At 46.1% G+C, this 132,442-nt stretch overlaps 3 protein-coding genes across 3 annotated transcripts in view; all 3 read right to left on the bottom strand.

Moving 5' to 3' along the window:
* SETD5 (SET domain containing 5) overlaps positions 1–3,040 on the bottom strand; it is a 205,005-nt gene extending 201,965 nt beyond the window's left edge. Inside the window, exon 1 of the mRNA XM_068264802.1 lies at positions 2,737–3,040. The gene's annotated coding sequence lies outside the window, so the exon portion shown is untranslated. The remainder of the gene's footprint in view (positions 1–2,736) is intronic.
* A 66,221-nt stretch (positions 3,041–69,261) lies between these two features.
* On the bottom strand, positions 69,262–101,065 carry LOC137543682 (probable peptidyl-tRNA hydrolase 2). Its single transcript, XM_068264804.1, has 7 exons — positions 100,955–101,065; positions 97,832–97,949; positions 95,280–95,357; positions 93,887–93,961; positions 91,374–91,471; positions 83,040–83,154; positions 69,262–71,342 (listed from the first exon to the last, which is right to left on the bottom strand). Exons 2-7 carry the CDS (start codon positions 97,943–97,945, stop codon positions 71,253–71,255), a joined length of 570 nt encoding a protein of 189 aa, XP_068120905.1. The 5' UTR covers positions 97,946–97,949; positions 100,955–101,065; the 3' UTR covers positions 69,262–71,252.
* Positions 101,066–111,126: 10,061 nt separating this feature from the next.
* On the bottom strand, positions 111,127–128,815 carry LOC137543681 (SRSF protein kinase 3-like; the record flags this gene model as incomplete). The annotated part of the gene is made up of 7 exons (XM_068264803.1): positions 111,127–111,392; positions 115,171–115,263; positions 117,297–117,366; positions 121,434–121,541; positions 124,424–124,518; positions 125,318–125,468; positions 128,698–128,815. Coding segments are annotated over 7 exons (820 nt in total), but the record flags the coding sequence as incomplete, so codon positions are not given.
* Between the last annotated feature and the right edge of the window lie 3,627 nt (positions 128,816–132,442).

Raw genomic sequence — 132,442 nt, 5'->3', positions numbered from 1 at the left:
ACACATCTAAGGATCTAAAAAACTGTCAGAAATGTGGCTGAAATAAGCAGTAATTCTACAATCCTGTCTAGGGTACTTCAAATAGTATTTCACAGGCTGCTAAACTGGCACTGGGACCTCCTATACCAGCAAAGAAAGCAGCCTGTGCTCAAAGGCGTAAAAGGTGTACTACAGCAGAAGCAAAATCTACTAACCAAAATATGAAATGCAGATGAGACAGCACTAAAGGGAGCCCCAAAGGTCACTGGTCCCCTAATTCCAACTGCTAGCAGTCATATTCAGTCCTGAAAAAAAATACCACTAATCAGGGTGCTTTAATTACTTCTATACCCTTTCTATCATCAAATAAACACTTCTCCCCAGCAGGACTCCCCCCACATATTAAGCCTTTCTAAATATCTTTTTAGGAAAGGTGACTTTTTTTTTTGGGGGGGGGGGATCTTGTTATTTTTATTTCTATAAACATCTCCCTGCAGCCAGGAATACACCCACCAGGTAGAACTGCCTGGCACCACTGCCTGTAATGCTACAAAAATCAACTTTACTGTAACTGGGCTGAAATGCATAAGAGAAAGCACAGACTAGTACTACGCATATAAAAGATGGGTGCAATAGGATAAGTACCTATAGGCTGACCATACCAGTCATCTTACTAGGATCACAGGTACTTGGAAAAACAAAGATTTTATTTTTTTTAGCTGTGAAGAGCCTTTACTGCAGTATTCACAAGCAATCTTCTACAAGTATAGATCTATTTTCCCCCAAATATTATACAAAGGAAACAACATACTGAGCAATAGATTTCCACTACAACCAGTGTAGTATATGGAATATTTTGAAAATGCTATGTCCATATAGCCCTCATCCACTCAGATGGAAAAAGATAAATTTCTGAAGCAATAAAAAGGGATTTTATGGCCATAAACCGTGAGGTCATTCTACAAATATCAGAGAACACACACTACAATTGAAAGAACCAAAAAAGTTCATAAACAAAAGCTCCAACAACAATTGCAGCATTTGCATCCATTCCTGACCTGAGCAGCATGTTGAATAGGGAGTGGTTGGCAGTATGGTGTTAGAAGCTCCATTAGGGGTTTAGCAAAGGATGTGTTTTAGGGATCCTGTGATTTTGTTTGAATCATCGGGGGATGGGATCTCTGGAGGAAGATATAGGTTACATCTATGCACCAATAGGACAACAACAAGAACATAAAACTTGCCACACAGGCCATTAAAGCAGAACTCTATGATGTGTGTTAGGCTCTCGCAGTTAATAGTTGTCAAACATATATTTCGAATATATCTTAAAACAAAAGCCTATATGTCCCTGTATAATCTGTGCATCATGCCAAGGATTAAACTCTCAAACTGCAAAGATCTACCCTGCAAAGCCTGAAAAAGACAAATGAGATTGTAAGCTCGCAAGGGAAGGGACCTCCCCCTAGTGTTTCCTGTTTCACTTCACCAAATGAACATGTACCCACATTGGTGACGTACAACCCTACGGAAGATGTTGGCGCTATGTAAATAAAAATAATAAACAAAAACCTATTGAAAGCTTGCCCTGCATTAACCAATAGATGGTGTTGTCCTAATGCCAAACTTTCTAAAAAAAAAAAAAAAAAAAAAAAAAAAAACACAAGTAAAATTCTTACAGGCAGAAGCAAGACAATGTATAGCCTTTAAAATTACACCTCTTCACACTGTTGATTACAAATCAGACTCTCCTGTCTCTCCCTGACAATCCATAAGAGTGAGTCAGTGAGCTGACTACAGAAAGCGTGAGAAATATTTCATGTTTAGCAGCTAATAACTTGCAAAAGAGAGAAAAGTTTTGTTAGATGCAGGTTACAACTGTAATTTATGCACCATGAATAATCCAATAACAATGAATCCTACAGACAACTTCAATTGTAAGTGTAAAGATTACTAGCCATAAGAAAACAGAGGGGAACTGATTATTCGCCTTCATTATGGGCTCATTTTCATGTCCTAGTGAAGGTAGATTAAGGTTATAAACTTAGATATTGCTAGTGAGCAGTTGCACAAAAAAAGGTTATTGCAGTGTCTTTACAATAGTGGCTGGCACTCTTGCTGGTTTGAATCCCAGCCAGGGCACTATCTGCAAGGAGTTTATATCTTCTCCCCATAGTCTTGTATTAACTGTTGTATTGTTTATTTTGTATCTTATACCCTGTATGCTGTTGTACAGCGCCACAGAATATGCTAGCGCAATACAAATCAATAATCTGTATGGGTTTAATCCAACATCCCAACAACATACGGATAAAAGCTAATTGGCTTCCTATATTGGCCCTAGACAATGATGGAGAGGACTATAGTAGGGATTAGATTGTGAGCTCCTCTGAGGACAGTCAGTAACATGACTGTGTACTCTGTACAGTGCTGCAGAAGGTGATAGCACTATAAAAATAATTTCTGATTGGATGTGATAAGATGGTAGAGATGTTCGGACTTACTATTACTTCTGCACTTTTAATTTGTACTTAAAGTTCTGTTTGTTATTGCAAAAGACCTACATGGTGGATCACTGATGTACTAATAACTGTTTATGAGCATTGATTTAGAAATAATAAAAGCATTGCATGGAGTTCCCCTTTAAGCCCTGTCTGGCTGTGACAGGTCAGTGGTTGTGAAGGTTGGCTGCAGGATTTGGAGGTAAAAGCTGAAAATCCACAGAAAATGCCCTCCCAGGCAGTGTGCCCCGCTTACCCGTGCTGCCAGGAGGCCTCTGCTCCGTCTCAGGCAGGAAATAACGCTCCAACAAGTCCCAAAGTGCCCCAAAGTAGTAGGCCTCAGCTGAAGCCGCGGCGTTTCCTGAGCAGCTCAGGCCGGCGGCCTCTCCAGTGAGTGCAGGCCCAGAGCTCCGCAGCCTCCAGGCTGTCTGTTCGGCCAGGCAGAGCCCCTCCAGCGGCGCCCGCTATCTGCTGCTGCCACCCCCACCTCCTCTTCTCTCCGCATCCACAGTCTCTCCACACCGCCTCCCCTCCCCCCGCCGACTCGCTACCTCCACGGGCGGAAACGCGACTGACCACACGGGGATCCCCGGCTCCGGCGGCAGGGGCGGCGGGAACAGGGGAGGAGACCTCCGTCACGCCCACCTCCACACGGGGGATTGGTTGGCAGCAAGCTGCGCGACTGCCCACTGGGCGGCGCCGCCTGTCAATCACCTCCGGGCTGTCACGCGATGCAGTGACTCCGCGCGCTCTGAGCTGTTTTCCCACAGAGCGAGGAGAGGCGGCGCGGAGTGCGGAGCTCCGTCCTGCAGAGCTGCTGCTGTGTATGAGGCGACATGTAATAATAATTCCTTTCTTTGTATAACGCTTTTCTCCTGTCGGACTGAAAGCGCTTATGAGGCAGCCACTAGAGCGCACTCAGTAGGCAGTAACAGTGTTAGGGAGTCTCGCCCAAAGAACGCCTTACTGAATCGGTGCTGGCTCACTGAACAGGCAGAGCCGAGATTCGAACCCAGGTCTCCTGCGTCAGAAGCAGAGCCCAAAGGATCTCTGTATAATAAGGATCACTGTGTATGAGGCGCCATGTAATATGGATTGCTGTGTATGATGAGGCGCCATGTAATAAGGATCGCTGTGTATGAGGCGCCATGTAATAAGGATCGCTGTGTATGAGGCGCCATGTAATAAGGATCTCTGTGTATGAGGCGCCATGTAATAAGGATCTCTGTGTATGAGGCGCCATGTAATAAGGATCGCTGTGTATGAGGCGCCATGTAATAAGGATCGCTGTGTATGAGGCGCCATGTAATAAGGATCTCTGTGTATGAGGCGCCATGTAATAAGGATCTCTGTGTATGAGGCGCCATGTAATAAGGATCGCTGTGTATGAGGCGCCATGTAATAAGGATCGCTGTGTATGAGGCGCCATGTAATAAGGATCGCTGTGTATGAGGCGCCATGTAATAAGGATCGCTGTGTATGAGGCGCCATGTAATAAGGAAGGATCTCTGTATGAGGTGCCATGTAATAAGGATCTCTGTGTATGAGGCGCCATGTAATAAGGATCTTTTGTGTATGAGGCACCATGTAATAAGGATTGCTGTGTATGAGGCGCCATATAATAAGGATCTTTTGTGTATGAGGCGCCATGTAATAAGGATCTCTGTGTATAAGGCGCCATTTAATAAGGATCTCTGTGTATGAGGCGCCATGTAATAAGGATCGCTGTGTATGATGAGGCGCCATGTAATAAGGATCGCTGTGTATGATGAGGCGCCATGTAATAAGGATCGCTGTGTATGATGAGGCGCCATGTAATAAGGATTGCTGTGTATGATGAGGCGCCATGTAATAAGGATCTCTGTGTATGAGGCGCCATGTAATAAGGATCTCTGTGTATGAGGCGCCTAGTAATAAGGATCTTTTGTGTATGAGGCGCCATATAATAAGGATTGCTGCGTATGAGGCGCCATATAATAAGGATCTTTTGTGTATGAGGCGCCATGTAATAAGGATCTCTGTGTATAAGGCGCCATTTAATAAGGATCTCTGTGTATGAGGCGCCATATAATAAGGATCGCTGTGTATGAGGCGCCATGTAATAAGGATCGCTGTGTACGAGGCGCCATGTAATAAGGATCGCTGTGTATGAGGGGCCATGTAACAAGGATCACTGTGTATGATGAGGTGCCATGTAATAAGGATTTCTGTGTATGATGAGGCGCCATGTAATAAGGATTGCTGTATATGATGAGGCGCCATGTAATAAGGATCACATTGAATGAGGCGTCATGTAATAAGGATCGCTGTGTATGAGGCGCCATGTAATAAGGATCTCTGTGTATGAGGCGCCATGTAATAAGGATGTGTATGATGAGGCGCCATGTAATAAGGATCTCTGTGTATGATGAGGCGCCATGTAATAATGATTACTGTTTATGATGAGGCGCCATGTAATAAGGATCGCATTGAATGAGGCGCCATGTAATAAAGATCGCTGTGTATGATGAGGCGCCATGTAATAAGGATCTCTGTGTATGATGAGGCGCCATGTAATAAGGATCTCTGTGTATGATGAGGCGCCATGTAATAAGCATTTCTGTGTATGATGAGGCGTCATGTAATAAGGATCGCATTGAATGAGGCGCCATGTAATAAGGATCTCTGTGTATGATGAGGATCCATGTAATAAGGACCGCTGTGTATGATGAGGCGCCATGTAATAAGGATCGCTGTGTATGATGAGGCGCCATGTAATAAGGATCGCTGTGTATGATGAGGCGCCATGTAATAAGGATCTCTGTGTATGATGAGGCGCCATGTAATAAGGATCTCTGTGTATGATGAGGCGCCATGTAATAAGGATCTCTGTGTATGATGAGGCGCCATGTAATAAGGATCTCTGTGTATGATGAGGCGCCATGTAATAAGGATCTCTGTGTATGATGAGGCGCCATGTAATAAGGATCACTGTGTATGAGGCGCCATGTAATAAGGATCGCTGTGTATGATGAGGCGCCATGTAATAAGGATCGCTGTGTATGATGAGGCGCCATGTTATAAGGATCGCATTGAATGAGGCGCCATGTAATAAGGATTGCTGTGTATGATGAGGCGCCATGTAATAAGGATCGCTGTGTATGATGAGTCCCCATGTAGCAAGGATTGCAGTGTAATGTATGAAGCGCTATGTATCGCTACCCGTAGACCGTAGTACTAGTGCCTTGTGTCAGGGTACATGCATCCAATTTTGATTGGCCAATTTTAATTTTACCACTTCCATGTAGTATGAGGGCCAACAGTTTTGAATTCTGTGAACAGATTGGTAGAAGGTGGTAAAATTTGGCAATCAAAATTGGATGTGTGTATACTTATAGAGTATGGCTTGTATATACCGGTACAGTGTTCTCCCCAGAATTATTTTCCAGCCGGGTGGCATGAAAAAGTAGCCGGGTGGCAGGAAAAAGTAGCCGGGTGGGGCGAGATGAAAATGCAGGGCAACTCTACTTACAGCATAGGAGGCGGTGAGGAGGTGAGCCGATGACAGCCGGGTGGTCACCAAATCTAGCCGGGTGGAGCACCCGGCTAAAAGAGCCTGGGGAGAACACTGCGGTACCAGTGTTCTCCTCAGGCTCTTTTGGTGCTCCACCCGGCTTGTTTTGGTGAGCACCCGGCTTTCATAGGTTCACCTCTTCCTCCTCCTGTGCTGTAAGGAGAGTAAAGGCCCATACACACCGTTTTTTTGCGAACGACGGGTTGTTTGAACGACCAGTCGTTCGCCCGGTAAATCGGGCGTGTGTACAGACTGTCGTTCGCGTGATTTAAGAGTGAGTTTGAGCGATCCGCCCGGCACTGCACTCTCTTATCTCACGCCACCCGCCTACTTTTTCATGCCACCCAGCTGGAAACAATTTCTGGGGAGAACCCTGTGTACCAACATACAGTAGAGCTCTCCCTTACAGAATACAGCATGTATCTAGTACAGCTTTCCTGCAGTGTCAGTTGAAGAGGCACATGCACTCTTGTCAAACTCCCAATCAAAACTATATGTAAATGCTTCATATTTAATTATAAAAAAAAAAAAAAACACCATCCAAATTAGTAGAGGGTATAAGAACCATATTTCTTCATAAGAACGCAACCCACCTCCTTTAGGCATTAGTATCAGCTAGAGGCCTATAGATCACTGTTCAATATTTTTAGTCTGATAAGTCAATTAAATGCCTAAACATAGTTAAAATAACAATACATTTATTGATTTTCATCATTTGCAGAGAGTGAAGGTTCATACCCACCAGGGCTGTGGAGTCGGTACAAAAATCTTCCGACTCCTCAGTTTATGAAACCACGACTCCGACTCCGGGTGCCCAAAATTGCTCCAACTCCGACTCCACAGCCCTGGTACCCACATCACAATTTTGCGTGTGATTCTTCCGACAACTGGGGTTTTTTTTTTTTAGCAACGATCGATAGTTTCCGGGGTCTCACAACATGGGTACGTGTGCGTGATTAGGCGGACAACGCTTTGTGACATGCGGCGATAAGAACCATCACGATCATTTGAACTCTCGTTCGCGCCCGTCGCGTGTTCCCTCGAGCAGGAAGGTGGATCGTGGAACGCACGTCGTGGGGGACGCTGCAGGAATATCGATCTTCCTGCGCCTTCAGGTGAGTATTCAGCCTCACAGAAGGAGTGTTTACCTTCTCTGGCTCCATGCTAAGTCATTAATCAGGAGGTGACAGGATTAGTTAACTAGTAGAATTACGGCATGCTAGATTCCCTTCCCCCCTCCTCCACGTTTTACTTTCAGGAAGCCTGAAGCTGCACTGGCCTGCAGTCATTCACATGGGCATGCGTATTATTAATAGAGAGAAGACTGGGGGTCATGATAGCTGTATTATCAATAACGGGCCCATACAGCAAATAATTGACGCACCCCGTACATAAACGTATGCTTCACTATAGCTGTGAGCGTGCACATTGCTTGATAAACGCACAGCTTGCCACCTGTTATTGCAGTGGCAAGCTTTCAGAGGGGCACGAAGCAGAGGATCGGTAGGAAGCCGATGGGCCCGTAAGGCTAAGGGGGCTGGAAGAACTTTTCCCTCCCGTCTCAGGTACACTTAAAGTGAACCAGAGACGAAGCACCCTCATGTATTTTACCATACATATCAGTGGGAACATTAGAGAAAACACCTACCCTCTATTTCATTCTCCACTGCTCAGCCTGCTTGTTATTTGCTCTGATAAAATCCCAGACTGAGCAGTCAGTCTGGCTTTGCTCAGGAATCATTATAGCAGAGCCAGAAGGGGGCAGGCTTGGGCTTGAAAATACATCAGAGAAGACAGACTCAGCTATAATGATTCCTGAGCAAAGCCAGACTGAATGCTCAGTCGGGGATTTTATCAGGGCTGATATCAAGCAGGCTGAGCAGTAAAGGATGAAACAGAGAGAAGGGTAGGTGTTTTCTCTAATGTTCCCACTGATATATATGGTAAATACATGAGGGTGCTTCATCTCTGGTTCACTTTAAGAGGTACCAAACTAAAAAACAGCTTTGAATATATTGCACCCACAGTATAATGAATAGAAAATACAATTCGACCCAGCTGAACCTCACCCTCTGTGATTCTGGGAGCACGGTGGAGTAGTGGTCAGCACTGTGCTGGGTCCCTGGTTCGAATCCCAGTCAGGGCACTATCTGCACAGAGTTTGTATGTTCTCCCCGTGTCTGCGTAGGTTTCCTCCAGGTACTCCAGTTTCCTCCCACATCCCAAAAATGTACAGATAAGTTAATTGGCTTCCCCCTAAATTGGCCCTAGACTATGATACATACACTACACCATACCATACATACACACACAGACATCTGACTATGGTAGGGACTAGATTGTGAGCCTCTCTGAGGGACAGTCAGTGACAAGATAATATACTCTGTACAGCGCTGCGGAAGATGTCGGTGCTATATAAATACTTAATAATCATAAGTCTGGGGGAGTTCTGAAGAGGTGCTCCCAGAAGCACTTGCCATACTGGAACCCGGACCTCAAAAGCAGTTGGAGAGATGGGGGAGAAGCTACATTACCTAATAAGGTAATAAGAGGGATTAAAAAAACAACAACAAAGTTTAGCGGGGAGAATGGGCTGTATATTATATGCAAGGAGGCCATTAGTAAGGACCCTACATTTTACCTCGTCTAACATTAGAAACACGTTCATGTACATTAAATAAGGAGAAAACATATGACATGAGAAAATGCAAAGGAAAGACACAAGGGGGAGAGAAGAATCGCCTCCCAAAAAGACCTTATTTTTGTAAATTAGGTGGATTTTGCATGCTAGGGTACATATGGAATATCTATAGATCTTCTGCTCTGCTGCAAAATAATGCAGTGCTGAGATTTTTCCCCCCCAGTGAAGCACATGAGTGCTGCAGAAATACAATCAATGCAGCAAGAAGAGGGGGTGGACACTGAACTGACCACAGCTTCTACTCTGAAATATAATATTCTCTGTATGACTATATCATTGTTCCTGCCCTGAAATGCTCAGTGCTGCAGAATACAACAGCTCTGAGATAGATAGATAGATAGATAGATAGATAGATAGATAGATAGATAGATAGATAGATAGATAGATAGATAGATAGATAGATAATTTTCCAAATGATGTGCAACTGACAGCAATCCATGCAGTGATATGAGTGCATTAACTGATGTGGGACTTCTGATTGCTGCATGTTTTATGTTATAGTTTATATTGCATAATATATGTTATAGTTGACCTTGCATGCATTATGTTATAGTTGACCTTGCATACTTTGTTCTAGATGACATGCTTTGTTATAGTTATTGCATACTTTACGTTATAGTTTATATTGCATGCTACAGTATATGTTATAGTTGACAGTCCATGCTTTGTTATATTTTATAGTCTATAAAATATAACAATAGTGCATGCTTTGTTTTAGTTTTACATTGTACTGTCAGTAGGGTCTCTTTTTCTTGCCACATAAGGGCTACAGCATCGCTTCTGGCCTGGATATTAGTATGTTTAGGTAGCATTTCACATTCTCTGCACACTGCAATGCTGCTGACACACAAGCACAGGGCACCTATGTATGCAGCCTGTAGTGTCCTGTGCACTGGGAGTGCAGTCTGGGGTGACTGGTGGTTCCCCCTATGCTATCTTATCACTGCAGTGTCGCAAAGCAAGGCTGGATCAGGGAACAGCCATGGCAGAAAATGCTGCAATCTGAGCCCTGGAACAGCACAGGGCTGACAGTCATGGATCTTATCATCATGAGCCCCCTGGACAGGACAGGAATTGTAAACTGCAGGATCTCAGCAGCACCCCTCCCCTGATTCTCTGCCAGGGATAGGGGGAGGGGAGGCTGGAAAGGAGGGGGCACCATGGAGGAAGGGGGGTGGGGGTGTCCTGAGTGGCACCTCCCCCTCCTCTGTTTTTCTCACACTAGCTCCCCCTCCCCTGGCTGGACGTTGGAGTGGGGGGCTCTGAGAGGGAACAGCAGCCGCAAGACCAGGAGGCACAGACAAAAATTGAGGGGGTCTGCATGGGTCACTGGCCACCTCCCCTCCACTGAGGCTGGCAGGGCGACCGTCACCCCTTCTATGGATGAGGCTTGCAGAAGCCTGGCTGGCACGTATAGGCAGCAAAGCATCGCTACGGGGCTTCCCAGGCAGTGCAGCAGGGGCAGGGAGGGGATCCAGGAAGGAAGCTACGCGCGAACCTCTGCGTGCAAAGCTGCTGCTGTGCAGAGAGCCTGGTGCAATAGCCAGAGAGCTGGCACTGCCCAGTGGGCATACAAGGACGACAGACATGCAGCCCTCTCCTGCAGCTGCACTGGACTATATGCCCTCCTCCCTGTGTCTCTGGATGCTGCTGTGCTTGCACTCTCCTAGCCATACAATCATGCATGCTTTTTTTTCACTTCATTTCTTTTATGACACCCTTATAAAACCGGCCTGGGAATCCGGTATGGTGGTGACACGAGAAGGTCTACGTGGCAGGAAGAGGCTTGGCTTTGCACCGGGTGAGGCACCGTTAACCCCCTCCCCACCACCTCCCCAGTCTGACCTGCTGAGACCAGATCACTTCTCCCCATCCATAGCTCTGGATCAGGCATCATCCCCTCCCTCTTATATCCCTGTCCCTAGAGCTAATGCAGCATCCTTGTTGTGATATTAAATGCCACCTTGCCAAGAAAATAACCTTGACCTCCCAATAAAACAATAGAAGCTTTGTTCTCTATAGTCATTGTATTGTCTGTGTATTATTTAGTAAGTGACCCCCTAGTGTTTACATCTAGACAAACCAGTAAGGATCCTACTCTCTGGGCCATTCATTTCCTTTTTTTTTTTCTAGTTTTATTATTCTTTATAAAGCAGCAAGGCTTACTGGGGCCAAGTGATAAATTAGTAAAACATTTAGGTTACAATTGCACAATTAAAAACAATAACGACGAGTATAAGCAACCTCTACCATATATATATATATATATATATATATATATATATATATATATATATATATATATATATATATTTTACTGTATATATAGCAGAGGGGAATCTGTGTATGTGTTAAAGAACTGGATTGCCTGTGTACTTCAGGTGGCCACACACCATACAATAAAATTATCCAATTTTACGGCAATTCGATTAAAAACAATATGCTGTCCTGAAAAATTGAAAGCTTTTTTTTTTTCATTCCTTCGAGAAACCTGATCGAATTTCCAGTTTTTGTAGATCAGGAATGTTGGGTTTTTCTGATCAGTTTTTCTGCAAATTGTATGGTGTGTGATAGATTGTCATTTAGTTGATGTACAGACCCAAGCAGTTTTTTCTGAGTTTTCAATCATTTTGGGGGGAAACATTGAACATAGGTTGGTCAGATTTTTTTTTTTTGGAATGTTACAATCAGTCAGAAAAAATGATTGCAATTCTTGAAGCAAAAAGACATTTAGAAATTGTATGGCCACCTTAACACTTTTAATTTCCAATACTTTTAGCTCTTGTCGGGTTAGTGTGTAGTGTTATTGTGCTGATACGGTAGTAATATATTTCTGATTGTTGTCCCACTTATGATCGTACCAATAAACTTGCAGGATGAATAGATGATCATGCCATATACTATAAATAAATGTCCTTACTTTTACATTCATGTGTATAAAGTGTTTTCCTTTTTTTTTATTATATTTGAATGCATTTCCAATGAACAAACTATTTGTTTTTTTTTCTCAAGCTGCATCAGTGTAGAAATGTGAGGCTTGTCCTCCAAATAATACTGTAATCATATAACGTGAGCTGTGCCTTGCTTGGTGATCCGATCAACTCTGCATAGTCCAGAGTGGGTGTCGCAGCCTTTTCTATTGGTGAGGGGTTTCCTGGTCAGCCTTGCAGGGACTCTGCATGAGAGCATTCATCTGCCCTCCCCTTTGGCCAACATGCTATTTTGGTCCGCTCTGTGAAGGGTGTAATATATAATTTTTATTGTTGGTGAAAAGTGCATTGAATATTAGATCCATGGAAGAGCGTAGTACGTGACTGCCCTCTACAACTGGCTTACTAAGGCAACTACAGCCAAGACACCATGATTATTATTATGCATTTCTGTCACTGACTGTGATCAGAGTCTACAATTTATTATTATAATTTAGTACTTATATAGTGCCAACATCTTCCGCAGCGCTGTACAGAGTAGATATTGTCTTGTCACTTAGCTGTCCGTGAGAGGGGCTCACAATCTAATCCCTACCATAGTCATGTGTCTATGTATGTATCATGAAGTGCATGTATTGTAGTCTAAGGCCAGTTTTAGGGGGAAGCCAATTAACTTATCTGTATGTTTTTGCAGGGCTGTGGAGTCGGTCCAAAAATCCACCGACTCCGACTCCTCAGTTTAGGATTCCACCGACTCCACGACTCCGACTCCTCTAATTTGCATATTACAATTTTGTTGATTAAAAGTATGTAACATGAAATTCGTCTCTTAACTGCCAACGCTTAGGAATTTTACAAGACAACTGAAGTGAGAAGGATATGTAGACTGCTATATTTATTCCCTTTAGACTAAAACTAGTCCTTGGTAAGAGTACATGTAAAAGGTACAAACCGGAACAAAGAACATCTATCAGGCCCTAGGCAATGTAAGTGTGGGTACATGTAAGAATGATGTGCAGGTACTCTGCAGGGGAATGAGGAGATTGTAAACAGACAACACCTCTGTGTTCAATGTGCACAGCATTCTCAGTGGATTCCCTGCAGCTCTGTGGGGAGTGCATATGTAGAGTATAGTACTACTGTGTAACAAAGTAAACCTGAGACAGATGAAATTAAAGTTTTATACATACCTGGGGCTTCCTCCAGCCGCCTTCAGGATAATCAGTCCCTCGTTGTCCTCCTCCACCACCTGGATCTTCTGCTATGAGTCCAGGTACTTGAGCCAGTCAGGCGTAGTGCGCATGCACACACTCCGCCGCCAGGAGCATACTACACCTGTGCAGCACTTTTGCGCAGGTGCAGAATGTTCCTGGCTGTGGGAGCGGCATGCGGCCGGACAGCGCTGACTGGCTGTATTACCAGGACTCATAGCAGAAGATCCGGGTGGTGGAAGACAGTGAGGGACTGATTAGCCTGAAGGGGGCTGGAGGAAGCCCCAGGTATGTATAAAACTTTACTTTTCATCCGTCTCAGTTTCCCTTTAATTTGTAGTCACCAAACCAAATTTTAATAACATATCAAATTATTTGATTTCATCAGCAAAGGGAGTGCATACATTTGCATAAATCAGCATCAGTGCAGAATTATTTCCATCTCGTTGACCATCTCTATTAGTGACATGGCTACACATCAGGCTTTATACTTACAGCATAGATGTTATTTAGTGTATATAAGAGATTCCTGTGTACACATCATATATACAGTCACAATCAGATATGTATATCTGACTTTAAAAATACGGGGACTGCTTTATTGAAGCAGCACAAGTAACTAATTTTGATTGGTTTATTTCATTTTTGTAGACTAAGCACAGCTATTACTGTATATATACTGTATATATACATTATTTTTAATGACTTTTATCTGAGAAATAGAACATTTTATCATATTTTCTATTTTAATTACAGTTACAAATTCATTAGGAGTCGGAGTCGGTGCATTTTTTCCCGACTCCGACTCCAGGCACCCAAAATTGCCCGACTCCACGACTCCGACTCCACAGCCCTGTGTTTTTGGGATGTGGGAAGATCCGGAGTGCCCGGAGGAAACCCATGCAAGACAAGAGCGCTAACCACTACGCCACCGTGCTGCCTACAATCTAATCCATACCATAGACCTAGTGTAAAGGTGCCCATGCAATGTTTGGGCAGATCGACTATCAGACAGATCTCTCTCTGATCAGATTAGATCCGAGAGAGATCTGTTGGCTGCCCATTCACCAACAGACTGAGGAGGTGGGACTAGAGACACCACCTGCCTGGCTGCCCCAAGTGTATCATTTCTTGTGAGTGTCCCTCTGAATCACTGGTGTCAACTATTTCGATTTTAGATGTGAACAAAGCCTAATTGCGTTATTCTGACTCGCTGCACTGCATGCAGGCTTTGTATTAAAGCCTGTCCAGTCGCCATTGCAGCTCACACTCTTTATAACGCTTGTGCTATGCAACTGACCTGTAAGGAGAGGAAAGGCTCTGGGTTCTATGGAGCCTTCATGCTCCTCTCTTGGTCCCCTCGTTGCAGCAACAGCTCCCCGGCTTGAATTCCCCACCGCAGGGGATTTGGGGAGCCCAAGTCCTCCCGAAGACAGGCGGCTCTGTACTGCACGTGGGAGAGAAGGCGCTCGCACGTGCTCAGTACGGAGCGGCCCGTTTTTGGGAGGACTCGGGCTCACGCAGACTTTCAAAGTCCCCCATGGCGGGAGATTAGAGCAGTATTTTACCTAATTGGCCTGCAGGTGAACGAGGAGAGCTCCATAGGACCTAAAGCCTTCCCCCCCTTGTTAGGCAAGTATCTGGCTTTTTTTTGGGGGGGGGGGGGGGGGGTTTGAGTTAAAAACATGATATTCTGACTACTCTGGTCTAGTAATTGCTCTGCAAGGCACAATACACTCTGTACAGGAGGAAGTACACAGTGACGCTGTTAATAAAACGGCAACAGTGTCATTTTTTCCGACATTATTATTATTTGTATACTGCTGATGTCTTCCATGCATACTTTTTTTTTTCTCTTCACAGAACACCCTGTTTCTATTACATATTTATACTACTGTCACACGCTGAGCTTTAGCAGACAATCTGAATCCTATTTATCTGCCTCTGCTTCTAAAGAGCTGTAAACACACACCAAGCATTGCTGGGAAAAAGCAGGCAAGTTCAAGAAGTAGATTACACTTACCTTTGTGACAGCAATCTATAACACTCCTAGCTCACCCTTATACAGCTGCTTATACAGCTGAAAAGGGCACTGTGGCATCACTCACTCAATTTTTATATTTGATGCAGCTGTTCCATAGACATTACCCTTGGAATTTATTATTTAGTATTTATATAACCCTGACATCTTCTGCAGCACTGGTACAGAGTATATTGTCTTGTCACTTAACTGTCCCTCAGACGGGGCTCACAATCTAATTCCTCCCATAGCCATATGTCTATGTATGTATCCTGTAGCGTATTATTATTTAGTATTTATATCAGGGCTGTGGAGTCGGTCCAAAAATCCACCGACTCCGACTCCTCAGTTTAGGATTCCTCCGACTCCTCGACTCCGACTCCTCTAATTTGCATATTACAATTTTGTTGATTAAAAGTATGTAACATGAAATTCGTCTCTTAACTGCCAACGCTTAGGAATTTTACAAGACAACTGAAGTGAGAAGGATATGTAGACTACTATATTTATTCCCTTTAGACTAAAACTAGTCCTTGCTAAGAGTACTTGTAAAAGGTACAAACCTGGAACAAAGAACATCTATCAGGCCCTAGGCAATGTAAGTGTGGGTACATGTAAGAATGATGTGCAGGTACTCTGCAGGGGAATGAGGAGATTGTAAACAGACAACACCTCTGTGTTCAATGTGCACAGCATTCTCAGTGGATTCCCTGCAGCTCTGTGGGGAGTGCATATGTAGAGTATAGTACTACTGTGTAACAAAGTAAACCTGAGACAGATGAAATTAAAGTTTTATACATACCTGGGGCTTCCTCCAGCCGCCTTCAGGATAATCAGTCCCTCGTTGTCCTCCTCCACCACCTGGATCTTCTGCTATGAGTCCAGGTACTTGAGCCAGTCGGGCGTAGTGCGCATGCACACACTCCGCCGCCAGGAGCATACTACACCTGTGCAGCACTATCGCGCAGGTGCAGAATGTTCCTGGCTGTGGGAGTGGCATGCGGCCGGACAGCGCTGACTGGCTGAATTACCAGGACTCATAGCAGAAGATCCGGGTGGTGGAGGACAGCGAGGGACTGATTAGCCTGAAGGGGGCTGGAGGAAGCCCCAGGTATGTATAAAACTTTACTTTTCATCCGTCTCAGTTACCCTTTAATTTGTAGTCACCAAACCAAATTTTAACAACATATCAAATTATTTGATTTCATCAGCAAAGGGAGTGCATACATTTGCATAAATCAGCATCAATGCAGAATTATTTCCATCTCGTTGACCATCTCTATTAGTGACACAGCTACACATCAGGCCTTATACTTACAGCATAGATGTTATTTAGTATATATAAGAGATTCCTGTGTACACATCATATATACAGTCACAATCAGATATGTATATCTGACCTTAAAAATACGGGGACTGCTTTATTGAAGCAGCACAAGTAACTAATTTTGATTGGTTTATTTCATTTTTGTGGACTAAGCACAGCTATTACTGTATATATACTGTATATATACATTATTTTTAATGACTATTATCTGAGAAATAGAACATTTTATCATATTTTCTATTTTAATTACAGTTACAAATTCATTAGGAGTCGGTGCATTTTTTCCCGACTCCGACTCCAGGCACCCAAAATTGCCCGACTCCACGACTCCGACTCCACAGCCCTGATTTATATAGCGCCGTCATCTTCCGCAGCGCTGTACAGAGTATATAGTCTAGTCACTAACTGTCCCTCAGAGGAGCTCACAATGTGATCCCTACCACAGTCCTATGTCTATGTATGTATCGTGTAGTCTAGGGCCAGTTTAGGGGGAAGCCAAATAACTTATCTGTATGTTTTTGGGATGTGGGAGGAAACCAGTGTGCCAGGAGGAAACCCACACAGACACAGGGAGATCATACAAACTCCGCCCTCTATCTGTGCAGTGTAAAATCTCACCTATCCCGTTGCTGCGACCCCCGGCCTCATCCGCTGTTAGCCCCGTGTGGCACCAGGCGCGCGCGTGTGTGTGTGTGATGTCACATACCCCATGTGGTACGTGCATCATGTGGGGGTGGTGGAGGCTGGACGTCGCACCAGCAGGATGGGTGAAATTTTACACTGTATGAGCACCAGGGGGCATATTTACATGGGGGGGGGGGTTGTTAGGCCAATTCCTGATTTCATGGTAAACGTTTCATGCTGAAATCTATCAGGAATCAGCCTGCAGTGTATGGACAGGCAACAGATCTCTGCTCGATCAGAGAGAGATTGGTCGATGTGCCCAAAGATGTACATAGAATAAAAAATCTCACTTACCTGGGGCTTCCTCCAGCTAACCGTAGGCCGCAAAGTTCTGGCTCCTCTCCGTGTCCCTCCGGCGGCTCCCGTTACCGGCGACACCCGGGCTGGGTGTCGGGCCGGCTCTTCCTGGTACTTGGTGTCATCACACCGGCTGTCGTGACAGTCATGCACATTCACCGTTTAGAGTTAGAAAACCGTGCCTGCGCAGGACTGTCATACATCTCTCAACTATATGTCATAATAGGTTAAAAATCGCTTACCCAATCGACGATGCAACCAATTTTGTGCTGAAATTGGTTACATGTATCAATTGGACATGCTGCAAAATGTCGGACCATCGTGGTCGGCTGGGTGCACAGCGTTCGGTGAGCAATATCGGGACAAGCAAAAAACAGGATGAAACCCCCAGCGATGTCTCCCTAATGTCACGAAGGAGAAAAGAGATGATTGGCACTAGATGCTTGGACGGGCAGACCAAGTGGGTAGCAGGTGCATAGGATTGTGCCTCTGGGCTAACCTGATACCGATATATGTAGAGAGGAAAAAGAGTCCGGGCACCAATCAGTAGATAATGCTTAATCACACCTTTAATTCATCCCCAAAACCCCCGACAAGTGGTATAGTGGAGGCCTAACAGCCGTTTCACAGGAAAACCTGCTTCAGGGGAAACAATTTGTTTCCTCTGAAGAATCAGGTTTTCCTGTGAAACGGCTGCTAGGCCTCCACTATACCACTTGTTGGGGGTTTTGGGGATGAATTAAAGGTGTGATTAAGCATTATCTACTGATTGGTGCCCGGACTCTTTCCTCTCTATTGTCAAATGTGCACTGTACTTTACCACCGCTGGTGCACTCAGTTTACTTTTCCAGCGCTGTGCACTCTGTTTCCACCGCTGGCTCTGTCCCCTGTCTATACACACACCTCCCACGTGGGTGCCGGTGTTCCGACGTGATAACCTACACGTCGAATTTGCCTACATCCACTGTCAAACGTATACCAGGAGGACTAGGGTTGGGGGAGGGGAAGGGATAGTAAAAGTCTATGGGATGTAGGTTAGTTCGACGTGTAGGATAAAGTGTTGGAGCACCGGCGTGTGTGTTACATTTCACACGCGCCATTACTCCGGTAACCACGTGGGGTGTGTGTATGGAGGGAGCCACTGGTGGAAACAGACAGATATCATGCATGGGGAGGGGAGGCCACATTTGACATTAGAAGGGACAGCATCGGGCTAGCGAGGTTGGCAGATGCAGTGTCACAAGGCTGACCAGGAATTGGCCTGCAGTGTATGGGCAGCCAACAGATCTCTCTTCGATCTTTCTATTGGTCGATCTGCCCATACATGGCTAGAATAATGTGAGTTGTCTCTCTATCCTGCCTCTCTCTCTCTGCAGCAGATGGTTTAGAATAACAAAGGTAATTATCTATTTATTGCACAGCCGAAGCCGGCATGCAGTGCTATTCTCTCCTCTTGCAGACTCTGATCATAGTCTTTTCTAGTTGCTAGGCCATACTTTCGTACACATTTTTAGTCTCTTTCTCACCACCCAGCCATTGGTGATACTGTGTAATTAACAGTCTGGAAGGAGACTTAACACCTCTTGTGCTAAGGAAAAACATGGCGCTGTCAATTTATTCAGAGGGAAATTCAGGGGAGGGGAGCAGTCAGCCTCATCTGTCATTGGGTAAAATTAATTTACTGCTGAAGTTACAACAAACCGGTAGGAGTGGCTGATCTGCGCTCACAGGGAATATTCCAAAGTGTTGCTTTGTCTGATGAAACTGATGTCAGATACAATGAAGTTTACAGGTTCTGTTTTAGTTTCTATGAGCATTCGGAGAGTTCAGTTTGGCTGACTTCTTTAGTTTCAAAGACCTTTATTTGCCAAAGAAAATGCCACATACAAAATGCATAGAATGGGGGCTGTTCGGCCACAGTATCTGATACAAAGTAATGGAGCTTACACTACAGAGTGATAATTGTAGAAAAACAGCTAAAAAAAAAAACAGCAACAGAGGACTGGGTCTTGCCCGGAATTGGGTTTGGCACAATACATAGCTCAAGTAGAAGATAAAGATGGATAGTCAGGTTCACAAGCATGCAGTTTACAAAAGCAAGGAAAGGGCAATATACATCATAAAGACATAACAGTTATAAATTGTAAAAGTCTGATCAGTTCAGTCCTGTGAGCAGGCTATCCGAAAACACTGCCTGGGCCACAGCTTGGTTGGGGGGGGGGGGGGGGGGAGGTATACTGACGTGGAGGGAGTTCAGGAGGCGGACAGCCGAGGGGAATAAAGTTCCTGTGTCAGGTGGAGATGGCCAAAAGCCTCCAGGCCTGGTGTACACCGAGCGGTTTTTGTAGCGTTTTCCAAACCGCTTCCGCCTGTGAAAACGCATGGCTAATGTATTTCAATGGGATGGTGCACACCAGCGGTTTGAGGTTTTTAGCAAAACGCAAACGTGGGTCCTGCAGCACTTTTGCGGTTTGCAGAAGCGTTTCTGCTTTAATGTAAAGTATAGCAAAAGCTCAAACCGCTCTGGAAAACGCTAGATCAGAATGGTTCTCCAGGCGTTTTTGTTACAGATGCTGTTCAGTAACAGCTTTTACTGTAACAATATTTGTAATCTGCTAAAAAAAAACGCTCAAACGCTAGGCATGTTTAGAAAACGTCTCTAAACATGCCTAGAATCGCTCTGAAATCTGCTCCAAAAACCTCTAGCGTTTTGAGGATCTGCTAGCGGTTTTGGTGTGCACTGGGCCTGAGAGGGGTCAGTGGCAATCCTCAGTGCTCTGGAACGCAGTCTGATATTCTAGGAGGGCAAGTGAGGGGAGGGGTCTCCCAGTGATCTTTTCCGCCCACCTGATGATCCTCTGTAGTTTGTGCCTGTCACTGGCGGTGGCTCCAGCATACCGGACCAAGATGGAAGAGCAGAGGTCCGATTCAATAATGGTGGAGTAAAAACTTGTTAAAATCTCGTGCCATGCTGAACTTCCTCAACGGAGAAAGAAGAGTCTCAGCTGGGCTTTCCACTGGATGGCAGTGATGTTGAGGTCGCTGGAAGTGGTATTGTCCACGAAATGGGCGCAGGGTACTCTAGCCACCTCAGTGCCTTCAATGTAGATTGGAGGTGGGAGCAGACCAGAAGTTGACAATCAGCTCGACGGTTTGGTATTGGCCTTGTTGAGCACCAGCCTGTTCTCCTTACACCAGTGGCAGATTCTCTCCACCTGCTAACAGAACTCCTGGACGTTATCCTTGGTGACAAGGCCGACAATAGTGGTGTCATCAGCAAACCTTGACGGAGTCTGCCACAGATCTGCAGCTGGTCGTATAAAGGGAGAACAGTAGCTATGACCATAGCAGTCCATTTTGCTGCTATGAGACCTGGTTCACACTCAGATCGCATTTCACAGTGTGAGATTTCAGCGCTTCTGCTTGGCGATTTGAGTTCAAAAGAATGGAAATTACATCTCAATTGCCACCAAAATGTTGCATACAGCGCATTTGTGATTTAATCAGATCGCAAGCATTACATTGGGAGTGATCTGATAGGGATACATTTGTCACAGCGCTTTGCTGATTGCTGGTGATCAACAAAGCGCTAAAACGCTCCCCAAAAGGGCCCTAGTGTGAACTAGCCCTTTAAAGGGATCCTGAGCAGTGACTTAATTTAAAAGATTACACTTACCTGGGGCTTCCTCCAGCCCACCGTAGCCGGCGAGGTCCCCCGGCGTCCTGGCTCCTCTCCGTGTGCCTCCACCGTCCCCAGTTACCGGCGACACCCGGGACGGGTGTTGGGCCGGCTCTCCCTGTTTCCTGATGCATGGTGTCATCACGGTGGCCGCCACGACAGGTCTGTGGATGCGCGGTTTTCTAACGCTAAACCGAGCATGCCCTGGTGTCGCCGGTAACGGGCCGGTGGAGGCACACGGAGAGGAGCCAGGAAGACCCCTGGGGACCTCGCTGCCTATGGTAGGCTAAAGGAAGCCCTAGGTAAGTGTAATCTTTTAAATTAAGTCACTGCTCAGGGTCCCTTTAAGAGGAACTGTAGTGATAACGTAATGGATAAGGTTTTTTGTTTTTTACTATATTAAAATTAATTTAAAAAATATTTATTCAGTGTTTGCCCATTGTAAAATCTTTCCTTTCCCTGATTCACATTCTGAAATACTGTATGTCATTAGTGGCGACATCTTTAGTCCTGTCTGGTGCAACTCCACAAAATATTTGTTTACTGAGAATTCCAAAGCCAGAGAAAATATACCTGATCTCCCAGGATTCTCTGGGAGTAGAATACTGCATAGCTAGAAACATAACCGCTTGGGCTAAGCATCACTGGGAGGGCTACATGCTAATATACAATAATATATAGATATATATGAAGAAGAGTTTCTAATGCTGAAACCAGGATAATTAACCTAAAAGAGTATCCTGAATTGTTGAATGCATTCTATTTTGTCACAACAGTGACTCTTTACAAAAAATCATTGACTGATTATATTTATTACTGTATATACTCTTGTATAAGCCTTATTTTCAGCATAAAAAAGGTGCTAAAAATTTACCCCCTTGGCTTATATGTGAGTCAGTGGAGCAGAACGGATGGCGGAGCAGGCTTTGTTACTGGCAGAGGAGCGTAAAGATCGTGCACTTGTGATCCTGCTCTTACCAGTTGCCTCCCTGCTGTGTCCATGCCCCCCATAGCCTGCAACATGGTGTGCAGAGTGTGCTGCTCAAGTCTACCTGTGTCCCCCGGCTTGTGGAGAACAGCATGCAGGCAACGTGTCATCAGTGCAATGATCAGGGATCCTTCCTGTGTGGCAATCGCTGTGTCTCATATCTATGACGCCATCTAGTGGCTTCTTGAGACACAGCTGTATCATCCAGGGGCACATCTAGTTATGGGGAAGGGGCTGACTTGTACTGGGGGAACATCTGGCTACTGTGGAGGGGGGCTATATGGGGGGGGGCTTATACGCGAGTCAATCACTTTTTCCTGGTTTCTGGGGGAAAAGTTGGTACCTCGGCTTATACACGGGTCGGCTTATATGCAGTAATTATTCCCCCAAATAAGTAGGATGCACAGTTCACCCATCTGAGCCACAGCAAAGCAACTGCAATTGGATTTAATACCTTTAATATTATTATAAATTCAAGCTGTGTACATGCTGGCACTGGCTGTTGCCTGTAATAATGATAGCAATCACATTGGGTGACAGAATAGATCGCTGCACAGACATGCTGCTCGGGTATTTACCAAGAGAAATAATCACACAGTCGAGGCTGCTTCAGAATGTATGGGTGGAGGGAAGTTAAACCTCTAGACATAGATTTACCAGACACAGAAGACATTCCTGTAACTTATCACACAACAGGACAAACCAGTTTTTGGCAGTGAAAGTTTTATATCACGGTGAATCAGCCTGTATTACTAAAGTGACCGTGTGACTATTCCAGATCAACGAATAAACAATAACCTTATGGAGCTGCTTTGCATACGATCTATCCTGATAAGCGGAAGGTTATAGTAATGGTGTGAACCCAGCCCTAGGGCCTATTCACACTACAAAAAGTGCAGAGTGGTCCACTGTTTGGCGCTGCTTTGCCCCTCCTCCTCTCCCCCTACTTCTTAGGGCTATGATATATGACAGGCAGTGATGCCAGTCCTTGTTCTCTGCGTGTGCCAGCCCAGACTTCAGTTCTGAGGATAAAACAGGTCACACATGCAAATTCATCCACTGCATTTGCTTAACCTCCCTGGCGGTTAATATTTTTTTTTCAAATGGTAAAAAAAAAATTTATTTATTTTTTTGTTTCATGTAAAGCTACCAGAGTGGTAGCTACATGAAACACCACTAGAGGGCGCATGTGGCCCTCTAGTCCGATCGCCGCCAGCAACAATAGCAAACAGAGGAGCGCGTATATAATGCGTTTCCCTGTTTGGCTTCTCCTGTCGCCATGGCGACGATCGGCATGACGTCAGCTGACGTCAGGCGCACTCGATCCAGCCCATAGCGCTGCCTGGAACTCATTGGTCCGGGCAGCGCAGGGCTCTGGCGGGGGCCCTCTTCTGCCGCTGCGTGCGGGCGATCGCCACACAGCGGCGGCGATCAAGCTGTGCGCGCAGCTAGCAAAGTGCTAGCTGCGCGCACAGCACTTTACATGGTGAAAATCGCCCCACCAGGGGCTGAGATATCTCCCTGCGCGGCATAGCCCGAGCTCAGCTCGGGCTTACCGCCAGGGAGGTTAAGGAGGAACTGTCGCGAAAAATCTTAAAATTTAAAATGCACACAAATAAGAAGTACATTTCTTCCAGAATAAAATGAGCCATAAATTACTTTTCTCCTATGTTGCTGTCACTTACAGTAAGTAATAGAAACCTGACATTACCAACAGGTTTTGGGCTAGTCCATCTCTCCATGGGGGATTCTCAACATGACGTTTATCCTTTGTAAAGACACTCCCTGAAAAAGATTTATACAAAGATGCTGGCCAGCCTCCCTGCTCACAGTAAATTTTTTGGGCAGTTGGACGAAGCAACTGCCATTCACTAAGTGCATTTTGAAAATAACGAAAACCCTGAGAATCCCCTATGAGGAGATGGGCTAGTCCAAAACCTGTTGGTTCAGTCAGATTTCTACTACCTACTGTGAGTGACAGCAACACAGGAGAAAAGTCATTTATGGCTCATTTTACTCTGAAAGAAAAGTACTTAATTGTATATGTTTACATGTATTTTAAATTGTAAGCTTTTCATGACAGAGGTTCTTTAACCCTCCTGGCGGTATAAAAAATTCCGCCAGGAGGGAGCGCAGCAGTTTTTTTTTTTACTTTTTTTTTTTATATCATGTAGCGAGCCCAGGGCTCGCTACATGATAGCCGCTGCTCAGCGGCATCCCCCTGCCCGCTTCGATCGAGAAATCCCGTTCAAAGAGGGCTTCCCCCGTCGCCATGGCGACGGGGCGGGATGACGTCACCGACGTCGGGACGTGATTGGCCAGGCAGCGCACGGGGTCTGGGGGGGGGGGGCGCGCGGCGCGACGGATAGCGGCGATCGTGCGCGGGCGGCGGCGATCGGTGTGCTGACGCAGCCAGCAAAAAAAAAATTACTACGTTCGGGGTTACCGCCAAGGAGTTTAAGGAAACTCAACTAGTTTTACTTTTAAAATTTCCAGAATTTGCTATGTGTTTTTAATGTGTCACCTAGATGATGAAAAACAAATAGGGGGGTGGGGGGAGATTAGAGGCGCCCAAGGATATATATAACTGTGTTAAAAACAACTAAAATGAGAAAAGAGGAGGTGGCTTACCACAAAAATGACAACTTCATACAACAAATGACAATCTATTAGGCACTGGCAACATGTTTCGTGAATCTAAGCTTGCTTCTTCAGGCCAAATAAAGTGCCATCCAATAGATTCAGCCACACAAAAGGCGCCTTTGAGGATTTCATTTTTGGGGTAAGCTCTTTTCTCATTTTAGTTGTTTTTAAAATGGATCCGAGATGAAAAACTAACTATAACAAGTAACTTGTCTATATATCTTATCTAAAGTTTAGATCGTTTACACAGCTTATCTAGCTGCAAACAGCTTCAAAAGTTTGATTATTTATTCCTGTGATACAATGAGAGTGGCCATGTTCTGTTTGTCACATTGTCACAGGCTGAGGGCTGGAGATGCTATCAGCTTGCCTGTGTGTAAATTCAGTTCCCTCTCCTCCTCCCCTCTGCCTCTGAAATCAATGGCTAGTAACCTTCTCCCCTCCTCCTGCCCAGACTGAGCTCCCATAAGCCCTTGCTACAGTGCCAAGGCACTGTGAAAAGCTGTGGGCGAGGCTTGTTTAGTTTATAGGGAATTAGAGTTAAAACAAAACAAAAAAAGTATTTGGCTTGAGGAATGCCCTATAAACTATATGAAAGGAACACAATTATGCAATGAGTAAAAGTTTATCTCAGATCCACTTTAACAAGTTTTATATATCCTTGGACGCCTCTTCCCCCCATTTGTGCTTCTCATCCTCCTCTGGAGGGGAGATATTGGTCTTAGGTGGCCTGGCCTCATCTAGTACCAGATAGAGAGCCACTGCGTCTGGTTCTCTCTGGACTCCCGAGTGAGAGTGGAGTGGAGTCAGGTTTTTACATCTCCACCTGCCTCAAGTGGTTGGTTGCCCCTCCTGCAACCTTCCTTTGTGAGTATAAATTCTCCTTTCCTATATATCTTCCCATCGGAAGACACATTGTGCTATTTGGGCTCCCGTTGTCTCTGTGTTCTATTTTCAAGGTGTGCAGACACCCTACCCGCACTATGATAATGAAAGCATTCATAAATTGCCAAGAAAACGTCTAAGGATAGGCATGCTCTTTACAAATGTATTAACAGACTAGATGATAAAGGGTTACCGAATTTAAAAATTAATCAGTTTAAAGTGGACCTGAACTCAGACCTCCTCTCTGCTCTAAAAGATACACAGCAGCATCATAACCTTTAAACAAAAAAACATTTCTTTGTTACACCTGATACAAATCCTGCAATAAATCTGCACAGTTTCTACTTCCTGATTCATGGAAGCAGACATATTGTTTACAGCCTGTGCTTTCAAATGAGATTATCTGCCATAGGCAGTCATGTGACACATGGGAGGGATCAAATACAACTAGTGACAGCCTGAACTCTGAATACATACAGGGTGCATTTCTCTATGTTTTACTCCTGTCCTGTGCAAGATTTCAGGTCCACTTTAACTTATCTAGGTCTTCTTGCCGTCAGCCTGTGCCTGCGCCGTCTTCGGGGGACCCTCCAGCTGGCAGTGACAAGGCCCTCAAAGCTGGCCAGTCCCGTTCCCAGGAGCCTTCGCACAGTAGCAATTTTCCCGTACTGCACATGCGCAGAACGCTGCCACGCACAGGGACGCGATGAGGAGGCCTGTGGCTGGCCAGCTTTGAGGGGGGTCGCTGCTGCTGGCTGGAGGGTCATGGAAGACGGTGCAGGAAGCCTCTGGATCCTGTAGAGCATACATGTCAAACTTCGGCCCGTGGGCGAAATCTGGCCCTCAGAGCCATTAAATTTGGCCCCCAAGTGGTTTCCCCACTTTGCATTATGTTTGGCCCACTCTAGAACACCAGGGAAGCTGTATTGGAGGTGAAGCCTTTTGAACACCAGGGAAGTCATATGTGGAGGTATGGGGAGATCACTGAACACTAGGGAGCTGTATAGGGGAGGGTGGGGGCCAAAAGACACTAGGGAACTGTAAAAAAGGTAGGACCACTAGACACCGGGGAACTGTATAGGGGTTGGAGGGGAGCCATTAAACACCAGGGAACTTTATAAGGGAGGACGGTGGCCAGTAGATATTGAGGTTGGCCTGCGACTTGTTCCCAGTGTTCAGTTTCGGCCCACTTTGTATTTGAGTTTGACACCCCTGCTGTAGAGGCTTCCTTTGTCCTGTCTGTCCTGCTGCCGCCGCTCACCAGGACATCTCCGGGAGATTTGGGCCCCTCTTCACGCATGAGTGGCCCCGTCTTACTGCGCAGGCACAGCCATACTTGTGGACTCGGATCACACTCGTGCATGAAGAGCGCAGCCCGGATCTTCAATCCATCAAGCTCTTCTCGGATTTCTATCGGGGGTCTGCAAGCGGCAATGGGGGTCTGGAGGAAGACTCTACAAGATCCAGAGGTTCGCCAAGGGTCCATAAATTAACCTGTGATGAGACATGCAAACACAACAACAAGAAATCTAATTTTAGTATGTGGCAGCCATATTGGTTTGGGATCTGTCTTGTTGTGGTGCGCCCCCTGCAGGTGCCTGTGCTCCTTGACACTGCATGCACAGATTACATGTGACAGATGGCATCACTCTCCCACAATGCTCCAGAGAAGTACAGATGTCTGCCTAGACAGAGCCCCCTAATGGAAGCTCCAGAGATGCTTTTATTTTTTTCACCAATAAAAGATCCTATTTCTTGTAAAAAAAAAAAAGTGTATTGTTTGTGTATCTCGTGATATGAAGGCAATCTATAAAATCTAGGTGTCCGCTCGCTTTATACTCCCCATTTGGAGCTCATTATTTTGTGGATTTTGCTTCTTGTGTCTTCAAAAAACAGTTTGCTGTTGCGAAAGCAATGTCGAAACAATAGCTTAACTAAAACCAGCACTCATCCTAATAAATCTCCTAAACAATCTGGCTGACACTGCATTGTTCTCATAATCTCCTACTGGATTTCACATTCAGAACACAAAAGTGCAAATGTGTGTATATATAAGGAACGTGTTTATATCTCTGTGTTAAAGGAAACCTGAAGTGAGAGGGATATGGAGGCTGCCATAGTTATTTCATTTTAAACAATACCAGTTGCCTGGCTGTCCTGCTGATCCTCTGTCTATAATACTTTTAGCCACAGATCCTGAACAAGCATGCAGCAGATCAGGTGTTTCTTACATTATTGTCAGATCTGTCAAGATTAGCTGCCTGCTTGTTTCTGGTGTTATTCAGACACTACTGCAGCTAAATAGACCAAATAACAGCCAGGCAACTGGTATTGTTGAAAAGGAAATAAATATGGCAGCCTCCATATTCTTCTCACTTCAGTTGCCTTTAAAGAGAATCTGTATTGTTAAAATCGCACCAAATTAAACATACCAGTGCGTTAGGGGACATCTCCTATTACCCTCTGTCACAATTTCGCCGCTCCTCGCCACAATAAAAGTGGTTAAAAACAGTTTTAAAAAGTTTGTTTATAAACAAACAAAATGGCCACCAAAACAGGAAGTAGGTTGATGTACAGTATGTCCACACATAGAACATACATTCATACACAAGCAGGCTGTATACAGCCTTCCTTTTGAATCTCAAGAGATCATTTGTGTGTTTCTTTCCCTCTGCAGCTATCATCCACTGAAGTGTCAGGCTGTTTCTTCCTGCAGAGTGCAGACAGCTCTGCCTGTATGCAATTCCTCAGTATGTGAAAGCCCAGCCAGCTCAGAGGAGGATTTATCCAGCTTGTAAAAGATAAGAGAGAAGCTGTCCTAATCTAAATAATACACAGGCAGTGTGCAGAGAGGGGCCTGGAGGGGGGAGATGAATCACAGAACCACAACACTGAAGAACTTGGCAGCCTTCCAGACACAGGCTGACAAGTCTGACAAGAGAGAGATAAGTTGATTTATTACAGAGATGGTGATAGTAGAATGTGCTGCAGTAAGCCAGAACACATTAGAATAGCTTTTGGAACTTGTAGGATGATAAAAAACAGGATGCAATTTTTGTTACGGAGTCTCTTTAAAGGAATATTATCATTAAAAAAAAGTAGGCAGTTAAAATCTGACAGAACTGACACGTTTTGGGCCAGTCCATCTCCTCATGGGGGTTTCTCAGGCTTTCTTTGTTTTTAACAGCATTTTGTGAACAGCAGTTTAACTGCCAAAATAGTAAGATACCATTTTGTCATTTAGACTTTGCAACCGTTGTTCAGAAAATGCTGTTGAAAATAAAGAAAACCCTGAGAATCCCCTATGAGGAGATGAACTGGCCCAAAACCTGTTGGTTCTGTCAGATTTTAACTGCATACTTTTTTTGCGATAGGGGTCTTTTAAGTCAGAAACTTCTGCATGCTTCTTCAGGGTCTATGGCAGTTATAGAGGCAGAGGATCAGCAGGACAGCCCGGCAATATGTATTGTTTAATAGGTAATTAATATGTCAGCTTCCATATTCCTCTGACTTCAGGCCGGTTTCACACTGCTGACCTGCGGTTGTAGTGCGGTGCGATCAGCTGATCGGCTCTGCACCGCCAAAAAAGCTTTTGGAGATTTCTGTGCACAATAATCTCCATTCTGGCTGCAGGCCGAGCAGGAAGTGAGTCTCTCTAGCGTTCACTTCCTGTGGCTGGAATTCTAATGGCAAATAAGTGTATTGAAAAAATACGCTTCCACACATGCATGCCGCAATGCAGTTTTTTAAAAAGCTGCATTGCCCTAGACTTACATGGCTTCCGTACAAGCTGGCCACCAACGCCCGGATGTTCCAGCGTTACCCGCGCAGCAGATTGAGGACTTCTGGCTCATCGCACCACGCAAGTATGAAATGCCTCATAGACTTTCATTGGTGTAGCATTACCCTGCAGCAAAACAGGGTAACGCAACGTGCCAGGCCTCAGGTGTCTTAAGCGGTGCTGATGGCTGTACGTGTCGGTGAGGGCCCTGTTCACATAAATCGCAAGCGCTGAGAGTTTTGTAAGCGCTTTTCCCTACACTTTGCGCTTAGGAAAGAACTTTGCGCTTAGAAAAGCACAAAGCACTTTCAAGCGCTTAGCGATTTCTCTATACCTTCCATTGAACCAAAGCGCTCAGAAAATGGTACAGATGGCGCTTTTGGAGGCGAACCGCTCATATGTGAACACTCTCATAGGGAATCATTGCACAAGCGCTTTTAGCGCTTAAAAAAATCCAAAAAATGCTCAGTGTGAACAACCCTAAGCGTCTCTTTAGCGGTTTGTCAGAATTCCTGGCGTCCATGGCCTATTATGTGAAGGTCTCTTTACATGTTCAGCCTCCGTATCTCACACACCTATCTGCTGCGGCTTTGTGTGAAATAGAATAAGCACAGCATTTTAAAGGAGTGATTTATATTGTTGTTAAGGCTACAGAACGCCCATAAGGTGCACCGCTCTGCTGCCTGCAGGAACACAGATAAGGAGAGTACATTTTTTTTTTTTTTTAGCATATTTAAAGTGGGACTAAACATTCCCAGGCAAATCACTTCCCAGATAGACGATCCTCCTGAAAAGACGGAAAACATGTTTTTAAAGGTTTTTCACCATACAAAAAAAAAACCTTCTTAGAGGCCAGATGGCAGAATCAATGGCCGAGCAGCGTGGCCTGTATTGGGGGGGGAGGTTTGGGATGAATGAGCAGCACCCCACTGCAGCAATTTCAGAGAAGTCCTGTACAGGGGGGATAGGCTTTGGGAGGACAGCAATCTGTCCTGCATTGGGGGACATACTGTATGCACCAGTGATGCCAACTCATCTCTTTAATTACTGACACATGAATTACACAGGTCTTGTGGCTAGGTAGGTGCAGTTTAGGTACTGATTACGTGTAAGTACCCCTAGAACAGTGGTGGCTAACCTTGGCACTCCAGCTGTGACAAAACTACAAATCCCATCATGCCTCTGCCTCCCCGAGTTATGCTTAGAGCTGTCAGAGAATTGCAATGCCTAATGGGACTTGTAGTTCCACCACAGCTGGAGTGCCAAGGTTAGCCATCACGGCCCTAGAACCTGCATAACTTAGATGTGTCAGTATTCACAGATTGAGCTAACGTGTACACACTTTCGATTTTCCAAGGAGACAGTCATATGCAGTGTGTACTGTTGGGGCCAAATTTGCCCCTGGGTTGAAACCGCTGCTCTAGCGTATGTATGAGGCTTTTGGGGCTGGCATCAGTTTTCCGCAGGCCGCATCCGAATCCCTATACCCTTGTATGGCACAGCTATAGCAGTTTAGCTGCAGCTTCCCAATAACCCGAGTGCCGCATCCAATTCAGAAACAGGTGCGGCACCAAGTGGAAATAGGCCCTTACACCTTCCTGAAAATTGCCATATTTATTCAAGCAAATTATCTACAAGGACTTAAATCCTTTGATCTCAAGTGAAAAATCTCACTTGTGCAGCCCAGGCCTTAAAGGACAACTGTAGTGAGAAGAATATGGAGGCTGCCATATTTATTCTCTCTTAACCTCCTGAGCGTTACGCCGCTCAGGAGGGTTTGCAGCCGAGGGTCCCCCAGTATAATTTTACGATATTGCATAGCTATAATAGCTTCAGCTAGCACTAGGCTAGCTAGTAGTGGTGGCCGGCATCCCCCCGATCGTCTGCTAAATACATTACTCAGCCTGGATCCAGCGATCAGCGCAGCCTCCCCGGACAGCCCCGCTCTTCTCTATGGGGAGGATCGAACATGACGTCATGCGCAGACCCGATCTTCCCCATAGAGAGAACTGGATATGTACAGGGAGACTGCGCGATAGCTGGATCCGGGGGGGGGGTAATGTATTTAGCAGACGATCGGGGGGATGCCGGCAACCACTACTAGCTAGCCTAGTGCTAGCTGAAGCTATTATAGTGTCGGGCGTACCGCTAAGGAGGTTAAAGAGGAACTGTCGTGAAACTCTTAAAATGTAAAACACATAAAAATAAGAAGTACATTTCTTCCAGAGTAAAATGAGCCATAAATGACTTTTCTCCTATGTTGATGTCACTTACAGTAGGTAGTAGAAATCTGACATTACCGACAGGTTTTGGGTTAGTCCATCTCTTCATGGGGGATTCTCCGCATGGCCTTTATTCTTTATATATATATATTTATATTCTTTATTCTGCTGGCCAGCCTCCCTGCTCGCTGCACACTTTTTTTGGCAGTTGGACGGAGCAACTGCCATTCACTAAGTGCTTTTAAAAATAAAGAAAACCCAGAGAACCCCCCATGAGAAGATGGGCTAGTCAAAAATCTGTCGGTAATGTTAGATTTCTACTTCTTACTGTAAGTGACAGCAACATAGGAGAAAAGTAATTTATGGTTCATTTTACTCTGGAAGAAACATACTTCTTATTTGTATATGTTTACGTGTATTTTCAATTTTAGGATTTACGCGGCAGAGGTCCTTTAAACATTTCCAGTTGCCTGGCATCCCTGCTGGCCTATTTGGCTGCAGTACTGTCTGAATGACACCAGAAACAAGCATGCAGCTAATCTTGTAAAATGTGACAATGTCAGAAACACCTGATCTGCATGCTTGTTCAGGGTCTAGGGCTAAAAGTATTACAGGCAGAGGATCAGCAGGGCTGCCAGGCAACTGGTATTGCTTAAAAGGAAATAAATACGGCAGCCCCCATATCCCTTTTAATTCAGTGCTGAGCCCATCATAGAGAGGCAAATTAAGGCCTAGGAGGCGGGAGGAATGGCCAACAACAGCTTTTTTAAAGAGTATCTAAATAATGATAGTATTCAGTTTTTGTGACTTTACTTCTAGTAACGAGGAACTGCTGTGAAAATAACTTATTGAATAAAATTACTTTTTTTTTACAATATTAATTTATAGATTGTTAATCTACAGTCAGTGTTTGCCCATTGTAAAATCTTTCCTCTCCCTGATTTACATTCTGAAATGTATTACTGGTGGTGACATCTTTAGTCCTGCCAGGTGATCTGTACGGAATGTTTGTTACTCAAGCGTTCTATGCAAAGAAGGAGATGCTGTCTACTTGGCAGTTGGAAAACGCTGTTCATTCCCACAATGCAACAAAGTTCACAGACAGCAAACTGTTAGGAACATGGTCATGACATCACACTGTGGGAGGGGTTTCACCACAATATCAGCCACACAGACAACCCTGATGATCTATTAGAGAAAAGGTAAAGATTTCTCTTGGGAAAGGGGGTATCAGCTACTGATTGAGATGAAGTGCAGTCCTGGGTTACATTTCCTCTGTACGGTAATCCAAGGCTGCCATCCAGGAGCAGAGGGCGCTTGGGTGAGCCTCCCTTTGATATGGTATGAGTTTCTTGGCAGGCATAGCATTGTGCGTGATGCTGCACAGGCCCTGGAGCTAAATCTACTTACAGGGTTGGGCAGTAGCAGCAGCTTTAGCTGTGAAAAGCAGCAGCTGTTCCGACAGGTCCCTTTTCATGCAGATAACACCTCTGAATTACAGGATTTGTAATCTAGGTTCAGCAGTTTTTAATCTAGTGCTTCTCCATTCCATGCCTAGGCAGAGGCTGTCAGGGGCGTGTATGGTGAAGGACTCGCTGATGTCACTGCAGAGAGCTAGAATACAGCATAGATAGAGCTTATAGCACCTAGGTTCTCAACGTGTGGTACGCATAGCCCAGGGTGTACTTCTGATGGGACCAAGACAGGGGTGTCAAACTCAAATACACAGCAGGCCGAAATTGAAAGCTGGGAGCAAGTTGGGGGCCAACCTTCTTCCCCTATACAGCTTACTGTTGTCTATTGGCCCTCTTTCTACCCTATACAGTTCCCTGGTGTCTATTGGCTCCCTTCATCCCCTTTACAGTTCCCTGGTGTCTAATGCCTCCCCCCCATACAGCTCCCTGGTGCCTACTCGCCCCCTTCCCTCCCCTATACAGTTCCCTGGTGTCTAATGCCCCCCCCCCCCATACAGCTCCCTGGTGTTTAGTGGCCTCCCTCCTCTATACAGTTCCCTGGTGAGTACTCGCCCCCTTCCCTCCCCTATACAGTTCCCTGGTATTTAGTGGCCTCCCTCCTCTATACAGTTCCCTGGAGTCTAGGGCCCTCTCCCTCCCCTATACAGTTCCCTGGCATCTAGGGCCCTCTCCCTCCCCTATACAGTTCCCTGGTGTCTAGTTGCCCCCCTCACTCCCCTATAAAGTTCCCTGGTGTCTAATGCCCCCCTTCCCCTATACAGTTCCTTGGTGTTGTGACACTCCTCCCTTCCTCCTCCCTCCATTATATAGTTCCTTAGTGCCTAGTGGCCCCTCCCTCTCCTATACAGTTCCCTAGTGTCTAGTGCCCCCCCCCCTTCCTCTATACAGTTCCCTAGTGTTTTGTGACACTCCTCCCTCCCCTATATAGTTCCCTGGTGCCCAGTGCTCCCCTTCCTCTTCTATACAGTTCCCTAATGTTTAGTGGCCCTCTCCATCCCCTATATAAGTTCCTGGTGTCTAGTGGCTCCTCCCACCTCTCTATAATATTTCCCCAGGGGTACGTGTACCATGTGTTGAGAACCGAGGCCCTACAGCTCACTGGTTGCTCTCTGCTCATCTTGTTCTCCTCATGATGCACGTAATCACGCAACAAGGAGGAGAACCATGGAGTAGAGCAAGCAATGAGCTGTAGAGGATGGATACAATGGATGCACAGGACAAGGAAGGGGGGAGGGGGAGCAGCTGCAATACAAATTCAAAATTACACATGTTGGCCAAATATAATTACTGTTTGGGACAAATTAGGCCCCCGGACAAGATTTTGAGACCCCTGGTCCAAGGTGTACTCTGACTTAATAACGTTTTACAGAGTATAACACATTTAGAGTTTTAGAAGATAATGAATCCTAAGTAAACAATGCCAAATTAGTATTTTAGTTAATGAAAAGCAACAGAAATGCTTGGAAACGGTTTAAAAACAATTACCATGTGCAGAGCAGCAGCACAATGATGACTCATCACCACGGCATCGCCTTCTGCAAAGGGTGTCACAGAGTGTTGAACCTCCTTCTTTTGGACTGAGATACCGCAGGAGACGAAATAGATTCTGAGCAGGCCCGGAGTTACATCACAGGAGCCTATAGGCACAGATGACCTGGCACCCTAGACTTCACGCTCCAGGAACCCACAATCCCGCTCTGAACTGCACCGCAAGTGTGCTGGCTTGTTATGCTAAATCCGGTCCTGATTCTGAGACTTAGGCCCGGTTCACACTTGCGTTTTGATTAAATACTTACCGGTGGCATGGGTCCGGTCCGGTCCGTTCTGAGAACATCCATTCGCCATCAGGATCCGATCAGGTCTCGTTCAGTTTTCATCCGGATCTTCTTCCGTTCTTCATGCGTCCTGGATCCCTTTCCGTTTTCAAAGAGGGGCCTGGAAGGTCTGGAAAAGCGCTGGAGTCCTTCTTGGGGAGAGCCTGCTGTGCGGACATCATCCTCCTCGTCCCGCGGGGCCCTACGTCTGGATGGTCGGGTCCTTCCGTCCTCCGCTGTGTTCTGGGGTGGCTGTGGAGAGGCTGGGGGCTGTCCGGCGCTGAGTACATCCTAGAGAACCCTACAGGAAGTGGGGTAGGACGTGCGGCTTACATCCGGAAGTGTGTTGTGCACTTCCGTTTCCCCTCAGTTCCTGTAGTGCTGGATTTCTTGTCCGGATCCGGTCCGGCGGCGGTGGACGGAGGACCGGTCCGGAAAATTGGAGCAGGTTAGAAAATTCTGGACCGCAGGCCGGACCGCAGACCGCATCCGGACGACTGCGCATGGACCCTTAATCGTCCGTTCCGTTTGCGGACCTTGCGGTCCGGCTGCGGTCCACAAAACAACGCAAGTGTGAACCGGGCCTTATACCAGAAAACTAGCACATGAAAATGTTGTGATGTTATATTCATGTTAATAGAATGAAAAGTATTTTTATTTTCTTCGCTTATCAGTAGCTCAACTCATGCTTTGAACCAAATAAATGCATCAAACAACAAACAAAGCCATTAGCTGGCAGCGTTGCCTGGAGTCGGGGTGCCAGGGCTCCGTGTCCTTTGCATGTCACTGTCACTTAAGTGGCTTGATTTATTTATGTGGGTGACATCATAGCAGCCGTTAGATGAGAACTGAGGACAGCGATAACATCGGAGGAACAGCTGCTGACTGTGTCCTGGCTGCTCAGAAGACTCCTATCCTGATCATTTCTCATCTTCCCTTCTAATAACCTAACGGTCTGACCTCCGAGGAGGAAAAGTCCAGCAACATGTTTTATTCTGGTATTGGCTGCTCTGGAGAATGTTTTATTTTTTTGTTTCTATCCGCGTCCCAGTTGGTAAACATTCTCCTACTTTCCTGTTCCTGAGACCTCCTTGGTAAAGTGGACCTGAACTCTTGCACAGGAGGACAGAAGGAAAACATATAGAAATGTACCCTGTATGTATTTAGAGAGTTTAGTATGTCAAGATTAGCTGCATGCTTGTTCCTGGTATGATTCAGACACTACTGCAGCCAAATAGACCAGCAGGGCTGCCAGGCAACTGGTTTAAAAGGAAATAAATATGGCAGCCTCCATATTCTTCTCACTTCAGTTCCCCTTTAAACAATTATTGCACACTTTCTGTAAATCCAATAAACTTCATTTCACTTCTCAAATATCACAGTGTGTGTCTCCTATATGATATATTTAACTGACATTTTTTATAGTAACAACCAACCAGTGGTGTAGCTAGGGAGCTGTGGGCCCCGATGGAAGTTTTACAATGGGCCCCCCCAAGCACTCTATACATAACAATTGATGCGGTGCACCAAAACCTGCCAATGGCAATTACAGTGTCAGAGGTGCAAGAAGGGGATGGGGAACAGTTTGTTAATGATTACCACTATTCAAAGTATCTATAGAAGTGATTATTATGAGTACAGGACCAATAGAGAGCTAATACTGTAGTTGAGGGAGGGTCCTTAGGGGCCCCTCTAGCCCAAGGGCCCCGATGCGGTCGCAACCTCTGCAATCCCTATTGCTACACCACTGCAACCAACGATTTATACAGGAAAATCATGACGATTAACAAGGTTGCCCAAACTTTCGCATCCTACTGTATTTTAGGATTTGTATCAGCTGTAACAAAGAAATGTTATTATGTTGTTGCGTATTTTTTAGAGCAGAGAGGAAGTTCTGAGTTCAGGTCCGCTTTAATATAAGCCCTGGTCATCCTGGAGACGAGAGGCAGCAATGAAAAAAAAACACAGAGGCACTTTTCCTGGTAGAGGCCCTGGCTGCATGAGGGCTCTTTCACGCCAAAAATCGCAAAACGCGATCGCAAAACTCATACGTGCTTCGCAATTTATGTTTTGCTACTTTCACTCAATCGAACCGCAGGAACAATGCAGCAGAACTACGATTGCTTTTTTAGAAAATTGTTAATGCATTCAGTATTAGGCTATTTCAAACCAAAAATCGCGAAACGGAAATGTATTCACAAACTTGTTTTGCATTACGTTTTGCGATTTTCACTATGTTGGCCTCAATCCAAACCCAGGAAAAATGCAGCAGAAGGGCCCTTTCACACCAGCTGCGTTCCATTTTGTTTTTGAAAAGGCTTGCGATTTTCCAAACGCAAGTACAGTAAAGTTACAATTGAAATCGTTGGAATGCAGTCATACTGAATGCGTTTCCGATTTTCTAAAAAAAGGCATACGTAGTTCTGCTGCATTTTTTGCTGCGTTTCGATTGAGTCCAACATAGTGAAAATCGCAAAACGCAAAATTCAATTCAAGATTGCATTTTGTGATTCTTAGTGTAAAAGGGCCGAACGTCAATCAGGTGTGCAGCAGTATCGGGATGAGCAACCCTGGTGTAAAATGTGCTCCAACCCCCCCTCGGTGCCCATGCATAAATACTTTACCTGTCAGTGTCTGCCGCTCACTCAGTCTGCACAGTCTTCCCCCCCCCCCATACACTAAGGCGCCAGGTGTTACCCGGACCAAATGCTGTTGTGTACTCCGATTATCTATTGCCTGATAAAGCGGGTATCAGCCTGCGAAACGCGTTGCGAAAACCCCCCTGGAGTGTACCAATACATTTTTTCTTGAATACACAGTTTCTTGTGTCTGCTTGCAGGAGGTAAGTCCACCACTGCCTCCTGAGCATTTTTAAACTTTTTAGTATCTGATTTTATCCTTTTGGTGCTGCAAAAGAACCTCCAACAACAAAGTTAAACCCAGGCCGCGCTATGTCACATATCAAAACTTTATTTAGAAAAATTCACAGCAATCACAACCTGTATTAAAGGACTTAAATCACTAAAAAACCCGGTACTTATCCGTTAGCCGGGCGCATCCGGCAGGTGGCGACAAAACTCCACCAGAGTTACATCTTTCCCTACTATCCACGTCGGCCTGGAGGGGGAATAGTAATTAGCGCCACCTGCCGGATGCGCCCGGCTAACGGATAAGTACCAAAAACACTTAGAATTTAAGGATTGACCTAGCAGCCCCTGCGTCCCACGCACGCTTCACATACATCCATCCATGTCATACATCCAATGAGAAAGCAATTGCATATATTTGTGATCGACCACAGAGCTCTGGGTAGGCAATTCAAAAAGTTCCCTCCAGCAAGGCAGTCCAAAGCCTATTCTAATCTGTGTTAGCTCAACCAGGTGAGCAGCTGACCAGCTCAGAGTTATAATTAGCTGTGCAAGCTTCAAAAAGAACCTGTCCGTTGCATATATAGGTCCAACAAATCCACAGACCAGTCATTTGGAGCCGCGGTAGTATTTAAAGTTCAGGTACACACAGCACAACAATGCCTTATGAATCCGATAGCAGCTCTCACCAATACAGGTTGAAATGAGCAATTTAGCAGATTAGCAAGCTGTTATAGCAATAGCATTAGCATTAGTTGCAGTAGCAAAATTGACCCAGCACATCAAATGCTCTGTCTTGCTCAGAGGGGGGAATAACCCCTGTATCTTACGTGTCCCAGCAGATCTATAGTGGCCATCTCATCAGTTTGCATGCACGTTGGACCGTCTCACTGATATCGAGGATGATATGCCATTCACGCTGGATCAGCGCATCCACACAGCAGCAGTAGTGGCGGCAGAAAACGCTCTCAGAGCGGCATGGGCTCGTAGCAGACCTCCTGTAGCTCCTACCACCTACATGTTTCGTCCAATGGGCTTCATCACCCTGATAAAGGTTGTGATTGCTGTGAATTTTCTAAATAAAGTTTTTATATGTGACATAGCGAGTCCTGGGTTTAACTTTGTTGTTGGAGGTTCTTTTTTGCAGATTCAGAAATCTGAGTTTAAGGCCCACAAACATCTGATACATCTGCGCATGCAGGGTGGTTAATGCGTGCAGCAGAAAGATATTCAGATGTAATGTCACTTGAAGACCAGTATTTAAATATGAGTTTATCCTTTTGGCGCCTCTGTTCTTCATTACGTTATACCTAATATCCACCCCTGGTGGAGGGGGATACCCCTCTTTCTTCGTATCTACAGAGAGCGACTTCTTAATCCTGAGTGAGGACAGGACAATATCCTCACCTGCTTATACAGTGGTTGCCTGGAGGTAACCCTGATTTGTGAGTATAATCTTGTACTCCTTTCTATAAACCCATTTATCAATACTTACTTGCTCTCGGTTTCTCTCTTTTACATAAATCCCCCCATACACGCGCCCCATGTCATTGTTGGCATGCCGTGGGCGTACCGTGGGTGAAGTATTAATACTCTAGGAGAGACAGCGCCAGCGAGGCGGCATCACTAGCCCGATTCCTCCAAGATACAATTTTGAAATCAATTGAGAATCGAGGTGTAATAGAAATTGATTGAAAAAAAATGTAAACTCGGACAGTAAGTCTGCCGAAAAAATCTCATCATGTATTAAGCCTTATTTTTTTCATTAAGCCTTATTTTTCAATCATCTTTTATCTTTACATTTTCTATATTACGTTTTCCCTCTTTTATCTTACTCCCCCCTGACTATCCTTGTGAGGTCCTCTTTGAAAGACTCCCATTGTCCTGCTAGGTAAGGGGCTCGGGGAAGTATTCTTTTACTGCCAGTGGTTTGAAAGGAGATCAGTGTTAGCTGAGGCCTACTCTACCTTGCAGCTCAGTCACAGAGGACACCCAATACAGAGCTAAGCGCAGACAGACATCTCAGCCCCAGATCTCTGTCAAGATAGGAAGCTAAAGAGAGTGCCTAGCAATACCAGATATACTGCCCAGTGTACACCAAGTCCAAAATCAAAATCATGGGAGAGAGAGAGAGAGTCTTTGTAACCAGCTACTCAGCTTGTGGGGTATCTGAACGCCCACAAGCTGGTAATAAAGCCATCCCTGCTCTATGCACTGAGGGGGGGTCTCATATTTCCACTTAAAGTAAACCCAAGACAAAGATAGCACAAGGATGTATACTTACCTGGGGCTTCCTCCAGCCCAATGTAATTTCAAAAGTCACTGCTGCGCTTACTTAGTCCTAATCTCAAGCAGAGACATGACCCCTATAGGAGAAAGGTAAAGAAAGCGCACATAGTGCTCAATACTGCATACATATGCCACGGCTTCCACCTCGTGCTGCACTCCAGGGGGATGTGCCTTCACCAATGGGAATAGAAACAAGGTTCCCCCCTCTGTGAATCCACTCACCGGATAGCAGCTTGGTACATTGCACGTAGTTATACAGTATTCCACGCTCCTCCACTCGATCTCCGTTTAAAATTCCTTTATTAAAATCAATAAAAGGCAATCCAAGATACACCAGACGTCAGAGCAGCTCTTGGCCGCGGATACAAGGTGCTCCGTCCTCACTTGGTTAGCCTGTGCTTCCGGAATGTCTGCGTGCTGCCTGGCTCCGCCCTACGCGTTTCGTCGCAATGACTCATTCAGGGTATATTGGAGTGAGGTGACTCTGAAATCAGCTGCGATCCCCTACAGAGCTATTTTATTTCTTTCCGTGGAGCGCAGTTTTATCTTTCTAATTGTGGGTATCCAGCCCAATGTAGTATGTCCGTGTCAGTCTGGTCCCCTTTGTTCTGCCGCTGTGGAGTCCAGAATCCGGTCAGGTTGCGGGACACTCCGCATGCGTAGTCCTGGCCAGGCGCACCTACCGATCGCGATCCTGTGGCTGGGAGCGTTCAGCGCATGCACAGTTACAACAAATACATGCAAAGAACGTTCCCAGCAACGGGAGAGCAGTCGGGGTGCGCGGCCCGCATCCACACATACGCAGTTGCACCCGATTGGCTCAGTCGGTGACTTAACCAGGCTGACAACGACGCAACGGAGGACACCAGGTGGATGGCAAGGGAACAGACGGACTGCAGGGTGCTGGAGGAATCCCCAGGTAAGTATAAATTATTTTGCTTACAGGTACGTACACTTTAACCAAGATTGACCTTCCTCCTTTTTTTTTCTTAAGCCGAATACTCACCACCCGACAGGTCCAGCGGCGTCCCCTTGACGACGAGCGTTCGGCGATTCCTCTTCCTGCTCGCGACGTCACGCGACGTACACAACAGCACACGGCGAGCGCAAACAGCAAGTCTAGCTATCGCGGTACTTTGCACGGAGTTGTCGAGGATCTTAAAGATCCAATCTGCCGTGTTGGTCGCTATCGGCATGTCGTTAAATGTGGCTTGTGCGATCGTGTGCCTATACCCACAATGCGAGAACGTGGAAACAACCGCCGGTCACTCCAAAAATTGTCAGAAAAATCATCGGGAAAATCGCATGGTGGGCCTTACTCTGCCCAGTGGTCCTATTAGGAGTGGCACACCTTACCGTATATAACGGTGCAGAGCCTTGGATACAAAGCAAACATCCAGTGTAATTCAATAAAGTCCAAGGATATGCACACCGGCTTCTCGATATCCTTGGACTTTATGGTCCTATAGATATGGTACGATGGGGCTTGTTTACGGTTTGTGAAAGTTCCCTGCACTGGTCTGGAACTCACTGAGGGACGTGAGAGATCCTGCTGCAATCCAACACTGTAGTTACAGAAGCCTTTATACCGGCTTTTCTCCCAGTGTGATATATATAAAATAACAGCATGTCACTGAGTCCCAGAACCTGCTTTCCAAGGACAGCGCCGTGTCAGAGAGGTGTAAGCAGGGGGAGGGGAGCCGTTTGTAAATGATTAACACAGTTCATAGCACAAATAGAGCTGAAGCCTCACCTCTCGATACAATTTTCCATCAGATAGACGGATCTGTTATGCTGGGTACACCATACAATTTTCTGTTACATCTTTCTGTTAGATTTTCTGTTAGAATGCATAATTAGATTATTTTCTGTAGAGAATGGTCATATCTCTGGTGCATTGTCTTCTGTTTATCTCCTGCTGAGTAGAACAATGCCTAATTGCTTGGCAGATAGATTGTAAGATACATTTCCAACATGTTGAACTTTATCTATCTGGCAGGTAAATCTAACAGAAAATTGTATGGTGTAAACCCAGCATTAGATAGATCTAATAAGAAATTGCATCATGTGTATACATCCAAATTGTTTCAGATCAATTTTGTGATAGATTTGATAAGTGCTTTGTTAAGTACCCAAAATATATTGAAAAATCTAACGCAATACGATTGGACTGGTTGGAAATGATCTAATAGATCCGATCTGACTGAAAAGTGTACCGTGCAGATGAGGCTTTACAGCACTTACAGTCTGGGCGGCAGGATCAGTTTTGATGGGGGGGGGGGGGGGGGGGGGCGGTTCTAATTATGCCGGATTGGATCCGCAGTAATTGTCTATGGCATGGCTGCGGTCTGTTGAGGACACCACCTATTAACATGTGCATTTCAGTTTAATTGGTTAATCAGCTGTTGCTAATTAATCAATAGCTTCTGGATCTGCCCACACTATTTATGCTGCCTGTGGAGCAGAAACACAAACTGAACTCAAATTCTATCTATTCCCCCTCTGTATTCCCAGCAGTACTTGTTCTCCCTCAAAGCTGCTCAGAACCTCGTCACTACGGTAACCATACACACTCTCCCACAAATATTACACTATTATGGTTTGATATTACACGTAAACATGTTTTCAAGTGGCAAAACTACGGATCATGCCCAAGATTGATTTATACTTTTTCCACCTCTAGGCCAAGTGTGTTGTGCCTCCCCTTCCTTATGCAGCAGCCCCTTCCATTCCATGTGCCTCCCCTCTTCCATGTGTATCATCCATGTAAAGTAGTCTCCTCCCATTCCATGTGCAGTCCCCTCTTCCATGTGTATCACCTATGTACAGCAGCCCCTTCCATTCCATGTGCAGCCCCCTCTTCCATGTGTATCATCCACGTACAGCAGCCCCTCCCATTCCATGTGCAGCTCCCCACTCCATGTGTATCATCCATGTACAGCAGCCGCTCCCACTGCATATGCAGCCCCCTATTCCATGTGTATCACCTATGTACAGCAGCTTCTCCCATTCCATGTGCAGCCCCCTCTTCCATGTGTATCATCCATGTACAGCAGCCCCTCCCATTCCATGTGCAGCCCCCTCTTCCATGTGTATCATCCATGTACAGCAGCCCCTCCCATTCCATGTGCAGCCCCCTCTTCCATGTGTATCATCCATGTACAGTAGCCCGCTTCCCATTCCGTGGGCAGCCCCCTCTTCCATGTGTATCATCCTTGTACAGCAGTCCGCTTCCCATTCCATGGGCAGCCCCCTCTTCCATGTGTATCATCCATGTACAGCAGCCCCTCCCATTCCATGTGCAGCCCCCTCTTCCATGTGTATCATCCATGTACAGCAGCCCCTCCCATTCCATGTGCAGCCCCCACTTCCATGTGTATCATCCATGTACAGTAGCCCGCTTCCCATTCCGTGGGCAGCCCCCTCTTCCATGTGTATCGTCCATGTACAGCAGTCCGCTTCCCATTCCATGGGCAGCCCCCTCTTCCATGTGTATCATCCATGTACAGCAGTCCGCTTCCCATTCCATGGGCAGCCCCCTCTTCCATGTGTGACATCCATGTACAGCAGCCCCTCCCATTCCATGGGCAGCCCCCTCTTCCATGTGTATCATCCATGTACCGCAGCCCCTCCCATTCCATGTGCAGCCCCCTCTTCCATGTGTATCATCCATGTACAGCAGTCTGCTTCCCATTCCATGGGCAGCCCCCTCTTCCATGTGTATCATCTATGTACTGCAAACCCATTCCATGCACCTCCCTCTCTTCCATATATATCATCCATGTACAGCAGCCCCTCCCATTCCATGTGCCTCCCCTCTTCCATGTGTATCACCTATGTACAGCAGCCCCTCCCATTCCATGTGCCTCCCCTCTTCCATGTGTATCACCTATGTACAGCAGCCCCTCCCATTCCATGTGCAGCCCCCTCTTCCATGTGTATCATCCATGTACAGCAGCCCGCTTCCCATTCCATGGGCAGCCCCCTCTTCCATGTGTGACATCCATGTACAGCAGCCCCTCCCATTCCATGTGTGACATCCATGTACAGCAGCCCCCTCCCATTCCATGTGTATCATCCATGTACTGCAGCCCCCCTCCCATTCCATGTGCAGACCCCTTTCATGTGTGACATCCATGTACTGCAGCCCCCTTGTACATAAGCTTCCCTTTTTCCTCTTTCATATGTATTAACCTCATTGTCATGACGAGGTGTCCCATTGGGCTGCTGCTGTCCAACCTTTGCGACCTTTTCAGAAATCCATCATCCACGTACAGCAGCCCCTCCCATTCCATGTGCAGCTCCCCACTCCATGTGTATCATCCATGTACAGCAGCCGCTCCCACTGCATATGCAGCCCCCTATTCCATGTGTATCACCTATGTACAGCAGCTTCTCCCATTCCATGTGCAGCCCCCTCTTCCATGTGTATCATCCATGTACAGCAGCCCCTCCCATTCCATGTGCAGCCCCCTCTTCCATGTGTATCATCCATGTACAGCAGCCCCTCCCATTCCATGTGCAGCCCCCTCTTCCATGTGTATCATCCATGTACAGTAGCCCGCTTCCCATTCCGTGGGCAGCCCCCTCTTCCATGTGTATCATCCTTGTACAGCAGTCCGCTTCCCATTCCATGGGCAGCCCCCTCTTCCATGTGTATCATCCATGTACAGCAGCCCCTCCCATTCCATGTGCAGCCCCCTCTTCCATGTGTATCATCCATGTACAGCAGCCCCTCCCATTCCATGTGCAGCCCCCACTTCCATGTGTATCATCCATGTACAGTAGCCCGCTTCCCATTCCGTGGGCAGCCCCCTCTTCCATGTGTATCATCCATGTACAGCAGTCCGCTTCCCATTCCATGGGCAGCCCCCTCTTCCATGTGTATCATCCATGTACAGCAGTCCGCTTCCCATTCCATGGGCAGCCCCCTCTTCCATGTGTGACATCCATGTACAGCAGCCCCTCCCATTCAATGGGCAGCCCCCTCTTCCATGTGTATCATCCATGTACCGCAGCCCCTCCCATTCCATGTGCAGCCCCCTCTTCCATGTGTATCATCCATGTACAGCAGTCTGCTTCCCATTCCATGGGCAGCCCCCTCTTCCATGTGTATCATCTATGTACTGCAAACCCATTCCATGCACCTCCCTCTCTTCCATATATATCATCCATGTACAGCAGCCCCTCCCATTCCATGTGCCTCCCCTCTTCCATGTGTATCACCTATGTACAGCAGCCCCTCCCATTCCATGTGCCTCCCCTCTTCCATGTGTATCACCTATGTACAGCAGCCCCTCCCATTCCATGTGCAGCCCCCTCTTCCATGTGTATCATCCATGTACAGCAGCCCGCTTCCCATTCCATGGGCAGCCCCCTCTTCCATGTGTGACATCCATGTACAGCAGCCCCTCCCATTCCATGTGTGACATCCATGTACAGCAGCCCCCTCCCATTCCATGTGTATCATCCATGTACTGCAGCCCCTCTCCCATTCCATGTGCAGACCCTTTTCATGTGTGACATCCATGTAATGCAGCCCCCTTGTACATAAGCTTCCCTTTTTCCTCTTTCATATGTATTAACCTCATTGTCATGACGAGGTGTCCCATTGGGCTGCTGCTGTCCAACCTTTGCGACCTTTTCAGAAATCCATCATCCACGTACAGCAGCCCCTCCCATTCCATGTGCAGCTCCCCACTCCATGTGTATCATCCATGTACAGCAGCCGCTCCCACTGCATATGCAGCCCCCTATTCCATGTGTATCACCTATGTACAGCAGCTTCTCCCATTCCATGTGCAGCCCCCTCTTCCATGTGTATCATCCATGTACAGCAGCCCCTCCCATTCCATGTGCAGCCCCCTCTTCCATGTGTATCATCCATGTACAGCAGCCCCTCCCATTCCATGTGCAGCCCCCTCTTCCATGTGTATCATCCATGTACTGCAGCCCCCCTCCCATTCCATGTGCAGACCCTTTTCATGTGTGACATCCATGTAATGCAGCCCCCTTGTACATAAGCTTCCCTTTTTCCTCTTTCATATGTATCAACCTCATTGTCATGACGAGGTGCCCCATTGGGCTGCTGCTGTCCAACCTTTGCGACCTTTTCAGAAATCCATCCCTGATCATGCCCCTGACCCCTAACATTCACACGGCTTCCCCTGGGGCGATTTCCATGACCAGGAAGGCTCATCTACCAGGAATCATGTAACAAGTGTGGCAGGAAGGTGAGAATTTGGGGACCCCCTGCAGCTATAGTTACATTTCTGGTTTTCACATTCAGTGGCGGGGACACCTATCTGTAGTGTCAGTTTGTGGGAGAACATTCAGGCCACGTTAGACTCAGTTATGAATGCAGATTTGCCGAATTATGGAGGGCATTCTTGACCTCCAGGGACGTAAATTACAAACCATGGGCCCCCCAGCAAAAGTTTGATGGGGCCCCCCAATGTCCACACCTCTTCCCTTGCTGATTCTCACAGCCTGGGGGCCCATCTCACAAGGGTCATAAAACAAGTGTGGCCATCAGGATCGTCACACCCATAACCATACCTCCCAACTTTTTGAGATGAGAAAAAGGGACACTTAAGCCACGCCCATGCAACACCCCTGACCACGCCCCACCACGCCCCGAGTCACGCATACCATAAAGATTTCATAAGAAAAATATGTTGTTTTATAATTCAAACCACACTGATCCTTTCTATCCTGGTCCATTTTCCTTCATATTAACATTTTAAAATATATCAAGTTAAAGGATGCGAATAAAGTTTAGAGTCAATTAAACACATTTTTAGTATAGAAATATATATATTTATTTAGAAAGAGGGACAAAGTCCTGAAAGCTTGAAAATGAGGAGGAAAAAGGGACAGAGGGACAGGGCTGTGTGGCCACATAACACCTGATCTGAAGGATGGACCTCTTTATCAGAGGAAGTGATGTAATAGTTGGGGCCCCCTTACAGCTCTGGGCCCCCCTGCGGTCGCAGGGACTGCTCCCCTGTGGTTACGCCCCTGGTGACATCACTTCAGTTATGCAGTTGTTACTTGTACACTTTTCTCAGATAAAACTGTTATATTGCGCATTGCAGAAAGCACTGATACACAATTGCAACATAATACATTCCTAGAGATTGCTAAAAGGGCCGGCTTGAGATTGCAAAACAGGAGGAATTTATGATGAGATGAAGACTATTGCAGCCGGCGCAGAACCTCAACACTCTACACAGGCAGGTCCTTAAAGTCGGCCCGAAGTCAGAACCTCCTCTCTGCTCTAAAAGGAACGCAACAGCATCATAACCTTTAAAAAAATGTCTTTGTTACAGCTGAGACAAATCCTGGAAGCAGACATGTTGTTAACATCCCGTGCTTTCAAATGAGCTTCTCTGCTGTTTTATACAAGATGAGAAATCAGAGCAGGGACAAGGTCCTTCAGCACCCAAGGCTGAGACACCAAAGTGTGCCCCCCCCCTTCCAACCCACCCCAGCCGTCACACACTGATTGGCTGAGACACCATAGTGCGCCCCCTATCCAACCCACCCCAGCCGTCACACACTGATTGGCTGAGACACCATAGTGTGCCCCCTATCCCTCCCACCCCAGCCATCACACACTGATTGGCTGAGACACCATAGTGTGCCCCCTATCCCTCCCACCCCAGCCGTCACACACTGATTGGCTGAGACACCATAGTGCGCCCCCTATCCCTCCCACCCCAGCCGTCACACACTGATTGGCTGAGACACCATAGTGCGCCCCCTATCCCTCCCACCCCAGCCATCACACACTGATTGGCTGAGACACCATAGTGTGCCCCCTATCCCTCCCACCCCAGCCGTCACACACTGATTGGCTGAGACACCATAGTGCGCCCCCTATCCCTCCCACCCCAGCCGTCACACACTGATTGGCTGAGACACCATAGTGCGCCCCCTATCCCTCCCACCCCAGCCGTCACACACTGATTGGCTGAGACACCATAGTGCGCCCCCTATCCCTCCCACCCCAGCCGTCACACACTGATTGGCTGAGACACCATAGTGCGCCCCCTATCCCTCCCACCCCAGCCGTCACACACTGATTGGCTGAGACACCATAGTGCGCCCCCTATCCCTCCCACCCCAGCCGTCACACACTGATTGGCTGAGACACCATAGTGCGCCCCCTATCCCTCCCACCCCAGCCGTCACACACTGATTGGCTGAGACACCATAGTGCGCCCCCTATCCCTCCCACCCCAGCCGTCACACACTGATTGGCTGAGACACCATAGTGCGCCCCCTATCCCTCCCACCCCAGCCATCACACACTGATTGGCTGAGACACCATAGTGCGCCCCCTATCCCTCCCACCCCAGCCGTCACACCCCTGATTGCTATAAGACTAAGAGGCGGCACAGGGCCCCCAACACCTTACTCGCTAGTTATCTGGATTGCAGTCACTGCCATGTATCCCCTTTTCTTATTTCTCTCTGCTTCAAACACAATAGGGGAATGATAGCTGAGTGAGTTGTGCGTGCCCTCCTACACTGCGCCATGAGGCTGGAGCCTCTCTCACCTCTGCCTCGGCCCGGCCCTGTGAGAAACTGTCAGGACCGGACGCATGGACACAGGAAGACGCAGGGAAACGGGTTTTATAATATAGGATTGTCCTTTCAGATCCTCAACTAGAACAATCCCTTATTGGCTGAGGACAGCTCTTCATCGGCCTGGAAGCAGGGCCGGTTCTCTCATGAGGCAAGGTGAAACACTTGCATCAGGCGCAGAGATTACAGGGGCAGCATGTTTGTACTGTGTTTACACTACCAGCATGCAGTCAGAGTAGGAGGAGAAGCGACAGGAGAGCGAGCGAGGTGAAGAGGTGATCATTGGGGAAAAGCAGCTTATTGTGCTGTGTGAGGAGGCTGACAGTGAGTGAGGAAGGGGGAGACAGGAGAGCAAATTCAGGGGAACAGGGGGGGAGGGGGGGGCGGAGTCGCGTCCTCACAAGTTTGCCTCAGGCAGAAAAAAGTCTAGAACCGGCCCTGGAAGGTCACTGCCTTGGCAGCCGGGGGCCACCAATCCAGCTAACTAAAATACTTAGTGCTTTCCGCCAGCCCGGGCTGCGCTCCATATCTTACACCGTGTGAACTTTACACATGTTACCCAAGCCTGAAGTTATGCATTGACTAGAGCGCATTTGTGGGTTTCATGACATCATGCACCATATATGCAAATCAATGTATGTACAGATCTGTAGCGTTCAGCTGTTCGCCGTCTGACAATCTCTGTCATGTTTCTCCATTTCAGCGACTTTTTTTTAAACACCCAGTCCTTGAACTTTTCCCACAGAGGCATTGGCACTGGTAAAACCGGTTTCCTCTACTTCTAACTGAACTTTCATCTCTTGGAAAAAATGTTGACTAAGGGTGGCGAGTTTATCGCAGGTATGGTGGCGAGAAAGCCATATTCAGCAAGTGCGCTGCTGAGCTATATATATTTTACGGCAGACAAGACATTTACATCACGCTTTTCTCCTGGCAGACTCTAAGCACCAGAGCTGCAGACACTAGGACGCGCTCTATAGGCAGTAGCAGTGTTAGGGATTCTTGCCCAAGGACTCCATGCTGAATAGGTGTTGGCTTCCTCAACAGGCAAGGAGATTCGAACTCGGGTCTCCTGTGTCAGAGGCAGAGCCCTTCACCAGTACACTGTCCAGCCAGCCGGTAGGTCAGCTTACAATGAATTAGGCTCTTTAGGGTGGAGTAGGGCCTAGTTCTCATTGTAATTACTAGTGCTTAGCAATTGCGATTTTGCAAAGCGATTTTCACAGCGATTTTTGAATGAATGAGCATTTTCCACATTCATTCAAACTGAACCGCTCCAAAAAATGGTACATGTGGCACATTTGTATATGTAAAAGATGTAGATTTTTTTCCAGACTAAAACGCACTGTAAACAACTGTATTTCTCTGTAGCTATCACAGTGTTTTTTAATCTGATGGTTTTGACCTGTTACCGAAAGAGGCACACAGACACGCCTGGGCATGGGCAGCAGTTGCATCTACGGCTGTGGATGCCAGAAAGGGCTGCCTGCCAGGCAACTGGTATTGTTTAAAATGAAATAAATATGGCAGCCTCCATACACCTCTCTGTTCTGGTGTCCTTTAAATACGGTTTACATAATGTATGTGAATGAGATATCCTTTTTTTTTTTCCATTTTAGGAATAGCTGTTGCAGTACTAGGCTGACCACAGGAAAGACAAGCGCTTCCCACAGAGGACACTGACTGGTGCGGCTATAAACAGTTAAAACAGCTTCTCTGTTATTTTGGACCTTAGAAAGGTTTCCTCGCAGCTGTGCAGGCCGGACTTCTGCAGAGTCATCCTTAAATAGAAAGGAATGCCTGCGCTGGGAACTATGCGATTCGCTGTAGACGTGGCCAGGATTTGGCTTTGTGCATTCATTCAGACGCTTTGCAGCCGTGCTGGGCTAAAAAAAAAAATAAAAAGCATCCTATTATACTGACATCACTGTTTTTCTTGGTCTCTTTCAATACATGTGGAGGGGAACAGGGCTTTAGTTTACTGCATTCAGAAATATTTCATAAAGTGTGAGGATTTTATCTCTGATAACCCCCTAATACCCGCATACACCGACATCAAGCCAACAAATGCTGATTTAGGAAATACCTTTAGGCCTCATTCACGCCTAAAATCAAAAACACAAACGTAAGCGTTTTGGTACGCTTTTTCCCCCTCCCGGCGCTCCACTGCACGCTGCGTTTCTGGTAAAATCGCCTTTCAAGCACTTTTCCAGAGCGGTTTTGTCATTCGCTCCCTGACGCAAGTCAGGACGGGAACTCTTTGACCCGGAAAATAATAAATACAATGTATTTATTCTCAAATATGCAAACGCAATCGCCACATAAAGCGATTTTGTGAGCGTTTATTGCTCTTCCTATACCTTCCATTATAGTAAAAATACCCCAAGAATGGCACAGGCATCGCACGACGCGCGGCTGATATGAACCTTCTCATCGAGATTCCTTGCACAAGCGTTCTGTGGGTGATTTTAAAAATCCCCTGTGCTTGAACGAGCCCTTAAAGTAAACCTGAGACGTAAAAAATAAGAAAACATGACATACCTGGGGCTTCCTCCCGCCCCCTCCAGGCTGATAGTTCCTTCCTCGTTCTCCTCCGCCTTCTGGATCATCCGCAATTCAGCCCGGACAGTCGTCTGGGGTGTTCTGCACATTCATGGCTTGGCCGCATGTGCGCCCCAGTCGCACTCCAATGGCCGGAAGTGCGAAGGGGGAGTGCCCGTGGTCAGGGAGCGAACAGCCTGGAGGAAGGCCCAGGTATGTATAATTGTTTTTCTCTCTCTCCCCTCCCCCTTTTCAGGTACACTTTAACCTCTTGAGCTTGAGAGCTTCAGAGGTTTATACCCCCACCCCCCAGTGACGAGACCATTTTTTACAATTCAGCACTTCATACCTTTAACGGTTTATTGCTCAGTCATACAACTTAGCTCCCAAATGGACTTTACCTCCTTTTCATCCCACTGATAGAGCTTTTGTTTGATGGTCTTGGATTGCTGCTGCGATCTTTATTTTTTTATAAATAAAATATCTTTTTTTTTTTTTTTTTTTTTTAAACCCCATTTCTTTTATTCCCCCTCCCACCCCTAAATAAGCCCTAGACTGCGATACATACACTACATTACACATACATAAGCATCAGCCTATGATAGGGATTAGATTGTGAGCCGTAGGGAGGGACAGTTAAGTGACAGGGATGTCCTCTGTACAGCGCTGCTCTAAATTGCATAGTTTTTTTTTTCCTGTGTGTTCATTTCAGACTGCCAGCTGCGATCGCGGCTGGCAGGCTGATCGCGGCGGCTCCGCTCTGTTTACTGCAGGAAACGCGCTCTCGAGCGAGCGTTTGTTCCCTGTAAATCTCGGCTCTGGCGAGGTCACGGCACATGGCGTGACTGAGGAACAAGAGGGACGCTCTGCACCGCCATCCTGCGTTAGGCAGAGTAGTTAAAGACAACCTAGCTTGTAATCTTGAAGACCATATATACTCGCAAGCAAGACGAATTTTTGACCCCCAAAAAGTGGGCCAAAAGTTGGGGGTCGGCTTGCTTGCGAGTCATGTGGTCCGCGGTCCTCCCCCAAGCGGCCGCCGCTGCTATTACCTTAGCCGGCGCCGCTTCCTCTATTCCCCTCTCCTGCTCGTAACTATTAATTCACAGGCCGGCTGCTGTGATAATGAGGCAGGAAGCCGTAGAGAGAGAGCGGTTCCCATAGTAACGGCGATACACACCACCACTACAGGAAGCCGCGCTCTCTCCTGCTTCCTGCCTCATTATCACAGCAGCCGCGGGCGTGCTGCTGTGAATTAGTTACGATCAGGAGAGGGAAATAGAGGAAGCGGTGCTGGCTAAGGTAATAGCAGCAGCGGCCATGGGGGGAGGCGGGCACTACTTACCCATACTGGGGCTATATACTGGGCACTATACTAGCTATACTGGGGCACTACCTACCCATACTGGGTACTATACTAGCTATAAAAGAGAAACTCCAACCAAGAATTTAACTTTATCCCAATCAGTAGCTGATACCCCCTTTTACATGAGAAACTTATTCCTTTTCACAAACAGACCATCAGGGGGCGCTGTATGACTGATATTGTGGTGAAACCCTCCCACAAGAAACCCCTCCCACAAGAAAAGTACGTACTTTTTTTGGCAGTTTCCTGTCTGTGAACCCTGTTACATTGAGGGAAATATCTGCTTACAGCTGTTTCCAACTGCCAAAACAGCATGCAGCAGCTACATAACCTGCCCACAGTAAAAATGTCACCATGTAATAAATGTCAGGATGTAAATCGGGGAGAGGAAAGATTTTACAATGAGCAAACACTGACTAAATCATTTATACATAATTATTGTAAAAATGAAGCACTTTTTTTATTACATTATTTTTGCTGGAGTTCCTCTTTAAGTGTCTTCTTCTGGCACGCTACAGAACTGGATTAGAACCGTGCCTGAAGGAAAGCTTGCAACAAACCATGTACAGAAATCCATTAAAGGTATTACCTGAATCAACATTTGTTAGTTTCACATCAGCAGATCTGCACCACAACGAACACCGGACCAGCATCCCGTAACCATAGCAACCTTGCTGTCAGTGAACTGAGAAATTCTATGTGTTGTAGCATTAGCACGCTGCTGCCGGCGGGTAGGTTGTTGTAACAGAACTACAGACACTGTTCAGTATACAAAGTATACCAGAGGCAGACAGAGGCCCCGTGCAGCTGCACAGTGGCCCCATGTCCTCTAGGGCCCGTGCAATTGCACCAGTTAGGGCCTGATTATCCTCTGGGGTTTTCTCCATGTATGTCTCTCTGAAACTCAAGAGAAACCATGATCATAACTTGTACGCCGGTCATATACAAGTGTGAAATGTGTGCTACATTACTACAGTGCCTACAGAATGTGACCTAGGTTCATGTACCATAATCTGTTATGACCACGCCCACTCACATGGGGCCCACTGCATTTATACTGCACAGGGGCCCATAGTTGGCTGTGTCCACCACTGAATTCTACGCAGAGCTGGGTTAGGCCGGGAACACGCTAAGCAGAAATGCTAGCGTTGCGGAAAACGCACATAATGCAAGTCAATAGGGCGCAAAAAAAACCGCATATACTTGCGTTCTGAAACGTGCCTTTTTAAAAATGCTGGTTTTGTTGTATACTTTTTTTCAAAAACGCATCAAAAAACGCACATAATGAAAGTCAATGGTGATGCAGAGGTATTGCATTTTAGTGCGTTTTGTGTGTGTTTAATAATAATAAAAAAAAAAGTTTAAGGATGTATTTCCGCTTCCTGTCAGCCTTCCTATGTCTCTCCCCGCGGGTTCCTATTGAGCTAGATATACACACACTGGGTATGGTAAATCCTCTATAGCAGTGATGGCTAAACTTGGCACTCCAGCTGTGGTGGAACTACAAGTCCCATAAGGCATTGCAATACTCTGACAGCTCTAAACATACCTCGGGGGAGGCATGAAGGGATTTGTAGTTTAGTCACAGCTGGAGTGCCAAGGTTAGCCATCACTGCTCTATAATATGCAAGTGTCCCTGCGGTGGGCGTGTGTGCGGCTATGTAATAACAGACCTAGCCCATTTTTAAACGGGCTAAGGTCACTAGTGAATAATATTTGCTCAATATCGATCATTTACAACTTTGTCACAGTGCCCCACTGGATGTTAGATCATATCTCATCACAGATCTGATTTAATATCGCGTTCCCATCAGCAGTTGGCTGATGGTGTAATGGTTAAGGGCTCTGCCTCTGACACAGGAGACCAGGGTTCGAATCTCGGCTCTGCCTGTTCAGTAAGCCAGCACTAATTTAGTAGGAGACCTTTGGCAAGTCTCCCTTACACTGCTACTGCCAATAGAGCGCGCCCTAGTGGCTGCTGCTCTGCTCTGGCGCTTTGAGTCCGCCAGGAGAAAAGCGCAATATAAATGTTATTTGTCTTGTTTTGTCTTGTCTTCCCCATCACAGCTGCAAGCTTGGAAAATGTCAGCATGGCTTCAATGTCAAACCATAGCCTGGCTCCTTAGGCCATGTTTCCTGTGAGCATTTCAAGGCTTTACGCTTTCAGTGCATTGTACCTTTAAATTTAGAAAAAAAAAAAACTGTATGGAATGCTTGAAAGCCCTTGTGTGGTAGTAGGTGTGCTAAACTTCCTCCTCCTGCAGTTTCACAATGACCTCATAGTCTTGTGACAGAGACACAGAGGGCTCAGTGGGACAGGAAGTCGATACGCCAGTCCTGTAAAAAAAAAGATAGGAGCGCCCTCTGGTGGTTACATTTGGTGGTTACAAACAAAAAAAAAGAGTGACAAAGCAAATATACTGTAAATAATCTGTATAGAGAAAATAACCTGAAACAGGATCTATGGAGGCTGTACACATTTAGGCAACGTTCACAGAGTTCGGAAACATCGGGAACTGACACTGTTTAGTCGTCATTGCAGTTTTCAAATTTAGCATCCATTTTAGATGGTAATTAGGCATAGGGAAGTGACCTTGGCACATAATGATTATTGATTTATATACCGCCAGCATTGTCTGTGGAGCCGTACAACAGCATACAGGGTATAACAATACAAAATGAACAATACCACAGTTAACAATACAGGACAATGGCGGATTACCGCTGATGCAATGAACAAATCAACCACAGATTTTTACAAAGGGGTGGAAGGTATGCACATCTATTACACAGCATAGCTCCCAACTTTCCCTCTTCAGGAGGGACAGTCCCTCTTTGGGAGCGCTGTCCCTCTTTCCTCCTCATTTGTCCCTCTTTCTGTGTAAATATATATATTTCTCTACTAAAAAATGTGTTTGATTGACTCTAAACTTTATTCCCAGCCCTCTAAAGAGACACTGAAGCGAAAATAAATATATGATATAATGAATTGGTTGTGTACTATGAATAATTACTAGAAGATTAGCAGCAAAGAAAATATTCTCATATTTTTATTTTCAGGTATATAGTGTTTTTTCTAACATTGCATCATTCTATAATATGTGCAGATTACACAACACTCGGCATTCAAAATGATTCTTTCAGAGCAGTCTGTGAACTAATGGCCTCTCCTCTGGCAGAGCAAAAGAAAACACTTGAGATAATAAAAGTCAGAAGACAGCCCTCTCCACGACTTTGAGTCGTAGAGCTTAATGGCTTTTTTGCATAGAGATAACAACTGGAGTTTCTTAACTCTTCCTGTACTGGAAACAATTAGACTGATGTATCTGATCTTAATGTTTTATTTCTTAGCTGTACTACACATTCAAATCATAATATCATAATTTTTTTTTCGCTTCAGTATCTCTTTAAATTGATATATTACTAATTTTAAAATGTTAATATGAAGGGAAATGAACCTAGAAAGGACCACTGTGGTTTGAATTATAAAACAACATATTTTTCTTATGAAATCTGTATCGTTTGCATGACTAGGGGTGTGGTCAGGGGTGTGCCAGGGGTATGGCTTCAGTGTCCCTCTTTCTCATTTCAAAAAGTTGGGAGGTATGCAGCACTAGTAGACAAAAGGGGAAGAGAGCCCTGGCCAAAAGGCCTTACAGTCTAAAGGTATAAGACAGTAGGTGAAGGGAAGCTGTGTATGAGGTGGTACAAATGGTGGTCAGTGGCTGAAGTGTCCTAGGTAGGAGAGTATGCTTGCCTGAAGAGGTGAGTTTTCAGATTGCGCCTAAATAGGGTAAGTGTGGGTGAGTGCTGGGTGTATTGGGGGAGAGTTTTCAAGAGGAGGGGAGAGGACCGAAACAAGTCTTGTAAGTGGGACTGAGAAGAGGTGACCAGAGAAGGGCCCAGTGCACACCAAAAACCTCTAGCAGATCTGCAAAACGCTAGAGGTTTTTGAAGCAGATTTCAGAGCGTTTCTAGGCATTAGAGAGGTTCTCTAAACATGCCTAGCGGTTTTTGGAGCGTTTTTGTGTAGCAGATTACAAATATTGTTACAGTAAAGCTGTTACTGAACAGCTTCTGTAACAAAAACTCCTGGAAAACTGCTGTGATCTAGCGTTTCTTCAGAGCGGTTTCCCACTTTTCTATTGTTTAACATTGAGGCAGAAACGCCTCAGAAATCCAAAAAATGCTACAGCCCGGGAGTTTGCGTTTCTGGAAAAAAACGAGCCGCTCTGGTGTGCACCATCCCATTCACTTTCATTAGCCAAGCGGTTTTCCCCCTGCAAGAGTTTTAAAAAACGCTCCAGAACCGCTCCAGTGTGCACCAGCCCAAGAAGTCAGTAGAATATTGTTAGTAGAGCAGAAACTGCATGTGGGACGGTATCTGGACATACGTTTATTTAGATAAGAAGGAGCAAAATTGTGGAGAGCTTTGTAGGCAAGGGGGAGGATTTTAAATTGTAAATTGTATTAAACAGATTAAACTGCCATTCAGGAAGATGGTGCCTTGGCCACAGGATTCTGGCTTTTTCTTCTTTTCCTTCCCAATTCTCCTTGTTTTCCCTCTTAAAGGTATGCAGTGTGGTCTGGTGTAGCCTGGGACGCTGGTGCGCAGGGCCAGCCTTAGGTTTCACAGCGCCCTGAGCGAAACCTGATTTGGTGCCCCTCCTTTATCCTCTTCACATGTGCGCACGCGCGCGCGCACACACACACACACGCACGCACGCGCACACACACACACACACACACACACACACACACACACACACACACACACACACACTTCACCTTTTCTCCTCATTTACCTCCTAGGTCAGTGGTTCCCAACCTTTTTGAAGTTCTGACACATCATGCCAAACGCTCAGATCTCCGTGACACATCACATATGTATAATAGAAAAATACTAATAATACCCACAAAATGGATGGAAAGAGGGCATTATCCTGAATACATTTAAAAATAAAGGCTAGAACATTTCAGGAATATTAATAAAAACAATCAGTGGAACAGACAGTTAGGTCCCCCCCCAATTGGAATGCTAGCACAGCACTGACAATTTGCACCATGCGTTATAGCCGCAGTGTGCTCCCCACCCCCAATAAAATGCCCTCAGACTACTGTAAGTATAGGTAGGTAGCCAGGTATAGGTGCCCCCAGTATAGGATCTCATGTACAGGTGCCCTCAATATAGGTGGCCAAACATACAGTAGGTACCCCCAGTAAAGGAACACAGGTGTTGGTGCCCTCAGTATAGGTAGCCAGAAGTAGGTTCCCTTCCTTAGTATAGGTAGCCAGCTATAGGTGCCCCCAGTTTAGGAAGTCAGGTGTAGGTGCCCTCAGTACAGGTAGCCAAGCATAGGTGCCCCCAGTATAAGTAGCCATGTGTTGGTGCCCTCCCTCGGTATAGGTAGCCAGCTATAGGTGCTCCCAGTATAGGAAGTCAAGTGTAGTTGCCCTCTGTATAGGTAGCCAGCTATAGGCGCCCCCTTGGAAGCCGGCGCCCTGAGCGACAGCTCCAGTCGCTCAGGTCAAAGGCCGGCTATGCTGGTGCGGGTCGTGGGTAGTCTGGGACCTGGACTTTTTCCCACCTTGCCACTGCCTGGGTCCGTTGTCCGTGCAGGTACAGACCGAGTGGAGTTTACCACTGCTACCCAGGAGGTCAGGGCTCCACTGAGGTAAGAAGGCACCGTGCTGAATCTGAACTGGAAACCTTTGGTCTCGCTGGAAGCTGGCTCCATCCAGCCACAGGCTGCTGCTGCTCCTCCACAGCAGGGACACCTCTGGTTTAGCCACTCCATGATGCCAGCCACTAAACTAGCAGTAAGGGCCGCCACAGCCGGATGCTTCTGTGATAGCTGAATGCTGCCCAGGAGTCAGGACCCACCACAGAAATTAACACTACTGCACCTTTTGAACTGGAACACCTTGGCCAACACTGCCAGATGCCAGCAATCGGGATCCTCAGAAGCATCAGCCATCACCGCTGGTTTCTTTCATGAAGGAAGAACTGGGTCATCATTGCTGAACCATCGCCTCCCTTTGTCCCTCTCCCCCCATGACTACTTAGGGATGACAGATGCTTGCCAAGTGCGACTAGTGGTGGTGCCGTAGTGTGGCAGCCTCATCGTTTGACTCTCAGACGTTATCCCCCCCCATCCTTTCAGAACCTGTCTGAGCCAAAACCAAATTCCGGGAACAAATACCTGTTTGCAAATTGGCCACATGCATGAATTGATCAAAAGACGCTGCGAATAGTGTCAGCCGAACATGAGGTCAGTTGGACGACATCCACTGCTAGTGTGAATGCTGCCATTGAAATCCAAAGTTATCAATCAGCCATCGACAGAGAAACGCCAATATGTAAAAAGGTGGCCATAAACGATTTAACCAAAATGTTTGACTTTCCCGTTTAACACCCTAAATTCGACCGGATTGAAAAATCAAATATCCTTTTTTTTTTCGATCAGAAATTTCACATACTTATAAATAAGATCTCTGGTTACAACAACAAAGCAAAGTATTTGTAAAGCACTTTTCTCCGAAAGCACAATGACTTGTCTCAGATCAGTATATAGTTGCGGTTTGTGATCCTTACATGGAAAAAGTGATAATTTTCACGACTGGTCATCTCTGGTGGAAATCGGTCATCAATGCAGGTGTCCCACAAATGTAGTTCAGTGAAGTGAAGGAAATCCCCTCCCCGTCAGTCATTCCGTCTCCGACCGGCCACTTGCTAATGGTGGAGGCGTATATCGAAAAAAATTGCTTGGAAATTTGGGCGCTCAGTAATCCCAATAGTAAAATATCGGTATTCAATGCTGATATTTTACTATTACAGTGTACAAACCTAACCTACTCTCACACAGAACCTGCGCAAAATTCCTACCTGACGCCTAACCCTAAACCCTCCCCCCCACAACAAACTTCCTACCCGACACCTATCCCTAACATCCCCCGGCACAAGGAAAAAACAAATGTAATTTCTCGAAGGGGACGCTGCACCACTGGACCCTGGTGGTTGGTCTCCCCATACTGCTCCCCTGCACATAGCTGCATTAATCACTCACCTGTCCTGGTGGGCGGTGGCTGCACTGTCCGTCCCGTAAGCCCTTGAGCCACACCTGCCTCTTTCTAAGACCACATACACACATCAGACCATAGTCTTTTGAAAATGAAAGATCACAGACCAATCTTACCACCCTTCATGTAGTATGAGAGCCATACTCTACACAGTCTATTCTATGGAGCTGAACTCCACATCAGAAAAAAATCTTTGCAAGATGCTGCACACTCAGATGCTGTACAGACACAAAAGATCAGTATCTGCAAAAGATCTGTTCCTGCCAAAAATCCATTCCTGCAAATTGCAATGATAGTCTATGAGATCTGCAGACAGCTGAGAGGTGGTTTGTCATTGGTAATGGCAGGCCTTATAATTTGCAGGAGACTAGAGAGGTACCTCCGGATCCCACAAGGCCCTAGCAGGTCCTCTCAGAACCAGGTTGAGGCCTGCCAGCTTTGTGAAGTGCAGGGCGTGGTGACGGCTTGTGAAATGTAGGCCAGGCAATATACATGAAGCAATAGGACTGCACTCATCAAATATTCATACATCTGGTATCCATAGACAGAAACCTTCAGCTGCTGAATAGGCCCAATGACCACCCATCTGTACTGTGAAGTGAACGACCGTTCCTGTCTGTAAACCCAATGCACCAGGATGAATATGTAACAGGCAAGGGAACAGGGCCGTGTTTAATATCTATGGCAATCCGCCAGCAGGGAACGGAAAAAAGCCATTTATCACTGGCTGAAGGACGGCTGAACGACAGACTCTAGACTGATTCAGTGGCAAGCCTACCAGTGGCAGACAACCTGGGCATATCCTATATTGGCCAACCATAACATACATAGTTGACTGAGGGAAAATGTTGAAATAGGGGACAAAGTTTAAGGTCAAGTGATAAAGGATTATGGGACCTGTAGTCCTTCATGCAAACCTCATCTTGGTATGCAACAGAAGAGACCATGGAAAATGTCAGCTTAACTACTTGAAGACCGCCTCACGCGTGACCGCAGCGGCAGCCCAAGGACCACCTAACGCCAATTGGCATCAAGTCCTGGGGCTGCAGTTTCCCAGGGAACGGCCGCACGCATGCACGATCGTTCTCTGCCACGTCACCGAGTTCCGTGAATAGCCTGCTTGCCACCGATCGCAGCTAGCAGGCTGTTTATAAACGTAAGGGGAAAGAAATCCCCTTTGTTTACAAGCGTACAGCGCTGCCGGGGGCAGCAGCGCTGTACGAGATCGGCGATCCCCGGCTTTTTGATTGGCCGGGAAGCACCGCCCTCTCATAGGCTGATGCCTATGAGAGGCGGAACAGGACGGATCACCGTCCTGTTCCAAATTACATGATGGAGGGGAGGAGGGAGGGAGAGAGAGCCTTATAGAGGCTAAAGAAAAACAAAATTACAAACGACCACAGCGATCAGATCCCTCCGGCGGCATGTCCCCTTAGGGAAAAAAAAAGTGGTGAGTCCGATCACTGGGCTCCTAAAGCTGGGCTGTGCATGAGGCTGAAAAAGGGGGGGGGGGGTTGTGTAATTTGATCTCTCCCCTGTGTCACCTGACTGCCACGGCAGATAAGCTCATTTGAAAGCACTGGATGTAAACAGTATGTGCTTCCATGAAAGCAGGAAGTAGACACACTGCAGATTTATTGCAGTTTGTATCAGCTTCAACAAAGACATGTCTTTCTTTAAAGGATATTATGCTGTTACTTATATTTTAGAGCAGAGGGGCAGTTCTGAGTTGAAGTCCGCTTTAATGAGCTGTGAAACCTTCTGAGGTTATGCAATGGACTATCACACAAAATAAGATATTTAGATTGTATTTTTGTTTGGTAATTTTCAGGGGTTCATTTGTTACAAATGTCCATTTCTAAAAAATGTTGGTACCAGTCTTAAAGGACCACTATCGCGAAAAATGTATTGCAGTTAAAATCTGACAGAACCGACAGGTTTTGGGCCAGTCCATCTCCTCATGGGGGATTCTCAGGGTTTTCTTTGTTTTCAACAGCATCTCCGGAACAGCAGTTTAACTGCCAATAGTAAAATACCAGCCAGCCTCCCTACTCACCTGCACATTATTCTGTCAGTTAGACATAGCATTTCCTGTACATAGACCCTGAACAAGCATGCAGCAGATCAGGCGTTTCTGATAGTCAGATCTGACTAGATGCGCTGCATGCTTGTTTCTGGTGTAATTCAGACACTACTGCAGCCAAATAGACCTGCAGGGCTGCCAGGCAACTGGTATTGTTTAAAAGGAAATAAACATGGAAGCCTCCATATTCTTCTCATTTCAGTTGTCCTTTATAAGACAACTGAAGAGAGAGGTATATGGAGGCTGCCATGTTTATTTCCTTTTAAGCAATACCAGTTGCCTGGCAGCCCTGCTGATCCTCTGCCTCTAATACTATTAGCCATAGCCCCTGAACAAGCATGCAGCAGATCAGGCGTTTCAGAATTTAAAGTCAGATCTGACAAGACTAGCTGCATGCTTGTTTCTGGTGTTATTCAGATATTACTGCAGAGAAATAGACCAGCAGGGCTGCCAGGCAACTGGTATTGATTAAAAGGACATAAATAAATATGGCAGCCTCCGTATACCTCTTATTTCAGTTCCCTGTTAAGTTAAGCAGCCTTCTTCCCCAGAAGAACTGGGAGACCAGATAATGTTCCTGCTTACTTCAGAAGACATGGGAATATATTCCAGTGATGCACCTTACCAGCAGTAAAGATGCCGGCGCCTGTAATAAATTTAAGACTGTAAGGCCTCTTGCACACTGCAAGCAATTCAGATTCAGATTCCGCTTTTTAATCAGTTTTTACCTCCGATTCAGATTCAGATTTGCAGTGTGCAAGGAGCAAACTGAAAATCTGAATCTGAATCGGAAGTAAAAACAGATTAAAAAGCGGAATCTGAATCTGAATTGCTTGCAGTGTGCAAGAGGCCTTAATCAGGGTGAGGGAACATTTTTACAATGAGAAAGCACAGACTAAGTAGTTTATAAAATAGTATTGTTTAAATAAAAAGCAATTTTATAACTTTTTATTTAGTAAAGTTCCTCTTAACCACTTGAGGACCCACCCTTTACCCCCCCTTAAGGACCAGCGCTGTTTGTTTGGATCTGTGCTGGGTGGGCTCTGCAGCCCCCAGCACAGATCCGCGGCCACACAGAGCGATCAGATCGCCCCCCTTTTTTCCCCCCTATGGGGATGATGTGCAGGGGGGGTCTGATCACTCCTACCTGCAGGCATGTTGCGGGGGGGGCACCTCAAAGCCCCCCTCCGCGGCGTGATTCTCCCCCCTCCCTCTCCTACCTGCTCCCCCGGGAGATCTGGGCTGCACAGGACGCTATCCGTCCTGTGCAGCCAGTGACAGGACGTCCCCTGTCACATGGCGGCGATCCCCGGCCGCTGATTGGCCGGGGATCGCCGATCTGCCTTACGGCGCTGCTGCGCAGCAGCGCCGTACAAATGTAAACAAAGCGGATTATTTCCGCTTGTGTTTACATTTAGCCTGAGAGCCGCCATCGGCGGCCCGCAGGCTATTCACGGAGCCCCCCGCCGTGAATTGACAGGAAGCAGCCGCTCGCACGAGCGGCTGCTTCCTGATTAATCAGCCTGCAGCTGGCGACGCAGTACTGCGTCACTGGTCCTGCAGCTGCCACTTTGCCGACGCACGGTATAAGCGTGCGGTCGGCAAGTGGTTAAAGAACAAGCGGCACCCATGCTAACCTAGAAATAAAAAGTCTTCAGACACTCCCACTGAGGTGTATACGAACAACTGCACTGTCTTTTTTTTATTTACACATCCAATCACTGAGTCCCCTGAGCCTTGCTTGTAAACACAAGTAATCAGAGGGTGTTTCTGATAAGCAGCTAGGCAGGGAAATAAATGAAAGAGGAGGAACTCCCAGCATTCAACTCTTTGGCACTGTTTGGCACTAGGGCCAGTGCTCCTAAAGTATGTGATAATTACAAACCAAAATCAGCAGAAAAAGTTTTGAATGCAGGAATAGCATCTTTATCACTTAATACACTCAGACCAGTTGCTGTTGAAATTTGATTTTTATGGTGACAATATCGCTTTAAAGGTGCCTATTAATGGTACAATCTCCCAAATGAACGACCCTGCCAATGATACTGTTAATGGTGTCAATCAACAATGATCGTTCTATCGATCATTCCATCGATCTGAATTTCCGAACAATTCTTTTAGTCTAATTGGATTGCTTATCATTTTTCCCTTTAATTGGTAGACCTGCATGATAATCTCCAATCAATCACAACGATCGGATCAGGAGGGCGATCGTTCAAGAGATTGAACTATTAGGCAACTGTAACCAAGGATTGACCTTCATCCCAATCAGTAGCTGATACCCCCTTTCCTTCCAGAAATCTTTACCTTTTATCAAATAGATCAGTGTTTCTCAACATTTTATTGGTATGTACCCTTTTTAAAACCCTGTACTCACCAAGTACCCCCAGCATAGTAAACATTATCACAAGTACCCATTGACAAATAAATATTTAATTTTAGTACATGATAATTGGTTCTAAACCATTTGCAATTATTTACTATTGCTTTTAATTAGCTAAAATACTGATTTGGTGTTTTTTAAATAAGATTTATTATTTTCTAAAACTCTAAATTTGTTATTCTTGGTTAAGTATATCAAGTCAGAGTACCCCCTGGAACCATCAGAAGTACCCCCTGGGGTACGCGTACCACACGTTGAGAACCTAGGAAATAGATCATCAGGGGGTCTGTATTGCCGATATGATTGTGGTGAAACCCCTCCCACAGTGTGATGACAGTTTGCGGTCTGTGAACCTCGTTGCATTGTGGGAAAGAACAGCTTTTTTTCCAACTGCCAAGCAACCAGTATCACCCTCTGTGCATATATAGATCTATAAAAAAAAAAAAAAAAAAACCCAAAAAACAAAAAAAACTATTGCATATTAGCCTATCGCATATGTCAGAACAGGAAGCATGGGACATTCTCACAGACCGTGATAAAAGACCTGAACAGGAAGCTGGACCTTAAAGTAACCAAGTGAATGTGCTTTATGGTGGTGAACTACATCATCAGAGATCACCTTCAGTGAAAGACGCAGTTCGAGAGAACAGAGCTAGAAGTAGAACTATAAGTAATGTAAGCTGACCTCCTGAGCTACCCAGTTGGTCAGTGAAGCAATCCATCACATTGAACAACCAATTGAGTGGTCAAATGGGAGGGACTTCCTCTCGGCACTCATAGCAACAGTAGTACTTCTCTGGGGTATAGCTCTGGAACTACAAATCATTGTCCTCCAGTTTTCACTGAATTATGCAATATGCCCAAACTTACTGCAGGGTCTCTCTAAAGCCCTAGATCAGGGGTAGGGAACCTATGGCCCAGGAGCCAGATGTGGCTCTTTTGATGGCTACATCTGGCTCTCAGTTAGGGGTTGATTCACTAAGCTACATTGCTCAAGCAGCGCAGCTTAGTGTGACAGCGCAAGTAACATTTTCAAATTAGGCACACTACTGCTGTAGCATGCACTACTAACTTACTCACACTCCCCCCGAAAACTAACAGCTGCTCCAATTGTCCCACCCTTAACCTTGTCAGGTCAAATGACCGAGGAGATGCCTGCACTTTGATTGGACCAATAGGCTGTCACTTGACAGGGAGCCTATTGGGCCAAAGTGCGGGGATCTCGCTCTGCAAAGTGAATCAACCCCCCTCCAAGCCAGCTAGCTAATTGTACAAGCAGTTAGTCGGTATTTCTCCTGTCTGGCTCTCTGTAGAGTTTATGGCTCTCAGCCAAAAAGGTTTCTGACCCCTGCCCTAGATCATGTTAATGCATATTGATAGAACTTTTGAACTACAGTACTTACAACAGAACTATGTTTTCTGCAATGCACGTCTATACTTTCTGGAATACACAGATTGAAAGCACCTTGCTGGCTGCATCCTGTAGCTCCTTGTTGCCAAAACTGGAAATGCTTCCTCAGCACAGAGCCAATCACCTGGCACAGCCCTCCTCCTCACTCTCCCGAAAGGGCAAGTTGGACCATCATCTCTACAGGGCAAAGCCAGACAATGACTTTCAATATACTTCCTGCAAAACTCAACAACATACAATGCACAGAACAGTGCATTGCTAATTCATGCAAACTTAATATCCTGTGCAATAAAATATGGGGCTGAACAAAGGCTTTGAGGTACAACTGTCACGAGAGGAACCGGAAAAACTGGCATTCCCGGGTTCCGTGTCGCAGATTCTTTGGCTGTAATATTTTCCCACATAAAACAAGTGTGACAAATCACCTAGTCTGCATACATGATTAGATGAGAGATACAAGATTAGATGTGTTTTTAAAACAGGCCCCTACTTACAAACCAGTTCCATTCCAGGTGACCAAGTTGAATTCGCAAGTCTGCTCATAGTGAAATGTGCATAAATTTACTTTTGATTTTTGACATAGCCCATCAACAATGTTTTTTGGTTGTTTACAACATTCTTTTTATTGTGTTTTAAACTACTTACAACAGTTTATATAATACTGTAACATGTAACAGCAAAAATATGTAAGGACAAAAAAAAACAACAAAAAAACAGTACATGGAGACAACTTTGTATGTCTGAAACTTGGCAACTCCAGTCGTTTGTACGTAGAGGACGGTCTGTCGATAAGCTCTTCTGTTTGATAAAAAATATCAACTTGTAAGAAAATTGAATTTATTTAAAATAAATCTACGGCTTTTCCTAATAGATTCAGGCTGGAAGATCAAACGCCGATTGGGAAAGGTCATTCGTTTATTGCCTGAATGGGGGCAGAATCACTGGATCATCAGTAAAGCCATAACTTTGTACTGCATGGAGTTGTAGAAAGCTAGCGATGCCGTTGATCCAATGTCATCAATACCATGTTGTGGTAGACTGTTAAACAGTCCATGTCCTCCGATTTCCGGGCAGGAAAGTGCTGACTGAGCATGCATAATGCAGCATATGCCCGTCTTTAAGAGGAACTGTAACCAAGGTCTGAACTTCATCCTAATCCGTAGCGGATACCCACTTTCCCACGAGAAATCTTTACCTTTTCTCAAATAGATCATCGGGGGGGGGGGGGGGGGGGGTGAAACCCCTCCCACAGTGTGATGACAGCATCTAGGTCCTGACAGTTTCCAGACTGTGAGCCTTGTTGCATTGTGGGAAATAGCGATTTCCAACTGCCAAGCAACCAGTATCTCCCTCTGTGCATAGGTATAGCTATTAAAAAAAACAAACAAACACCTTTTAGCCTATTGCATTGTTAGGGGGCGTGGTTACAGATAATGGCAGTTGGTGCTGTCTAGTTTTTCTCGTGTCTGCCAGTAGTAAAGATGATGACGTGCAGGCTGATCGAACAACGAACAAATTACACAGCGAATATCAATCATTTCTTGATCTCTCTTCTATTTCTGTAACTTCTCGCATTGCAATGCATGGATTTATTTTTTCCCCCTTTTCGCTAAAATTGCTCTTTAGAGAGGACCGTAGCCTGGGAATGAACATTACACAGTCTGGAAGCCAGGATCTTTTAGCAGGACATCAGCAACGTCAGCCTCCACATTCCTTCCCAGACAGATGTAGTGTACAGAATGAGTGCATCTTTACACAGCATATTTATTAAGCACAACCTGTTTCCTGCAATGTTACCAAACAGAGCTGAAACCAAACTCAACTAACAGAGCAATAAGCTGCACAGGAAAGCTAAATACAATGTAGATTGTTACATCATGAGAACTTTTACATATATCAAAAGTAGATCCACCAACCCCCCTTTTTTTATTTTTTAACAAAAACTAGCTTTTATTAGAGTCTACCTGGTCCACAAGGTAATGGATGGGTGCACGGTAGAAAAGTACCTTGTTTTTAAATGGTTGCTCAACCTTGCAGCCTTACCACCTTAACAGCACCAAGTCCCTGACATTTATTGGCCTCTGGACCAGCGCTGAGACTGGCCAATGGTCACATAGGGCAAGGTCAGACCTGCAGGGGTTGGGTAGCAGTTACACAGGGTAGGGGTCAGCATGTAGAGACTGAACAGCAGTCACATAGGGCAGGGGTGGGCCTGCAGAGACTAGACAGCAGTCATATAGGGCAGGGGTGGGCCTGCAGAGACTGAACAACAGTCACATTGGCAGGGGTGGGCCTGCAGAGACTGGACAGCAGTCACATGGGGCAGGGGTGGGCCTGCAGGGGTTGGGTAGCAGTTACACAGGGTAGGGGTCAGCCTGCAGAGACTGAACAGCAGTCATATAGGGCAGGGGTGGGCCTGCAGAGACTGAACAGCAGTCACATAGGGCAGGGTGGGCCTGCAGACACTGAACAGCAGTCACATAGGGTATGGGGTGGGCCTGCAGAGGCTGACAAAGAGGCCACAAAAGTAGTAGTTGGCCTGTTGAGGTTGGTTATTTGACACAGAGCAAGGATGGTTCTGAAGAGCTTGGGTAGCAGTCACATACGGCAGGGATGGACTTGCAGAGATTGGGTGGTGGTCACACAGGGCAGGGGTTGGCCTGCAGAGATTAGGTGGTGGTCACACAGGGCAGGGGTGGGCCTGCAGAGATTGGGTGGTGATCACACAGGGCAGGGGTGGGCTCTACAGTCTAGCTGGATTTTTGTTCGAACCTCCAGGAATTGGTAAACACTAAGTATGCTGCTGAGGTAATAAGGCTGCAGAGGAATGCCTACATCATTCAGTCACAAGATTGTCAACAGGGATTTACTAAAATGTGCCTCCATTAGCCAGTGTAAAACCTCTATCGCTGACTCACAAGCTGAATCCTTTTGCTATCAGTTATTGGGGGCAAAACCGCATATAACTGTTGATGGCTATTGGAATTACACTCTGGTGACTCCCTGCTGGGTACACCGTTTCCTCAGGGAATCGTTCAAGTGATGCAAGCCTTGGGGTGTGTAGATTTCAGCAATCTCCTGCAGGACAGATTTAAAGCAAACCTGTATTCCTCCTACGAGGTTATCCAGGAAAAGTCATGTGACTGGAGAGATGATTGTTTACATCTGTGTAGAGTTACACACTTTCGGTTGTCCAAAACAATTGTCTGATAGTTCTGAGTGACAGCTCAGACATACTGCTCTACTGTCTCCCATATTCTGTTCTATGGGGAGGTGAGGGGTGGACGAGAAAGAGTTGCCCATTTCAGCAGAAGTTCTCTCAAGAATAATCAGAGGTTAGTCATTAGTAATCTATCACGATGGTTCACCATTGACCACTCCATCAACGTGCGAGGACCACTCTACACTCCCTAGGATTTCCACCGGAGAGGATTACAATCACTTTGGCTACCAGGAGGGTGTGCAAGTAGCTTAAAGTCATCAGAATTTCCCTAAAACTTGGGGAGCTCATTCATACAGTTATCCACTTTCTAGAGGAAAGATGAACTCTTGTTGCACCTGTTTCCAGGTCTCATTATTGCCAAGTTAACATGATCAATGGCCTTAACAACTAACAGTGAGAGCTGGAGGCTTGCTACAACTTGGCCTTTCTTCAGAAAATGGAGACTAGGGATGATCAATGATATGCAAATACTAGAGTTTATGCTAATTTATGTAAAATTGTATGCAAATATATGCAGCTTGAAAATGGACCAATCAAGTCCCACCCAGGTTTAAATTGATTGGTCCAATTTCAAGTTGCATTATTTGCATAAAATGTTCATAAATTTGCATAAACTCTGTAGTATTTGCATGTAATTGATCATCCCTAGTGGAGACCTGCCAGAACTTGGCCTGCCTCCAGATAAGGGCTGGTTCAGACGGGCGTTTTTGTGGCGTTTAACGCAGCGTTTTTTGGGATCTACTGCCATCCCATGCAAGTGAATGGGAGCGTTTAGAGCTGGCTTTTGCAGGCTTTCATGAAAGCCTGGCAGTAGATCCCAGTGTTGCGTCTAGTCTCAAAAGCAACATGCTGCTTTCAGAGGCAGTAAACGCCAGGAAACAATAGCAGAGACCAGAACTGCTAGCCTTGAACGCTTTTCAAAAGCTTTCAAAAGCTAGCTTTTAAACGCTGGCGTTTGAACGCAATGCCAAGCAAAAGCTCAGCAGACGCCCGTGTGAACCAGCCCTAAAGGAGACCTGCCAGAACTTGGCCTGCCTCCAGATAAAGGAGACCTGCCAGAACTTGGCCTGCCTCCAGATAAAGGAGACCTGCCAGAACTTGGCCTGCCTCCAGATAAAGGAGACCTGCCAGAACTTGGCCTGCCTCCAGATAAAGGAGACCTGCCAGAACTTGGCCTTCCTTCAGATAAAGGAGACCTGCCAGAACTTGGCCTTCCTTCAGATAAAGGAGACCTGCCAGAACCCGGCCTGCCTTCAGAAAAAAGAGGCCTGCCTTCAGAAAAAGGAGACCTGCCTTCAGAAAAAGGAGACCTGCCAGAACTTGTCCTGCCTTCAGAAAGTGGAGACCTGCCTTCAGAAAGCTGAGACCCGCCAGAACTTGGCCTGCCTTCAGATAAAGGAGACCTGCCAGAACTTGGCCTGCCTGCAGAAAGTGGAGACCTGCCAGATCTAAGCCTTCCTTAAAGAGACTAACAAAATATTCAGCCTTATTTCTTCTATCCTATAAGTTTCTTTGCCTGTTCTAATGTGCTCTGGCTTACTGCAGCCTTTCCTAATTGCACAGTGGCTGTGTTATCTCGGTCATATGATCTAATCTATTTCCTTCTGTGGGCTTGAATGTGTGGAATGTGCAGGGCTGCTTGTGATTGGATAGAAGCGATACACACCCTCTTCAGGCCTCCTGCAGGCTCTGTATGACTCACACACTCTGCTTATGTGAGCCTATCACAAGCTGGTTAGTTTGTTTGTAAACACTGCCTAAAACTAGTAAATACAAGCCAGGATTGCAGCAGAGAGTGGCAGAAACAGCACAGAGGGGCCCAGGAGAACATAATGAATAGAATGGTATGCTTTTGCTGTAAAAATTTTAGAGTACAGATTCTCTTTAAGAAAATGGAGATCTGACAGAACTTTGCCTTCCTTCAGAAAGTGGATCAAATAGAGTGATAAGCTGCACAGGAAAGCTAGAAATGTGCCTTCCTTCAAAAAATGGAGGAGACCTGCCAGAACTTGGGCTTTCTTCAGAAAGTAGAGACATGCATCCCGACATGAATGTTGGATGGCAGCCTCCATATGAAGTTAAGATTTATACAGGTACAAGCAGTTAACTCTCTTTTAACACCTGTTCGGAAACAGGTTTCCCTAGGTAAAACAAAAAAAAAAACAAAAAAAGTTTTGTAAACTTGGTGGTTTGAATGAGTTATGCACACAAGCGCATGCCACATGCTTAGCCATTGACCATACGCATCAATGCAATCAAACCAAACTTGCTTTGAAACAAGGACACACATCACTACAGCAGTATGCATTACCTCCATGGGCTCCAGCTCACTGGATTGGTTCACTGCTTACCTGTGGAGGGGAGGAGCATGGAATAATCTGTGGGGAATCTCACAAGTGTAAAGGGGCCCACAGATTTTGTTACACAGTCACGGGGGCCTCTATGATAACACACTACAAGTGGTACGAACGAAGACGGACGGCAGCTCACATTCCACTAGTGCTGCTTATTAGCACTTTCACTAGCTACTTCTCTCGTTGGTGCAGTTCCATATTGCGGGAGGAGTGGTGATGGAGCGCTTCCTGCTGGCGCGGTTCAGTCAAGACAAATCCTGCAGCTTTCCCCGACCTCTCCGCAGAAGTCGTAGTTCACAGAGTTTAAGGAGGAAGCGTTGGCTAACATCTTGAGGGCCTTCCTACCAGCAGCTTCCTGCTTATCCTGCCAGTCTTCAGTTCAGCAGCTTCAATTTGCCAGTCACCTTGTTGACAGTCTCCTCCTCTCCCATGATGCTGAGGACAGTATGCGAGCCAGAGGCTATCTGGAAAGATAAAAACACACAAAAGGACATTTTACAAATTTCTTAAAAGGAACTCGGAGTAACAAACCCAGCAGGGCACCCTCACCACCGACCTGGCAAAGCGACACCTGACAGGTCCCCAATGAACACATCAAGGACTGAGTATCCCTGTACAAATGGCAGCTTCAATTTTAATAGGGGAGGGAAGGAGGTTCACCAAAAAGTATAACACACTTAGGCTCCCTGCACACTGCAAATCCGTTTTGCGGTTCCGATTTAGTTTCCGATTCAGATTTGCAATTCTGATTTTCCCTGAATGCAATCAACAGAAAAGCGGAGGAAAAAACGCAGCATGCAGTAACGATTAAAAATCGGAATCATATGTAAAATCCGATTAAAAATCGGAATCGTATGCAGTGTGCAGGGAGCATTAACCCGCTCCCTCAGGTCATTAAAGTGCCATAGGACAAGTATTGCACGGCTTGGACAGGCACTACTTACTGACCACCGAGGAAGTTGGTTGACTCCGGTGAAGCGAGTTGTCGGTTTTCTATAAATAAGTTACCTCTGTTTACCCTAAACTATGTGGAATCCTGAGGCAAGTTCCTGTAACGTTTTGAACAGGTTTTAAATGATTTATACTTTTTAGCGCCATTTCCTCCCTCCCAAGTTGCATTACAACCTCCTACAGGGCGATTATCAGTTTGGGCTGCTAACAATCTCCCATTGGTGACCCTAACAACACTTTTTCTGGAGAACGACCTAACCATTCACTATAAAGATCTGCATATCTAAAATGATGCAAAAAAAAAGGCTCTTTGAATTACTCCTGCTTTGCCATTCTGAAGTCCTGCGCGCAGTGCATCGGATCAAATGGGGTGAAAAGCAGGAGGGTCGGGGCTCTTCCTATTGGCTCTCTGCTCTTTATGGTCTGTCAATGCTATTGCATTCCATTTATTGAAAAATTTATATAGCGCCGACATATTATGCAGTGCTGTACAGAGTATATTGGTTTTTTCAAACTTTTGATAATTTACCTCATGGGTAAAATCTAATTTTGAATTCACTAAGGTGTCATAGATTTATCAAATGTTTTATTGATAAAAGGTTCAATAAATCTATAACACCTTAGTGAAATCAAAATTAGATTTTACTTGTCAAGTATATTATCAAACATTTGATAAAGCTTAGTGAATTGAGGCCATTGTCTTGTCACTAACTGTCCCTCAGAGGTGCTCACAATCTAGCCCCTACCATAGTCATATCTAAGCATTTATCAGTCTTGGGCCAATTTAGGGGGCATTGGGAAGCCTCCCCGTGGCGCTCCTGGATAGTGCTTATGTGGCATGAACTAACTCCCGCAAGGCGACAGCTTTGCGGTATTCGTTTTTTGACCCTGCATAGTTTGGCGTGCGAAAGCAAATGCATATTTGCATGAGTATTGCCTCATGAATAGCAAATTGAGGCAGATTTGCAGAGCCAGACTTGCTAGGGTTAAGACTTGGTGTTAGAGCACGCATACATTTTCTTCAGGTAAGCATTTTTTGTAGTTGTAACCTTTGGAGGCAGGTGGAAGATGGCTTGCTCTGGTGGTGTGAGCCCTGGAGTGAGTTGTTTGCACCTGTCCCCCCCCCCCCCCCCTCTGGAGTGTTGTGTGTGAGCCAGCCCTGAGCTCTAAAGCTTGGGGTGACCCATGCTTCACTCCTTTCTCATGTGGTGCCCCCAAGTTAATGCGCATGAAGCAGAACGCAATGGACGTTAAGGTAAGTGCCTCATTTTAATATTGGGAGGTTGGAGCGGACGGCTCCCCCCGGCGCTGGCCACGCTTGGGGGGGGGGGGGTCGCCTGCACCACCCAGCCTCCCCCTCCGGGGTACAGCTGCGGTTCCCAGGCGGTGAGAGTGCCTGGGACCCCGCGGTTCCCCCGGTTGCATGGGGGCATTGGGAAGCCTCCCCGTGGCGCTCCTGGATAGTGCTTATGTGGCATGAACTAATTCCCGCAGGGCGACCGCTTTGCGGTATTGGTTTTTTGACCCTGCATAGTTTGGCATGTGAAAGCAAATGCATATTTGCATGAGTATTGCCTCATGAATAGCCAATTGAGCCAGATTTGCAGAGCCAGACTTGCTAGGGTTAAGGGCCTTTTTCCACTAGCCTGCGATTTGCGATTTGCTTCTGATCGCAAATCGCAAGGTACATTAAACTAATGGAAACTGCAGCAGCAATTTCCATTAGTGCAATCCGATTGCGATGCGATTTTGGTCAAAGCGCAATCGTCATCCTGCCGCGTTTTGTATGCGATTGAGCTGTACTATAATGAGTATAGTAGCTCAATCGCAATCGCTATCGCATGGTGGAAATTGAAACGCGATTGCGATCGCGATCGGAATCGCGATCGCATTTCATAGTGGAAAAGAGCCCTTAGACTTGGTGTTAGAGCACGCATAAATTTTCTTCAGGTAACCAATTTAGGGGGAAGCCAATTAACTTATATGTATGTTTTGGGGTTGTGGGAGAAAACCGGAGTGCCTGTAGGAAACCCACGCAGACACGGGGAGAATATACAAACTCCTTGCAGGTGTTGACCTGGCTGGGATTCAAACCGGGCACCCAGTGCTGAAAGGCGAGAGCGCTAACCACTATGCCACCGTGCTGCCCATTTGCTTGTTTCTGACAGATCAGAGCAGGAGGAAAATACTGAACATCTCTTGGCTTTACCCCATGCTCAAATCTTTGTGAAATGACATTTACTGACCTGTGTTGAGGTATTTATGAGGTATTTACTGCACAAGTCAGTCATTTACCTCGCTGGATGGTAACTTCAGCTTGCCATGAATGGACATTGCACTAAATGTTTGTTAAAGTCATCTGTTTTCTGCATTACCCCATGCGTTAATGCTTTGTGAACTAAAACCAAAGCGCTCCTTTGGGGGTGTAGGATGGAGGGAGAAAGCGGGAGGGTGCAGAGTTTGCCGGCGGTGCATGTTTAACCTCTCCGCAGGGTAGCAGCAGCCTCTGCGGCTTCTGTGCACAGTTCCATTTCGGGTGGGAGTTGGCGATGTGACATCAGTGAAGCTGAGCGCTAGCTTTGCTATACGAGTGGATTTTTATCCAAATAGCACGTGTTCCTGTTCGGAAGTTCTGAAATGCTGAAGCGGTTTTTTTTTTTTTTGCACTCTTGCTAATTAACCACTTGAGGACCACAGTCTTTCTACCCCTTAAGGACCGGCCACTTTTTTTCCATTCAGACCACTGCAGCTTTCACGGTTTATTGCTCGCTCATACAACCTACCACCTAAATGATTTTTGGCTCCTTTTCTTGTCACTAATAAAGCTTTCTTTTGGTGCTATTTGATTGCTCCTGCGATTTTTACTTTTTATTATATTCATCAAAAAAGACATGAATTTTGGCAAAAAAAATGTTTTTTTTAACTTTCTGTGCTGACAATTTTCAAATAAAGTAAAATTTCTGTATACATGCAGCGCGAAAAATGTGGACAAACATGTTTTTGATAAAAAAAAAAAACCATTCAGTGTATATTTATTGGTTTGGGTTATAGCGTTTACAAACTATGGTGCAAAAAGTGAATTTTGCCATTTTCAAGCATCTATGACTTTTCTGACCCCCTGTCATGTTTCATGAGGGGCTAGAATTCCAGGATAGTATAAATACCCCCCAAATGACCCCATTTTGGAAAGAAGACATCCCAAAGTATTCACTGAGAGGCATAGTGAGTTCATAGAAGATATTATTTTTTGTCACAAGTAAGCGGAAAATGACACTTTGTGACAAAAAAAAAGAAAAAAAAAAAGAATCCATTTCTTCTAACTTGCGACAAAAAAAAATGAAATCTGCCACGGACTCACCATGCCCCTCTCTGAATACCTTGAAGTGTCTACTTTCCAAAATGGGGTCATTTGTGGGGTGTGTTTACTGTCCTCGCATTTTGGGGGGTGCTAATTTGTAAGCACCCCTGTAAAGCCTAAAGGTGCTCATTGGACTTTGGGCCCCTTAGCGCAGTTAGGCTGCAAAAAAGTGCCACACATGTGGTATTGCCGTACTCAAGAGAAGTAGTAGAATGTGTTTTGGGGTGTATTTTTACACATACCCATGCTGGGTGGGAGAAATATCTCTGTAAATGACAATTTTTTCATTTTTTTTACACACAATTGTCCATTTACAGAGTTATTTCTCCCACCCAGCATGGGTATGTGTAAAAATACACCCCAAAACACATTGTACTACTTCTCCCGAGTACGGCGATACCACGTGTGTGGCACTTTTTTGCACCCTAACTGCGCTAAAGGGCCCAAAGTCCAATGAGTACCTTTAGGATTTCACAAGTCATTTTGCGGAATTTGATTTCCAGACTACTCCTCACGGTTTAGGGCCCCTAAAATGCCAGGGCAGTATAGGAACCCCATAAATGACCCCATTTTAGAAAGAAGACACCCCAAGGTATTCCTTAGCGGAAAATTGATTTTTATTGTTTTTTTCACAAAGTGTCATTTTCCACTAACTTGTGACAAAAAATAAAATCTTCTATGAACTCACCATACTCCTAACGGAATACCTTGAGGTGTCTTCTTTCTAAAATGGGGTCATTTGTGGGGTTCCTATACTGCCCTGGCATTTTAGGGGCCCTAAACCGTGAGGAGTAGTCTTGAAACCAAATGTCGCAAAATGACCTGTGAAATCCTAAAGGTACTCATTGGACTTTGGGCCCCTTAGCGTACTTAGGGTGTAAAAAAGTGCCACACATGTGGTACCGCCGTACTCAGGAGAAGTAGTATAATGTGTTTTGGGGTGTATTTTTACACATACCCATACTAAGTGGGAGAAATATCTCTGTAAATGACAATTGTTTGATTTGTTTTACACACAATTGACCATTTACATAGAAATTTCTCCCACCCAGCATGGGTATGTGTAAAAATACACCCCAAAACACATTATACTACTTTTCCTGAGTACGGCGGTACCACATGTGTGACACTTTTTTGCAGCCTAGGTGCGCTAAGGGGCCCAACGTCCTATTCACGGGTCATTTTGAGGCATTTGTTTTCTAGACTACTCCTCGCGGTTTAGGGCCCCTAAAATGCCAGGGCAGTATAGGAACCCCACAAGTGACCCCATTTTAGAAAGAAGACACCCCAAGGTATTCTGTTAGGTGTATGGCGAGTTCATAGAAGATTTTATTTTTTATCACAAGTTAGTGAAAAATGACACTTTGTGAAAAAAACCCAATAAAAATCAATTTCCGCTAACTTTTGACAAAAAATAAAATCTTCTATGAACTCGTCATACACCTAACAGAATACCTTGGGGTGTCTTTTTTTCTAAAATGGGGTCACTTGTGGGGTTCCTATACCGCCCTGGCATTTTACGGGCCCAAAACCGTGAGTAGTCTGGAAACCAAATGTCTCAAAATGACTGTTCAGGGGTATAAGCATCTGCAAATTTTGATGACAGGTGGTCTATGAGGGGGCGAATTTTGTGGAACCGGTCATAAGCAGGGTGGCCTTTTAGATGACAGGTTGTATTGGGCCTGATCTGATGGATAGGAGTGCTAGGGGGGTGACAGGAGGTGATTGATGGGTGTCTCAGGGGGTGGTTAGAGGGGAAAATAGATGCAATCAATGCACTGGGGAGGTGATCGGAAGGGAGTCTGAGGGGGATCTGAGGGTTTGGCCGAGTGATCAGGAGCCCACACGGGGCAAATTAGGGCCTGATCTGATGGGTAGGTGTGCTAGGGGGTGACAGGAGGTGATTGATGGGTGTCTCAAGGTGTGATTAGAGGGGGGAATAGATGCAAGCAATGCACTGGCGAGGTGATCAGGGCTGGGGTCTGAGGGCATTCTGAGGGTGTGGGCGGGTGATTGAGTGCCCTAGGGGCAGATAGGGGTCTAATCTGATAGGTAGCAGTGACAGGGGGTGATTGATGGGTAATTAGTGGGTGTTTAGGGTAGAGAACAGATGTGAACACTGCACTTGGGAGGTGATCGGACGTCGGATCTGCGGGCGATCTATTGGTGTGGGTGGGTGATCAGATTGCCCGCAAGGGGCAGGTTAGGGGCTGATTGATGGGTGGCAGTGACAGCGGGTGATTGATGGGTGGCAGTGACAGGGGGTGATTGATGGGTGATTGATAGGTGATTGACAGGTGATCAGTGGGTTATTACAGGGAAGGACAGATGTAAATAATGCCCTGGCGAATTGATAAGGGGGGGTCTGAGGGCAATCTGAGCGTGTAGGCGGGTGATTGGGTGCCCGCAAGGGGCAGATTAGGATCTGATGGGTAACAGTGACAGGTGGTGATAGGGGGTGATTGATGGGTAATTAGTGGGTGTTTAGAGGAGAGAATAGATGGAAACACTGCGCTTGGGTGGTGATCTGATGTCGGATCTGCGGGCGATCTATTGGTGTGGGTGGGTGATCAGTTTGCCCGCAAGGGGCAGGTTAGGGGCTGATTGTTGGGTGGCAGTGACAGGGGGTGATTGATGGGTGATAGGCAGGTGATTGACAGGTGATCAGTGGGTTATTACAGGGAAGGACAGATGTAATTAATGCACTGGTGAATTGATAAGGGGGGGGGGGGGGGTCTGAGGGCAATCTGAGCGTGTGGGCGGGTGATTGGGTGCCCGCAAGGGGCAGCTTAGGGTCTGATCTGATAGGTAACAGTGACAGGTGGTGATAGGGGGTGATTGATGGGTGATTGATGGGTAATTAGTGGGTGTTTAGAGAAGATAACAGATGTAAACAATACATTTGGGAGGTAATCTGACGGCGGGTTTGCGGGCGATCTAATGGTGTGGGTGGGTGATCAGATTGCCCGCAAGGGGCAGGTTAGGGGCTGATTGATGGGTGGCAGTGACAGGGGGTGACAGGGGGTGATTGATGGGTGATAGGTGATTGGCAGGTGATTGACAGGTGATCAGTGGGTTATTACAGGGAAGAACAGATGTAATTAATGCACTGGCGAATTGATAAGGGGGGGTCAGAGGGCAATCTGAGCGTGTTGGCGGGTGATTGGGTGCCCGCAATGGGCAGATTAGGGTCTGATCTGATAGGTAAAAGTGACAGGTGGTGATAGGGGGTGATTGATGGGTGATTGATGGGTAATTAGTGGGTGTTTAGAGGAGAGAATAGATGTAAACAATGGATTTGGGAGGTGATCTGATGTCGGATCTGCGGGCGATCTATTGGTGTGGGTGGGTGATCAGATTGCCCGCAAGGGGCAGGTTAGGGGCTGATTGTTGGGTGGCAGTGACAGGGGGTGATCGATGGGTGATTGATGGGTGATTGACGGGTGATTGACAGGTTATCAGGGAAGATAGATGCATACAGTACACAGGGGGGGGGGGGTCTGGGGGGGGGGTCTGGGGAGAATCTGAGGGGTGGGGGGTGATCAGGAGGGGGCAGGGGGCAGGGGGGGGGATAAAAAAAAAATAGCGTTGACAGATAGTGACAGGGAGTGATTGATGGGTTATTAGGGGGGTGATTGGGTGCAAACAGGGGTCTGGGGGGTGGGCAGGGGGGGGTCTGAGGGGTGCTGTGGGCGATTAGTGGGCGGGGGGGGGGCAGATCAGTGTGTTTGGGAGCAGACTAGGGTGGCTGCAGCCTGCCCTGGTGGTCCCTCGGACACTGGGACCACCAGGGCAGGAGGCAGCCTGTATAATACACTTTGTATACATTACAAAGTGTATTATACACTTTGTAGCGGCGATCGCGGGGTTAACATCCCGCCGGCGCTTCCGTATGGCCGGCGGGATGTTACGGCGGGTGGGCGGAGCCAGTTGCCGGGGGAAGCGCGCGTCATCAATGACGCGATCGCTCCCCCGGCATGCCTAAAGGACGCGCCGCCTGAAGGCGTATTGCGGTCCTTTAGGCGTCCACTTTGCCGCCGCCCATGGGCTGTGGGCGGTCGGCAAGTGGTTAAATGCCTGCATACCAATGGCACGCATATGGAATATGCACATAATTAAAAAGCGCATTTATTATAAAAGTGTTGATCTAAAAATTTTTACACAGGGTAGGAAAAAAATAAAAACAAAAGCTGCGAGATTTAACAGTTCAAAATGTGCTAATTGGGTTAAAAAAATAAAAAATCCCCCTGAACCGTGACATAACGGACCTGGAGCTCAAATGAGAAATGACATGGCACAGAGATGTGTTCGCCGCTGCTGGTATCCAGAGGGTTAAATATACACAGCCAACTCAATGTCTAACAAATGCTCTGCACTCTCGTCCACCAACACGCACTGACATGCAGAGGGGAAAGGACGATGTACGACAGGTGTATGGTAAGGTTTTAAATTATCACCCGGAAGTTATTATGGTGTATGGGTGCAATTTCATCAGTGTCATAATTGGTGACTAAAGTGTGAGGCCAGTTCCACACTGCCTGGAGGCCGCTCCGCCAAAAACAGCCTTCGGGGATTACCACCTTAAAGGGAACCTAAACTGAGAAGGATATGGATTTTTCCTTTGAAAGTAATACCAGTTGCCTGACTCTCCTGCTGATCCTGTATTTCTAATCCTTTCAGCCATAGCCCCTGAACAAGCATGCAGATCAGATTCTCTGACTAAAGTCAGACTGGATTAGCTGCATGCTTGTTTCAGGTTTGTGATCCAGCCACTACTGCAGCCAAAGAGATCAGCAGGACTGCCAGGCAACTGGTATTGTTTAGAAGGAAACATCCATATACCTCTCAGTTTAGGGGACAAACAGTAGCTCGTCAGTATCTTGAATAGTGCCTCTGAGAGGCGCTATTCGTGCTACTGACGAGCTACTGTTTGTCCCCTATCCCAGTGATGGCTAACCTTGGCACTCCAGCTGTGGTGGAACTACAAGTCCCACGAGGCATTGCAACACTCTGACAGCTCTAAGCATAACTCAGGGAGGCAGAGGCATTATGGGATTTGTAGGTTTGTCACAGCTGGAGTGCCAAGGTTAGCCATCACTGCCCTATCTTATTGCCTGAAGAAGCGGGCTGTGCCTGCGAAACGCGTTGCATCTTTTGGGGTACCAATAATACATTTATTTGTTTAATTCAGACAGCATTTTGAGTCTGCTTTCCAGAGGCAAGTCCACCACTGCCTCCCAGCAAATTTTAAAACTTTTGTTGCCTTTTATCCTGCTGGCGCCTCTGTTCTCTTACGATAACTCACTTCAGTTGTCCTTTACTATGCGGTAATCCCAGTCTGGCAGCCGGCCAAGCAGGAAGAGACACACTTGCTGTGGCCAAAGCGATCACGTGTGGTAAAACGTATTGCTAAAAAACGCTTCCGCAAAGTGTAAAACTTGCGCCAGGCATTTAAAAGAACAAGCGTTGCCATAGACTTGCACAAATTCTGGTCCACCACAGAGCCAGGCAGTAACGTAGGTTTGCCCTCGAGTCAGGGATGCGGCCAAACTGTCACTTGCGTGGCAACGTGCTGCGTCGGTATGAAAAGGCCCCATAGACTTACATTGCCCTAGCGGTGGGCTGCAGTAGAAATGCTGCCACTGTGAAAAGGCTCTGAGGCTCACAGTGTGATAAAGTCTGCCATCGCTATGACAGCAGAGCGAGTGGGCTGCAGCGATGGGAGCGGCAGGCTAATTGAAATCTACACACTGGCAGGCATAACAGGTCATATATTACCATTAGCGCGGTCCGGAAGCTGTTAAGTAGCCAAATATGTGCATCACTACTGCTTTCCTTCTGGTTGTATTTATGTACTTAATATATAAAGTCAGCGCAGGTCTATAGTAATACAGCTTTCATCATTTTTTGGTATACATTTTTTGGGAAGGCGACAGGCGGCACCATTTTATTTGAGGTCTTCTATTGACCATTTTATGCGCGCTACTTTTTCGGGGTTCCCAGTGCACGGGCCCCGTATGTGAGTTTTCCTTTATCCTTGTTTTTAATTGTTTTACTTGTTATGTAATAAAGACGGTTTACACTTAGATGTGCCGTACATCTCTTTCATGTCACTATCCTACTGGACTCCCCTTTGGTGAGTCTCTGCGATCTCAGGATATCTACTATATTCCGGAGGAATCTGTAGTGTGCAACATCGCTGGTGAAACGACACCATTTGAAAGTTCTGCGGGCCACCTATCAAATTCGTTTACAACCTTATAATGTGGGTTGTTGGAATCTGGTAAGCCTTGCTTCTTTACCCTTTTGTTCGAAGATATTGTATACCAAAAAATGATGAAAGCTGTATTACTATAGACCTGCGCTGACTTTATATATTCATTGCTTGTGTGGACTTTTGGACATTGTCCTTCTCGGCTGCGGTCGCCTTCTGCCTTGGCGCTGACACTTGTTTTTTATTTTTGTATTTATGTACTTGCATTTTATCTCTTAAGATATTTTCATCCTGTTTTATTCACAGCAATTATAGTGTTACTGTATATACTCGCTTATAAGCCTAATTTTTCAGCACAAAAAAAATGTGCCCAAAAAAAAAGTTACCCCCTCGGCTTATATGCGAGTCAGCGGAGCAGAACGGATGGTGGAGCAGGTTCTGTTACTGGCAGAGGTGCATAAGGATCGTGCATTAGTGATCTTGCTCTTACCAGCTGGCTCTTTGCTGTGTCTGTGCCCCCATCCCCTGCAACATGGTGTGCAGAGTGCGCTGCTCAAGACTACCCGTGTCCCCTGGCTTGTGAATCAGAGCGTGCAACCAACGTGTCAATTGTCAATGTAATGATAAGGGATTCTTCTTGTGTGGCGATTGCTGTGCCTCATATCTATTACATCATCTAGTGGCATCTTAAGACACAGCTGTATCATCCTTGGGGCACATCTGGCAATAGGGAGGACGACTGACTCATACTGGGGGCACATCTGTCTACTATGGCGGGGACTTATACACGAGTCATTCACTTTTTCCTGATTTTGAGGGAAAGTGGGTACCTCTGCTTATACGCGGGTCGGTTTATATGAGAGTATATATGGTATATGGTTTTCTTTAATGTTTACTATGTCATTCGAAATGGGTGTATGTTCTTGATTAATCAATCCACTCAGACTGCATGCAATCTTTACTGCAGGAACAATTGAGTCACCTCCTGCGTAAGATGCACTTCAATGTAAAATTTGTTGTATTTTCTATTCCTTTGCATTGCTTTTACACGCAGTGTTCTCCCCAGAATTTTTTTCTAACTGGGTGGTATGAAAATGTAGCCGGGTGGCATGAAAAAGTAGCCGGGTGGGGCAAGATGAGAGAATACAAGGCCAGTGCTTCTGTGCACAACTCTGCTTACAGAATAGGAGGAGGTGAGCTGATAACAGCCGGGTGCTCACCAAAACTAGCCGGGTGGAGCACCCGGCTAAAACAGCCTGGGGAGAACACTGTACACGTATCATATTTTTTTTTAAAAATAGAAAATGTGTTGCTTTTCACATAAAAAGTAGGGATGGCAGTGCTTAGGGGAACTCACAGAGAAGCATGTGATAAGCTCAGATTTGTAATGTTTTGATTTGCTGCGAGGACTTCCTGGTTTAGCACATGATCATGACCAGCAAATCAGAGCCTTACAAATCTATCAGCTGATAAAACTGATCACAAGTTTCTCTGTGAGTTCTAAGCACTGCCATCCCTAAAGGAGCAGTAAATGAATGTTTTTAGTCAATGACTCCTCCCATAACACATTCTGGATCTCCCCTTTAACCGTCAGTTTCCAAAGAGTGCAGCCATTGCTACAGAGCCATGTTACGTTACCTGGGTCCGGCCTGCGTCTTGCACCATGTATGTGGGCAGATCCAGACTTATCGCCAGGGCCTGTAGCTGCATTAGGTGGGCGGTACTGGCACCCTGGAGGACAATCTTTTTCGCTCTGTAGGAAGATCATAACACTTGTATGAAGAAGACCATTACAGAACTAAATTCTCTTTAAAGAGTACCTCCAGTCTTAATGATGGGGAGGGGGGGGGGGGGGGGGTTAGGGGATAAATAATGAACTGATTCACCATAATTTATTCTCAGATGACGCCCCGCCTTCCCTCCCTCAGGAGTGCAGCAACTGCCATGTTTCCAAAGCTCTTTGGGAAGCCTCCGCCTGCAAAGCCGTGGCTCGCCCCCAGCCACCAATTATTCCGTGGCTGCTGAGCTGGGGTGGGCCAGAGTCTCAGTAGAACCACCACCACGAGGGTCTCTTTCTTTTATACTGGATGTGCTCTTTAAACATACATGAAGTTACATGACATGCTCTGTTAACAGGTTTTTTTTTTTAAATATAATCAATGATCGGCAGCTCACACTGGTAAAACTGCGCTATAAAAAGAGCTGTCTTTATACGACAACATGAGTCAGGCTGTTCATTTTCATACTAAACACATTTTACATCCCGACTCTAGGAAATTACATTCACGGCAGTTTAGTAGGGCAGCACGGTGGCATAGTGGTTAGCGCTCTCGCCTTGCATCGCTGGGTCCCCGGTTTGAATCCCAGCCTGGTCAACATCTGCAAGGAGTTTGTATGTTCTCCCCGTGTCTGCATGAGTTTCCTCCGGGTGCTCCTGTTTCCTCACACATCTCAAAAACATACAGATAAGTTAATTGGCTTCCCCCTAAATTGGCCCTAGGCTAGGATACATACACTACACCATACATACACAGACATCTGACTACGGTAGGGACTAGATTCTGAGCCCCTCTGAGGGACAGTCAGTGACAAGATAATATACTCTGTACAGCGCTGCTGAAGATGTCAGCGCAATAGAAGTACTAAACAATAATAGTTTTAGATCGGAATCAGAACAAAAGTTAGGACCTCTCGTGTTTTCACAGCTATTTGTGACCCAGTCGAGGACATTTTCCCCACTCCTCATCCTTGGGATTACCAGATAAGATATGGACCCTCGGGTGCAAGAACCAAGAGCATTCTATAGGACAGTAAGTTTGTTAATGGAGATGATGCCTAAATGCAGAAATGGAGCTATACTCACAATGCAGGTTACCTCATAGGCTACCACTGTATAAGTAGGTGGGGAGAATAAACCTGGCCCCATTTGAGTTAAGAAGCCACTCTCTGTAGCAGATAAAATGTGGACTTATCTCCTAACAGAAGACACTGCTAAAGTGTACTAGAGCCAACGCTCAGGTACATAAAATGAGCTACTTACCTAAAGAGAGGTAAGCCGCAGGATCCTATTGAGGCTTCCCTCGGTGGTCTGCTGTCCCCTTCACTGGGCACAGCCCCCCTGAAGGCTAGCAACAAGGCATGGGTCCTCTTCTGCATTCATGACCGAGCAGTAAACGCTCGAGCATGCAGGCGCAGTAGCACAGAGCCGCGGGCTCGAGCTTCTAATCTGAAGAGGAGCCATGCGGCCACGATGTGGAAGGTCCATGCGCAGCAATGGGGCTTCCCTCTCTTCATAGTAGGTATCCGTTTTTGAGCCCGAGCTATGGCTCGGGTTCGCTTTCAAGCGGGATTGTCACCATAAAAATCAAATTTCAACAGCAACTGGTCTGAGTGTATTAAGTTGCCAATCCTGCATTCAAAACTTTTTCTGCTGTTATGGTTTGTAGTTATCACATACTTTAGGAGCACTGGCCCTTTAATAGTCAGTGCCAAACAGTTGCATGCTGGGGGTTCTTTTTATCTATATTTCTCCTCTTCCATTTATTTCCCTGCCTAGCTGCCTATCTGAAACACGATCCTCTGCTCACTTGTGTTTACAAGCAAGTATGAGGTGACTCAGCAACTGAAGGAGAAAAAAATAAAAAGTTAAGGGCAGAAATGACATCAAGATTTAGCCTCAAACTGTGGGCAAAAGCAGTGGTGCAGCCAAAGAGCTGTGGGCCCCGATGCAAGTTTTACAATGGGGCCCCCCAAGCACTCTATACATAACAATTGATACAGTGCACTAAAACCTGCCAATTTGAACTACAATGTTTGAGGTGCAAAAAGGGGATGGGGAACAGTTTGTTAATGATTACCAATATTCAAAGTATCTATAGAATGATTATTATAAGCACAGGACCAATATAGAGCTAATATTGTAGTTGAGGGAGGGCCCTTTGGCCCAAGGGCCCCGATGCGGTGAAAACCTCTGCAACCCCTATTGCTACGCCCTGGGCAAAAGATATGTTACCCACCAGGAACAGAATTCTCTTCATTTACTATATAAAATTCACTGAAATCAAAACATGGACAGTACAATACATGTTATGCAAGTAGATCAAGTATTTATCTACTTATATATGTGTTTTTTTCCCTGGCATAGTATGGCTGATCCTACTGCTTTAAAGTGAACCTAAAGTCAAATGAAAAAAAAAAACGAGATTTACTCACCTGGGGCTTCCCTCAGCCCCCTGCAGCCGATCGGTGCCCTCGCAGTCCCGCTCAGATGCTCCTGCACCCGCCGGCGAACACTTCCGGTTTGGCCATCACCGGCCGACAGGCATGGGAACGCGAGTGATTCTTTGCGTTCCCAGCCTGTATATCGCCCCCTATGCTGCTATTGCGGCCAGGAGGCCAGGTGAGTAAATCTCGTTTTTTTCATTTGACTTTAGGTTCACTTTAAAGCACAGGTGTTGAACTCCAGGCCTGGAGGGGCAGATCCATGCCAGTGTTTAGGACGGACTGAGAAAGAGGAATGTGTTCTACCTGATGGACCCCACCTTTCCTGATTCAGACCCATCAATTCATTTGAGCTGTATCAAAAATATGTGAGGACCTCGGCTCTCGATGGACCAGTTTGACATCCCTGACTTAAAAGGGAACCAAGCACCAGAAATTTTTTTAAAAAGAACTTCCCCATAAGGGAGGTTAGTAAAACAGTATGCCATTGGGGGGGGCAGGGGTTAGGGGGCACCCCATAGCTTACCTACGATAGTCACCGTAGTGCTGCAGCTGGCTGCATTTTAAAGAATCCCGCTGCAGAGCCGAGGTCCCCGCCGCAATACATGCATGTTGGGAGTTGTATGTAGGCTTCAGTACATCTCTTGCCAGGGAGATGCATGGACTACAGCTCCTGGCATGCATTGCTTTTACAGGGACAGAAGGCTACATGAGTAGCCTCCCAAACTACCCCCGCCCCCCAAGCCCCGTTTCCCTAACACTATACTGTCTTATGAGTCTACCTTCTGGGGAGGTTCATTTTTTTCTTTTCTTTTTTTTGCTGGTGCTCAGTTCCCTTTAAAGTGGACCCAAATTAAAAATACAAGATTTCAGAAATAAAATCTATTTTCTAAATTATAATAGTAAATAGCAGCCTTTTTTAGCTGCATGATGACAAATATAAAATATTTTACATTTATTGGAGGAACCCCTCCCTTCCTTTCAAATTGCCGGGATTTTTCCGGCAAACTGGTGGAGTAGATGGTGTCCGGCAATGGAGGAATTGCTAATGGCTGCCCCCAGTATAACCCTAGCTATGAAAAGAGAACGGTGAAAAGCATGCACTGAAATGCTCATAGGCTTGAAGGAGTGTTTATTTATCTTTGTATGTGTCAGAGTGGTGCAACTAAATATTTTTAATTAAAAAAATGTTTGGTTTGGGTCCGCTTTAAGCTCTGTACACACACTAGATGAAACTCAGCCAAGACAGCCGGTAAGAATCCAGTCTGTATAGTGGCCGCTGACTATTGGCTTGCTTCACTCGAGCGATGGTCAAGTGCATGGTTTTCCCCGCCCACACTGTACGTCCCTGCACAGCCCACTACCCCCCCCCCCCTCCCTCCCTCCCAGATAGCAACAGCCTACAGGCTAGTAATACATTTATATTACAGCCCCTGCAATGTCGCCTGAGGGACTGGGACCAGCATGTGCTGTTGCTACAGGGAGGGGAGTAGGGATGACGCCAAGCTGCTTAGCAGAGGGGTTCACGGTGAGCAGGGTAGAGAGGGGGAACAATGTATTATTGTTTAGTATTTATATAGCACAGACATCTTACACAGCGCTGTACAGAATATATATTGGCTTGTCACAACTGTCTAATCCCTACCATAGTTATATGTCTGTAGTGTAGGTATCGTAGTCTAGGCCAAATTTAGGGGGGAAGCCAATTAACTTATCTGTATGTTTTTGGGATGTGGGAGGAAACCAGAGTGCCTGGAGGAAACCCAGGCAGACACGGGGAGAACATACAATCTCCTTGCATATGTTGAACTGACTGGGATTTGAGCCGGGGACCAAGCGCTGCAAGGCGAGAGCGCTAACCACTACGCCACTATATTGCACAACAGCAAAACCAGGCTTTTCTTGCACTAACAGTTTGTCATTTTTTCATATCAGCCTGTTAAAGAAAATCTGTAACAAAAAACCTCCCCTGGGGGGTGCTCACCTCGGGTGGGGGAAGCCTCCGGATCCTATTGAGGCTTCTCCCGTCCTCCTCGGCCCCACGGTGGCGGCGAAAATCCTCCCGGAGTGGCGGCGATGTAAATATTTACCTTTTGGCTCCAGCGCAGGCGCAGTATCCGCTCCTTCCCACATAGATAGGCGGAAATAGCCGATCTCAATCGGGCCGCTCTACTGCGCAGGCGCAAGTCTCCTGCGCCTGTGCAGTAGAGCGGACCCAACGGAGATCGGCTATTTCCGCCTATCTCAGTCAAAAGAGCAGCAACAGCGCCCCCGCTGGAGCCTGGAAAGGTAAATATTGAACAGGCTGTCTGATCTGTCGGGCCGGCTTTGAAGGGCTGCAGGGAGACCCCCGTGGGACAGAGGGGGACAGGGGAAGCCTCATTAGGATCCGGAGGCTTCCCCTGTCCCGAGGTAAAAAAAAAACCCCAGGAGACGTTTTTCTTTTTACAGTGTCTCTTTAAGAGGAGTGATTTATTACACAGAAAGCGACCTGCAAAGTTCCACCACTTGCAGGTCGCAGATCGTGCTGCTCTGGCTCGCAGGGCTTCTCTTCCTGGAGAGGCTGAGCTTTAAGCTGTAGCTCTGCCTCTCCGCAATCAATCTCCATGAATCTCCGCCCCTCTCTGTGAAAGACGACAGAGAGGCGGGGAGAGGCGGCGATCCGCAGAGATTGACTGCGGAGAAAGTAGAGCTACAGCCTAAAGCTCTGCCTCATTGAGGAAGTGTGCGAGCCCCAGAGCTTTGCAGGGCTAAAAAGGTGGCCATACACCGGCCCGATTCGCCGCCGTTTCGACAGCAGATTCGATCACTGGGATCGAATCTGCTGCCAATCATACGCGCTACGAATTTCGATCCTTTTCGTCTGATCCCGTCGATCGCTCAGTGCGGAAAATTAGCGTCGATCGCCCGCGGGTAGGGAGCGCGTCGCTAGCGGCGTTCGAGTACCCGACGACCGACGCAATAGAGCCGCATACATTACCTGCTCCGCCGGCACGTCTACACCCGGTCACCGCTGCGCCGTGTCCGCGCTGGTCTCCGGCATGCTTCAGTACCTCCTGCCAGGCAGGAAGTTTAAACAGTAGAGGGCGCTCTACTGTTTAAACTTCCTGCCGGGCAGGAAGAAGTAAAGCATGCCGGGGCCGGAGACCAGAGCGGAGACGGAGCAGCGGTGACCTGGGGACTGGAGTTGTGCCGGCGGAGCAGGTAATGTATGCGGGCGGGGGGGGGGGGGGGGGAGCGGCGGCAGCAGCACCACCACCACCACCACAACAGATTGTGAACGGTTTCAGGCTGAAATCGGTTCACAATCTGTTTGCAGTAAAGGTAGCCATACGATCCCTCTCTGATCAGATTCGATCAGATAGGGATCTGTCAGTTGGTCGAATCTAATGGTAAATCGTCCAGTGTAGGGCTACCTTAATCCTCTGTAATAAATCTGTCATCGGCCGCAGGGATGCGGCAATTTCACTTAGGCATTAACTCTTAAAGAGAACCAGAGAGGAAGCACCCTCATGTATTTTATTACATTTATCAGTGGGAACATGACAGTAAACACCTACCCTGCTTTTAGTTTTATTCTTCTCAGTCTAATCTATCTGTTATCAACTGTGATAAGAATCCACTGATTCAGTCTATGTTTGACCTGGAATCATTATAGCTGAGTCACTCTTCTGTGGAGTCTTTTCAAGACCAAGCCTGCCCCCTTCCTGGCTCAGATTTCATACTCAGAGCTGTTGATATGGGAGGGGCTGCTGCTGCCGAGAAAGAAGCTCTGACACACACAAGTATATCTGTGTGCAGTGTGCAGCCAGTCATCATTATCTACTGTATGCAGTTTCATTTCTATGAGAGACACTTCCTACAGGCAGCCACAAAGCATACCAGAATAATAGTTGAAAGCAGACAGATGAAAGGCTGCAGCCCTGCTCGTCTATAGTCTATAGACAGCACATCCAGAACAGTTTATAACCTGGAAGCAGAAGAGATATGAGCCGGTGGCCATATTGGATATTTCCTGGAGCAATAATGGATAAAAAAACAAAAAACACTCAAAAAGGCACACCAGAGTGGCGAAATTATGAGGTAGAGCATTTATTCTTTACAAGCTATCAACTGATATGCTTATTTTGTGTGAATCGTTTATCTCTGGTTCCCTTTAAGCTGATATGAGAAAATAAGGGGAAAAAAAACAGAAAATAAAAAACCACCACAGAATCTCTTTAAGCCAGCAGATGGAGCGCCAAACAATTTATTAATGGACACCTAAACTGAGAGGGATACAGAGCCTGCCGCATTTATTTCCTTTAAAACAATGCAGATTGCCTGGCTGCCCTGCTCATCCACTGCCTTTAATACTTTTAGCCATAGACACAAGCACGAGGATGAGCTGCATGCTTGTTTTAGGTGTGTGATTCAGACAATACTGCAGCCAAAGAAATCAGCAGAACACCAAGCAGCAAGTATTGGTTAAAAGGAAAAAAATATGGCAGCCTCCTAATCTGTCATGATCGCTGCTACAGCAGGTACTGCTGGCAGTAGTAGTGCTGCAGCTCAGGCAGTTCTGATCTCTTTCCATGCAAGCTGCATAGCTTTGTCTGCCTTTCCCTGCTGTCAGCTTGTGACTGATTATCATTCACCTGTGTGGGAATCTGCATGTCTGCTTCCATTGGATGACCTCAGTATAAAGATCTGCTTCCTGCAGGACTCCTCGGGTTATCATAGCTTCAGTTTAAGCCTGTCTTGCTGTTGCTTCAGCCCCAGATCGTGTTTCTTGTTCTAAAGATACTTTGCTGGTCTTGCATCATATATTGGTTCATTGCCAATATATATGCATACCAGCACGTTTGTTATTTTCCTTGTATTCGTGTTACGTTGATTCATCAGTGTCGCTGATGTATACGTACACGAACTGTTTATATCCTGTGTTCAGTTAGTCAGCTTTCCAGCACGTTTTGGTTGTTTGCGCGTATCGTGATCACCCGTGCTGAGTTAGTTATCCTGCTCCTGGTTCTGTTTTGGGGATTGCGTTCATCTCTGCAAAGAGATAACGAATCCTTCTGAGTCCTGTTCCCTGTATTGCTCCAGTCCTAGTCAGTGTTCCTGCTTATGTCATATATCGGTTCATTGCCGATATATACATGTTACAAATAGTTTCATTGATAGCTGTAATTGTAATACGCTAGGAAAACATACTTATTGTATATTTGTCTGTGTTACGTTCATCTATCTTGATCCTGCTATTTCCTGACTATCCTGTCCTGTCTTTGCGAGGCGCGCCATCGCTGCAACGCATTGGCTGCCTCATTCCAGTCTGTCTTGTTGTGGACGCTTGCTGTCACTAAGTAGCGGCTAGCTAGCAAGCGTTCATTCTGTCTACCTGCCCTGATCTCCTCAGTTCTGGTGTATGCGCTCAGCGCTACTTTGCGCTGAGACGTTATCGCGAAAGTATTGTTTGTGGCTGTCGGATCTGCACCGGCTCTGTGCGCCACAATCTCCTATTGGAGTCAGTCCTCCCCTCCACTATACTAAGGATAGCCTGTTTCCTGGTGCTAGTGTGTGTACCTCCTCCACGCCAGCTCATGCGGTGCATGCTGACTGTGGAGAATACACCACCAAGCCTAACAAAATCCCTCCCAGTTCAGGTGTCCTTTAAAAATGTTCTTGAGTAAAATATGTTAAGTCATTGAAGTACAAACTAAATAAAGTCATTTGACAATGAAAATAGTGATACAGATCACCAGTTGCACTCACCCATATTCATCCCATTTCTCAGCCACCTCTTTGGTCTTCGAATCCCTTAACAAGATTTGATATAAACCAATGGCTGCATGGCCAACCTGCGCAGCAATCTGTAACAGAAAGAGCATTGTTCTTATAACAACCACAATTCTGTTCCCTCTCCTCATAAAAAAAAACCTTTAAGAAAACCATTAAAATCAAATTGTAGAAAAGTGATTATATAGCTGCGTATATGCTCTTTCACTCATTTAAAAAAAAAACCCACCTTAAAGAGAAACTGTAACAAAGAATTGAACTTCATCCCAATCAATAGCTGACACCTCCTTTTTCGGTGAGAAATCTATTCCTTTTCTCAAACTGATCATCAGGGGGCTCTGTATGGCTGATATTATGGTGAAACCCCTCCCACAGTGTGATGTCAGCACCTTACAGCACTGAGGAACTGACCTCACACTGTGGGAGCCTGGTTGGATTGTCGGAAAGAACACCTGTTTCCAACTGCTTATTTGCTTCCAACTGCCTATGTGGGCCACATAGGAGGCTCTGGTGGAAGCTCCTTGTCCAGACTGCTTAGCAAGTCACAGACCTGAAGCAATGACGCCTGTGGAATCCAGCTGAACAGTGTTATGAATAAGCCTTTATATGCATGCTAGATGGTTCTCAGTCGAGAATCTAGCATATGTACAGCGGGCCCAATGCGTCAGAGATCCCAGCCTCCCGCGTCATCTCAGCTGAGCACAGGCTGAGGCTATTGTTCCTCACCTTAAAGCTGACCCAAACTAAACATTTTTTTCATATGTATTTTCATATTCATATTTTCGTATCATTTTTACCAAGATAAATAAACACTCCTTCAAGCCTATGAGCATTTCAGTGCATGCTTTTTACCCTCCTATTTGCATAACTAGGGTTATACAGGTGGCAGCCATTAGCAATTCCTCCTTTGTTGGACACCATCTACTCCACCAGTTTGCCGGATTATTTGCCGGCAATATGAAAGGAAGGGAGGGGTTTCTCCAATAAATGTAAAATATTTTATATTTGTCATCATGCAAATGAAAAAAGGCTGCTATTTATTATTATAATTTAGAAAATAGATTTTATTTCTGAAATCTTGTATTTTTAGTTTGGGTCCACTTTAAAATGAATGGTTACCACTTTAAAAATCAAAGTCAGATACTCACCTAAGGAGAGGGAAGGCTCGGTCCTAATGAGCCTTCCCTCTCCTCTCCCGGTGCCCGGTCCCGCGCAGGATCCCCCGTAGCAGTATTCGACCAGTTCGGTCAAATACTGCCACTTCCGCAGCCGAAGGAAGCCTTCGGGAGCACTCGGGCTCCCGAAGACGGGCCGCTCCATACTACGGATGCGCGAGCGCCCTCTATGACGCGTGCGTGCGTAGTATGGAGCGGCCCGTCTACGGAAACCCGAGTGCTCCCGAAGACCTCCGAAGTCCCTGCGGCGGCGGACGCGAACGGGGGAGCCAGCGCAGCACCGAGGGCACCGGGAGAGGAGAGGGATGGCTCATTAGGACCGAGCCTTCCCTCTCCTTAGGTGAGTATCTGACTTTTTTATTTTTAAAGTGGTAACCATTGGCTTTAAGAAGAGTCATATACTTACCCAAGTACAGGCAAGTCTCTGGATCCTCCTGTGGCTTCCCACATCCTCCACTAGAGGCCGTTCCAGAACCATTTATATATGGTGCTGTTACTGATTCTGCTGCCATCCCTCCCCTACTGGCCTCAGAACCTGCCAGTCCCTGTGTGGTAAGGAGAGCAGCCAATTGGCACTCTGTAGGTCACATGATCACAGAGAGACAGATGCTGCCATTTCTCCTGCTTTCTGTTCAGTATTTTTTTTGTTAAAAATATAAAAATCCTACTAATACAAACTAGTGTCCTAAGCCCGTTTAAAAACAGGGTATAGGTCTGTCGCCGCGCGCGCACCCGCCCGCCACACGGATGTGAAAGTTTGGATGTTACTTAATCATGCAACAACGGCTGAAGGGATTTGAATAAAATTTGGCACGCACATAGTACATTACCTGGAATAACATATAGAATACGTTATATCCCGATAACCAAAAAGTGGGCGGAGACAAATACAAATTTTACTGGGAAAATGTAAACTGCAGCCATTCTTAATGCTGGGACCCTTAAACAAGGCCTAAAGTGAGGCCTCCCTTCGCATGCATGCTAGCTCCGCCCCACTAGGGCTCCGGTGGAAATAGCTGAGCTGGATTGTGTGTGTGCTGCATTGTAGACGGCTCACACCTGCGCAATGGCGCGGACTCTATCCAGCATGGATTTTTCCAAAGAAAACCAAGCAAGACGGAGCCATTGCACCTGCACAAGGCGCCAACAAGCGGAACTTCAAGGGGCCCAGGGCTGGAATGGAGAGATGGAGGAAGGCTCTTTAGGATCCAGAGCCTTCCCCCTTTCCGGGGTGAGTGCCCCATGGGGGCACTTTTTTTTGTTACAGGTACATTTGAAGGGTGATCTGGTCTCCAGATATTAGAAAAGCCTCACCTTTCCCACTCCCATAGGCAGCTCCATGTTTACCACAAACACCATCTTGTAAAAAGCTCCATCTTCATCAACATCCTGCATAAGAAAAGAAGCATGAAAATATGACATAAATCCTCTAGCAGAGAAGCCATCCTGTCACCTGACTGTGAACAAATACATTTCCACTTCAGTCCGCAGTCAGCTGTTACATAATGGACAAGGCTAAAAGTGTACCTGAGACTCTGGGGGTTATAACCCGGTTGGATGCTCTGGGCAACTCCGCTACTTCTGCTCCAGTTTCTTACCGCCTGAGCTGATATATTTACTGTCTTGCGTAGGCCATTACAAGGATTTCTCCCATCCAGGGCCGGTTCTCTCATGAAGCAAGGTGAAGCATTTGCATCAGGCGCAGAGATTTCAGGGGCAGCATTTTTGTACTGTGTGTACCTTCCTGAGGAGGAATGGAGTGGCTAGCAGTCTGTTTGGCACAGACTCACAGCCAGCCAGTGTGCTATTGTGAGCTGCAGCATGTCATGTGAGAACATTAAATGAAGCAGAGTAAATTGTCGGGTGCTGTGCGATTATTCCAAATCGGCGCAAGAGGGCGCCTCCTCACAGTGTTTTCTCAGGAAGCAAAAAGTCTACAACCAGCCCGGCTCCTGTTGATATACGGACGATTTGATGGCTCTGACAAAATTGGTGAGAAATCTGTGCATTATTTGGCCTCCTCAGTCAACCGATTTCCAGACGAAATTGCTTGACTGGGTCTATCGGTCAATCGACGGCGGATCATGAGCGTGTAGCTAGCGGCATTCGATTTGGCGGACGAGAAGGTACTCTCAACTGTCCACCCCACAGCACGGTCTCTGCTTCACTTCCTGCCCCGGGGCCTGTGTGACGTAATGCAGGGGATAAACACTAGGTGGTCACAGCGCCCCTGGTGTCTGTCCGTATTACACTATACAGGTGCCCAAGGACACAGAAGTGAAGAGGAGAAGCTGGCAGGGAGAAGCAGAGACCAGGACCAGGAGGTAGACAGGTGAGAACCGCGGGGGTACTGGGACTTAGCAGGCACAAAGATTTCATACTAAAATAGAGTGAAAATCTGTGTGCAGTGAGTGCGTTATGCTGCCAACACTCTGCATGGGCCCTGGGCTGCACTAGATGGGGGAGATCTGAGAGGGCCAGTCAGTCAGCTGTGCAGCGGAGAAGCCATAGATTTTTTTTTTATAGATTTCTAGGTAAAACCTATTGAATATCCATTTGCAGCGTGTGAAAGTAATATATCCCTCGCTGCTCAGATTTCGATCAGAGAGGGATCTGCTGGCCATCTACCAGTGTATGCCCACCTTTATTCTTCTGCACCAATTTTCCGAAACACCTGTATTTTGGAAAAGCATTCGAAATGAATTACCAGATTGTGGTTTTCTAGGCTTTCAAAGTAGAACATGGCGGCTTCCTCGGCAGAAAAGTTCCCGGTTAGAATGAGTGCCTAAACAAAGAAGAAGGTCATCAGTTAATGTCCAGCCTGAAAGCAGAACTACAAATACCTACAAGGTGTGCAGAAAGCAATGAATCAACTCAGAGACAGGTCAGTTGTGGATGAAGGATAATAATTCCAACAATTATATAGCGCTTTTCAAAGTGTTTGAGAGGCAGCCACTAGAATACTAGGCTTACTGAATAGGAAGAGCAGAGATTTGAACCCAGTTCTCCTATGTCAGAGGCAGAGCCCTTAAAGGATACCCGAAGTGACGTGTGACATGAGATAGACATGGGTATGTACAGTGCCTAGCACACAAATAACTATGCTGTGTTCCTTTTTTTCCTTTCTCTGCCTGAAAGAGTTAAATATCAGGTATGTAAGTGGCTGACTCAGACAGGAAGTGACTACAGTGTGACCCTCACTGAAAAGAAATTCTAACTATAAAGACCCTTTCCTAGCAGAAAATGGCTTCTGAGAGCAGGAAAGCGATTAAAAAGGGTCAATAGTTTATAGAGTTTAGCTCTGGCATACTTCAATGAATGTATCATTGAGCAAAAACAATAAAACAGTTAAAACTTAAAAAGTACATTTAAACATAAAATAAAACTGGAATATCTTAAAAAGTCATTTTTAGGTGAAGGAAGATAGATACAATCATTTATTTCTTACTTTATTTTCGCTTCGGTGTCCTTTAAGCATTACATTATCCAGCCACATGGGCTACGTAAGCTGTCGCTACTAATACGGCTAGGAGGCAGTGATGGAATCTCTGTATGGGCTCGTTCACCCTGGAGGTGTTTTTGGATTTTCTTTTTTTTTTTAAGCACCTGCGATTTTTCAAAATCGCTCTGAAAGCGCTTACACCATGCTATCCTATGCATTAGTTCAGATTGGGGCGATCCATACGCTTTCCGTTCAGAAAAGCGCTGCATGGATCATTTTCAGGGTGAATTTACTACAATGGAAGGTTTAGGAAAAACGCTCACAAAATCGCTTTATGCAGCGATTGCATTTGCGTTAAGAATAAATACATTGATCAAAGAGTTCACTTCCTGACTGATGTTAGGAAGTGAAAAGGAATCGTTCTGCAAAATCGATTTGGGGCAGATTTAACCAAGAGACAAAGCTCTCTCTAATCGAATCTGATTAGAGAGAGATCTGTCGGCTGCCCATACACCACAGACTGAATCCCAATCAATTTCATGCTGAAATGGATCTGGTATCTGCCTTATGACATCGTACCCAACCACCTCGCCGAGCCAATCCGCCCCTAATGTTTAATGTCCCGTCTTCCCCACCGGAGCCCAGTGCAAGCAATACATTAACTGTCCGCCGCCTCCCTGCACTGTCCATACACGCACGTCCCATGTAGTTGCCTAGTAAGGGCGTGTGTGTGGTGTCAGACGTCACACGCGCCCACATTACTAGACAACTACGTGGCGCACGTAAAAGCACAGTGAAGGAAGCCCGGCGCAAGTGGAGGCCGCGGACAGATACTGTATCGCTTGCACTGGGCTTCGGAGGGGGGGGGGGGGGGGGGGGCATTAAACGTTAGGGGAACAGCGCTAGGTGTTTTGTTCAGGTCGTCGCTCGTCCCGGTAACTCTCGCCGCAACGCACCAAATCGAGCAAGTCGGCCCTACATCTTGCGGCATGTCCGAACGACTAACGTGACCAGTTCCTGCCTAAAAATGGTCTCATTGTTGGCCAGGCATGCACTTGGCGGCACAGATCTTCATCTGATTCAGATAATAATAATCGAATCGGATGGGCGGAAGTCGCCTGATGTATGACTACCTTTAGACTCCACATGCCTGTACAGACAATTCCAAAGGGGTCTGATCCAGGTCAAGAGACCTCCTATGCAAAGTGCTGTGGCTTTAACGAGACACCCAGTTCTGTTCTGGAAGCTATTTTATCATTACAGTATAACCTTTCCAGTGCTAGTGAATACAGATTGCTGGGCATTTCATAAGTAAGGGAATTAATGAGGTGTAGCATCAAAGTGATACTAAGAATTCCAAGTTGATGGACATCTTATGATAATTTTATGCAAATTGTTGCATGGGCCAAACAAACAAGCTCTGGGGAGCATATGTGCTGTAGTGCTTTACATAGAAGCAAAGCATAAAGGTGCGTACAAACGCCACACTTCCGCAAACGACGGGTCCGCCAGACCCTCCTGCTAAACGGACGTTCTGCCGACAGTAGCACGTGTGTACGCCCTGTCGGCAGACTGATGAGCGTTCAGAAACAACCTGATCAGTCTGCCGACAGCGCATACACACGTGCTACTGTCGGCAGAGCGCCCACCTAGCGGGAGGGTCTGGCGGACCCGTCAATTGGAGCAGAAGTATGGCGTGTGTATGCGTCTTAAAGCTCCAGTACTTATATTTACTATCCCGGATGAGAAGAGCAATATACACTTCTTGAGAAATTGGGACGTCACTGTGTGAGCCATATAGCTGCATGACGATGTACCTTCTTAGCCTCTTCCTCGGGGATATCCAGATCTTTTAGCTGCTCTAAATACTCTGGATTAACCTCCATGGTCTCCCTGGGGACAGAAGACACGTCCTCTTCAGGAGTCTCCATTAAACTACAAAGAAAAAAAAATCAATCAGCATGTAAGGTATGGTCAGTGTTCTCCCCAGAAATTTTTCCCAGCCGGGTGGTATGAAAAAGTAGCCGGGTGGCGAAGGGGGGGGGGGGGGGGGGGAGAATGCAGGGCCAGCGCAACTCTGCTTACAAAATAAAAGGAGGATGAGGAGGCAAGCCGATGTACCTGCTAAGTACACACAATGCAATTTTCTGACAGATTTACTGTCAGATCGACAATTTCCAACATGTCCGATCTGATTTCCGATTTTCTGTTCACTTCTATAGGAAATTGTGCAGAAATCAGATCAGACATGTTGGGAATAATCGATCTGACAGTAAATCTGTCAGATAAGTGCATTGTGTGTACCTAGCATTAGCATTGTTTCAGATTAAGGAGCCCAGGTCCCTTTTTAAGCCGACCTGAACTTAGAACTTCCTCTATGCTCTAAAAGATGTGCAACAGCATAATTTAGCAAGCAACCTTTAAATAAAAGCATGTTTGTTACAGCTGATGCAAATCCTAAAATAAATCTGCAGTTTCTAGTTCCTGCTTTCTTGGAAGCAGACATCAGGCTAACATCCAGTGCTTTCAAATGAGCATATCTGCCCCATCTGAAATGGCAGTCATGTGACACAGGAAGAGATCCAATTACTCAGGCTTATTTCTCTAAATACAGGGTGCATTTCTCTGTTTTTCTTCTGTCCTGTGCAAGAGTTCAGGTCCACTAACTTCCCACAGAGTGAAGGGGGAGGGGGAGCACATCACTACAGACAGATACAAGCTGGGGCCTGGGGAAGATGCAGACACAGCAGGAGAGGAGTGCACAGGACGCTGCCTTACAGCCTGTCACTGAACATGCTCTGCATGGCTGCGTCTCCTCTGCCCCCAAACTGAAAGTGAAAAAAACATGCAGAGCTCTGAAGGGGCATCACTTCTCCTGCTCCGTGTCTCCCCCCAGCTGGATTAGACCAGCAGCTGCTGTTTTCATTCTCTGGCATATTTACCTGCAGTCTGGGGGAGGAAGGAGAGAATTGATTAGCAGCTCTGCGGCTGTCCTGGACTGCTGGACCCACGTGGCTCTCATCTCACTCCTGCAGGCTGCTGATAATGCCCAGGGATGTGTGTACGTGCTTGGCTGCATCTCTCTTCTCATTGACAAGAGAGAGAGGCCGCCATTACATAGATCCTACTTCTCGTGGAGGGCAGACGCGGGAGGGAGAATGGAAGCAGGAGTCCCGCCCCTTACAACCCGCCCAGCCAATCCCTGTGTCGTCAAAAAGCCTGCCCAGCCAATCCCTGCCTCACCAGAAAGCTCGGGGTGACAGGCAGAGGAGCGCTCCTGCAGTGTACAGCCTCAGCTTTCGCTATTAAGCATGCGAGAGCTGGCGCTGATTGAAAGAAGGTAATGGAGCGCTCCTATGTGCAGTTTAAAAAGGTCCATTGCTGAAGCTAGGCAAGCACATGACAACAGGCGGGCGGGGTTTCAAATCAGCCGGGCGGCCCGCCCACCTAATTAGCCCTGGGGAGAACACTGATGGTTTAACAAAGTATGCATCCTTGCCACATATTTGTAGTGCAGCAAACCAATATAGGATCTCTCCAAATTAAAAACAATGATCTCTGCCATGTTATTGCTTATGGGCCTTTGCTAAACATTATGCAGTACCCCTCCACTCCATATAAACTTCCCTGGTCTCTAATAGTTTTCCCCCTCCCTTCCCAATAAAGCTTTGCTGGTGTCTGGTGGTTTACCCCCTCTCTCCCCAGTAAAGCTTCCCTGGTGTCTATTGGTTTCCCCCTCCGTATATCGCCAATAAAGCTTCCCGGAGTGGTCTAGTGCCCCCCTCCCCCCATAAAGCATCTCTGGTGCCCCTCCCCACACACCTATCCCAAAAAAACATTTCCTGGTGGTTTCCCCTTCCCTACTCAATAAAAGTTACCTGGTGGTCTAGTGGTTCTCTCCCCTTCCCCAAATAAAGCTTCCATTGTGGACTAGTGACGCCCCCCCCCCTACCTTACCTTCTCCCCAAAAATCTTTCCTGGTGGTTTCCTCCTTCCTACTCCATAAAGCTTACCTGATGGTCAAGTGGTTCCCTCTCCCACCCCAATAACACTTCCCTGGTGGTCTAGTGGTTTACAGGGCTATGGAAGGTAGATAATTCATCACTCACCTGTCCTGGAGTCCAGCGACATGCACCCTCCTGTCACTGCTCACCTCTCCCTCTAGTGTCGGCTTATCCACCTGCGTTGCATGGCTACATGTGAGAAGATGGAGATGTCGGGCACTAAAGGGAGAGGTTACAGGACAAGGCACATCACTGGACTCTAGTATGATAGGCGCACTGCTTCCGCTCACACATACTCGGCATTTAATGCTGGGAGAGTACAGGAAGTAGGTGAGAAGAAGCATGCACCGGGATGCAGGAGAAGGACGCTAGAGAGCTGGGACAAGGTCCTCCAGCACCCAACGCTGAGACACCAAAGTGTGCCCCTCCATCCCTCCCACCCCAGCCGTCACACACTGATTGCTATAAGACTAAGAGGCGCCACAGGGCCCCCAACACCTTAATCTCTAGTTATCTGGCTCACAGTCACTGCCATGTATCCCCTTTTCTTATTTCTCTCTGCTTCAAGCACAATAGGGGAATTATAGCGGAGTGAGTTGTGCGCCCTCCTACACTGCGCCCTGAGGCTGGAGCCTCTGTCGCCTCTGCATCGGCCCTGCTAGGGACCTGGGACAGTCCTAGACAAATCGGGATGGTTGAGAGGTATGCCCCTCTGCCACATAGCTGTATGCAAAGCCCCTCCCCTTACTACTCTATGTGACACTAAGCAGAATCACTCATCCCTCTACTCTACATAACATCTGCAACATCACATATCCCTCTACAACACACAGACAGGACACTGGCATGAAATAACAGCATGTAAGACCCCTCCCCATCAGCTTAACTCCTCCCCTCGCCTATAGTAACCCCCGGTTATCTCATGCCTGGTAATACCTCTCTCGGTCTCTCAGGTATCCTCAGAGAACGTTGCGGATTGCTATTCTCTCCTGATCTCTCGGAATTTCCCGTGCACGCGCTCTCTCATAGGCCGGGGCACGGGGACGCGCTCTAGACACCAGTGAGCATCACGTGGCCGGAAGGAGGTATAGAGCGGCTTTGACGGGAGAGAGCCGTGTGATTCGGCGAGCGCCCTCTGGTGTGCAGAAGGGAGAGGCGCAGGCAGCAAGGCTGGCGGAGAATGTTCCATGCCAGGATTATATCAGAGCAACTCCATAACGAAGCGTCGGCGGTGGACTCACTGGAATTACGATTTTATTAAAAAAAAATAAACTGAGTTTTTGAAGTTGCCTTTGCTGGTTGTCTGAATGTAGCTCAGCCTCAGGAGTTTTGGGCCCCAGTGCACGTTTACAGTATGAGTGGTGTAAACAGCAGAGGGGCACGTTTCAAATGATTACCACCAGAGCTGGGACAAGGTCCTCCAGAACCCAAGGCTGAGAACTCAAAATACGCCCCTCCATCCCTCCCACCCCAGCCGTCACACGCTGATTGCTATTAGACTAAGAGGCGCCCCAGGGCCCCCAACACCTTAGTCTGTAGTTATCTGGCTTTCAGCCACTGCCATGTATCCAGGGGCGCCTCTAGCCATTTTGCCACTCCAGGCGAGAAAATCTGTGGCGCCCCACCCCCATGGCGCCCTTCCATGAAAATAATCGTAATGTGGCAGCGTTTCACCAGGAAATAATCATAATGCGGCAGCATTTTTCATCAGAAGATTTGCAATGCGTGCAGTGTTTCACCAGAAAATACACGTAATGTAAGGCTGCAGAAGTGAGCTTACGGGCTGCAGGCCAGTGAACAAGCCTGTTCACCATCTGGGGACGCAACATCTGGTGGGGGGGGGGGGGGGGTGAGAACACTGTTCCCCCTGCACAGCACTCATGACTGCCTGGTCGGCCTGGCACCCTCTAAAATGGGTCAGAAGGAGGCACAAAGTGGGACAGAAGGAGTCACAGGGGGGCTAAAGGAGGCACACAGGGACAGAAGGGGCACAGGGGGACAGAGGAAGGCGCAGGGGACCGAGGTGGCACATGGAGACAGAAGGAGGCACAAAGGGATACAGAAGGAGGCACAGGAGGACAGAAGGAGGCAGAGTGGGACTGAAGGAGGAACAGGGGGGCAGAGGTAGCACAAGGGGACAAATAAAGGCTAAGGAGGCACAGGGGGACAGAAGGAGGCACAAAGGGCACAGAAGGAGGCAGAGATGGCACAAAGGATGAAAGAAACATGCACAAGGCACAGAAGTGTAAGCTGCCTGCAACTTACGCTAAGTAGATGCAGCAGAAGCAAGTAATAGAACACCCACATGGGTGTGGCTTAATTTTGGGTGGGACTTATTTTGGGGCGGGGCTTAATTTGGGGGCGGGGCTTAATCCAGCAACATGACGCCCCCCAGGACCAATGGCACTCTAGGCAATGGCCTGTACTGCCTATGCCTAGAGGCGCCCCAGCATGTATCCCCTTTCCTTATTTCTCTTTGCTTCAAACACAATAGGGGAATGATAGCTGAGTGAGTTGTGCGCCCCTCCTACACTGCGCCCTGAGGCTGGAGCCTCTCTCGCCTCTACCTCGGCCCGGCCCTGATTACCACTATTTAAACCATATATTAATTACCATACCTCCCAACTTTTTGAGATAAAAAAGAGGGACACGTAAGCCACACCCCCTAACCACACCCTAACACACCCCCTAGTCACGCATACCATAAAGGTTTCATAGGAAAAATATAATGTTTTATCATTCAAACCCCACTGGTCCTTTCTATCTTGGTTCATTTTCCTCCATATTAACATTTGAAAATAAGAAATATATCAATTAAAAGGATGGGAATAAAGTTTAGAGTCAGTTAAACACATTTTTCAGTAGAAGAATGCAAATATTTTTTTTTAACAAATAATTTTTATTGGTTTTTTATCATAAACAATACAACACATAAAAAAGGAACATTTACAGCCCATTCCATCCTACCCACCCTCTCTTCTCACGGAGTTGTTCCCCGGTCAGACACCATCAAGATGTCTTGAGTGATCTTGCTAACTTTGTGTGGCATAATCAATACCTTGTTCTTTGAGGTATTCAATCCACGAAACCCAAAATACTGTCAAATTTTAGAGGACAATTCCTTTGTAAAATGGTAGTGGTGTATTTACCACTTTAACCCACTCTGCTATCGTAGGAGCTCTCTGCCGCAGCCAGTATACTACTATGGTTTTCCTGGCAAAATAGCACAGCAAATCCCAGAGTATCATTAGTCTTCTATTAGGAGATATTTCTCCCGCAATTCCCAGTAAGTGAGTCTTCTTAGGACTAATGGCAATGGGTCTTTCAAAGATTTTTTGGAGGAAGGTGTTAATTTGGTTCCAGTTCGTCTGAATATGAGGACACACTCAAACCATGTGAATAAAATTTGCAGAACGCTAACCACATCTAGGGCAACAATCAGGTTTGTCTGGATACATGCGTGCCAGTCGGATAGGAGTGTAATGATTCTATAAGTGAATTTAAGTTGAATGAGCCTATCTTTGATGGATGTAAGATAAGATCCAGTGTCCTCCAGCATATCCATCCATTCAGATTCCTCAAGATCGGGTACTTCAGTGCACCACTCCTGAAATGCCAATTCCACTCTAGGAGAGGAAACATCAATAAGGGTTGAGTAAATAGCTGAAAGGGGAGAATCTAAAGGTGGCCATACACTGGTCGATGTGCCATTAGATCGACCAGCTGACAGATCCCTATCTGATCGAATCTGATCAGATAGGGATCGTATGGCTGCCTTTACTGCAAACAGATTGTGAATCGATTTCAGCCTGAAACCGATCACAATCTGTTCAGCTGCTCCTGCCGCCTGTCCCCCCCCCCCCGTATACATTACCTGAGGCTGGCTCCCGGGCATCTTCTCCGCACTGCACCGCACCGCTGTTCTTGCTCCATCCCGGCGCTTCCTGTGTTACTCCGTGACCAGGAAGTTCAAATAGAGCGCCCTCTATTTCAACTTCCTGGTCACCGGAGTGACACAGGAAGTATAAGCGTACACTGGGACATGCGGAAATGCGGTGCAGCGAGGAGAAGAGGACCCCGGAGCCAGCTTCAGGTAATGTATACATGCTCGGATCGGGCCCGAATCGTACGCCGCAAGCGACGCGCTCCTACCGCCGGGCGATCGAGGGTAATTTCCCGCACGGCGCGATCGACGGTCCGATCCGATTTCGGGAGGGAATCGGATCGGCGGGTGCGTTTAGCGCAAGCGATTGGCAGCAGATCCGATCCCAGGATCGGATCTGCTGTCGAAACGGCCGTGAATCGAGCCAGTGTATGGCCTGCTTAAGTCTTTTTTGCAGTAGTAACATCTCCAGTGGATCAGATTTAAAGGGAATCGTAACTGAACGGGGGGGGGGGGTAAAGTGCAATTAGCGCTGTTGCGGACCACGACGCGTACAAAAATACGCGTTGCCACATTCCGCACATGTAGATATGCTCCAACGTGTCTTTTTGTACGCGTTGCGGTCCACAGCAGCGCTAATTGCAGTAGGGAATGCGTCCAATAATACGCATGGCGGCCGGCCGACTGGTGAGTCGTCAAAAACCAAACTAAGTGACAGCGGGGGACCGGAGGATTCCAGAGCGGCTCCGAGGGCACAGGACTGCTGCAGGGGGCTGGTAATAGCCCCAGGTAAGTGAAACTCTTTACCCCTCCAACCCCCCCCCCCCCCCCGTTCAGTTAAGGTTCCCTTTAAGTGTGATAGGCCTAGGAAATTGGGTGTTCGCTGCATGCCTGATTTGAATGTACTGAAAGAACACGTTATTGGTTAATGAGAATTCCTGTTATAGGGCGTCAAAAGAGGATAATCGACCATCAGTGATAATGTGTGTTAACCATTTTATCCCATGTCTTGACCATAAAATGGGATCAGAAATATGTTGTAAATGCTCTAAGTTAGGATTACACCAAATAGGAGTAAATGGTGAATAGACATCTGATTGGAGGTATTTTTTTCTTGTCGCTTCCCAGACTTTTATAGTAAGAATCATGGGCATGGGGAGTTCAGCTTTTGCTTTGGCTGTTTGTGTTGTGATGGCCACGCTGGACTGGTGCGCACCATGGCGAGAGTGCAGGTGATGGCGGTTTTCAAGCCCATATGGTTGGGCTGAGGTAGCTGAATGACAGAACAACAGTGACTGAGTGTCCAGCTGATCGAATTTGGTCTGTCCACATTGAAGCAACGATCTTATTATCTATCTTCTTGGGTCAGGAGGTGTGCCCCCCAACCCCAGCACACTCATATAGCCGGCGGTCATTGCTTCATTGTGATACGCAAGCCCCTTCACCGCGGCAAGGTAACGATCACGAAGGGGAATTGACACATGTACATGCCTTTTGATTTGTTGTTGCAGCCGCAGTGCAGCCAGAAAAATTAGGCAGGCATGTACACGCACCAGAAAAAAATATTATTTGTTTTGTTAGCAGCTGCTGCTAGCTGCGGCCTTAAAAATTCAGAAATGCGCCTGGAGTCCTTGACCCTGTTGGTGGTGGCGGAGAAGGCAGTCAAGCGGTCTGCAGGCAGAGATGCTATGTGGGGACTGGGGACCGGCTTAGTCTTGGGGCAGGCAGGCAGAGATGCTGTGTGTGGGGACTGACTTAGTTTTCGGGCAGGCCTGACCGTGCTTTGCAGACCAGGCATCTGTGGTCAGATGGACCCTTGACCCAATGCTATGTGCTAGAGATGACACCACTTGCCTTTCAACATCACGGTACAGTTTGGGTATCGCCTTTTTTGAGAAATAATTGCGGCCTGGTATCTTCCACTGCGGTGTTTGGCTTTGCTTTTGTGTGCTGCTTTTCCTCAGGTGGTCATCCCATTGCAGTTTGTGCTTTGTCATCATGTGCCTTCGTAAGTAACCTGTCCCTACGTGGGTCTTGGTCTTTCCATGGCTCAATTTTCAGTGGCAGAGAGAACAAATGGCATTGCTCTCATCTGAGGCAGACACAGAAAAAAAATTTCCACACCGCTGAGCCCAGGGATGATGGCACTTTGGTGGTGGCGGCCGACTGAGTGTTAAGTGGGGTGCCAGAATCAGAGCAGAAGGAGGAAGATATGTCACGGTTACCGTGCGGAAGCTGAGGAAGATGAGGTGTTCTGTGTTAAATAGTCAACTACATCGTAACAATCTTGGGGGTTGATGGCACGTGCCTTCTGAACACTGTACTTTGGTCCAGGGCCACAAAAAATCATGACAGCACGACCTCAAACAGACCTGCCGGGTGGCTTGCCTCTGGATCTGCCTCTGCCTGTTTTGTCCATATTGGGGGGATGAAGTGAAAAGTATGCACTGACTTGACTAATACAATGTGCAGTCACACAGGTGCAGTGAAAGGTATACACTGACTGCTGGTATAACAATGTGCAGTCACACAGGTGCAGTGAAAAGGTATGCACAGACTGGTATCATTACAATGTGCAACTGTCACACACAGGTGCAGTGAACAGGTATACACGGACTGGTATTACAAATGTTCAGCTGTCACACACACAGGTACACTGAACAGTTATGCAGTGACTGGAATATAAAACTGTGTGCTGTCACGCAGGTGCAGTGAACAGGTATGCAGTGCCTGGTATCAATACAATGTGCAACTGTCACACACACAGGTGCAGTGAACAGGTATGCACGGACTGGTATTACAAATGTGCAGCTGTCACACACACAGGAACAGTGAACAGGTATGCACGAACTGGTATATAAAACTGTGTGCTGTCACACAGGTGCAGTGAAAGGTATGCAGTGACTGGTATCAATACAATGTGCAACTGTCACACACACATGTGCAGTGAACAGGTATGCACGGACTGGTATTACAAATGTGCAGCTGTCACACACACAGGTACACTGAACAGGTATGCAGTGACTGGTAAATAAAACAGCATGCTGTCACACAGGTGCAGTGCAAGGTATGCAGTGACTGGTATCAATACAATGTGCAGCTGTCACACACCAGTACAGTGAACAGGTATGCGCGGACTGGTATCAATACAATGTGCAGCTGTAACACACACAGGTGCAGTGAACAGGTATGCACGGACAGGTATTATAAATGTACAGCTGTCACACACACAGGTACACTGAACAGCTATGCAGTGACTGGTATATAAAACTGCGTGCTGTCACACAGGTGCAGTGAATATGAACAGGTATGCAGGGACTGGTATTACAAATGTGCAGCTGTCACACACACAGGTACACTGAACAGGTATGCAGTGACTGGTATATAAAACTGCATGCTGTCACGCAGGTGCAGTGAACACGAACAGGTATGCACGGACTGGTATTACAAATGTGCAGCTGTCATATACAGGTGGGGTGAAAAGGTAGGCACTGAATGTGCTGGGCCTGGCACAGTATAGCAATTAGCAAGGGCCAGCTGCGACTGACTGGGCTGTATATGCAAGTGTCAGTGGGCCACAGAAAAAAAACAAAACATCACAAGAACATTAGCTCTCAAAAGAGCTGTTTTGGGGTGCTCTTTAGCAATAAGTATCAGCAAGGAGCAAGCTAACAAGCCTATCAGCCAAACTAAGCTTTGCCTAATCTCTGCAGCAACTCTCTCCCTTCGCTCACTAACAACGCAGCACACAGAGTAAGAACCGATGCTGCTGCCTTTTATAAAGGAGGGGCCTCAAGGAGGGAGTGTAGCCTGATTGGCTTCCATGTGTCTGCTGACTGTGATGTAGAGGTTCTAAGTTTTGCCCAATGATGTAGTATAGGGGCGGGTCGAACTCGCATAAAGTTCGTGTTCGATCGTGAACGCGAACCACAGATGTTCGCGCGAATAAGTTCACATGCAAACAGTTCGGGCCATCTCTACTCCTCTGAGGATGATCAGTGACATAACTACTGTTATTTACTCTGTAAAAAGCACATATGTCAGTGCCACATATACAGAATATGTCAGTGCCACATATACAGAATATGTCAGTGCCACATATACAGAATAAAAATATTAATAATATTGGGATGGTATTTTTTTGACTATTTGACAGAGGCAAAGTCCTAACTAAATCCAGAATAAATCAAAACAATTATGCTTAATAGTGTGAATTATAATTTGAACTGAACTTTTCATATTGAAACATCCTCGGTATAGCAGTTCTTCTCTGCACCTGTGCACCAATCAGTTGAGGCTTAGAGGACACCTGAAGTGAGAGGGATATGGAGGCTGCCATATTTATTTCCTTTTAAACAATGCAAATTACATGGCTGTCAGGCTGGTCCTCTGGATGTAAGGCCCGGTCCACACTGGATGGCTCAAATACTGATCTGTATAAAAAGATCAGTCTTTATTTGGCATAAGCATGGGACAGGTTCTCTTCCTTGTAGGGGAAGTTTTTTATGCAACTTCTGCAGAGCAGAGCATTAGGGGGTGTTTGTTTGTGTGTGTGTGTGTATAAGTGTGTGTGTGTGTGTGTGTGTACGCGTGTGTGTACGTGTGTGTGTGTGTACGTGCGTGTATAGTGTGTGTGTACGCGTGTGTGTGCGCATGTGTGTGCTTGTGTGTGTACGCGTGTGTGTGCGCGTGCGTGTGAAAATGCAGCCAAAGGGTGTGTGTGTGTGTTTTGGGGGGTATGATGGCTTCAGTAGTAGGGGGATGTTTATATTATAGGGTCTTGTTACCACCACTGGTCTCCCCTTCCTGCCATTGCTTTGCCACTCAGGCCGGGTTCACACTGGTGGAAAAAAAAAACGGTACGTTCACGGATCCTAACGGAATGGATCCTAACTGATGCAAATGGATCCAGTGTTAACCTATGGATCATATTGGTCGGTTAGAACGGATCTGTTCTGCACGATCCTCTGAACGGAACGCAAGTTTCCTGCTGCAGCAATTTTACCAGACCGATGTGCCCAGAGGAGGGGAAACGGAAGCTGAAGCACTGCATAAGAAAATGGAACGTCTCATCACATTAGTAACGAAACGGACTGTTCTAACAGGCAAAATCCACTGGTGGTGATGGGGGTCTGGGGGGGGGGGGAGATATCGGGAAACAGAAAGGAAGCAGCTAAATGGCCATGGAGTGAAAATGGATCAGATCGAACGGTAATTAGATCTGTTTTCACTGATACCTTTGCCACTTAATTGCCAGTGTGACCCCGGCCTCTTTCATTAGTCTGACTGAAACTGTGCACTGTTGTACTCTGCGCTCCTTGTTTGGACACGCAACCCACCCAGCTGTATACAGAGGTTGTGGTCTAGGCATTTGCACTTCAGATGCTGTTTCTATAGATCGTTTATATTCACTTACCATCCTGATTGCTCTTATGCCTGGTATACACGATGAGATTTTCTGCCAGATCGATTATTTCCAACATGCCCGATCTGATTTCCAATCCATTTTTCAATCCATTTTCAGTTCACTTCCAGGGAAAATCGATCGGAAGTCAGATTGGACATGTTGGAAGTAATCGATCTTACAGTACATTTGCTAGAAACTCTCGTGTGTACCAGGCATTAGGATTTGTCTTGTATAGTTAGACTTCGAGCCCCATACACACGCTGAACAGCGGTCTTTTATACAGCACAATTATCACAACTTTTGTTGTGAAACAACCAAAAAAAAGTTGTTTGCTATTGTTCAAACTATTAAGACTGATAAGAAGTCAATCCAACTGTTGCATCGACATCTGATCAGTCTTATCAGTTGTTTGAACAATAGCAAACAACTTTGTTTCACAACAAAGGTTGTTTCATAATTGTGCTGCATAAAAGACCGCTGTTAAGTGCGTGTATGGGGATTTAAAGAGAACCTGTAAGAAAAAAAAGAGCCCCTGGGTGGTACTTACAGTACCTCAATAGGGGGAGGCCTCTGGATCCCAATGAGGCTTCCCCCGTCCCCCTGTGCAACACCGATCCAGCGCTGAGGTCCCCGGATAACAGCAGACGGAAGTATTTACCTTTGCGATGAGTGGACCCGATCAGGCTGAGCTATTTCCGGAGCCCGAGGGGGAAGATGGTGCTGCCCCTGCGCTGGATTCCCAAGGTAAATATTGCCGTGTGCTGCAGCCGCTATAGCGATTACGAGCATCCTCTGACACGCTTGTTGGTGGATATTCGTGGGGCCGTAGCACTGGATTGGTGTTGCACAGGGGAAGGCCTCTTTCCCCTCCCGAGGTAAGTAACCCTCCTTACAGATTCTCTTTAAGGGCTCTTTCACACCTAGGGCGGTTTGCGTTTTTTTGAGCGCAAGCGATTTAAAAAAAAACGCTCTATAAATGGCTAGTGCAATGAATCCTTATGGGATAGTTCATATCTGAGCGTTTTGTCAGCTTTTCGCTCAGCAAAGCATTGCCTGCACCATTTTTAGGGCGATTTTGCTACAATGGAAGGTATAGGAAAACCGCAAAACGCACACATAATCGCTTTGTGCGGCGACTGCATTTGCGCTTCTTAGAATAAGTAAATTAAAATTTTAAGAATTAATAACTACATTGTATGTATTCTATTCCAGGTCAAATAGTTCACTTCCTGACTAAAAAACAAATCGCTCTGCAAAAGCGCTTGAAAAGCGTTTTATACAAAATCACAGCGCGCAGGTAAGCGCCGGGAGGGGGAAGAAATCACTCACAAAACACTGGCGTTTGCGATTTTGATTTTAGATGTGAACAAACCCTGAAGCCTCCAATTAATTCCAACCTGGGAAATTCTTAGCATATCGGGTCCAATGCCTTCATTTTTAGAAAGGCAGAAAATCAGAGCAGGATCAACAACAAGGCAACCTAGGCAAGTGCCTGGTACCTAATAGGTATCAAGGGGCTCACACGTCGCCTTCTCTTAACCACCTCCCACCTCAGAATACCAAAAGAGTGAGCCAAAGTTACCACCTTAGGGCCCCATTGCATCTTAATTCACCCCTGGCCGGAATTGGGGATATTCGAAAGGATGCTGTTAATTCCAAACTGATGATTGGAAATGGATCAATCAAATACAGCAGTAATTTCCAAGCTCCACATATATAAGTAAAACTTGCATCAGCACAGAATTACTTGCATCTCAATGACGATCTGTAGACAAAGTTCTGTTGCGTTCTTTTAAATAATTGACCACAGTAAAGAAGCACTTTTAAAGGATGTTTAATCTCTGGATGAGCTATACAAAGTACAAAAATAGAAACATAAAAGAATGTGGTTGGATCGCCTCAGTAGTGTAACCAGGGGTGCTGCAGGCATTTCTCTGCTGTGGCCCGCTTCTCGGGAGAGTAATCCAGCATGGGCAGCAGGAAGCTGGCGAATAGGAGCGCCTCGTTCTTCTGCCACTTGTGGCGGCTCACCAGGGTGTCATACAGACCGCAGGGGTACAGCAGCGGGATCCGGAGGAGATTGCCTGTCCAGGGGGAAAATTACAGCACACAAAAAGATTAATAGTACGGTACATACATACATCTAGTGACTTGGCGGCCGATCCATCATCCGATTTAATAATTATTATCGAATCAGTTGAAGATCGGTGCCCGATCCATGCCCGATCGACGATGTGATCAATCCGATTGACATGCTGCAAAATGTTGGGCCGTCGTGGTCAATCGGATGTGTGGCAGTAGCAGCGGGAGGTATCAGGGAGGTATCAGGACGAGCGAGGAACCCCTTGGAACTGTCCACCATAATGTTAAATCTGCCCTTCCTGGTGCACTGTACTTTACCTGTCCGCGTCAGCTGCTGGTGCGGGGGTCTGCTGAAATCCCCATACATGCTCCCCACGTGTTTGCTGGAGTAACGTGTATGGTCTACCGACCCAAAGCCAGCGGTGGGCGCAGACAGGTAAAGTATAGTCAGGCCCGGATTTATATCACAGAAGCCTATAGGCACCGATGTCCTGGCACCCTAGACTTCATCCTCCATTCACCTACAAATCCCCACTGAACCACACCACAAGTGTGCTTGGCTGACCCTGCTGTCACCTCTCCATAGGTAGCAACAGCTGCCCCTTAGTATTAGGTAGCCAGAGGTATCCTTAGCATTAAGTAGCTAGTGGTGCCAACTGAAGGGAAAACTCAGTAGAATGCTGAGAGCTGGGGACTCTGCTTGCGACTCTGGACAGGGAAGGGGGGGGGGGGGGGAAGGCACTAGGGGAGGGGAGTAAGACGCCTTTTCATCATCCAGCGCCTGTAGGCACGTGCCTACAGTGCCTTATTGTAAATCCGGCCCTGAGTATAGTGCACATTTAACATTATGGGGGACAGCAAAAGCAGCATATGTGGCATCATAAAGATTTCATGCTGAAATTGGTCAGGAATCAGCCTGCGGTGTATGGGCAGTCCACAGATCTCCCTCTAATCAGATTTGATCACAGAGAGAAATTTGTCTCTTGGTCGATCTGCCCATCATCTCTAGATGTATGGCTACCTTTACTGTACACAGTGTAATTCTGCTGTATGATTTCAAGTTTACAGGAAAACTGTAAGGAAAGATAATTACTGAACTAGAGGGAAGTAGGGTTGCCTTTAAACAAAATTACGAGTAGCACTTACTGGCCACGGAGGGGGTGGGGCTAACTTACCCATGTCGCCACTTGCCACCTAGAGCCGATGCTCTCCACTCAATCTCACATCGCTCCCGTGCTTCCTCCTTCAACCCTTGCCGTGTAACTCGAGTGGAGCACATTGGCTATAGGAGGTGGCGTGGGTAAGTTAACCCCCCCCTCTCATGGCCAGTAAGTGCTACTCGTAATTTCACTTAAGAGCAACCCTAGTGGGAAGCGTCTGGATGGCCACAGGCCTTCAAGATTCTTCTCACACCCCCTGCTGCTGCCCGGGACTATCTTCTGGCAGCGGTCCCGGCAGTGTATGAGTAGTGATGAGCACAAATTTTGCATAAATGTGATTTTACATCGTAAATCGCAATCACCATGTAAAATCATAATGCAAAATTTCAGGTAAAATCATAATAAGGAAAAACAAAATGCAATAAGGAATTATAATTGTGTAATTTTTGCATAATTTTGTGCTGTTTTTGTGATGCTACCATCACTATGCATGTTAAAGGGAATAGTGGGAACAAGGCAAAAAACATTTTTTCCCCCAAAAGTCCTTGTAGTTTTTGAGAAAATTGATTTTAAAACTGCTAAGGAAAATTTTTTAAACTGTATTTTTTCTGAGATTAAAAACGACGAGGTCTTTTTGAAAAACTTTTTACATGACCAAGAATTGAACTTCATCCCAATCAGTAGCGGATACCCCCTTTTACTGAGAAATCTTTTCCTTTTCACAAACGAATCATCAGGGAGCTCTGTATGGCTGATATTGTGGTGAAACCCCTCCCACAGTGTGATGTCAGGACCATGGTCCTGAAAGTTTCCTGTCTGTGAACTTCATTGCATTCTGGGAAATAACAGCTGTTTACAGCTGGGTCCAATTTCCAAAAAAGCAAGCAGCATCTCCTTCCAATGACATCACCTGCCAGCAGTAAAAATGTCACCCTGTGATAAATGTCAGAATGTAAATCAGGGAGAGGAAAGATTTTACAAAGGGCAAATCATGTATACATAATTATTGTAAAAATGAAGCACTTTTTTATTACATTATTTTCAGTGGAGTTCCTCTAACATATGTAGCAATTTTGGTGATGATAGCATGTATGGAGGGCTTTGCTATTAACCACTAAAGTCGACCCAAATTATGCGAAAATTACGCAAAAATGTAAGATTGGATTACACAAAATCAGCTGAATGTCCAAATCGTAATTCCGTATGGCCCTAATTATGAAAATTTACACAAAATGTTGTGTAATCTTAATTAGCAGATGTACGATCGTACTGCACATGAGCGAGTACGGTTGGTGCATGCGCAGTAGAATGAAGCTGCTAGTGTACTGAGGAAAAACAGCTATGCACGAGCGGCTTCAATCTACTGGGCATGTGCAGATCACACTCACACATTCCCAGTACCGACGCACCCTCATACATGTCCGGAGCTCTGCCACAGGGAGCATATTCCACAGGATCCATCTGAAATTGGCGCCTGCGAATGGCGCACGGTGTTGCCGCTAATCCGTTTGTCGCTTATCGCTATTTAACATTAAAGCCTTATCGTTATTTAGCGTTAACACACAGAACCCTCTCTGTACCTATCCCTAACCCTAAGACCCCCCTGGTGGTGCCTAACCCTAACCACCCCACCGGTGGTGCCTAACCCTAACCACCCCACCGGTGGTGCCTAACCCTAACCACCCCACCGGTGGTGCCTAACCCTAACCACCCCTCTGGTGGTGCCTAACCCTAACCACCCCCCTGGTGGTGCCTAACCCTAACCACCCCCCTGGTGGTGCCTAACCCTAACCACCCCCCCTGGTGGTGCCTAACCCTAACCACCCCCCCTGGTGGTGCCTAACCCTAACCACCCCCCCTGGAGGTGCCTAACCCTAAGCACCCCCCCCCCCCTGGAGGTGCCTACCCCTCCCCCCCCTGGAGGTGCCTAACCCTAAGCAGTAAGCACCCCCCTGGTGGTGCCTAACCCTAAGCACCCCCCTGGTGGTGCCTAACCCTAAGCACCCCCCTGGTGGTGCCTAACCCTAACCTTGACAGTGTTACATTAAATCCATTCACCGTTTTGCAGTTAAATAACTTCTGCAGTTTGGCTTATGTAGGGCGCTATTGATACATAACGTTACTGTGCACAATAACGTCTGCTGTTTGGCATCTGAACGGCGCTATTGATAAATAACGTTACAGTGTGCCGTTTTTCTTCTTTTTTCCCTGTGTGCCATTATTATGCAGTACTAACGATAAATAGCAATAAGCGTATCTTTTTAATGCAGCGCCATTTTTATGCATTGGCCGCTGTGCGCCATTATTCACTGATCTGTATTCCACAAGCTCTTGTCGAACATGTTTAGAGGGACCAGCAGTGTCTGTGTGCGGCAGGAGGATCTGGGAAGCCTCTGGCACTTAGGTAAGTCACTAATTTTATCGTTATCAACCAAATAATGCAGAGTGGTACGTGTCGACTACAAAGGGCTGGAGTAAGGCCTGGGTGAGTAGAGCATTATTTGGTTGATAACGCCTTGAAAGTCAAACTGAACTAAAATAAGACATACAGTATGAAGGTGGCCATTCCTAATGGGTGGGGAATGTTATCTGATTAGATGACATTTGGCCATGCACGTACCTTGCTTGTCAAAGAATGTTGAAGAATTTCTTCCAGAGAGAGCAATCTTTGGTGGAATACGGCCGAGCAGCTCAATCATACAGGCAATATGATCTAAACAAGAGAGGAGAGGTGGAGGTGATTTTATTTAAAGAGAAACCATGACCAATACTTGAACTTTATCCCAATCAGTAGCTGATACCCCCTTTTACTGAGAAATCTTTTCCTTCTCTCAAACGGATAATCAGGGGGTCTGTATGGCTGAATTTGTGGTGAAACCCCTCTCACAAGAAACTCTGAGGACCATGGTCCTGGCAGTTTCCTGTCTGTGAACCTTGTTGCATTGTGGAAAATAGCTGTTTACAGTTGTTTTCAACTGCCAGAAAAGCAAGCAGCAGCTACTTCCACTGACATCACCTGCCAGCAGTAAAAATGTCACCATGTGATAAATGTCAGAATGTTAATCAGGGATTTAAATTTTTTTACAATGGGCAAACACTGACTAAATTATTTATACATAATTATTGTAAAAATGAAGCACTTTTTTTATTACATTATTTTCACTGGAGTTCCTCTTTAAAGGAAATCTAAAGCTAAAAAAAAAAAATAGTACTCAAATTTTCTTTTTTATTTTCGCTTCAGATACCCTTTAGGCTGGTTTGGCAGTGCTTCTTGGTGCACGTCCCGCACTGCGTAGGGCCTGAATTGGGTGCCGCTATAGTGCGCAGTCGTAATTCGGCGTTCCAGCGATTGCGGGAACCCAAATTACTTCTCCCTCTGAGTTGCTAGGATTTCATACACACCATGCAATTTCCCATTAGATAGATGGGTCGAATTGATTATTTGCGACAGATTCGATCTGATATCCGACCGTTTTTCTGATCGATTTTCCAATCACTTCTATACAAAATCAATCAGAAAAATGATGGGAAATCAGATTGGAACTGTCGGAAATCGATTTGACGCAGCTATCTGACAGGAAATTGCATTGTACCAGACATAAGAGTATTCCTAGGGAGACTTGACTTATGTGGAGTTAGACTTGGCTACTAGAGCCAAGGCCAGATTTATACTTTTTGTGCCCCTAGTCCAAGTAGGTTGTTGCTCCCCTTTCTTGTGCTGCAGCGCCCCTCCCATTCCATGTGCCGCCCCCTCTTCCATGTGTATAATCCATGTACAGCAGCCCCCTCCCATTCCATCTGCAGCCCCCTCTTCCATGTGTATCATCCATGTACAGCAGCCCCCTCCCATTCCATGTGCCGCCCCCTCTTCCATGTGTATCATCCATGTACTGCAGCCCCCTCCCATTCCATGTGCCGCCCCCTCTTCCATGTGTATCATCCATGTACAGCAGCCCCCTCCCATTCCATGTGCCGCCCCCTCTTCCATGTGTATCATCCATGTACTGCAGCCCCCTCCCATTCCATGTGCCGCCCCCTCTTCCATGTGTATCATCCATGTACTGCAGCCCCCTCCCATTCCATGTGCCGCCCCCTCTTCCATGTGTATTATCCATGTACAGCAGCCCCCTCCCATTCCATGTGCCGCCCCCTCTTCCATGTGTATCATCCATGTACTGCAGCCCCCTCCCATTCCATGTGCCGCCCCCTCTTCCATGTGTATCATCCATGTACAGCAGCCCCCTCCCATTCCATGTGCCGCCCCTCTTCCATGTGTATCATCCATGTACAGCAGCCCCTCCCATTCCATGTGCAGCCCTCTCTTCCATGTTTATCATCCATGTGCAGCAGCCCCTCTCATTCATGAACAGCTCCCTTGGGCATCAGTTTCCATTTTTCATGTGTTGCTCCCCATTATAAACCTCCTCTTTCATATGTAGCAACCAATCTTTCATGTTCAGGTGCCCCCTTGAGCTGCAGCCGCCCAAGGCCCGGACCGTTGTGACCGTTCCAGAAATCCGGCACTGCCTACAGCAAAACAAGATGCTTTGCTACTTTCAAAACCTGCCAGTCAATCCAGCAGGCGGAACTAGTTACAAATAGTTATTTGTATTGTATAAAGTCACCATCCAGAATGGTCTCCAATGTTATTTGTAACATCTCAGATGAAAGAATTCCGAAATATAATTTAGTTTTAAAACATAAAATAGAATGCAATCCCTTTACCCCATGTTATTACAGCCATACCGTCATTTCTTGTGAATGTCTGTCCTGCTTGTGGTTCAAAGAGGTAGAAGGATGTGGCCATCTCATAAGCCTGTGGCAGGACGAGAACCAGTAGTTAGTTATCTAGCAATACACATTTATACATACAATATATTATTAATATACACTATGCAATTTATACATGCACTACAGCGATGGCTAACCTTGGCAGTCCAGCTGTGACTAAACTACAAATCCCATAATGCCTCTGCCTCCCCGAGTTATGCTTAGAGCTTTTAGAGTATTGCAATGCCTCATGGGACTTGTAATTCAACCACAGCTGGAGTGCCAAGGTTAGCCATCACTGCACTATAACATGCATGCAAATATTCAGACATATAAGTGCCAAGAATGATTTAGCAATTCATCATGCTACCTCACTAAAATATTAACATAAAAGATCACCATTTTTCTTCACCACTAATTTGTCACCCCCTTTCCTTTTCCATAGAGCAGAACAGGCTGCTGTAGCTGAGCAGCAAGTGTGTACAGCGATCATTCTCCTAAATAACACCAATGATCATTCTAAGTGACAGTAATTCATCATCTGTGTGGGTATTTAGCATACCGGGTACTTGTTACTAAAGTCAAAATTTCATCTCTGCTCTAAAAGCTTAAAGGGAAGGTCCAAGCTCCATAAAAAAATCCACTTACCTGGGGCTTCCTCCAGCCCCTGGCAGCCGTCCTTTGCCCTCGCCGCAGCTCCGGTGCCTCCCGTTGTCCCGTGCTGCAGAAGCCGATCTGGCAAGGTTGGCTTCCTAGTCGGCTTCTTCTGCGCTCCACGGCACGGGTCACGTGGTCTGGCCGACGTCATCAGCATCGTATTGCACAGGCACAGAACTACTGGATTGGATGTTTCCTTTAAAGAGACTCAGAGACGAGTTAAAGTACAACTCTAATACTTACCCGGGGCTTCCTCCCGCCTCATAAACACGTCCTCCCGTGGTCTGCCGTTCAGCCGCGGTGAGCTCTGTTACCAGCCTCAGTGATGTCAGTTCGGGTCTACTGCACATGCGCGTTAGGTCTGTATATACGCAGTAGACCCTGACTGGCATCGACTGAGCGTGGTAACGGAGCTCACCACGGCTGAACGGCAGACCGCGGGAGGATGGCGTGGGACTTAGACGTGTTTATGGGGCGGGAGGAAGCCCCGTGTAAGTATCAGAGCTGTACTTTAACTCGTCTCTGAGTCTCTTTAAAGAGACTCTGAGGCGGAATTTTTCAATCTTAATAGGACACAGAGACATGTTCTCTGCACTATCACTTGTCTCTGTGTCCTTCAGTTTCCGCTCCCCCCCACATACACACACCTCTGCTGTCCACCCTAAAAAAAACCCTGAAGTACTTCCTGGGTCGCAGCTTGGCTTCCAATTGGAGGAAGCTAGCAGAGGCGGGGAACGGCGGGGGGAGCCTGTAATAGAGGCGGCAATGCGGAGGAGCCTGATTGACAAGCACCAGGAATACAGAAGGCTAGCGACAAGCAGATTGTCACTAGCCTGACGATATTTTCAGGGGGGACAGCAGAGCTCGGGGGTGGGACCAGCAGTGGCGATAGAAGGACACAGAGGCATGTCACTGTGTACAGGACATACCGATGGGTTCTATTAAGATTTAAAAATTCCGCCTCTAGTTTTCTTTAACACAGCATGAGAACTAATAGGAAAAAAGAGTTACTGGAATAGATTTAAGGTGCCCATTCATCTGATGATGTATGGGCAGATCGACCCAGAGACAGATCTCTCACTGATTGGGTCTGATCGGAGAGAGATCTTTCTCTCCTCAAAGCAGGGCCGGCGCTACCATAGAGGTAAAGGGGGCAATTGCCCCAAAGCCCCAGAGCTTGTAGGGGCCCCCAGTGGCTACAAGAGGAAATTTTTTTTTTCAAATCGACCTTATAGTTTTTGAGAAATCGATTTAAAAGTTTCAAAGGTAAAAAAATACACATTTAAAAACCCGCTAATGGTTAATAGCAAATCCACCTTAAAGGGACTCCGAGCTCATCTAAAAAAAGAAAATTGTACTCACCCGGGGCTTTCTCCAGCCCAGTGCTGGTCGGGAGGTCCCACGACGGCGTCCTGGCTCCTCTCCTAGTCCCCGCTCCGGAATGGCTGACCGGCCGCAGCCCGGGCGACACTCGGCCGAGTGTCGGGCTTCTCCTTATTTTTTAAAGTCATACACTATGGAGCACTCCTTTTCCATTTAGATTTTAATTGATAACAGTGATGGTGCAGATTATCAGATTGTCTTGTGTTTACTATTTGCAGATCAAACATATACTGTATACGGTATACAGTGCTGTGAAAAACTATTTGCCCCCTTCCTGATTTCTTATTCTTTTGCATGTTTGTCACACTTAAATGTTTCTGCTCATCAAAAACCGTTAACTATTAGTCAAAGATAACATAATTGAACACAAAATGCAGTTTTAAATGATGGTTTTTATTATTTAGTGAGAAAAAAACCTCTAAATCTACATGGCCCTGTGTGAAAAAGTGATTGCCCCCCTTGTTAAAAAATAACTTAACTGTGGTTTATCACACCTGAGTTCAATTTCTGTAGTCACCCGCAGGCCAGATTACTGCCACACCTGTTTCAATCAAGAAATCACTTAAATAGGAGGTATCTGACACAGAGAAGTAGACCAAAAGCACCTCAAAAGCTAGACATCATGCCAAGATCCAAAGAAATTCAGGAACAAATGAGAACAAAGTGCTGTAATTGAGATCTATCAGTCTGGCAAAGGTTATAAAGCCATTTCTAAAGCTTTGGGACTCCAGCGAACCACAGTGAGAGCCATTATCCACAAATGGCAAAAACATGGAACAGTGATGAACCTTCCCAGGAGTGGCTGGCCGACCAAAATTACCCCAAGAGCGCAGAGAAAACTCATCCGAGAGGCCACAAAAGACCCCAGGACATCATCTAAAGAACTGCAGGCCTCACTTGCCTCAATTAAGGTCATTGTTCACGACTCCAACATAAGAAAGAGACTGGGCAAAAAACGGTCTGCATGGCAGATATCCAAGGCGCAAACCACTTTTAAGCAAAAAGAACATTAAGGCTCGTCTCAATTTTGCTAAAAAAACATCTCAATGATTGGCAAGACTTTTGGGAAAATACCTTGTGGACCGACGAGACAAAAGTTGAACTTTTTGGAAGGTGCGTGTCCCGTTACATCTGGCATAGAAGTAACACAGCATTTCAGCAAAAGAACATCATACCAACACTAAAATATGGTGGTGGTAGTGTGATGGTCTGGGGTTGTTTTGCTGCTTCAGGACTTGGAAGGCTTGCTGTGATAGATGGAACCATGAATTCTACTGTCTACCCAAAAATCCTGAAGGAGAATGTCCGGCCATCAGTTCGTCAACTCAAGCTGAAGCGATCTTGGGTGCTGCAGCAGGACAATGACCCAAAACACACCAGCAAATCCACCTCTGAATGGCTGAAGAAAAATAAAATGAAGACTTTGGAGTGGCCTAGTCAAAGTCCTGACCTGAATCCTATTGAGATGTTGTGGCATGACCTTAAAAAGGCGGTTCATGCTAGAAAACACTCAAATCAAGCTGAATTACAACAATTCTGCAAAGATGAGTGGGCCAAAATTCCTCCAGAGCGCTGTAAAAGACTCGTTGCAAGTTATCGCAAACGCTTGATTGCAGTTATTGCTGCTAAGGGTGGCCCAACCAGTTATTAGCTTCAGGGGGCAATTTCTTTTTCACACAGGGCCATGTAGGTTTTGAGTTATTTTTCTCACTAAATAATAAAAACCATCATTTAAAACTGCATTTTGTGTTCAATTATGTTATTTTTGACTAATAGTTAACGGTTTTTGATGAGCAGAAACATTTAAGTGTGACAAACTTGCAAAAGAATAAGAAATCAGGAAGGGGGCAAATAGTTTTTCACACCACTGTATTTCCTAAGGGAACATGTATGGGAACACCACCGCCTCTAGCTGCATTGCTCAATGGAGCACAAAGTTGTGCCTCCGCTGCCTCTCATTTCCACCACGCCAACACACATCGTCTCTTCAAGGCTGAATATTCCATCTTCCATAAGTGACGCAGCACAGCCTCGTCACCCTGTTGGTGAATGACAGGCACTGAGGGCACGTACCATGCATGCAGCGCTCCATATGTCCGCAGGGGTGCTGTACCCCGAGCCCAGCAGGACCTCCGGTGCCCGGTACTGCTGTGTCTGAATCTCTTCCGAAAAAGGTTTGTACTGAAAAAAGAAAAAAAGTATAAAAAAACTTTGATGCACTTTTTCAAAAACTCCTCCAGTAACGGAGATCCATTTTAGGTATGAAGACATTTTATGTGCGCTTATAATAATTGTCTAGTGCCGCCGACTCAACTTTTTTTTCCCTCTGGTGCGATTCAATTTTCACGCAAATGCTAAACTTTTCGTGCGTTTGGGTTGAAGGGAATCTAAACTGAGAAGGATATGGAGTTTTCCTTTCAAAATAACACCAGTTGCCTGACTCTTCTGCTGAACCTGTGTCTCTAATACTTTTAGTCACAGCCCCTGAACAAGCATGCAGATCAGGTGCTCTGACTGAAGTCAGAATGGATTAGCTGCATGCATATTTCAGGTGTGTGATTTCGCCACTACTGCAGCCAAAGAGATCAGCAGAACTGCCAAGAACTGGTATTGTTTAATAGGAAACATCCATATCCCTCTCAGTTAAGGTTCCAAGGGAGCGTAAGAAAAACAAATGCAGTGCTATGCGTTTTTTTTTTTTTGCAATCTACCAATTTAATTTCCCCCCAGTCCCCCCCCCCCCCCCTAGTCCTCACCCCCTCGCCATTGGTAATAGCAAACGCATTTCTGCAGTGAGATGCTTTCGCACATGCGATAATCCTGTTGCAATTCATGTGGCATGAATAGAGATAAGCAAGTTTGCCTTGCAGAGAGTTTACGATGCCGACTGATCAATAGAAAAGAGCACTAACTGGTATAGCTTTATAACAATAATAATCAGGGCTGTAGCTTAGGTGCTTTAGACCTGAACTCAAGACCTCCTCTCTGCTCTAAAGGTGGTCATACACAGGGCTGTGGAGTCGGAGTCGTGGAGTCGGAGTCGTGGAGTCGGGCAATTTTGGGTGCCTGGAGTCGGAGTCGGGAAAAAATGCACCGACTCCGACTCCTAATGAATTTGTAACTGTAATTAAAATAGAAAATATGATAAAATTTTCTATTTCTCAGATAATAGTCATTAAAAATAATGTATATATACAGTAATAGCTGTGCTTAGTCCACAAAAATGAAATAAACCAATCAAAATTAGTTACTTGTGCTGCTTCAATAAAGCAGTCCCCGTATTTTTAAGGTCAGATATACAGATCTGATTGTGACTGTATATATGATGTGTACACAGGAATCTCTTATATATACTAAATAACATCTATGCTGTAAGAATAAAGCCTGATGTGTAGCTGTGTCACTAATAGAGATGGTCAATGAGATGGAAATAATTCTGCATTGATGCTGATTTATGCAAATGTATGCACTCTCTTTGCTGATGAAATCAAATAATTTGATATGTTGTTAAAATTTGGTTTGGTGACTACAAATTAAAGGGTACCTGAGACGGATGAAAAGTAAAGTTTTATACATACCTGGGGCTTCCTCCAGCCCCCTTCAGGCTAATCAGTCCCTCGCTGTCCTCCACCACCCGGATCTTCTGCTATGAGTCCTGGTAATTCAGCCAGTCAGCGCTGTCCGGCCGCATGCCGCTCCCACAGCCAGGAACATTCTGCACCTGCGCAATAGTGCTGCACAGGTGTAGTATGCTCATGGCGGCGGAGTGTGTGCATGCGCACTACGCCCGACTGGCTCAAGTACCTGGACTCATAGCAGAAGATCCAGGTGGTGGAGGAGGACAACGAGGGACTGATTATCCTGAAGGCGGCTGGAGGAAGCCCCAGGACTGTATCAAACTTTAATTTCATCTGTCTCAGGTTTACTTTGTTACACAGTAACATATACTCTACATACACTCCCCACAGAGCTGCAGGGAATCCACTGAGAATGCTGTGCACATTGAACACAGAGGTGTTGTCTGTCACCCATAAACCTTGTTCAGATTGTGCATGAAGAATGTGTAATAGAGGAAGAATCTCCTTATTCCCCTGCAGAGTACCTGCACATCATTCTTACATGTACCCACACTTACATTGCCTAGGGCCTGATAGATGTTCTTTGTTCCGGTTTGTACCTTTTACAAGTACTCTTACCAAGGACTAGTTTTAGTCTAAAGGGAATAAATATAGTAGTCTACATATCCTTCTCACTTCAGTTGTCTTGTAAAATTCCTAAGCGTTGGCAGGTAAGAGACGAATTTCATGTTACATACTGTTAATCAACAAAATTGTAATATGCAAATTAGAGGAGTCGGAGTCGGAGTCGGTGGATTTTTGGACCGACTCCACAGCCCTGGTCATACATGGCAGTGTTGCCAACTCATCCCTTTAATTACTGACACATCTAAGTTATACAGGTTCTGGGGCTACTTACACATAATCAGTGCCTTACCTGCATCTACCTAGCCACGAAACTTGTATAATTCATATGTGTCAGTAATTAAAGGGATGAGTTGGCAACACTGATACATGGTACAATTTTTTCATCCAATCTTACTATTTCTATGTAGTATAAGGGTAAATTAAGTGAATATACTGAAAGGATAATTTAGGCAGTTCCCTTATATTACATAGAAATGGTAAGATTGGATGAAAAAATTGGATGTACCATGTATGGCCACCATAAAAAGATACTTAACAGCATAATAACCTTTAAACAAAAAACATTTCTTTGTTACAGCTGATACAAATCCTAAAATAGATCTGCACAGTTTCTACTTCCTGATTGCTGGAAGTAGACATATTGTTTACAGCCTGTGCTTTCAAATTGGCTTATCTGCCCTAGGCAGTCATGTGACCCAGGGGAGGAATCAAATTGATTAGATACAAATGAAGGGGAATTAAACAGGCCAAAAACTCTCTAAATACATACAGGGTGCATTTCTCTGGTTTTCCTTCTGTCCTGTGCAAGGTCCACATTAACATTTTAAAATGACATACAGTAAATATGGGGATACTCACCGTCCAGCACGCACTTCCTAAATCTGCAATTTTCACACCTAGCATATCCACATTGCCCGTCTCGAACAAGTGAGTTAGGAAGTTTGCATCAACACCTAAAGTGATAAAAGAAAATCAGTCCATATGCATGCATGAAATAGAGGCGCTGTGAAAAAAGGGCGCAGGATATAGCCGAAATCATTATTTTTCGGTAAGGAGGACTAAAATATCAGTTTACAAAGAAATATGGCTTGAAATTAGCAATTGTTTCTAGAGTGAATCTTAATGATTTTAAGTATTCCAAAGCCATATATTTTAGTTGTAATCATGTGTACGTCTTACAAGAAGCCAAAAAATATTAACGATATTTTACTACTACTAAACCTAACCTTACTAACTAAACGCAGAACCCTCCCTCTACTGATGCCTTGTCCTGATCCTTCTGGTGGTGCCTAACCCTAAGACTCCCCCCGGTGGTGCCTAACCCTAAGATCCCACCCCCTTAATGGTGCTGAATCCTAAGATTATCAGTGAGGGTCACACTGTAGTCACTTCCTGTCTGAGTCAGGACTATGTCAGCCACTTACGTACCTGATATTTAACTCTTTCAGACAGAAAGAAAAAAAGGAACACAGCATAGTTATTTGTGTGCTAGGCACTGTACATACACATGCCTATCTCATCATGTCACATGTCACTTCAAGTATCCTTTAATACTATTCACCCTCTGAGTTGTTGCAACTCAGAGGAAGATGTAATTTGGGTACTGGCACCCGCCGAAGCCCCAAATTACCCTTACACGCCCCGCACAGGATAACATTGCTGCTATGGGGCGCCTAGTTTTGGCGCTGAGCGCCATGTGGCGAAAGACCCTGCTTCGTTAGGTTATGTTGTGCTGTAGAAACTCTTTCATACCGTCACTCCTCCTGTTCTGGTTCCAGATGGCCGCCTCCTCCATGTAACGCTGCAGGTTGTCCTCCTTCACACACACCAGAATGTTCTCTGGCTTAATGTCTGTGTGGATGATCCGGCATTTGGTGTGGAGGAAGCTCAGACCTTGAAGCACCTGAAGCAGACAAAGGATTGCATGTTTGCAATATTGCATTATGTTTTTGTGGTAATACTCTCTGTGCTCCCATACAGAATGAAATGGTTTGAAAACACATTACTCTCCAGCAGAAGGATGGAAAACTAACACTCATTTTGAATCTTATAAATTATTATTAAAGCGGATCAGAGATGAAAAACGAACTATAACAAGTAACTTGTCTAAATATCTTATCTAAAGTTTAGATAGTTTACACAGCAAATCTATCTGCAAACATCTTCAATAGAATATGATTATTTCTTCCTGTGATACGACAGCAGCCATGTTGTTTGTAAGCATTACAAACAGGCAAGCTTATCTGCATCTTCTGTGAAAAAAAAACTAATCCCCCCTCCTCCTCCCTCCTCCTCTCTGCCTCTGAAATATCTGGCTAGTAATACCTCCCCCCTCCTCCTGCCCAGACTGAGCTCCCATGAGCCCTTGCTACTGCCAAGGTTCTCTGAAAAACTCTGGGCGAGGCTTGTTTAGTTTACAGGGAAACAAAAGTATTTGGCTTGAGGAATGCCCTATAAACAATAGGAAAGGAACACAATTATGCAATGAGTAAAAGTTCATCTCGGATCCACTTTAAGGTATCTATCACAGTCTTCCACCAACATGATAGAATATATTTACAATAATTCATGAACCATTCCTAATTATTCTAAACAGGCAAACCTGACAAGAGTACTCACTTTTCTAAAGCTTTTTACACACCTTCAATATTGATTGGCTAATGAATGGCTATTTTACCACCAGGGCCATTTCTTGGGCAGGGCGATTGCCCTGGGCGCAGACCGGCAAGTAGAAGAAGGGGGGCGCAGGCAGAAGGACATAACCGCGCAGTGCAGCCAAATGGAAGAAGAAACAAGATTACCAGCGTGATCCCCTTCTATGACTCCTCCTGAGCTGCCTGCGTCAGATGTCATGTCATCATCACGTCACCACCGCGGGATGACATCAGATGTCCTGTAGCGGTACTGCAGGCTGTCAGTGCGCTGCGCCCATAGAGGAGTCGGCTTTCCGAGCTCTCTTCGCCTGTGTGTTTTCCTGGTCCCTGCTTCCTCCTGGATGAGCGGCTGGTCACTAGTAAGTAAGCAGATCTACTTGTGACCTGTGGCTGTGTGACTGTCCCTAAAGAGTAAGGGTTCCCGAGTCCACGGGGGTGAGGGGGAGGGGGCACAATTTTTACACCCTTGCCCTGGTTGCAATTTAGCCTAGAAACTTCCCCGTTTACCACCTCCATATAGTATAATTGCTTACCTACACAATATGCTGGTAGTATTCAATATCTGTTGATTCTCATACTACATGAAAGTAGTGAAATTGGTCAATGATTGGCCAAATTAAATTAAAGGTGTGCACCAGGCTTAAGCCTGGTACACACTTTCAATTATGATTGGCCAATCGCTGACCAATTTTACCACATCCATGTAGTATAAGGATCAACAGATATTGAATACTACCAGCATATTGTATAGGTAAACACTACTACCACTACTACTACTACTACTACTACTACCACTTTTACCTTCTCCCGTCGGGTCGCCGATATAGATCTATCCCATCCAAAACCACCAGGCCCAGGAACTCCTTCTTCCCCCAAGCAGTCCGGATGCTAAACTTGGGTAGTACTCACTTGAGGTCAAGAAACCTCTCAGTCGCTCACTGATGCTCACACCACACGGGACAATACGGACTCGCAGCCAGCTTTTGATGTTTTTTGATACTTTTTGAACTAAATGACCTCACAGGCTTGCTCGTATTGTTGAGCTGCTGGTAAATGTCTATGTACTTTTGCACAACTGTTAATGTCTGTCTTGTCTGCCAGTGTATCTGTTGCCTGTCTTTGTACTTGCCATGCCATGTGAACCACAAATAATTCCGAGTACGACTTCCGTCGCACTTGGTGAATAAATCTGATTCTGATTCTACTAGCAAGTGGTAACATTGGTTAGTGATTGGCCAATTATAATTGAAAGTGTGTACCAGGCTTTTAAATTGGACATAATCAGACCCACTGTGATAACTACACAGAATAAGCTCCTTTCCTAGATTACACATTTCATAAAGGCCCCCAAGGGCGTATACACACATCCAATTTGTTTGCCCAATTAATGGCCAATTTTACCATTTCCATGAGGCATAAGAGCTTACTTATACAATCTGCTCATAGTATTCAAAATCTGTTGGTCCTCATACTACATAGAGGTGGTAAAATTGTCTAATCATTGACCAATCAAAATTGGATGTGTGTATGGATGCTTAAAACTGGTATGCCTTTTTAATATTGATTGGCCAATCACTGACCAATTTAACCACCTCCATCCTTTATAATAAACTAAGTGTCACTGCATCCTCTCCTGTCCCTGTGTCCGTGCCTTTGCGCTACTGCGCATGCGTGGCACGCGGGCCGACGTTGGAGAGCAGGAGGACAGGTGCAGGGCGAGCGCGGCCCTGCGTGCGCGGTGGTTAGCACGGGTGTGTGTGTGCGGCAGGGAGCACGGCTTGCAACCCGGGCAAGGTGGTGGTGAGGGCCCGTTTTAAATGGACGGGCTTAATACCTAGTGTAGTATAAGAGTTTATCTACACAATCTGTTTAAAGCATTCAAAATCTGTTGACCTTTAAAGAGGAACTCCAGAGAAAATAATGTAATAAAAAAGTGCTTCATTTTTACAATAATTATGTATAAATGATTAAGTCAGTGTTTGCCCATTGTAAAATCTTTTAAATCCCTGATTTACATTCTGACATTTATCACATGGTGACATTTTTACTGCTGGCAGGTGATGTAGCTGCTGCTTGCTTTTTTAGCAGTTGGAAACAGCTGAAAATAGCTATTTCCCACAATGCAATGAGGTTCAAAGACAGGAAACTGCCATGAGTACCATGGTCCTCAGAGCTTCTTGTGGGAGGGGGTTTCACCATAAGATCAGCTATACAGAGCCCCCTGATGATCCGTTTGTGAAAAGGAATAGATTTCTCATGTAAAAGGGGGTATCAGCTACTGATTGGGATGAAGTTCAATTCTTAGTCACGGTTTCTCTTTAAACTTTACAGAGATGGTAAAATTTGTCAATCAAAATTGAAGGTGTGAACCAGGGTTTAGTAGTAGACAAGACATACATTTAGATAGGTTTCCATTCTCAAGACATAAATAAAGAAATAAATATATAATAAACATTTACACAAGGATGTAGGACGCACCTGCTGCAGAATCCTCTTCACACAGGTCAGGGGGAGCCCATGCTGTCCATGGTTCCTCATCAGGTGGAGAAGGGATGGACCCAGCAGCTCAAACACCAGGCAGACATGTGGAGGCCAGCTAAGGAATAATTATTACCATATACAGAATTGGTCCATCGAGCAGTGGAAAAATGTGAATTTCTCTGACGAATCATTGTTTACCTTATTTCCAACCTCCAGCCGAGTGTACGTTTGGAGACAGCCGAAAGAAGCATTTCATCCAGACTGCCTTCTCCCAACCCTAAAACATGGTGGGGAAGGGGGGTTTCTGTGATGATCTGGGGTGCTATTTCTTGGAAATCCGCCGGGCCAATGATTTCCCTTCATGAAAGAATTAACAGCCGAGACTATTTAGGAATTTTGGGCGACCAAGTTCATCCTATGGTTCAAGAACTGTTTCCGGAGGGGAATGCCATCTTTCAAGATGATAATGCCCCAATCCATACAGCTAGAATTGTTAATGAATGGCACGAGGAACATTATTATGAAGTTGAGCATCTCATCTGGCCACCACAATCCCCAGACCTCAACATTATTGAGCATTTAGGGTCGTTATTAGAGATTCAAGTAAGAAGTCAATTTCTGCCGCCATCGTCTCTAAAAGAACTGGAGGGTGTTTTAACTGAAGAATGGGCTAAAATTCCTCTGGAAACAATTCACAAGTTGTATGAATCAATACCTCGGAGAATTGAGGCTGTAATTGCCGCAAAAGATGGACCTACACCATATTAAAATATATTTTGTTGATTTTCAAGGTGTTTCCATTATTTTGTCCAACCCCTGAATATTCAGGAGCAAAGCCTGGTACACACTTTCAATTATGATTGGCCAATCACTCACCAATTTTATCACCCCCGTCTAGTATGAGGGTTTACCAACACAATTTGCTCATAGTATTCAATATCTTTTATCTACATGCTTCATAGAGGTGGTAGAAATGGTCAATGATCAGCCAATCATAATTGAAAGTGTGTACCAGGCTTAAGGTAGTATCAAATTTCATCTATAGTCTAAAATATTAAATACAGCATAAAGTTGAAGTGGACCTGAACTCAAAACTTTCTCTCTGCTTTAAAATATACGCAACAGAATAATAACCATTTTTTTTGTTAAAGCTGATACAAATACTGCAATACATCTGCAGTGTGTCTGCATCCTGCTTTCATGGAAACAATCCTGTGTTTACAAATTAGTTGCTCTGTCTCGGTAGAGGAGATTCCTGAGAGATCAAATTACAATCACAGAAGAGGGAAGAGGGGGGGGCAGAGAACTTTATCTCCTAACTAACAACGCTATTTAACCTGTCCCTCTCTACTGGCATCTTTCCGTCCCCATTCAAAAAAGCTGTTGTGACACCACTACTTAAAAAACCTTCTCTAGATCCTACCACACTTGCCAACTACCGCCCAGTGTCACTTCTCCCATTTGCATCCAAACTACTTGAACGCCATATACATGCAGAATTAAGCCATTATTTATCTGCTAACTCCCTACTTGATCAGTTCCAGTCTGGCTTTCGCTCTAACCACTCCACGGAAACAGAGCTTACCAAAGTGGCCAATGACCTTCTTACAGCCAAATCCAAAGGTCAATTTTCCATACTCATCCTTCTTCACCTGTCATCAGCATTTGATACGGTTGACCACACCTTACTCCTACAAATACTTTCAAATGTTGGAATAAAGGGCCTTGCTCTCACATGGTTATCTTCCTACCTCTCTGGAAGGTCCTTCACAGTCTCCTACTCAGATCAGATCTCTTCTCCTCATGCTTTGTCTCTCGGGGTTCCCCAAGGCTCTGTCCTTGGTCCCCTCCTCTTTTCCATCTTCATGCATGGTCTTGGTGATTTAATCAACTCATTCGGGTTTCAATACCACCTCTATGCAGACGATACACAACTGTACCTCTCTGCCCCAGACCTTAACTCCCTCCTTAAACGTGTTCCTGACTGCTTGTCTGCTATATCCTCCTTCATGTCCTCTCGCTTCCTAAAACTTAATATGAGTAAAACAGAACTAATAATTTTTCCACCGTCTCTGTCCACCTCCCTGCCTTAAGTTACAATAAATGTTAATAACACTCCCATAACTTCAGTTCCCAAAGCTCGGTGCTTGGGGGTGATATTCGACTCATCTCTCTCTTTTATTCCTCATGTTCACTCCATAACCAGCTCCTGCCATCTCCAACTCAAAAACATATCTCGCATCCGTCCCTTTCTCACTCAAGACACAACTAAAATGTTAATACATGCTCTCATAATTTCTCGTCTGGACTACTGCAACGTACTACTTTGTGGACTACCGTCTAACAAACTGGCAGGGCTCCAGTCGTACCGAACTCAGCTGCTCGTCTCATTCATCTTTCTTCTCGATCTTCTTCTGCCGACCCTCTTTGTCAAGCTCTTCACTGGATACAAATTAACCAGAGGATTCAGTTCAAACTCCTTACCCTAACCTACAAAGCTCTCCACAATCTCTCTCCCCGGTACATATCCTCACTAATCTCCAGATACAAACCCAATCGCAATCTCAGATCGGCACATGATCTTCTGTTGCCTCCTCTAGAATCAACTGCTCACATTTACGTTTACAAGACTTCGCACGCGCTTCACCCCTCCTCTGGAATGCCCTCCCACAACACATCCGTCACTCGCCAACCTTTGTTACCTTTAAACGCTCTCTAAAAACACACTTGTTCCGACAAGCATATGCGCTACCTTAGGCCACTTCCCTTTGCACTAAGACCAAATTGCACTCCTACTAGGTATCCTAAAACACAAAGCCTTTATATATTTGCTGCATACCGTACTACCCCTCCTCCTGTTCCCCCCCCCCCCCCCCCATTCCCTTTAGATTGTAAGTTCGCAAGGGCAGGGCTCTCTCCCACTTTTGTGTCTTGGTAACCATTATACATTTTATTCATCATGTTAATTTTATCACTGTCATTACCAATTCGATAATTTGTATTTTGTATCCTTCTTTGTATTTTTTCACTAATTATGTATTTTGTATATTGGTGTATACCATTGTCTGTATTATTATGTACCCCATGTTTGTTTCTTACTTTGTACAGCGCCACGGAATATGTTGGCGCTTTATAAATCAATAATAATAATAATAATCTCCTGTATTTGGTCACTAATTGCTTTCTCTAGGAATACATCTGGTAAATTGTCCTGCAGCCTGCAATGATATCAGTCAGCATCAATGAGGTGCAAATATGCATTCAAAAGACATCAGAGCAGTCTCGCAGTGTTTCATATTCTATTATTACTGTGTTTATTTATTAGAGCACAGGTGTCAAAGACAAGTTCCGCCAGCCAAATGCAGCCCTGTGCAGATTTTCTGCCTAAGCAGCTCTGGAGCAGGTAACTATTAAACTGCTCCACTGCACTACTCTGCAGAAGGGGGAGGAGCAGACCCTCCACTGTCGCTATAGTTACACCACTTCATTTGGGACAATAAATGTTAAAGAGACTCAGACGACAGACTGCCCAGCTCTGATGCTTACCCAGGGCTTCCTCCCGCCTCATAAACACGTCTAAGTCCCACGCCGTCCTCCCCGGTCTGCCGTTCAGCTACGGTGAGCTCTGTTACCAGGCTCAATCGATGCCAGTCAGGGTCTACTGCGCATGCGCAGACCTCCTGTGCATGCGCAGTAGACCTGGAGGACATCTCTGAGCCTGGTAATGGAGCTCACCGCGGCT

This window comes from Hyperolius riggenbachi, unplaced genomic scaffold (genome assembly GCF_040937935.1).
Source record: "Hyperolius riggenbachi isolate aHypRig1 unplaced genomic scaffold, aHypRig1.pri scaffold_164, whole genome shotgun sequence".
NCBI classification, from domain to species: Eukaryota; Metazoa; Chordata; class Amphibia; order Anura; family Hyperoliidae; genus Hyperolius; species Hyperolius riggenbachi.
This window is presented reverse-complemented; position numbering and strand designations above follow the sequence as displayed.

Excerpts from the sequence above, each read along its gene's own strand:
- LOC137543682 (XM_068264804.1), bottom strand. The coding sequence starts at position 97,945 with ATGGAGACTCCTGAAGAGGACGTGTCTTCTGTCCCCAGGGAGACCATG. Across the intron at positions 91,472-93,886 it reads TGCCTATGGGAGTGGGAAAG|ATTGCTGCGCAGGTTGGCCA; the intron begins GTGAGGCTTTTC and ends TTTCTGTTACAG. Across the intron at positions 71,343-83,039 it reads AAGACGCAGGCCGGACCCAG|ATAGCCTCTGGCTCGCATAC; the intron begins GTAACGTAACAT and ends TTATCTTTCCAG.